General features: G+C 39.8%; 2 protein-coding genes across 13 annotated transcripts; both read left to right on the top strand.

Annotated features, from left to right (window-relative positions):
* Positions 1–1851: 1851 nt before the first annotated feature.
* Positions 1852–10676, top strand: LOC121961207. Of its 7 annotated transcripts, none has more exons than XM_042511107.1 (6): positions 1852–2088; positions 4838–4907; positions 5736–6212; positions 6628–9897; positions 10020–10071; positions 10199–10676. In XM_042511107.1, the coding sequence occupies exons 2-6, from the start codon at positions 4880–4882 to the stop codon at positions 10218–10220; spliced, it is 3849 nt and encodes a 1282-aa protein (XP_042367041.1). In that variant the 5' UTR covers positions 1852–2088; positions 4838–4879; the 3' UTR covers positions 10221–10676. The 7 variants fall into 7 exon arrangements, with proteins under 7 accessions (XP_042367041.1, XP_042367043.1, XP_042367039.1 ...); XM_042511106.1 differs by lacking the exon at positions 1852–2088 and adding an exon at positions 4639–4754 and having other exon boundaries at positions 4838–5228; XM_042511108.1 differs by lacking the exon at positions 1852–2088 and adding an exon at positions 4640–4754.
* Positions 10677–15498: 4822 nt separating this feature from the next.
* LOC121961297 (DENN domain-containing protein 5B-like) lies at positions 15499–117189 on the top strand. Of its 6 annotated transcripts, XM_042511224.1 has the most exons (24): positions 15499–15812; positions 55809–55868; positions 61167–61276; positions 65424–66117; positions 81522–81709; positions 86211–86813; positions 87532–87763; positions 91865–92015; positions 93089–93179; positions 93468–93578; positions 96575–96706; positions 97298–97450; positions 97768–97849; positions 99361–99442; positions 99663–99791; positions 100097–100218; positions 101513–101658; positions 107144–107185; positions 108522–108640; positions 109402–109589; positions 110064–110146; positions 111650–111776; positions 112542–112716; positions 115170–117189. In XM_042511224.1, the coding sequence occupies exons 1-24, from the start codon at positions 15704–15706 to the stop codon at positions 115351–115353; spliced, it is 4113 nt and encodes a 1370-aa protein (XP_042367158.1). In that variant the 5' UTR covers positions 15499–15703; the 3' UTR covers positions 115354–117189. The 6 variants fall into 6 exon arrangements, with proteins under 6 accessions (XP_042367158.1, XP_042367161.1, XP_042367162.1 ...); XM_042511227.1 differs by lacking the exon at positions 55809–55868; XM_042511228.1 differs by lacking the exon at positions 93468–93578.
* Positions 117190–121896: the final 4707 nt, after the last annotated feature.

The following is a 121896-nucleotide window of genomic DNA, read 5'->3' as shown; positions in this document are numbered from 1 at the left end:
ATCTTGAAGTGTTTTAGGATATCTTGTCTTCTTTGGGCAATGTTGTCGTGTTCTGGGAAATGTTGAAATTTTTGGGAAATGTTGAAGTTTTTGGGGAAATGTTGAAATGATTTGGGAAATTCTGTATTTGGGAATTTCTAGTGTTTTGTAAATGTTGAAGTGTTTTGAAGAAAGTTAAAGTGTTTTGAAGAATGTTTAAGTGTTTTAAAGAATGTTTAAGTGTTTTTGAAGAATGCTAAAGTGTTTTTGAAGAATGTCAAGTGGAAATTCTCTGCTGCTTTTGCTGGTGAAGAATGAAATAGAGACTTCTGCCGGCCGACAAGGTTTTATTTCCTTTGCAAAGAAAAGGTCAATCAACATGTGAGCGGTCAGGATGAAGAAAGACCCCGAGCATGGGGAAAACTGGACATTTTATGCTTGTGGGAGAAACACACCCCTCGGCCTCTTATCAAAAGGTGTGAGTTAAAACTAGACATCACAGTTCAAAATAAAAATACAAACGAATTTGAATCTTGAATCTTGATGAGGAGACAGAAGGGAAGGATGTCTCACGTGGTTGAAATGCAAAGGAACTGAATTCTGACATTTTGGTGAGGCGGTGGGAGGTTGTGTGTCTCACAAAGAAGTCAAAATTACAATTAAGACACAAATATGATTGACTGACGATTGATCTGTACACTTCAATAACCAACTTCACATGATGACAACAGTTTTCAAGGCTGTTTGTTAATATCAGTTACACTAAGTGTGACACTGAGAGTTAATGAAGAATGAAATTGAATTAATAATTGAATAATTTTCATTAAAATGTGTATATAAATTGGTATGTCCTGCATGTTCAATATATTTAGGTATTACATTTGAGACACTGGGACACACTGCATGGAAGTTATTGACCCTGAATATTTTCATAAAATATTTTTAGAAAATAAAAGGTGCGTCTTCAGTCCTGATGCACTGGTCACTTAAATCGGATAACAGATTCACATTCAATAATACTAATAATGATAATAATCAGAAGAAGAAAATGCAGAGTAGGCTACATTATATGAGATATATCTTTATTTGACTTTTAAAGCGAGGTCACATATTACAATTTTACTGATAGGCTATTGTAATTAGCTTATTATAGTCAACATTTGAAGTTTTTGGTTGTTGTTGGCCTGACACAACTTATCCAATACTGAAAAAAAAATAGCTTGACCAACTTAAGATGGTTAAACTGGTTTACCAGCTTGTTTGACCAACTTTTTTGCATAATTTTCAATGGTTTGGCTGGTCATAGGCTACCTGCTTGTGATGGTCAACTCTAGCTGGTTTATCCATTGAAATTCCTGTAAAATTGAAACCAAATCAATGTCCATGAGTTTGGAGAAATAACAGTGTCATGAGGGGGATGTATGAAAACCATTTAGCATAAATCAGTTAAGTCCTCTGTCATGAAGATAAATGTCCACAGCTTGACAGGCTGGTTACACCAGCATGGCTGGCAGGTGGCCCATCCAGCTAAACCATCAAAGACCAGCAAGAACTGGGTAAGAACCATCTAAGATCATGTTTGACTGGCTAAAACCAACTAAAACCAGCTATAACCATCCTACACTAGCTATAACCATCTTAAACCAGCTAAAACCAACTTAAACCAACTAAAACCAGCTAAAACCATCCTAAACTAGCTATAACCATCTTAAACCAGCTATAACCAACTTAAACCAGCTAAAACTGCATATTTTGTTCAGCAGGGGTACACGCCCCTTCCAAAAACCCACCAATCAGAGCTCGCGCTGAGGATCCTATAAATAGTGTGGTCGACGCAGCAGGGTCTCTCTTAACTTTGTTTGAGACGTACAGAGAAGTCCAGCCGGGACAAAGCACGCGGAGAATCGCGAGTCCGGAAAGAAACTATCTTTAAAAACTCACCTCACGTTTTCCTACTTCGGACCCATGGCAATCTTTGGATTAAACTGTGGGATTTTTGCTTGGTGAATTCACCATAGGGAAATATTCACCTCAGAGGACCTTTGCTGAGCTGAGGAGGCTGTGGGAGTGCTGAGCTGAGAAATGTGTTAAATACGATGAAATGCGGAGGTGAGTTAAGTTGAACGTTCGAGGACAAAACGACGGTTACATCTCAAAGTTGTTGTTTTTCGACGTTTCTATAAAGCGATAAATCGCAAAGAACGCGTGTATTTGGACCATTTAACTTTACTTTAGGCGTGTGACGCAGTGTAACTTTCATTTACGTAAATCTGTAGGAAAACCCTACGTACGTCACAATAGCGTTTCCAAACCGACTGAAACGAAAGTAAGTTGATAGCGGACGGTCTAGTACTGTCACACACTCACACATTGACGACAATTTCCTGTTGTTTGGTGTTTTTATTTCAATGTCTGTACAGCCAGCGACGACGATAAAAGGAGTGAACTTGTGGACTAACGCCTTGAACGCCCCTCCCCCGGATGGAAACAGATCTTCCGCAAAAAATCACTTAATGCTATTATCACAACACTTATTGTGTGCCTTATTGTTTCATGTAAGTGTGCTGACAGGGTGAGCTCCAGGAAGTTGTTGGCCACTATGTGACCAGGTGACCTAAGACAGATATGCTTAGAATAATATTAATAATAATAATAGTTATAATAATAACAACAATTAAAGCTGCAAGCAGCGATGAACGAGCCCTCGCACCTCCGCACACGTCGGGACTTCTGGCAGGATGTCGACTGATGCGACCGTGTCTCTCTGAGAATGGGGAACACAAAATCAGCAAAATCTGAAGTAGAAGTATTAAACTATCACCGGCTGCTGGATTACCGGAAGAGTTTTATCGCGCAGGGTGTGACTAGTTTGGCATATATATTTATCACTGGAAACTGTGCCATCTGTATTCTCTATGTATTTTAATGGCTTACCGTGAAAACACACTGCTCCACTTCGCTCCGCTCTGCACTCTGTGCTGAGAGGAGTTTAACAATGGAGAATCGAGGGAAGCTGGAGTTTTTTGATGTTGCTATCTGAGAGAACACAATAAACTCTGCAACCATCCATCCATCCATCCATCCGTACATACATATTCTTCCTCTTATCCTGGACAGGGTTGCGGAGGCAACTGGTGGAGCAGAGTATTGCAGACACCCACCCCCCCCACCCCCACCCCCCGGATGTCTGAGTGTTATGCCTCTAATGCTAAGCCCAGACACCTTATGGGGGAAACACATTTCAGCTCCTTGTATCCGAGAAGAAAATCGCTTTTTGCATTCATTCAACAATTTATATATATATTATAATTAATATTATAATTATTTAATGGTGACTGGTGATTGGTAATTTTCAAGTAAATGAATGCAAGTGTAAATGGTTGTCTGTGTCTTTGTCAGCCTTTTGATTTATGGGTGATCTGTCTAGGTTATACCCGGCCTCTCGCCCAAAGTCAGCTGGGATTGACTCCAGTGCCTTGTGACCCTGTAAAGGAGAAGCAGTTATTGATGGATGGATGGATCAGTGGGTTTATGTGGGTGATGAAACTTGGGCCCCATCCACAGTAGCAGGTGGACAGAATGGATCAAAGATAGTAGGTTTAACCACACTGGCACTAGACTAGTACCCCAAACCACCGACCTGCTCTCCTGAGCTGGGTTCTCTCTTCAGGACAGGTTTTCTGCTGGTACTGCTCTCTCTGCTCTGTTCCATTTAATATAAATACACTTATCTCACTGCTTGATTCACACCTGTATGCGGTGGCAGAGAGGTGAGTGAAGAATCTGTCAGACAGAGCATAGTCATGTCCGAGCCTTTGGGAGTTTTGTCAAGTAAATAAAATATTGACTCAAACGGTGTAATTCCACTTTCGGCCACTATGTAAATTTTGCATCAATGCATGGCACACTTCCCTGGGGGCTTGTGCGCCACTGAGCTGCTCTCATAGGAATGAACCAGGCCGCGCCCCCACGACTGTATCCAGATTCATAATAGATCCATGTTCCCTTACTAACAGGAATTGACTTAGTTATAACTAACACCTGAGCAGTGCTCAAATTTAAATTGAGGAACTCATCAGGGGGGGTTATTGGGAGGGTTATAGATTGTAAAGCCTGATTGATGGTTGCGTGCTCGACACTTTTAATGAGTGTGGCTATGCTCACATATTGTCTTCAATTTTATGCTTCAAAGGAAGGTATTAAGTTATCTCAGTGGTAATAAGAGACACCTGAGGTTTTTTATGGTCTGAGTCTATTTTTGTTTAGTGAAATGTAATGTGCACAGATAGCTTTTTAAATAATACAAACATTCAATGTATATGTGTTTTAAACTGGCATATCTACATTGATTGATCAACTCCCTGCCTGTCTGTGAATAATAGATTCCTCTCACTCACTTTGGTGGGCTGGGAAATAGAATCAGTATATATGTATAAACACTGTTGATTTCTTCATGTGGTGCCGACAGGAAAAATATTTTGGTCCAGTTAATAACTGCTGTTAGTTGGCCTGGTGAAGGCAGTGTGACCGGCTACTGTCCTCTCAGCTCACCAGGAGCTGCTAACAGACAACTGCTTTTGTGGACAGTGATGCTTAATGCAGGTTGGTGTGGATTGAAAACTACAAAAAATATGATGATGTCTGTGACATTATTTTCCAGGTACATGACATGAAAGGAAAGTATCAAGCGAAACTTGTCCTGTCAAAATTACATCATTTCTGTGTAGCAAGACTCATCAAAAGTGTTGAGCGCCTTACCATAAGCAAGACTTTAGGTAAGGTAGACTTTAGTGGCAAAGTCCTTTTATTGTAGTAATGTTGCACCAGCTTACCGCTAATTTTCCTTTTGTCTCCGTAGAATATGAAGCTAACTGAAGTCATCCCTTGAAAGTTGCTCTACATGCAATGTGATTTGGATTTCCACACAGGCAAGGAGGGGCCTATTCTGTACTTCAGCATCAAAGTAATGCTGGTGCTCTCATCAGTGTAACATCTGTATCAGTGGTACAACCTAAAATGGAATTCAAAACAACATGATAGCCACTCAATATCCTGGGGAGCTTCAGGTGACTTACAGTCTAGCTTAGTTGCCGCAAGGCTATGCACAATCACAAGAAAATTTCAGTGAACTCACACACCACACCAACTGAAGTCACATGCAATTATAGTAAGCACTGGATTCCAGCACCCAGTACCCATGGATAGTGAAGGTATTCCTTGGAACAGTCACTACCAAATAAGCAGAGACGGTGAGGCTGAGTTTCGTTTCTCATCACATGTATCTGCCCAACACAGCAATTCTTTTTGGACATCAGCTTATGAGAACTCTATAAGACAATCTGTTTATTTCAGTGAAAAACACAGGGAGTGTTCCAGGCAAAATGTTTGTAGACATTTCCTGAAAGGAGCAAATTTGAACAAAAATCCTGCACTGCAGCAAAGACAATATTTGAATTCTGCCTCATTAGCTGGCACCACAGCAACAGCTCATAAATTAAAGAGACCCACGCCACTGCTGATTGACTTAATAAAAGGAAATTCCTCAGATTCCAAATCCTCTACTTCGATGTCTTCTCTGTCAGAGAAAACCAGCATTAATGCCAGCATTAAACTAGCTAAACTGCAGAAATCTTTGCCACTGCTGACTGCCTTACTGAAGGAAAATACATCAGATTCTGAAATCTGTATCACAGCATCTTCTCTGTCAGCAGAAACTAATGCCAACATTGAACTTAATACTTTTACAAACTTTTCAGGTGAAAGACATTGCAGACATCAGCAAGTCAAAGGGTCATCAGCTGCTCTAAAGTGTGGACAGATGAGAGGAGGAACTCCCCCCATCCTCTACCAGCAGCACGTCTCTTCGTCCTCTGTCAGCAGTCTGTCATCTTCAGAAAATGTCTGTCCTGTTGGACCTCCTACAGATGACGATATAATGGGCTTTATTAAACAAAAGCTTGCACACTCTGGGACTGTTTTAACTCAAAAAACAAAAGATTATGGATATCCCAACAAGGCGTCGGACAGGAAAGTCTACTCACTGCAGTCGGACCGCACCATGCCAGAGGTTGACCTTCTCCCCACAACCTCGGTCTCTGACAAAGAAGATGTGGCAGGGCTCAGTCACAGCAAAGCTGAGACTGGGCAGTACACTGCTCCTTTTGGACAAGCACTTACGGAGGACGGTTCAAAGAGCAGTGGGGCAAAATCTAAGCAGAAGTCTAAAGAGACAGGTGATTGTGCTATATCTTCATCAGAGATACATTCAACAGGTTTACTATTTTCTGCTGTAGAAAACTCAAAACATGTTTCTAAAAATGAATCTTTTAAGAGCGCATAGGTTGATTTTGATTTGTCTGTAAAAAAGCACTTGGAAGCAATTATGCCTGCAAATGGCAGTAACAAACTTATTTATTTTGATGATACGTTTGGTGATACCAATGATAAAAGTTTTTTATGGTAAATGGTGTGTTAACTACTTTCAGAATTACACGACCACTCTACAGTATTCATTAACTGCACTGAAGGAGCTCATTGCTAGTCTGGAGAATGTAGGGTCCATTTCAAAGACGGAGAGCTTTTCTGAAGTTGTACTGCAACAATTTTGGAATGGGAATATAGATAACATTAATCTTTTTACATCCACAGAAAATCAACAAATAATGAGGAAAGTTCCTACCACCTGCACAAAGAATGAAGATGAGAGTCAAGTGCTCCATCCATCCAAGCATTTGGATGGCATAGGCCAAGTGCCTGATGACAGAGAGGGCCGCATTACAGAACAGGCGAACAGAGATACAGCCCTGAAACCAGTGGATGCAGTAGAGTTGGACAATGTGCAATGTATGACTGACTTGTCAGAGGATCATCAAACGAAGTCAGCATCAGTGGTATCTGAAAACAAAGTATTTGAATTCAAATCAGCCATTGAAAATCAAGAGGCAAGTCCAAAAAAAGATAAAAACATTGGTGATCAACAGCATTGTATTTTTACCAGTAAGGAAGCAATAGCACATTCCAAGCTAACTTCATCACTCGATGAAATTCAGATTCATAATGTGGTCTCAATTTCTACAAACTCAAGTGAACGGCTGAGCAACCTGATAAGTTTGGGGGATGCAGGTTGTATGAATTTACCAACTGATTTAAGCATAGCCCAACCCGCAAGCATAGCACTTCCTGAAACTGAGGCAGAAGAGCACGTCCCTCCATCTGAAAGGGAGGGTGAGGAAGAACTCTCTATGAACACTGTAAAACAGTCAGTGTATGAAGACATTTCAGATGATGAACACCCATATACAGAGCACAAGGAAGTAAGCTGTCCAGCACACTCTGAAGACCTGGTATATGAAGATATAAGTGAAGATGAAAGTCCACAGATTGAGTATATTGCTGGTGAGATGTCTTCACTCACACAAGCATCTGAACCCATTGTTGAGCTGTCACCATTTGAAGATGATGCTTATGGACTTGTGCAGGGTCAGGCTTCAATGAAGACAGAAATCACTTCAAATGAGGAACTTGTTCTACAAAATCAGCCTCCACCAAAGACAGAGATACTTTATATAACACAGTGTTCTAAAACTGATACTAGTTGTGAAGGTCTGCTGTGTCCAAAAGATGATAGTGGGAGTCAGGAAAACCACTCTGTTTCATGTAGTCCGTCCTCTGTTTCGACAGATGAAGATGAGACGGAAGATGAGATGGATGATGGCTGGTTTTTCATTCCTGTAGATGTGTCGGACCTTAAATTTGAAGCAGATGATGACCACATGGATAGCTTACAAGAAAATGCGCTAGATGTCGGGGAAACAAGAGACCAAGAAGGACAGTGTGACCCCAATCCAACACTCTGGCCATCTACATATCCAGAAGCTTTTTCACCGGTAGAGGTGTTTGACACACTTGAGACCTTTCAGCAAGTGACAGCGGTGGAATTTAAGGCAGTGTTGGAGTTGCCATCAGGCAGCAGCACACCTGAGCATGAAACAGACTCTGAGGGAGAACCACATACACCCAAGAACAGGAGAGAGTCTGTAGATAGCTCTGAAACTGAAGACAGTATTAATTACTCACCTGCATCGGAACGCAACATCATGACAGTGTCCAAGAAGTTGCTGAAGAGCTCAGCACCTCTGCCCTCAGAGACAGATGTTTTTGTGTCTGCAAAAGAGGATGAATGCTCAGAGGTTACACATATGCCAAAAGGTCAAACTAGCTCGGAAAAGTCCAGAATTTTGGAAGGACTTAGACAAAAGGTTCAAGCAAACCCTAAGCATGCTCAAACTAAAACCAAAGAACACAAGATTTCAAAACAGGATGAGATAGTAACAAGTAGATCTGACATGAAGGATCAAAGCGACCAAAACAGCAATACAATCGCAAAAGGAAAGTCATTTTTCTCTTCAAGCTCAGATGATGATGTAGATGCAGAAAATTGGGGGCAGCGCATTAAAACTAAAGCGCCTTCTGAGCATGTTCAACATAACAGACAAAATTCTTCAAATGAAGAACTAATTGAAATTATTATAATCGACTCTGATTCAGAGGACGACAATGGCCAAAACTACAAAAAGCCAAGCAGGAAGAGATCCTTGTTTACGGGGTTAGGCAGTTATGATGCCTCATGTGTTAAAGAAAGGAGACAGTCACCTATAACTGTGGTCAGTGACTCTGGAACTGATGAAGAAACAATTCAAGAAACTAGACTGTCCTCTGCAGACCCATCACCGCCACAGCATAGGTCTAAATTCCATGATACAAAGGTTCAAGACGTAATGCAGGATGCATGCTCTGACCTGTCACAAAGCTTGAGGAGGAGTGGACAGCTGATTGGAGCTAAAGGTAGCTCTGAGCATGGTGATCACAAGAACAACAGGCAAAGGATGTCAAAGAGAAGGGCAGTTTTCCATGATTCTGACAAAGTGGTTAAAAAAAGCAAATTTTTCAATAAGACAGCAAATACAGAGGGATTTCTTACATCGAGATCAGAGTATAGTGGTGATGATGTATCTACCACAAAAAACAGAACTTCTTCTGAAATTGTGGACAGTCTTTGTAGAACTGGCAGGGCACAGCCTCAAAAAACCAGACTGTCACCTGAAGACTCAGAGAAGCAGACCCTGTCTGCAGACGAAGAGACTGACCCTATTGTTGGTCCTAATCCTCTGAATTCCCGCCTTTTTGTTGCGGAGCCTTCTCAACCTGCTAAAAACTTGAAACTTTTAAATGAATCTAGAGTCCACAAGCAGGGTAAAAATGGTACTCTGCCTCCAAAGACCACCACAGCATCCAGCCCAAAGACAGACTCGTTGTCATCCAAATCACAGCCTGCAAATAATAGACACCATGTAAAGGACAATGATGTTCAGGCCAACATATCAAAATCCAAAGTGGTTTCGAGACAACTTTCTTTACCAGGACAGAAAGGCCCATCCACATCCTTGAACAATTTGCCTTCTACAAGCAGACAGCCTTCTGAAGCCAGATGCAGTTTAGCTGTCTCAAGAGCTTTGTCTCATCCTGGAGAAAATGTTGCATTTGCTCCAAGACATTTGTCTTCATCTGAACTTCAGCCCGCTAACAGCAACCCCTCGACAATAAACCGCCCTTGTACCATTTCAAAAGGCCCATCATCTTTTGGTACTAAGCCATTATCAACAAGGGAACAGGTGATCAAAGACTGGAAGGAAGGATATCACCCAACACGGAGAGACAGAAAACCTAACCTGGGGATGGAGGAGTACTCCAGCACTTCAAATACTTTGTCAAGGGAAGCTAGACCAGGGCCACGTCACCGTCGCAGGGCCAGACAAAGGCGGCCCTCCTATGAGACTGCAGCCCGCTGGGTGAAGCAGAGCAAGACTGAGGCCATACAGAGGACAGTGGACATAAGACGGGAGTCCACAGTAAAACCAAGTGTGTTCTTTTGAGGTTTCTAAAATGAACTTCCTCAATAAATTCATATAATTGTCAATTTAATTGTTTTAAATGTGTATTAATTAAAAGGCATTGTCCCAACCCCCTTACTCTTACCACAGGCCTCCCTGGTGAAGGATACAAGTGGAGATCAGCCAACAAGTCCAATGAAAGGTGATATTCAGAATTTCCCATACATAACAATTCTCTTGCAGCCAACTCGCATGCTGTTTATTTCATCAGGCTGTTGTTTGAGAGATGCGGGTGTAATCCTTTGTTCTCTTGTTGCTGCTTTTTCTAGTTGGAGAATTGAGCTGGATTGAGATGACCTGTAGATCTTCCCCAAGGCCCCCATCACTGAGGAAAAAGATGGCAGTTTCGACGATTCCTAAGTTTGTTCCACTCCCAAAGGGACAGGCGGTTGATGGGCTAAAACATCAGCCAGTGTTGTAACTGATTTGATCTTTATTTTCCAAAGCATTTTCTGTGTTTGAACAGTTTGTGTGTTTATATGTATACTGTATATATGTATACTGTGGTATACTTGTTGGAAATGGCATTGTTTATTGTTTTGATACTAACAGAAAAATGTTCCTTTTATCTGCTACCTCAAACTGTCTGAACATTTTGCATCAAGTTGTTCATTTTCTTTGTTTTTGCTCTGAATACTGTGTAACCTTTTGTTTTTACTTTGAGAACTTTGTTCTGATTGCACTATGCTGTGTTACATTGCTTTTTAAAAGAGTTAATATGAAAATACATAAAAGTCTTAAACAATCTGTTTGTCCCTCGTGCTCTGCTAATTACCCACCACCAAATCTGTGGTGAATTAGCCTACATGAGGTCAGTTTTTCACTGCACACATGCCGTAAGGTAAGATTCTATGGTAAAAATTTCACAAAAGCCCACTCATTCAGATGTCAGATAACATGGTGCTGGGCCAGAGATATTTCAAGCAAAAAAACAAAGTCTGAACACTAGACTGCGTCCTTAAAAATATAATTCAGTAACATCGACCTGATGTTTTGAGCTACATGTTCTTATCTGACTAATGAACACGTAGCTGGAAACGTCACCTGGAGTCTATGGCAAGCCTTTCTAACATTTCATTCAAAGTCCTGACCAGTAGCAATTAGTTTTAACCAGTGGGAATGGTTTTTAATGGCTCAAGATGTCTGTTACATATATCTGTAATCACAGACATCAGTAATTCTTCTTCACCCTTAAGAATAATGATTACAGACATCAACAATAATTTCTATACATTGAAACAAAGGATTGTGACTTGTGGAAATGTAATATCCATATACATTTGAACAACTGCATTTCCAATTTGACCAACAAACCGTGGATATTTGGGTGTGTCATCATTGAGGAACCACAATGCCATTGGTTAACTTTAAAATTAGCATATTCATTTTGAATATGTAGGATATATGCGACATTGAAGAGATCTACAATAACATTTTTGATCAGTGGAAATTCCTATTTTGTTATCTAAAATTCAGTTATGAGTATATTATAGTTATAAAAGTTATAGTTATAAAACTGTAGATATCTCAGATATGATTGTAATCAATAATAACACAATTGCTATTATTTACAAATGTATTTCAGATACCTCAAATGAAATAGGAGATATTTGAAATGACATTTTTACCAGTTAGAATTCCAAGACGACACATTGATAATGTTATTTTGGCTTCTTGGAATTGATTTTAGATATCTACTAGGATTCTAGTTATGATATCCGTTATCTGTCTGATGGCAAGAACAAACAATTTGACTAGAGATAACTTATTTGTTTATGTAAATAACTGACATTTCCACTAATGGGAACTGAATTGTTAATATCAATAATTAACATCTCTAATTGTGAGAATTCTAGATGTCAATCAGAATTGCAACTAGTCAAAATTACATTATAGATATATCAGCTTGGAATTATGACATGTCAAAATTGAATTATACATATCTGTAACCAAGTTTCATAATCAGAAATACTTCATTGATCCCCGCGGTTTGTTACAGTCGTACAGTAACAATATAAAATAGAAATACAGTAAGAGCAAACAACTGGCACTGTGTGTAAATATTAAGATCTTTAAAAAGTATGTGGATAAATATACTCATTATGTAAGTGTGTAAACATAAATGTCAAATACAACCAGCTCTAATCTGTGAAAATTTAAATTATAATAAAGATAATGTGCCTAGTAAGTGTAAAAAGAAACTATAAATGTGCATATGCTACAATGTACAATGTACCTACTAATATGTAAGTTAAAAATATAAGAATGTAAATATGTGTGCAAAGCTACAATACCAACAATAAATACAAAAGTAAGAATAGCAATAATATATACAACATATTCAATGTGTAACATGGTGAATTTGGCCTAGAGTTAAAGAATATTGCACATAGAATTGGAATAATTGCATAGAGGAATGTTGTGGTTGAAAGAGAAAGTTTGAATAGATAACAATGGCAAAAGTTGAATAGTTACAATTAAGTCACAGATATGTACAAAAAACATTTCCACTGGCAAGAAATTAATTGCTGATACCAAGAACAAACATTTTGACTAGTGAGAAAGTAACTGTAGGTATCTTTAACCCTTGAAACCTGAGCTTTTTTTAAAAAAAAATGAGAAGGTGAAGAGTTTGAGAAGGGGAAAATGCCTTGTGCTAGTTTGGTTGCGAAATCAATTTATAAACATCACATATTATCACATATTTTAATTGAACAAACAGCAGTTTCAACATAAAGAGCAAAATGCTAAAAACTAACAGCTTGACCAATTTACGATGGGTAAGTAGGTTGACCAGCTTAAGGTATGTTTTTGCATCATTTTTGATGGTTTAGCTGGTCTTACCAGCTTGTGGTCACTCTAGCTGGTTTATCCAAATTGAAATTGGAATTTCAAAATGTATCAAGAGGCCAAAATGATTGCAAAAACAAACGTGAAAAATGACCCATTTGGACAAAAATGTCCATAATGAAAGTGTTGAGGTGTGTTTTCACAGCACAGCACTGGATGTATTTATCTATCATCTCTCTCTCTCTCTCTCTCTCTAGTGGTGAAATAGAGCACATATATATATATATATATATATATATATATATATATATACAGATTTATATACAGTATATATAGAGAGAGAGAGAGACAGTGAAATAGATAAAAACTTTGTATGTTTGTCTCATGTGCTCTATTTCACCACTAGAGAGAGACATTTATACACACACACACACACACACACACACACACACACACATATATATATATACAGTATATATTATTAGGACTGATGTTGGTTGAAAAAATAAAGAGCACAAAAAATAATACACACACACACACACACACATTTATTTATTTATGTTTATGTGAATTTATGTTTGTGTTTGTGAAAATGTTTGTAAAATTTTCAACAGTAATCCTCTTTTTTCATTTTTTACTATTATGGTACTGTGTTTCATTATACTGCATATGTTTGGGTAACAAAACATTCTCCTCAAAAAATATTGGCAAAAAAAATACATTTCTTTTCTTACCACCTTGCATAATACATACCATAAATAATCAGAATACTGTTCGTCTTGTGTACTCCTTTATTTTGCCACTAGAGGGAGCCATTGATATAAAAATGTACAGATTGATGATCTCTGAAACAAACACATTTCCTCTGTCAAACCCTGCATTGCTCCATGTTTGTTGATTTTACAGCAGTGAAATAAGTTTTACGTGGATAAGGGGGAAAAAATGACACCATTTTCCAAAAGCCATGAAAGTCACCCCAAAATTTGGGAGTTGAAATTGTCCCAATATTTCCTTTAAAGAGCAGATTTTGGGTGTTTTTGTTATTTTGCAAGTGTGACCAGATTGACCCCAGATCTGGGATTAAAAAAAAAATAAATACCTGAAAACAAGCAAAAAAACCCACAAAATATCAATGAAACAAACAATCCTTTTTAAAAATGTAAAATTTGTTTTTAAAAGTTTGTTAATTTCTTTAAAAACCAAGAGGAGACGGCAAAGAAGCACATTAACAACATAATGCCCAAAGATTATTTAAAAAACAGTTTTTCTCTGTAAGATACTTTTTTATAATACTAATTTATTATGAATATAGCTTTCTGGACATTTTTTCCTTGTTTTCTGGATATTTTTCTATTAATACTCCCCTAAATTTAAAAAAAAACAACCTTTTTTGTCACCTTTTCCTGGACAACGGACAAACCAAACACTGATGGAGATAGGGACATTCATGGTTTCACACCTTTTTGGTCAGCCATTATTATTAGCAGCCCCTCATTGAGGAGAGCGTTGGAGAAAAGCATATTTTTAAGGTGACGGCGCTTTATTCAGTGTTCGTACCGGTTTTGATCACCTGCTTGTTTGTTTGGGAGAGGAGGAGACCTCTGTGCATTATTCAGCTCGCACAAAAAACCTCTGGAACAATGAACTGGAGGTTCACTGGAGATCTAACGTTACAACTGCAACATTCTGAGGATTTTTGGTGATGTAGAGAGGTGACAGATCATAATGTTCTTCTATAAAACATTCCTACAACATTACATGAGAACAAAACAAGAACATTTTCAAAGCAACATTCAAACAAAGTTATTCGAGGACTGAGATGACACATTTTTCTTAGATTAAAATGTAATGTAATGTGATATATTAACATTTATTTACAACAATTATTACATTTTTTTGTAGAGAATAATGCCCAAACTTTAGACCATCCTGGGAACATAAAAAAACTTGCTGCTGAAAAGGTTACTAAAACATTTGCATTTTACTGTTCTACGAACATTTTTAGACACAAAAATTGCTAGCTGGGTGAGCACCAGCATTATCGTATTTGTGCAATAATTTTTAAGTCTAAATTCTTGCTTTAAGTCTAAATTCTTGCTTAAGTCTAAATTCTTGCTTGTGTTGTACGTCGCTTTGGATAAAAGCGTCTGCTAAATGAAATTGTAGAATTGTAGAATTGTAGAATTTTGCCCTCTGCACGATCAATAATTCCAAAACTGCCGTAATGTACGATAATTTGACCAGTGTTAGTCCACGTCTCATTTTAACTCATCTCCTGGCTCCTACATCTGTGCTCACACCTCTCACATGATCTCCTTACAGCCGGTCGCGTTTGGCGGAGGCCTCGTTTGAGTCACGTTAGTCGAGCTGTCGTTTGTTTTCGTAAACACTCGGACACCCGCTGGAAAAAAAACCCATCGACGTCAATTGAGGGCTGACCTGTAGACTGAGAAATAGCGTCTCTCTGAGGCAGTGGCTATAGGTCGATTTGTCAAAAAGTTGCTTGAAGTTTATTAAAGTTATAAATGTAGCCTATTTGTTGTTGTGATTGTGACCGGCTTACGATATTTACGATAACCGCAGTCATGATTGTTTAACATTTCCAATCCGGCAAAAACTGCAGATGAGACACACGTGTCTCCTGGACAGCCTGAGTGGAGGAGCAGGTTTGAATGTCCCGCCCTGCAGAGGGCTCCTCCGTACGCCACGGAGCGGGGCGGAGCCTGCCAGCAGCGGCTCTCCCGGGCTGCACATGCAGCACAGAGTCAGTGAGCTCCGCGGACACGGTTCACCGAGAGCACACCGACACTGGAACAACATTTAAAAACAACTTCGGTTTACTACCAAGCTTTTGTTCTCAGGCGGAAACGGACAGAGACTAGCAGCGTCTTTTAGCCGAGCTTTTGTATCCAGTTTTCCCGGTTTTCCTGGAGATGTGTCGCTGGAGGAGCTGCTAGCGGGCAGCGCTGCTCTCTGTAGCCGCGATGAGTGGGAGCTCCGCGGTGTCCGGCGCGGCGCCCTGCCGCTTCGCTCATTACTTTGTCATCTGTGGGATAGACACCGAAACTGGATTGGAACCGGATGAGTTAGCAGGTAAGAGCTCTCTCCTCCGATCCGTTGTTGTTTTGAAAGATAAAAAGAGCAACAGCCCTCCAGCTCAACACATTTTAGGAATATTGTTTACTAAAAATGTCCTTCCACAGCTTTGTGGCTAAAGCATGCACAGTATATTCAGTCATATGCTACACTGTGACAGAAACCACAAAACCCAGAGTCAGCATCCAAGTTATCATGAGAGCAAATTACACACTGTAAGCACTAAATAACATTAATGACTCGTTTATTGACACAGAGCTCATACATTAGCCCTTTAAAATCTGGATCAGCATCAGTTTTCTTGTTCAGATACCTTTTACTGGTATTTGTACCTTGAGGAAATTGGTTTGATTTTTCTCAAAAACATGGAAAAAAGTGAGCAACTTGATTAAAAAATGTTAAACCAATCACAGTAAATATTTGATTTAGATTTTTTTTAAATCAAGGAAAAACATCCAGATACTACATCCACAGAGTATTTACAATCATTTTAATTATATATTTTAAATTAGTTTACATAATTATTTTAATTTTTAAGCACTTTTTTTCCTTCACTTTAACCTTTCTCTCTAATTTGCAGCCAGTTTTCTTGTATTTTTACTAATTTCTTGCTATTTTTTGGGGTTATTTCTTATTCTCTTTTTTTTTCTTCCCATAGTTCTGAAAGAAACCAAGCTAATTTTGGGCTAATTGGATCTTTTTAAAAGATCCTTGTTTTGGCTTTTGCCTTTATTGTACAGTATGTAGACAGACTAAGGGTGAAAGGGAGTGAGAGGGGATGAAATGCAGCAAAGGGCTGCAGGCTTGAGTCAAACAAGGACACAGTCCCTGTACATGGGGTGCCTGCTCTACCAGGTGAGCTACTGGGTGCCCCAATTCAGATTTTTTGTAGGTGAGGCTAATACTTATCCACAGTCAGTGTGTTACATGCAGTGAATGTCAGTCAGCACACCCCCAGTTCAGAAAAGCAGGCTGGAGTGCTGAAACAGAGGCTAAACAATGTCCTGCTGTGGTCGGATTCAGCAACAAAACATATTTTATTCAACTATACATTGTCACAAAGCTGTCACTCATCAGAGCCACCAGACTCCATTGAGAAAAAAAATGTAATTTTAGCTCTCTGAACACAGGAGCTGCTGGTCTACTGCTGCTTAGATCAATAAGTTTGTTTGTGTTATTTTGTGACTTAAGTGAATCAAAACTAATCACTTCAAATGCCAAAGTCACACAATAAACAACCACAAGCAAACAAATTGAGGCAGCAGTAGACCAGCAGCTCCTGTGCTCAGAGATGTAAAAATACTGTTTTTCTCAACGAAGTCTGGCATTGACACAGAGAGATTTAAAGCGTTTTTCCATTAGAAATTACTCTCTAACATTAAAGTGGTGAAAATACTCCCAATATAGTGTACACTTACACTGATAATATTTTTTATTTTACATTTTGTTGTTGGCCCCCATCCTCAGCAGTACATTACTTACTTCACTGTCAGCCTCCAACCTGTTTCTCCAAAGGAGAGGCGTGCTAACTAGCATCTAGTGTATGCAATACATTAACTATCATTACGTACCCGGTACGACCGCACTTGAAAAACACTGAATTATCCCTTTAACAACAGCACAGAGTTGCAGTAGGTTTGTTTGAGTCAGCAGCTCCTCTGCTCCGTCAGTGTCAACAGTGACAGATCTGAAAGATCTCCAGGATCTTTTCGAAATGTTCTAATCTGATGGAAGCTTCCTGTGCTCCGCTGTGCTGCCTGATCCTGTCAGAGTGAAACTACTGTTCATTATGTAGTTTTTACTCACCGTGTTTTCCACTTACTTTGACATTATCTTAGGTTACATGTGCAGCATGTTGGGCAAACTGAGCTGGATTCCTCTGGTTTTATGTGACGTCGATAGTTAAGAAAATCCTACAAATAAGGATTGTTTTTAAAGCAAGCTATCCCCCCTGACCAGTTTATGTTTTTTTTTTTTTTTTTTTTTTTTTGGTGTTTCTGATTAAATTGGAGACTGTTCATTATTAATAACAGGAGGTGGATGGTTGGGGTGTGACTTATTTATCTATATTTTTTTTAACTAACCCCCAAAGCTTTTTTTCCTTGAGCCTTCCTAAGTAACTTGGGAAAACTGCATGACCCTCCCCACACCATAAATTGGATATTAGATTTCGAAAACTGACCTTTCAATTTCTGAAAGTGAAAAGTTAAAAGTTAAAGATGAAATCCCGGAGTTAAAAAAAAGCCTCCATTTTTTACTCTTATCCTGCGGGCGGGCTAGTTCATGCAGATGGTTTATTTTTGGCAAGATTTTAAACGTGACAAAGATTAAAATGATTTGGATGAAACATCACTATTTTAAGCGAAGATTTGTTTTTTTTCTGATGGAAGCATTTGTCCTTCATAATGTGTAAAAGGACTGTCAGGAAATTTAAATTTCAACACTAATTTCTGTTTTTCAGTTTCTAGCTATGATCAATGATATAGGGTTGTTTTGGCAGTTTTTAAAGGAAACATGCTTGTGCTTTCTTTTGAAATAGGTGGTAGAATAAATAAAAAATACAGCCATTTAAAGTTGTCTGCGCTATACTACATTTGACTGAATTTTGCTCAGATATTTAGTAAATTTGAATGAACTTCGCTTAGATACTTTTTTCTAATTTTTTCCCACAAATATTCAGTAAATCTAAATTATGGTTTTTTTTTTAGATATTTAGGAAATCTTAATTATTTTTGTTCAGATAGTTAATGAACCTAAATTAATTTTGGTCAGATATTTAGTAAATCTAAATTAATTTCATTCATACATTTAGTAAATCTGAATTAGCTTTGCTCAGATACTTGTTTAAATGTAATTTATGCAATACCTTTCCATCTATTTCATTAGATCACCTGTCTCTTTGTAGAGAATCCAGCCATTTGAAGTCGTATGCGCCTCAAACCACCAATTCCTCCGCAGTGTTTAAAAAAATATTTGGCATGCCTCCTCCTTTTTACAGCCGCACATAAATAACAAACAGTCCCTAAGTGAAAGCAGAGTTGCATTAAAGGCTGCAGTGAGTGTGGTTAGGGTTGTTGGAGAATGATTTTAAGAACAGAAGCTGAGAGTTGATGAGGGGTTCCACATGTGGAGCTTTGTTTAGTATCAGTACATTTGACAGGACGATTCTGTTGTTGTGTTTACTCTGTCAGCATACATTCTCTCATTGGCTCAGTTATTGTGCTCCCGTCCAGTATCAGCCTGATCATGTCATCAGAGTAGGGCAAGCGTTACCTCATGGCTGTGTTTTTACGGCGCAGAGGGCTGCTCGCTTTGTTGCCGAGGTGTTGCATCACACGCATATCGGTAGGTTCTGTCTGTGGAACTGAGTCTCTGGGCCAAAGTTCAGGACAGTAAAGTTTCAGTGAGATGTGATTGCACATTTTTTGACCCGAAGGAGACTTTTTTTCAAGTACTGCTGCCAAAATCAGTTCTATTTGAGGGACACGTGTTGCAGAGGATTTTAGAGTTTCAAGTGTCAGTTTCTGTGTGTGTGACATTTTGTTTATGTCTCTGGATTGGAAGGATTGTGTGTGTTTGTGTGTTTGTGTTTGTGTGTGTGTGTGTGTGTGTGTGTGTGTGTGTGTGTGTGTGTGTGTGTGTTGCCCTCAGGCTGTAGAGGTCACTCAGGACACACTGATAAGCCTCCACTATACTGAATCCATATGCCCTGCTGTCTGTTCTGATAACACCGATCACCCCAACCTGCTGAACATCTGTGGTGTGTGTGTAGGCAGTTGTTGTTGATGCTGGAACTTTTTTTTTGCAGCATTCTGATTGGCCAAAGTCTCCCATCCCAGTTCAGATTTTCTGAAGTCAGACAACAGACTAGTGTTCTCTCTGACAACTTGAATTGCAATACAACAAAATAAAATTACCTACCCCAGCTTTAATCAAGTAATTATTGCATCTCTAAGTGAAACTCACCTTTTTATGATGCACTGATGGAGCTGGTATTAAGATATATATCTATCAGTTATCTTCATAAAATGCAGTAACTATGAAAGAAATGGTGGTGGGGGTTGTCGATGATGTCATCGCTGTGTGAGTTGATGAGATCATGGGAGGTGACACATCTGTAAACGGCTGTTGTCACTGCACATGATTAGCTGCTGCTGTTGCGATGCTGTTTCCTCTGATGTGCTCTCCTCCACACTGAACACTGAATGATTTTTCTTTGCTGCTGTTGCTGTGAAAGAAGATGTTTGCTAAACTTTAATAGCGAGGATTCCTGGATGACGAGGCTTGTATTTTCTTGTTATCAATTTTTTACCCATGAATCCTGAGTCTGAGGATGTTCTGAAAAGATAGAAAAAAAGATCAGAGCTGCTGTTGTATGTCCTCTCATTCTTTGAGGTTCAGTCCAGGCTAACTTGCGTGTCACTAGTGTGTTCTGCACATGAAGCACGAGGAAAACAACTGGACAAAAGTATATGGCACAATATGACACACTGATACATGTGCATGTTACCAGAATACTAAAGAACAGTATGAATTTGAGTATAGATCTTAGCTTAAGTGTGACGTAAACATAAATGGAGCATTAGCAGAACGTTACATCCCCCTGTCCCTCAGTCATCCCCAGAGCTGCCCAACCCCATGTCTTCATCAGGAGCCTCAGTGAGGAGCCTCACTGAGCCTCCACCCTTCTACACTTCACTGGAGATCATTTACAATTCTGATCAGGCCTGTTGCTGTCCTCCCCCATGATGCACCATCACCCAGACTACACTAATGCCGCCATGATTGATAGCAACATGTTGTCTTTGGTGCTCCCAAAACCTTATGTTTTTGTCAAGCACACAGCTTCGTCTCAGCATCCCCATAAACCCTGAGTTATAGGCAGATCTAATTGCAGTGACCCACATTAAGCAGCGTTCTAGGCTTTGCTTATTTTGGGCTGTGATTCCCCTCCTCCCTGCTCTTTGTGTGGCACTGCGGCCTTATTTCCCTCAGCCCATTGTTCCAGTCAGAGAGCCAGACTTCCTGTAGACCTGCCTCAGGCTTCTTCATGGTTTACATTGCCACCTCTCTGTCTGTGTGTGAGTCTACTGCAGTGATACTCAACTTATGGCCCATGGGCCAAAGCTAGCCCGCATTATATATGTATGCCTGGTGGCCCCCCCAACAATTTTCTAATGCACAATAAAAATAAAGTGATTCACACTGGGAATTGTTCTTGTACTTTTAGTATACATGAGGTGCAGGAGTGCATAAAACAGCATCAAAATAGAGCTTGTTCATTAAAAAAAAGTGCAAGTGCAAGTGCAAGTGCAGGATCCCGCACACCCCCTGACAGAGGTCCTAGCTAAGACTCTAATGTCCTAAAATGCTAATTATATCTACACTCTTAGAGATGCCCTTAAATCCTATAAATGTCCTAAAAGCCAAAAACATCCTAAAATCCTTGAAATGTTCTGAAATCCTACTTGTGTCCTAAAATCCTAGAGATAACCTTAAATCCTTGAAATGTCCTAAAATCCTAGAAGCATTGTAAAACCCAAGAAATGTCCTCAAGTCCTGTAACATGCTAAAATCCCAGAAATGTCCTGAAATCCTAGAAACACGCATGGGGCTGCTGCGACTGGCCCCTGGCCTCCTATTATGTCGCAAAAGTGGCCCCCAAGCAGAGTATCCCTGGTCTTCTGTCTACAAGATCCCCCAGTATTTCATTTATTTCAGTTCATGCCCATTATAGATCCTGAGCTTGAAGGCTAATGAGCAGCTTTAATTCCTCCCATAACTCGCCGCGTTATCATCCAGACAGCCAGCCAATACCGTGCCATGGAGCCTCTGCGGTATAAATACCCCCTGGCTGGCACGCAGAGCTTGAAATAGCCCCTGCATTCTCCCACCAGATGCATTCAGGGTCAGCAGCAGCATTGTGCAGTGGAAAGGTGAGAGGAGCGGGGAGTTAATTTGGGGAGATGTTTGGCGTGCCAGTTGTAGATTGAGATATGAGGTCAGTGCTGTCACAGCGTCAGATGTGTGTCTTGTACCCCTGATCAGGAGGTGGCAGTCATCCAGCCCTGCAGAGCTGCTGGAGGGCTGATTTTAAACCACTTTACCCACAGTCAAAGATGTGACAGTGACAGAGCAGAGGGCAAAAGGTTTGTGCTGGTTTGCATGTATCGTTACTGTAATGCATGCATGAACACACACAGATGTGCAGTATGTAAACACACACACACACACACACACACACAGTGGAGGCTGTGATGATGATGCACTTCTGAAAACAATAAACTCTCAGTTTCATTTCTAAGATGATCCCCTCTATCAGGTGTTCAACTTGCCACCACTTGCCAGTCACGTTTGGCTCCGCCAGCTCCAGACTTTCTCCTCTTCTCCTTCCTTTTATCTCCTCCTCTGTCTCACACCTCCCACTCCTCACACCCGAGCGTCACCGCGTGCTCTCCCACAGCAGTGATCCCTGCTCTGCTCTGATAGATGGGCTTTGTTCAGTGTCCTGTTCCAGGTCGGTCTTTGGCTGTAACGTGGATGTAAATGAGTTAATGTCACCTCAGGGAGAATCGGCCGGGCTGCTTAAATCTCAGGGGTTTACAGCCGCCTCCGCTTCCTCACCAGGTGCCAATAACTCCCTTTAGAGAGGAACAGATTTCCTCTCTTCTTACAAGTTTCAGCATGTCCACTTCAAGGTGAATATCTTTTATAACAGCTCCACTTTAGGCAAGTTTCAGTCTGTTTGTTAATGACCATGTTCTGCTTAGTTACAGTAGGGGTGGGTGATGCATCCACTATACTCTATGTATCGTGGCTTGTTCCCCATTGGATGTTTAAATTGACTATATTGCAATCATCAAGTATGAATTATCACTTTTTTTAACCATCAGTATTAGACTCGCTACAGCGTTTTGGTTCTTTCTCTCTCCTTCTCATTGACTCACACACACAAAGAAAGATTCATTCATGATATGTCACACACACTACTCTGCCTGTCCAGATCATTTTTCTTCTGTTAGTATGAGCAGGCAAGGCGTGTGTTTTTGTTTTCATGGCTCCAGACAGCTACAGTTTTGTGGCATTTTGTGACCATGGAGCACCATTGCGACTTGCAGATTAACATTTGAACTGGAGAACTGTTAATCTGTTTTTAGTTTACAGAGTAAACTGTGCCACGGTAACAGTTTAACTAATGAATTTAATGGTATATATCAGGTGACAGACAGGTGACATTCACCCATTCACACACACATTCACACACAGGTGGCAGAGCTACCGTACCAGGTGCCACCTACTAGTAAGCATAAAGTTAAACAAAGTTATGCTGTAATAAAGCTAAATGGTGTTCTGTTACAGTAAAGTTAAATAAAGTATTATTTTAAAGCTATATTGTCCAGCCTTAAGTTATAGAGTGAAGTACTATCAGACCAGCAGTATGGAATAACCTGTATATTTGTTGATATGCATGGTGTCCTGCTTCTGGAGCAGGTGATCTTTTATCATTCTTTCTCATTTAAATCAAGAATCTTCTCAAAATTTAAAGAAAATTATCATCTACATTGTGAATTTAACATAAAAGTGACGCAGGTTCTTATTTAGGCATGATATGTAACCACATGAGCTGTTGTGATGAAGGAGGTGTTTTGAGGTAAAAGGACTGTGCTAATAAAGATTAGTGACCTGGCCTCATGAGGACGATGTGATGAATGTATAACCCAGAAACGCACCTGTGTGGAGCTCGCCTGCCACTTTAGTGTAAACAGTCTGAGCTGTTTGGTCCTCCTCCGGGACAGCCAGCAGCCACAGCGGGCCAGTCTAATCCTGCTCCTGGCTATTAATATTCAGATCGTTCAAAGAGCTCCCTCGCCGCCGCTGCGAGCTGTGAAGTTGGCTGGTGACTGGAGCACGGAGGTGTGTCGGCCCGGGCTGGGGTGGGAGTGTCCTCGGGCTGCAGAGGGACACAAAGACATTTGAGCAGCCAAAGCTCCCCTCTGGCCCGGACCATCTGTCCACACACAGAGCGGCCTGGGAGTCAGTCAGCACAAAGCTTGCGCACGACACTGCCCACTGACATATGCTAATGATGACAGGGGCTCACAACACCGACGCACACCAATGTTGACTGATGCTAACAAAAGTATGCTCGGGTAATAGGCAGATAATAGTATATGGCATAATAATGCGGTAAGCTCCATAAAACAGAGCAAACCTGTTTTATTGTAAAGGAGGAATTATATTCTCTATGTCATTCTGTTTTTCAGCATTATGACAATATTTTGACCTTTTTCTTTGTCCCATCTGTCTTTTTTTAGTTGATGAATCCACTTTTGCCATGTCTGCTTTTGTGAAGCGTCTTTCTTTCTGTCATGACCCATCAGTTCCTACCTCCTCTCTTCCCCCTGTAGTGATTTGGTCCATCTCTCTGCATTTTGTCCCCGGCTTGCCGCCTCGTGCTCCGTTAGCTCGGCCAGGCTGCTTTTAAGCCTGTTAGACTAATCCATTCAGACAGTTCCTCCAGGCTACACTGAACACATCTCTGTAATGTAACACACGGCCAGGCCTCGCCACTGTCTCCTCCGCACACACAGGACCAGCGGCATTCTCCTGTCTTTCACCATGAAGCCACCCAGAGTTGGTCAGCTTGTTAATGGCTTTTGATGTTTTGGCCTCAGTGGACAAGTAATGAGTTTGTGACCAATTTTAAGGATAAAGAAATGGCTTGTATTAAGTGGCGTTCAGGTCCTTAAATTTCATATCAAAAGCAAGTCAATTTCACAAGAAAGTACAGTAAAATTAATATATGTTGTGAAATTGATGAAAATAAATATAAATATGTTAACCTGACTACAGGTTTGGGTATCTAATGTTTCACACCTTCATACCCTCCTGAAAATTCACTGGGGTATACAGTATATGGCGGTATAAGTTTGCGGTGCTAACAGACCCCCAGCGGTGAGTGCGCCACTTACTTTCAGCTTTTCAGATTAATAAATACACAAATGAAACCCACAAAATGTTAACAAAACTAATGTTCTCACACCTGTTTTCCTTCTTAAAGTGAGAAATTCAGCTTTACACCTTTGGAATTCAACTTCCTTTCAGTCATTGAAGACAGATTAGGGTTAATTGCATCGTGAACTTGTCAAGAAACACACTTAATTCAACCTAAAAAAGTCCACTATGTCAACAATCACCAGCCTAAAATTTGCTCAAAATAAATCCTTAATTCAATAAGTTAGTTGTAAAAAAAACATGTTGTTATTCCACATAGTCTCTCTGCCCTCTGGCCGCCAGCTGTTAACAGTCCTGTAACTTCTCCCTCTATCATTAGGTGTTGCTGTGTCTTTCAGCTCAGCTGTCTGTTCCACCAGTAGAGACCAGAGACTGAGCTCTGGTGATGCGTGCTGTGCACTACATACAATGAGTTAAATAGAAAGAGGAGCACTTGTATTTATCACAGTATTGAAAAACATACCTTTTTTTTCTATTTCTGACTAGATAAACTACTGAAATGGTCTATCATGGAAAATCTTTTGTCAAATAATTGGATAGATATAATAAATAATGGAAAATTAATTTGCAACATTTCTGATAATTGATTAATTTGATTAAGAATTAGTGCATCCCTTGGGTGGCATAGTGGCGTCGTGGTTAGCACTGTTGCCTCACAGCAAGAGGTCCCTGGTTCAATCCCAGTTGGAACGAGGTTCGGTCCATGAGTTCAGCGGGGGCCCTTCTGTTACGGACCATGAATGAATAAAAATACAAGGAATGCACTGATTCTTGGCCGATACTGATACGATGTTGGAATAACAATTTGGCCATGGCCAATGTTTTTGTTGTTGTTTGTATTTATTCCCCTGTTTGTGTATTGAATACAAAAACAAGGGAATAAATAAATTCTTCATTTAAAAAAAATAGCTGAACTGTTTTAAAGTCATTCAGCGCTTCATTACTTGGTCTTTGAATGAGCACAAATTCTTACAGATGTTTGGCCGATTAATTGGTGCATCTGTAGAAAATGCCAAACATTCCCTGGTTGCAGTTTCTCCAGTTTGCTGCTTTTGTCTGTTTTGTGCGTCAAATACAGTACGTACTATTTTAGAATGATGTTTGAGTGATGCTTGGGCGGAACAGCAAAGCAGTGAATATGGGCAGAGTTACAGCAGTTACTGCATGCTCCTTCATGTCTGTGGAAGCCTTTACTCCACTAACTCAGATACTGGCCAGAAACAGTTTTGGGGCAGGCACTTGTCCAAAAGTGTCTTAGGGGAAAGCAGCACAAACAATAGAGTTTTGTTACGTCAAGTGCATATTGTTTCTAGAAGTTGAAGAGCCCTGAACCTGTCATCTGCCTGACATATTGAGTGTCAGGGAAGTGCAGCCCTATCCTTCACCCATACAGTGAGGGAGAGGCTACCATGTGCTGCTAGGCAAAGTTCAAGGATCGGGGGGTTGGAGGAGGGGGTGGCAGTAATGATGAATGGTGTGTCTCTGGGAGTCAGCGGGACCTGATGACCTCTGAAGATGCTGCTAGCTGTTGCTGACTGGTCATATCCTTCTGCAAATGCTTCTGCGTCTCCAATTGCAAAGTGAGCAGTTGATCTTAGGAGGCGTGAGGAGCCCCTCTCTCAGAATGACCTCTGACCTTGAGCTCCATATGTTCTGTCTCTATGGGAGACGAAGGGGACAAAGAAACCAGAGGGAGTTTGGGGGTTGTTGTTTTGCTCCTATCGGAGAGGCCTACAACTTGGCCAGAGCTGGACTTGACCATGGAAAGTCAACTTCATTATTCTTTGGTGTTTTTTTGTGTAAAATGTGCCTATTAACAACCACTGAAGGTTGGGGTTTGATTGAAACTAGTTGGTATAGCATGTCATTCAGCCATATCTAAAGGCCGAGAGTATTTATAATTGTTCTGAACAGCTACTTTTTAAAGGCCTGATGGCAAAGAGAAAAGTGGGACTCAATAATCAGTTAACACAGAGTAATTACACACACTTTCAGTCAGTCCTTCCTCAAATGGTGTTCAGACATAAAGTGGCAGACGTAGCTCTATGAAGAATGAAAAGGAGAGCCACGGAAAAAGTTCAGATCTTGCGGACCCTCTCACCTGGCCAGTTTCATGATTGATGATTGTTTGACAGTTGGCTTAGGTTAAAAAATAATGTCAGACGAGCCCCCGAATTTAGACCTTAGAAGGATATAGGACAATGAGGTTTCAGAGGCATTCTCAGCCCTTGATTCAACACTTTTTAAAGCTCCAGTGTGTAAAATTCAAGGGGAGTCAGTGGTGTCTACCCGTAAGGATAGCAACCAGCTGAAACTTCTGGTAGATTTCCACACATTCATTTACGTGTTGCGGCCTGCCACGATGAAAACATCTGCCACCACAAATAAATTCTATTTTTGGACCTGGGCTGTTCATTAAGAGGGCTGCTGAAATACATATTCTATTTAGTTATTCATTGTGCCACACTGTCGGAATGCAGAGCACACTCTGGGTACAGACAGAGCAGCAGAATACCAGGCACGTTGAAAGTGAAACTTAACTGTTGATTCTGCTGGCTTTAATAGATTGCATTCACTCAAAGCAGCTGCTCCTTCATCTGTCAGTCTGAGTTCTGAATGGATCAACAGATCAATTATCCACCCTCCAAAAACCTCAGAATTTAGAGAGAGGACACAGAATGAAGCAAAGGGAAACACATTTAGAAGAAAATACAAAAATGAAAGTTTGCTGCAGCTCATTCTAAGGCAAAGCAAGCACAACAATTTTTGTTTTTAGGCAATTATGTTCTGAGGAAAAAGTACTTTTGATATTATATTACATTTCTGCCAATATACATTCCCTAAATCCTACACGCTGGACCTTTGAATGACAAAAGAGGATCAGACGCTGCATCCTTTTAGCCTCAAGGGTCTGTTAAAGTCTGCATGATGTGAATTTTGTTAGCTGCCCATGTGTGTATGGACACCGCTGCAGACTCCAAAATGGATGTCTCATGTGTAGAACATTGCAGTGTTCTGACAGTATCCCTAATGTAGCCTGTGTAGCACCAACTGTACATTTACCATACACGTGCGTTTTCAAGTATTACACTTTAAAAACGTCCTCAACACCATTCTGAAAACCAAGCCTGTAGTTTCTCTGTGGTGCTATCTCAGAATGTCAAAGCATGTCCTCTGGGAACTAATGGGTTTTTATGAAAATGTCACAGTTTTCCCCTGTGGCTGGTTTTGTTCACGGTTTCTCAGATAGAACAGTGTTAACTCAGAAATGTGTTTCCCTTATCTGTAGCTGAGCCACCTATGGCAACATTGCATCATGGTATTGCGATTATCAATGTCTAAGACAAATCCACTCTAAGGCATGATATTTGCCATTTCCATTCAAACCCTGAACACTTGTGCTTTCAGTATCCCTGAAATGCAAAATACATACAGTATGATGAATATCCTTTATTATGAAGGCTCTCAAAATGCATCAGTGCCTCAGCGCAGAGTTAAACTGAATAGGAAACGTCATTCTGTTCCCTCTGAAAGCTTGATCACACTGAGCTCTGCTGTCTCCGGCCAACATCTCATGCATGTCATTCATCATTTGGAGTGCACACAGTAACTGTGGCAATGTACTGAAAGGCCATTAGTGAAATCTAAAGGTTGTCGGTCATCAGGAATTCTTTGTACTGAGATTGCTACTACTGCTACTGTAGGGTTTTAGGACACTGTGGCCCATCCGTCTTTCTGTAATATTGCAGGGTTTCCCACACATTCATTTATTTGTGGCGACCCGCCACAGTTAAAACATCTACCACCACGTATTGATTGTCTATTTTTGGAGCTGGATCGTTCATTAGGAGCACTTGTGAAATGTATCTACTAAGGGTCGAGCGATATTGGTTTTTCAGGGCCGATACTGATACTGATTATTAGTAGTTAATGAGACAGATAACCGACATTTGGAATTGATATGCATTTAAAATAAAAATGAAAATCTTTCTGTCGATACTTAGAATTTGGAATATAACAAACCCCAATACAAAACTCCGAAATGTTCAGCATCATATACACCAAGTTCTTAGCAATTGTTTTTTAATAAAGTTCAGTAAAATGTCAGGCGCACTGAAAGTGAAACTTAATCGTTAATTGTTCTGGGTCTAAAAGTTTCCATTCACTCACAATAGCTGCTCCTCTCATCCATCAATCCTGTTCAATCACCCCTGAACAGATCGACAGATCAATTATCCACCCCGGGGCTCAAACTCTAAAAAAAAAACTGCTGCTGAGGAAAAAAAGAACTCTTGAAGAGTTCTGCTGCCACATGGGCCTGCAAAAATGTCTGAATTTAGAGAGGGGAGACAGAATGATAAAAGGGACGCCCACACGCGCACACACACACACACACACACACACACAAGATATAGAAAAAACGAAACGGTTGACCTAGCCCCCTGCCAGCTGCCCTGTCTATTAGTGTAATGAGTAACTTTTGTTTCATTTGCTGTGTTTATCGTGAAAAATCAATGGTTATGTGGCGTGTTACTGCACTCTGTCCTCTGTGGGGTGATGTGTTTGTCCGTTTGAAGACCAAGTTGACATTACCCTTTATTTTAAGTGTCGGAGAAAAGTTGGTCTCACAAAGAAAGAGGGAGAAAGAGAGCAACACAAGGAAATTAGGTGGAAAGGAAGTTTTACTAAAAAAAAAAACAAAAAACTAACCTCCTGTGCACTCAGAAGCAGGTAAAACACAGATGCAGGGAGGGAGTAACAGGAGAAAACAAGCTGGCCAGATTCTAACCACAACTGAAGCAGCTGTGATTAATGAGCCTGAATTAATTTCCATTGATTGCCGAATGTGATGCGGTAATATAAAACCTCCTCGTCCCCAGTGACACACAGAGCGACATCAGCTCAAACAGACCTCATCATTGTAGCAGCGTGGAGTGCGCTGTTATGTCAGGCAGGCTGTAAATCTCCTTACATAACTGTGATAGGCTGCACAACGGTAACTAAGGCCCCTTATGATCCCCTGCTGCCGACTAACAGGACATCACCTCACTGTGAGACATGCTGGACACACACAGCCGACACTGCATTATACCCAGCATTACAGCGGAAATGCATTTATTTCTTATGTAATTACTTTTCAAGCTAATGACAAGCAACAATGTGAATTTGACAGACACTGCCGGGGCGTGAAAAAAATACAGACTGTGTGCCCTCCTCTCATGCGCAAAGCTTCATCTAAGAACAACACACTTCTTTTAAGATCATAGTTTAACCTAAAGACAGAATATGTGACATCCATTGAGTTTAGAGGCAAATGTTTAATCAAAACTGAAACTTTTAAAATCATATGCAGCAAGACAAACCATGCAAGACAAACAAAAACAAACCATGATATGTTCAATGAATATGACTACATGCTAAATATATGGTATATGTGCTAAACAAAGCAAGGCAAAATCCAGCAACAAGGCAATACAAAGTGCTCTCCATAAAAAAATGAAAAGCATTGAGTCAAAGTACAAGAGAAGCACACTGTAAAAGGGCATTTAGATGCAACAGAAAATAAAAACAAACCAAGCCAGGCATAAATATGAGAAAGGTTACAATGCAGTGTAAGATTTTTTTTTTAAAATAAAAGGCAGCAGTAAATAGAAAATGCTTCAGCCTTTATTTAAAAGAAGTGAGAGTTGCAGCAGATCTGCAGTTTTCTGGGAGTTTGTTCTAAATATGTGGTGTAAAAAACACATATTTAACACTAACACTGCGTTCCCATGTTTAGTCTTGACTCTGGGGACAGCAGACCTGTCCAAGTATACCTGAGAGGTCTCGATGGTTCATAGTGTAGCAGACTGTCAGAAATATATTTGGTCCTAAACCATTTAGTGCTTAATAAACCAACAATAATATTTTAATGTGTCTTGATTGCAATCGATTACTTTATTTCTTGTATCGTGACGTGTTTCTACTGTTGGGCTGGTGTGAAAAGTTTCAAAACAAGTTTGCAAATCTGAAGAAAAATGTGCCTGTCTATATTATGAGGGCATTTGGATATCTGGCCATACTTCTAGAAGTGTGTTTTGTGTGTGTGTGTGTGTGTGTGTGTGTGTGTGTGTGTGTGTGTATGTTGCTGGTTTATTGGACTCTGATCTCTGACTGATTGAGTTCCAACTCATCCACTGATCTCTGGCCTGAGTGATAAGGCAGTGTAAACAAAACAGCATTCGTGTGATCGGAGTTGTCGATTTGGGAAGCCGTTCTTCCGACTTTGTTGTGTTTATGCGCTTTGAGGTCGTTAAGTGAGAATGCAAGTTACAATTTAATGCTAAGAGCTCCTAAACAAGAGGTTGATAGTTGTTTCCAGTTAATTTGTATTCTTATAATTTTATTTTTTATATACAGGTGATATTGAAATAGGAGCTGCACCCTCCAGTTTCAAAACTTAAGTGTGGTGGCATTTGATATAGAAAAGAAGAGAAATGCAGTATTTTGTATAAGTTTTGTTTGAAATAATTAATAGAATATTTTTTAGTCATAATTTTTCTGTAATCCCGTTTTATATTTTAAATCGCGAGAAAATTGTATCGTAAACCCAGTATTGTGAACAGTATTGAATTGTGAGTTGAGTGAATAGTTACATCCCTAGCATATGCTAAAATGTGCAACTATTAAAAGTAAATAATAGCTACTAGGAGCAAAATAATGATTGTTTACTGTCAGTTGTTGACACCGTTTCGATGCCTTTCACCATCTCAACTGCCCTGAAACGTCATACAAACATCTCAACTTGGCAACTCAGGTATCAAGGAAACTTCCTAATTTCCCACTTGTAATTACAGCTTTGGAGGGCCGTTGATATGTTCGTAACTCGTAAATATGGTAAATTATATTTCTGAGGAGCAGGTGAAGGCAGCAATAGTCCTTCTCACTGCCACTTCATAAACTTTATTTATTCTTTCTTAACCAGAGAATGGATTGATTTATCTCCACTTTGCTTTTACCATGGTCTCTGGTGTCTCTCATTCTTTCATCCTCTCTGCCTCTTTTCTTTTCTTTCTTTCTCTTCTGCTACATCTACACCAACAACCCCCCGGCAGAACACACCATTAGGTGGAACACCCTGTGCGACTGTGCACGAGACAGGTTAATGTAGTGAATCAAACTGGTGATGTGTGTAATGAAGCCACCTAGTCGTGACCTCCCTCTGCTGCAGAGGCTCACAGCTCCTGGGTGGCCATTACACATACACACACACACACACACACACACACACACCAGTAAGAGACCCCGCTGGCAGCCACAGTAGTCCAAAGTGTAATGCTGTAAGGGTACGTGATATGAGGCAGAGATAACCTTGATGTGTTTTTCTGTGAGGGGGTTGTGTTGACTGTTTGTCTGACAGAGTGACCAATCAGTTACTTAGGGCAGTACATGTTACCTGTTGAAAAATAAGAATAAGGAGTCAAATAAGTTTAATGTTTTTTTTTTGTTGCAGGAATTAATCTAAAAGTTGTTTGCAGTTCATCCTGTCACAATGATTAGGTAATCAACTTACCGTGCCATATATGGACATGACCTTGATCTTTTGCTGATCTCCGTATTGTTTGTTGTGTTTACGTCATGGACTGTATAAATAATTGATGAAGCTACCGTGACATCACCGATCTGGGTGGATGGAGCAGCAGATAGTCAGGCGTATTGAAAGTGAAACTTAACTGTTTGTTTTGTTGGGGCTAAAGGTTTGCATTCACTCACAGCTGCTCCTCTTATCCTTCAACCTGATTTGATCAGCTCTGACTGGATTGATCAGTTATTCACCCAGTGAGTCACCGGCTGCTGCTGAGAAAAGCTACCACCACGAATACGCTCTTCATTGGAAACACTGAGATATTGTCTTGGCGTGGGTGGTGTGTAATAATGTATACCTTCATACGTTCCTAAAATTTCACTGGGGTATATGGTATGTGATGGTACAAGTGTGAATCGAGCTCTGCTTGCTGTGCACTACATGCAATGACTTAAATAGAGAGAGGAGTGCCTGTGTTTATAAGGGTATTGAAAAACATCCCCTAAGTATTCTTAAATACCCTGGTGTACTGTGATTAACCTCTTGTCTTAGATTTTGGATATTGCAACATTACAAGTGTCGTCTTTCCCTGTTTTTAAGGCTGGATCACAGTAAAATGATGTCCTATAATATTGTCACAATATTGATATAGAGGTGTTTAGTCAAATATATTGTGATATTTGTATTTCTCCTTATTGCCCAGACCCTTTTTTAAAACATTGTAGTATTATAGAGTAGTATAGAGTACAGAAGACAGACTGGACAGCCTGCAGCCGGTGTGTCCACAAACAGCAAATGATCTATGATCTATTATGATTTCTAATTCACTTATCTAAATCCTTTTCACAAACCCAGACACAAATGACATTAAAATGAAATGACTAAATAATGAGTTACAGATGAAATCAATTAGCGTTATTAGCGTTATTAGTGTTATTAGTGGGAGCTCAGGACAGCAGGGATTAGCTCGTTTTGATTATGTCACAGCACACAGCAGCTCAATGTGAATCCCCCAGAATGAGTTTAACACACAGCCGAAAATCTCCTCCATCACCACATCATCACCAATTAGTCCACACTGCTTCTGTGTGTGTGAGTGAACTTGGGTCACATTCACTCGAGGCGAAGCCCTCTCCTCCCCCGAAAACGACATCAGGTTATGTAATTGGGCCATCGGTGGGCCTGTCGAGGCAGATTAGACAGACTCTGCAGCTATTTCTGAAGCAGCGCCTTGGATTGTTGATCACAGTGGAGTGAAGGGTAAAACGTGACAGGACGAAAGGAATTAGAAAAGGGAAGAGTAGATGGTGTAATGTGAGGATTGGGGAAGGAGGGAACTGTTAGCACAAAGCAAGATGGATGTTTTTATTTGAATTAAATTGGAAATGACTTTTTTAAAAAAAAAAAAAAAAATTATAAAGCCCCTTGAAAAAAACAAGTTTACAAAGTGCTTTGACAAATAGCAGAAATGGGATACACAAACAGTGATACAACAGAGAGCCAAACAGACTGATTGAAGACAAGAGAGAAGAAAACCAGGTAGAGTTAGGGTAAAATTAAAACCAGAGGACAAATAATGCAAGATGCCGGATGTAAAATGTCAGTATAAAATAATACAAATAAATAGACCAAAAACAACAACAGAAACAATAAAGGCAATAAAACCACAAATTAAAGGAAACACAAGATAAAACAAATGGTTAAAATAGATAAAAATGAATACAAGTAAATTAAAGAAACTAAAAGACTGAAAAGAGATCACATAAATTTTAGTATAAAAATGGTCTTAAGAAGTGATTTAAAAGAAAATCAACAGTAAATTCAAAAGCAGTTTGTTCTTGTTGAGAGAACCATCTGGCCGGGCTTTAGAGCAGAACTTGTCATTTAAAAAAAACAAAAAACCTTTCTTTATCCATTAATGTGCAAGGAGGTTTGTTTCTGCTGCCATCCACAATGTTACCACTGCTTTTGCTTCCCGATTTCCCAAACTATGGCCAGGCTGAGGGTCATAATTACAGAACGTGCGTGTGTTAATCGCGCCTCAAAAAAATTCAGTGGCACTGAAATGAATTTGCGTTAACTCGTTATTACCACGTTAACTTTGACAGCCCTAGTAAATACTGAAGGCAATAACAAAATCTGAACACAAGTGGTCAGCTAGAGATGTGACATTAATGGAACATAGTGACATTTGCTTCATGTTTTACATATATTTTATATATAATTTGCTGCTCTTGGTGCATTACCAGTCTGTCAAAGGGAGGCAGCTGTGGGTGCCAAAATCGCTTTTTTGTCCATCAGCCAAGCAGCTACTCAATAGAATACCATTGTTTTTTGGTAAAGCACACACACTTAATATATGCTCAAGACATTAATATAGTCCTATGTAGAGATGGACCCATAGTGGATTTTTAAAGGCCTATGTAATAACAATAATTTGTTGAACTGAGCCTCTTGGTCAAAGTTATAAATACCTAAATAAAGAAAATAATCTGGAAATGAACATCTAACTAACTAACTCAAAATCTAGGCGGGAATGAATTTAGCTGTTGAGCTATTGTTCCTCAAAGTCAACCCGAGATTCTCATCTACACAAAACATTATCTCAACTTCCTGTATGAAGTCCTCAAGCAAATCAGTTCATGAAGATGACCAATACCATGGGGAATAACGCATGATTTTTACATCTAACTCGGTGACTTTTATTTTGACCAGACCAGACCTGGTGATTGGTGGAACAGTGGACTTACTTACTAGATTACAAGCAAGAGTAGTTAAGAGGGTTTATGTGAGTTTTATTTTGTTTCTGTCGAGTTTTAATGAAATGTGTTTAATGATGAGTTAATGAGGCAATTAAGCCTTGACAGTCTTCTGTGACTGAGAGTAAGTTGAATTCAGAAGGGTAAAGTTGTGTTTCTCTATTTAATAAGGAAAATAGGTTAGCGCTGCACCGTCATAAACCGTAAACCCCAATGAAATTTCGGGAAGATATGAAATGCTACATACCACTCAAGCCTAATTCCAACTTTTGGCTCTAAGCTCTCAAGAATCTTCTGTCATCTTCAGTTTTTATTCACTCCTTTGAGTCACTGAAATGAAAGGACATCCTCTGCTCCCTGTGTCCTCGTCTCTTTTCATCCCTCCATTCACATTATATCAGCTGTTATGCTTGAAGGCTGCAGGATGGGACATGCGGATGAATTAGCTTATGCAACTGTCTCTAATGTCCTGCTCATCCTTAGGGCCATTTCAATAAACATGTCTGTCTCTACCTTTTACTCATTTTCTGTCTTTATCATTTCCCTTCCCAGCTGCCTCTTAACCCCCACCCCCCACATCCCCTCCTCATTATCCTCTGGGTTTTCTAGGAGCCAGAGGGGTGTGCCTATTCTAAAACAACATCATTGTCTGCTGGTAGTCAGGTAGTCCTGTGTGATGAGCTGAGGGGCCTGTTGGAAGGCAATGTAATTATTATGCGCCTGGGTTTAAATGGGATGATGTAACCTCCATTAACAGCAGCCCTTTAGCCTTCTCTGTGTGCTTCAAGATGCACAGGGGTTGCCATGGAGATCACGGAGAGAATTTAAGCAAGAGAAATGATTTTGCCAAAGGGGGTTGATGAGCTAAAGAGAGCGCCTTACATCTCCGCACCCCCCTTTTGCTGACTCTCATCCTCTCTCCTTGTGATAATGTGCAGTAATTTATGTTGACTGTCAGCTGGCCAGGCTACAGAGCATTTAGCTCAATTGTGTTTCTGCACATGTACATCAAGTGTGGCTGTTGTGCAGGATGTGAAAACACCATGTCTGTTATATTTTCTTATTATTAAGAGGACAACTCGCAAGGCAGTTTGCAAAGAATCAGCCACCATTTAAACTTAGTTTCCTCGATGTGTTCTGAAAAGACTCAGGATGGAATCTGTTTGGATGTGTTTTCAGTTTTCAAGACCAACATTAGACTCTGATTGGATAACCATTTAACAAGCCAAACCGGAGAAATAAGAACTTAAGTATAAATTCATTGTTTATGAATAAGCCTGTCATTATACTAACGTTCTTTTCTCTTCTGTGAAAAGAACCAAAACTAGTATGTCACTCATCAGGCCTCATGCAAGAAACAATTTATGAACAGATTTTCTCTAATTTTTGATATTATTCTCCATTTGTTCTTATTTTGTTAGTACCCACTGATTTCTAGGAATTGCCAGTGATTGCTTATTTTTGCACCTCTCTTAGGTAAGAGACAAATTTACAAGTGGCTGAGAGCACTCTAAGATAAGAGAAAAACATCTTGTCTATTATAGAAAGTCAACTCCTTAGTTTTACTGCCCTGCTCAAACTGTCTGTAAACTGATGTTCCCTAAAGATCACAGATGTCTGCCGCAGGCCTCTTGGAGATCACCCAGTACTGTGAGAGCGATCACTGCTCTACAGTGTTTGAAGAGACTCTTCGGTGCAGCTTCAAGTCTGGCTGTGAAATGACAGATGTGTGTGTGTAGAGCCTGATCTCAACATTCAACTCAATGTCTTGATGTTGGAGCAAAATCCGTGTTTGCTTCTTGTTGAGCAGAGCTGGGGAAGCCTTTCTTGCTTCTGTCGGTGGGATTGTACATCAAATGAATCAAAGGAAGCAGAGTCAACCAGTATTTCTGTTAGAGAAGAAAAACTGTGCTGCGGTTGTGTGACTGGGTTGTTGGGGGGCATTGGGGAGTGTTGGGGATATAGTAATCTTGCATTCATATACACAGTACTTGATATGCTTGTACTTTAGTACAACTTAGTGCCACTGCATGTTTGTGTGTGGGAGAAAGTGTTAACAGAAAGAAGAAGGAGAAGGTGGAAGGTGGACTATTGCAAGCAATGTTTCTGTAAGTTATTTATGACTTATTAGTCTCATTTGTCATCACTAGATGACAGTAGTGTAATATGATAAAGTATTATTACTTTGTTACAGTACTTTTTTGGGGGGAGTATCTGTGCTTCACTTGAGTTTTTATATTCCTGTAAAGTTTCACTTTTACTGCATTACATTTTCCCAAAGCATTGTAGTTACTTACTACAAAACGGGGAAGGAAGGGAGAAGGGGATGGACAGACTAATTAAGAAATGGGAAAGAAGGAAAATCTGTATTTTGTTATTCAAAACCATAAAGTTACAAAAAAGACCTTATTTTTCAGTGTAAAGTACACTCCATTTTAAGGTATTGCATGTTATGATGAAATAAACTTCATAATTCTCCAAATTCGGACTACCAGCATTTACTTGTACTTTTACTTTCAATAGTTTAACTTTATTAATTTATTTATTTTAGTTTTATAACTTTATACTTATAGTAGGTGGAAGGTAGAAGGACATTATGCGTCATTTTTTAAACCAAGTTTAAAAAACGAAATTACTTTGGTCCTTGATCCCGCTACATCTTTGGACACGGCAACTGTTGAAGCTTCAAAGTGTAATATTCTCTCAAAACTGGTTTAGCAGTTACAACTTGCAAGCTAAAACTACTACTTTAGGGTGGGAGGGTGCATATGAGTTTGTGGACCAACCAGTCCACATGTACTTTGTGGACTTGGAGAAGGCATTCGACCATGTCCCTTTGACACGGGGAGTCCTGTGGGGGGTACTCTGGGAATATGGGGTGTCCAACCCCCTGATACCTGATACTGTGCCAGAGCTTGGTCCGCATTGCCGGCAGTAAGTCAGACTTGTTTCAGGTGAGGGTTGGACTCCACCAGGGCTGCCCTTTGTCACCGATTCTGTTCATAACTTTTATGGACAGAATTTCTATTTGCAGCCGGGGTGTTGAAGGGGTCCGGTTTGGTGACCTCAGGATTGGGTCACTGCTTTTCGCAGATGATGTGGTCCTGTTGGCTTCATCAGGCTGTGACCTTCAGCTCTCGCTGGATAGGTTCGCAGCCAAGTGTGAAGCAGCCGGGATGAGAATCAGCACCTCCAAATCCAAGGCCATGGTTCTCTACCAGAAAAGGGTGGCGTGCCCCCTCCAGATCGGGGAGGACATCGTTTCCAAAGTGGAGGAGTTTAAGAACCTCGGGATCTTGTTCACGAGTGAGGGAAGGATGGAGCGGGAGATCAACAGGCGGATCGGTGCAGTGTCTGCAGTAATGCGGACTCTGCACCGATCTGTCGGGGTGAAGAGGGAGCTGAGCCGAAAGGCAAAGCTCTCGATTTACCGGTCGATCTTCGTTCCTACCCTCACCTATGGTCACGAGCTTTGGGTAGTGACCTAAAGTACAAGATCGTGGGTACAAGCGGCCAAAATGAGCTTCCTCTGTAGGGTGACTGGGCTCTCCCTTAGAGATAGGGTGAGAAGCTCGGTCATCTGGGAGGAGCTCGGTGTAGAGCCGCTGCTCCTCCGCGTTGAGAAGAGCTAGATGAGGTGGCTCGGGCATCTAATGAGGATGCCTCCTGGACGCCTCCCCAGTGAGGTGTTCAGGGCACGTCCCACCGGTAGGAGACGGGTCGAAGCTGGTCTGGGAACACCTCAGGATCCCCTAGGAAGAGCTGGACGAAGTGGCCTGGGAGAGGGGAGACTGGGCTTCCCTGCTTAAGCGGAAGAAAATGGATGGATGGCTGGATGGATGGATGGAAGGATGGATGGATGGATACTTTTCTCTTTCTGAACCTGACTTTCTTCTGTTTGATAAATATGAGTCTGCACGTGCAGACAGCAGAGTACGCTCCCTACAGTTGTGTTGCAGGGATTCAGTGACTGTGTTGTCATGTCAGCTTTAAAAGAGCAGCGCTGTTTCTGTCTCATGTAATAAAACGCGGACTCCACAGCTGTCCGCTCTCCTTCACTCTCTCTTCCTCCCACTGTCTCTTGCTGTGGCAGTCCCGTTTGTAGTGACGTCGATTTAATCTCTCTCGTGTTTTGCTTCGTGTTCGTCTCCCGCACCTCGCTGTCACACGTCTTGTTGTTTCTGAGCATCACTGCAAGGCTCACTGCGTGTCTGTCTCTGTCTCTGTCAGTCATCCCTTGCAGTGGATTGCTACACTCCCTTTATCTCCTGTATTCACTCAGACAACACAGGGGCGCGGTCATCGCTGACAACACAGATGATGGTTAGAACCCCCGTCTCTCTGTCTCTGTCACCAAGACGTCTCATAAAGTTACTGATATGTTTTTCCATAACCATAATGCAACATTCATACACACTTTGGAACTCCAGCTTTTCAGTTGTACTTAACCAGAATTCTCAAATAAAAGCCAAAATATGATATAGCAACACTGTTATGTCATAGTTATCTTTTCATCAGAATTACTGTTTTCCAATTTATTGAGAAAGTGTCTGCTTTGTTTTTTGATCAGTGTTAAGCTGCTGTCAACAAATCACAACTCTGTTTAGCATTAAGTCAGGGTTTCCACATCATGAACTTCACACTGTCACATCAGGAGAGAAACGGGAAAATTTGAAAAGCTGTTATACGGATTTCACACTGAGATTTGGGCACCAGAATATAGGTTAGAAATACAAAAATGATAACAGATCAGAAAACAAAGAAACTTTCCTCTTAAATGTGATCAAATCATTTAAACAGGGAATATTTAAGACATTTTAAATAAAGGTCTGCATCTCTGTGTGGTTGAGGTAAATAAAAACAACCCTAACCTGTATTAGTTTACAGTAACTTCTTTGAAAGGCCAGACCAACATGACAGTAGTTTATAAGTGTATAAGTCTACTTTCTAGTTTCCTCCATAAACATGGAAATGAACCCAAATTAACTTTTAAAAGTGACGCCAGATGAGCCCTGAGCCTGACAGACACACCTGACTGCCTCTATAATGAACTTATATGTATCTCTTCACTCTGCAAAGAGTGACTCACTCACATCGGGCCCATCACCATCACCACCTCATCATAGCTCACAGCTGCTCTGAGAACAGCTGGCATTTACTGACACACACACACACACACACACAGAGAGAGAGCTCAGATATCTACTTCCTGCATGTTTGACATTGTTATTCGTCATAATAAAATAAATACGTGGAGGAGGTTTGCTTTATATCCCTGCTGAATTTAATGCTTAATATTCACAGTCTAATGTCTTAATAGCCGTTGAAGAGAGTGCTATATAGTAGCTGTCACTTGAGTGGCCGCACTGCTGAGAACTGTTCTGTTTACAGAAGAATATTCAACAAATAAAATGGGTACACTGATCCATTTTGTGGCATTTAATTTGCACAATACCTGAGTCATCATATTATCAGTTATCGATTATCACTAAGTGCAGTTTTCATCCACCTGTTTTTATGCACATTTCAAACTGTTGCATGAAAATGTAACTGCCGGAGATTACAAAGAAGCTGAAATGTTGCAAAAATGTTGTTATGCCTGAATGAGGTCACAAACTTTGTGTATTAAACAAAACAAGGAAAGTAATAACTCCTGACCCCTTAGTCCACCATGTCAAGCAGACGGTCTCTTCTCCTCTGTGCTGCTGCCTGCCCGTCCCCAGCTGCTGGTGCTAAATAGTAGCGTGAAAGCCATGAGCACTAACTTCACAGTACACAGCACAGAAAACTGACTGTTCGACAATCTCAGTCAACTGAAGGTCTCTGACTGATGATTCAGATCTTCCAAATCTTAATATGCTTAAGGTTAAGTTCATGGGAAAATCAGAGTACAACAGGTTAAAGAAGTATAGCTGCTTTTTGTTTTTCATGACTTTAGTTGTTATTAAGCTGCAGCAGAGCTCTTCTCTGACTTGCAGCCAGCCTGCTGACACAGTTATGTCATGAGTAAAGAATGCTGGACGCTTGCCATTGTGACAACCACAGCTTTACGGGGATAAATGAACTTGTGGGGACGCATTTTCCCCTCTGAATCCCTCAGTGCAACAGTGCCTCATCATCCTTTCTCACCGCACATGTAAACACCTCCTCCTGCATCGTATCTGTTACCGATTCAGTCGGTGCAGTTATCTGTGCTCCTTTCATGAGTGCTCAGTAGATCAACAGCAGAGCTAATCTGCTAATACAGTCAGGTGACAGGGAGTCATGACGGAAGGACCCGAGGGAGCAACCAGAGCATGTGCCTGAAAGAAAATGAATCCGCCAACCACGGACACATCCTGCCCGGGCCTCCTCTCTCTTTTCTTCTCCCTCCTCTTCTGTCCATCCTGCTCTAGCCTCCTCTCTCTTTTCTTCTCCCTCCTCGTCTCTCTGTCCTCCTCCTCACCACCTTACAGTGAATAAAGGAACAAAGCAGCATTTGACAGCATGACAGGGTGATGACATCACCGGGGTAGCGTCCTGAATGGGGCCGATAGAGCCAGTTTAGCCCTGGCACTGGGACACTGGACCATTGTAACTCGCGCACACGCACGCGCGCACACACACACACAGAGAGAGAGAGAGAGCCCTGATCCCCATCATGTAAGGATAATTCATAATGATTAAGAGATTAGAAGGTGTTAACTAACGCCTCCCCACCGCCCAGCAGCCCCCCATCTTTAGTTGTCTTGTTGCCAAGGAGACAGATGGGGTGCTGCTCTCACCCAGCCCGTGCCAGGCGTTGGCAGCCCAGTACTGCGTAGCAGGCGCTAGCTCCATTAATAGAGAATGAGAAGGTTGAGTGTGTGTTTTGTGCACATATGAGCGGTGTTGGATGCCGTGTGTGTGTGTGTGTGTGTGTGTGTGTAGCCAGGCAGGCTGCCCAGTTGTAGCAGGTGCTGCTGGTGGAGCACTGGGTGGTGGAATGTGTTGGTGAAGCCAAATGGATGAGTGTTAGGGGAGCAGTAGATCAGCTCCTGCTGATTTGTGTTGAGGCTTTGGCCATGAAGAGGAATTTTCTTTTCTTGACTGTTGCTGAATAGGGACTGAGCTGAGAGTAAGAGCTTTGTTGGCACTGTGGGGAAAACATTTCAAATTCTGCTAACAAACATTGTTTTGAGGGCTCAGATATTACCACTTTTATTAAGATTAATATTTTATAGGTGTTTTTTTTATTTGTGGTAATGTTTTGGGAGCTTTAATTTTGTGTGCATATAATGTCCTTTTTCTCCTTTACTGAACTGGCTGTCCTGTACTAGCCTAAATCGTGGCTAGATTACTGAACAGGCCTACTGGACCCAGGCCCAGTGGTTCGAGGGGCCCCATGGACAGCAAAGAGACAGCACAGAGAGAAAAACAACTGCATAGAGATGCAAAATAACATGAAACAACTACAAAAAGATGCAAAGCAAGCACAAAGATACGCAAAAAAATGACTGAGATGCAAACTGACAGAGATACAAAGCGACTAGAAAGAGATGTAAAGCTGCTAAACAATAAGCAACTAAAAAGAGATGCAAAATCATTAAGAGAGGTGCAACACAACTACAAACAGATGCAAAGTAACATGTAAAAAACTTAAAAGATGCAAAATTATCAAGAGATTCAAAGTGTCTATAGAAATGCAAAGTGACTGCAAATAGATGCAAAACAACAAAAAAGAGAAGCTCATCTACAATACAGAGATGCAAAACAACCACAAAGAGATGCAAAGCAGCTGCTAAGAGAAACAAAGCAACTTCAAAGACACACAAAACAACCAGAAAGAGATATAAAGTGACTTAAAAGGAGATTCAGAATGACTATAAAGAATGCAAAGCACCAACCAAAAGATGTAAAGTGCAGAGATGCACAATTAACACACGATTCCAAATATCTGTACAGTGACTACATGTAAAGTGACCACAGAGATGCATAGCAACTACAAAAAGGCTGCAAAGTGACTAAGAGATGCAAACCAATCAAAAAAGATGCGTAGAAACTACAATGGCATGCAAAACAAACCCAAGAGATGCTCAGTGAAAACAGAGAGATGCAAAGTGATTACAAAAAGATGCCAAAGAATTACAAAGAAATGAAAATCAACTCCAAAGATACAGTGACAACAAGGAGGTGCAAATTTACTACAAAGAGGTGCAAAACAACCACAAAAAGATACAAAGCGACAACGAGGAGATTTAAAATGACCATAGTGACACAAAATGACTAAAAGAGACACAGAACAATCACAAAGAGACCCCATCACATAGAGTTTTAGGGGATGGAAGATCAGGAGTTTTAAGGGCTTGGTCCAGACCATAGGGAAAAAAATTCAGGATATCTCAGCCTCTGCTTCTATGATTTTAAGATTTTTTTTTATCGGTGTCTAGCCTGTACCTGTTATATAAAAAATGCAGATGGAGTAGCTGGAGTACCATTTTAAAAGTTGAATACAATGTTGGAGCAAAGTTGTGATATCAGTAGGTTGATTTTGAGGGAAATGCTTTTATTATCCTTGTCCAGAAAGGTGTAAGATAAGCCAGGAGCATGAATGACAAATGGATCAATTTGTATTTGCAGATTTCTTTCATTCTTTCTTTTTTTTTTTACAACTATGACTCTACCTGTTCACATTCGGAGCAGCACTATGTGCCTCATGAAGTGTTTGCTTGTTTCTTTGTGCTTGTATTTCCACATCAGTAGTGATTGTGTTCCACAGGCTCTTTGTGTCCAGAATGCGTTGTTGCTTTCATGCATGACTGACTCCATGAGGGGGGATGATTTAATGTATTCAGAAGCAGATATTAAGGATATGCACAGGCAGATGCTTTTGAAGTAGCACAAGACGTGCAAGCTCAGGGGACTGTGATTAATGACGACCATGGGCCTGATGTCAGAGCCACCAATGCACGCTGTCTGTCTGCACCTTTACGCTGCAGGTGAATCACTGACAGGGTCGTCTCTCAGTCGTCTGGATGCAGAGTTGCCTTTCTGTCTGTCTGCTCCGTCTGTCTCTAAAGAACTCACACACACACACACACACACACACACACACACACACACACACGTAAGCAGTGATGTGAATCTGCATGGCCTTGAAGCCAGTCAGTCAGTCAAGCTCCCTGACTGCAGAGTCCACACACGTATGCACACGCATGCACGCGCACACACACACACACACACACACACACACACACACACACACACGCGTGCGCACACACACACACACACACACACACACACACACACACACACACACAGAAAGAGCAGTGTGTGATCACCCAGTCTAAGAGGGCAACAGGCTCCACATACATTATGCATTAGTGTCTGCAGCCAACATATGATTAGTTCATGCGTGTTTCTTCTCTTTGTCTGCATGTGAGAGTGTGTGTGTGCGCGCGCGCTGTAATTGGACGTTTTCTCCTCATTGTGTACTGTGCATGTGAGTGTGTGTTATCATTTACATAGTGTGTGTGTGTGTGTGTGTGTGTGTGTATTCTCCTGGGGCCTATTGCATGTAATTAGAGGTGCATTAAGTGATTTGTGGCTGTAATGATGCAATGTGTGTCATATAATCCCGCACCCCTGACACATGGGGGGGGTACTCCTCCTCGGGGGGGGGGGTTCTATTGATGGAAATGACCTCATTATTATGATGATTGTCAGCAGAAATACAGAAAGAGGGAGGGAGGGGGGACTATTTTTTTTGCAGCAAAATGTGTGAGCATGAATAGTTTGTGCAGAAAGACAGTGCCATGATAAAGATCCCCAAACATGAAGGCGCAAATGCAAAATTTCTGGATTTCTTCCTAAGCAAATTTAAATTTGCTCCATTATATACTTTATTATATAATTTTCTCTTTAATTGTTTTATTTATTTTATGGTTCAAACATCCTGTTCGAAGCAGCTGTTACCAAGGAAGTGGTAAAAGTATGCAAGTATGATGAGGAAAATGTTTAAGTGTTAAAATTACTCAAGCAGGAAAAAATAAACGCAGTCACTTAAATGATATTCTGTATCATAATATTAAATCATTACTACTTATGCATTAATGTGTAAAAAGCATTTTACCGCTCTAGTTGTTTGAGGTGGAGCTCATTTTTTTCTTCCTATATGACTGCATAGATAAATTATCTATATTGATTACTGATGATTAGTTTTCATGAATTGAGTGGTTAGGTTTTTTTATGAAACAAAAAAAACCCTAGAGAATCTGCACATGAGGCTTTGCTCACAGAAATATAAAATTATCATGGAGATGGTAATTAGATTTAATTTAATTTAATCTACTTGTGTGCAGATTCTGTTTTTTAGTCTTTTGTATTATCTCTTGTCCAGAATCTAGTTTTTTGTCATCTAGATGTTTGTGCATTTTCGTTTTGTTCGGTTTTTAGACAATAGTTAGAAAGGCTGCCAGGATCATCCAAAGAGGCCAAAGTGACATTTTCACAGTGTTTGTTCTGTTCAGTTATTATAATTGATCACAGATCAATGGAAGAAAAAAGAAACAAATCCTGGTATTTGGGAAGATGCAACCATACATTGTTTCTAAATTTCACTCTTTTAGGGTGTGGAGCGCTATCCTCTCTCATTAACTCATCATAAAACGCTCTTATTCAAAGCTGACTGTTTACTCTTACTAGTAATCTACTTTAGTAAGTCCACTGTCCCAACAATCACCAACTCTGGTGGTGAATTCCTTAATTCACCAAGTTAGATGCAAAAAACATGCCGTTATTTCCCACAGTCTGTCTCTGCCTGCTGGCCGCCGGCTGTTTACACTCCTGTAACTTCTCCCTCCACCACTAGGTGTCACTGTGTCTTTCAGCTCTGCTGGGGCATACTGTGCACTACATACAATGAGTTTAATAGAAAAAGAAGTGTTTGTATCTATGACAGTATTGAAAAACATACCCTCTGAATTTCTAAACACCCTGGTATAGTGAAATACCATGATACCACCCAAGCCTATCGCAAAGTAACTTAAGTTGCGAGTAAAAAGTAAAGTATATCGCTTTGAGTTGGAGTAGAGAAGAAATACAAACATGAAAACAAAAAAATCAAATATAGTAGAAGTACTTCAAATGTGTACTGAAGTACAACAGTAAATGCACATTCCACTATTATGCTTGTGGTGGGCGGGGTTTAGTGAACAGTCAACTCCTGTTTAGGTGCTATATGTAATAATGTATGATTGAGGGGCTCAATAATGAGCTTGGTAGATTTGACAGATGGAGACTTGCCAAACACTTGAAGCAACTAATCTGAAGAGCAGACTAAGGAAGATATCACAGTATCACAGCAGGAAGTGGCTGGCACAAAAGTCTGATAAATCACAGGCTCTATTGTTCCTCAACCTCCTGATGCAAAGGTCAAGTTCCTGTTTGAACCCTCGGTTAGATGTTTGTGGTGTGTGTTTGTTCATGCTTAGCCTTGCCTGTCGGTGAGAAGTAAACCCCTGTATACTGCATTTCTAATAATTTTTAAAAAATATTGTAGTCAGAAAAAGGACAGACTCCATTTTGCCAACTAGTCTCTTAAATGGACAGTTCGCCCCAGAGAAGTCAAAAATACACATTTTTCCTCTTACCTGTAGTGCTATTTATTGATCCAGATAGTTTTGTTGTGAGTTGCAGAGTGCTGGAGAAATCAGCTTTAGAGATGTCTGCATTCTCTCCATTATAATAGAACTAGATGGCACTGGGCTTGTGGTGATCATAGCTAAAGCATAGCATTTGAAAAACTCAACAGTAATGTGTCTTTGCAGAAATTATGACCCGATTACTCAAGATAATCTACAGAACTTATTGTGAGGAGTTTGATGTAGGAACTACACTGGTCCCTCGCTATACCGTGGTTCACCTTTCGCAGTTTCGCAGATTTTTTTTAATACAATTTTGCATGCTTTTTTTTTTTTTTTTTTTTTTACAGCGCATTGTGTTCTGTGTCCTGATTGGCTAAGGGACTGTAGACCATTGTCAATCAGTCTCCTCCGTGCCGTGTCTCCTGTACAGTACAGAATGCGTTCAGCTTGCAAAATTTACATAAATCTTCGATCGCTAGGCACGGTCGGAGGAACTGTGAAATACTTGTGAGTCACAATTAATAATTTCTTATGTGTCCAACCTCGTAGGTTGAACGTTAAAATTAAATTTGTTAGTTTTAAAAGTCATCATAATTATTATAGGAAAACCTTTATATTTTTATTTCTCAAACAAATGTTTGGGCTTGAAAACAGGTTTTGATCTTTGGTTTCATTCTATAATACTGGACTTATTTTTCTAAGAAGGTTTGAACTTTGTGTTTGTGTTGATGTGTTATGTTATGATGATAATGCCTGTCCTAGAAAAGTGTATAAAATGTGTAGTGAGGGGTTTTACAGCCTTGAAACATCTATAATTAAAAAAAATGTAAATTGTATTATTGTAAAAAATAAAGCTGACTACTTTGCGGATTTCGCCTATTGCGGGTTATTTTTAGAACAGAATAAATGAGGGACCACTGTATTTTCTTTCTAATAAGACCCACCCATCCACCACATCACAGCACAGGAGGAAGCGTGCATCTACTGCTAGCTCACCTGTCACCACTGAGCTAGCTAAGCTCACAGCTAATCTAAAGAGGACACCACTAATGTTTACATCTTACATGTTACATCTTGTGCTGTCACGAGCCTGTTGTCCATGAGTAGATGCTCTCTTCCTCCTGCACAGTGATACAGCAGAAACAAGTATCCAAGTGTGACCATTTACAGGAGACTAGCAGAGAAACAGGCAGGTAGAGACACACACTCATTGATCTGTTGTTGCTGAACTGTTGGGCAGCTGCTGCTTTGCAATTCAATGTGGCAGCAGTTTCATGGAGGAACAATTTTTTTCTTCTGAACTACACTCGTCGTCAACCGAATCACAGCGCTGGAGGAAGCGTGCATCTACTCGTAGCTCAACTGTCAACACTGAGAGCTAGCTAAGCTTACAGCTAATCTAAAGATGATGCCACTAATGTTTACATCTTGCGCTGTCATGAGCACTAACCTCTTGACCATGAATAGATGTTCTCTTCCTTCCTCGCAGCGATACAGTAGAAACAAGTATGAGAGTGTGACCTCTTACAGGGAGAGTAGCAGAGGAACAAGCACGTAGAGAACACTCACACATTCATTGATCTGTTGTTGCTGAGCTGTTGCGCAGCTGCTGCTTTGCAATTCAATTTGTAAGGCATCAGTTGGGGCCGTCCACAGGGGCTCGATTGGCCCTCATGCTCTGAACTCACTCTCATTCACTTTTAATGGCAGAGCTGCTCTCAGCAGCTACTTTCTCAGACCACGGGTTTCCCATGGCAACCAGACACTCACACCTTGATGAGGGTAGAGGGGGGGAACAAGGATTGCTGTTACTCCCCGCTCAGCTTTGATAATGGAAATTAATGATAATAGAATTTCTGATGGGGAAACCCAGGGAGTGAAGTCATTGTGGGAATTGAGAGTAATGAGTGTATTATAATAAATATGAATTTGGCTGAAAACAGTCCATCTTGCATCAGTTCAGAGTCTCAGAGGGTGGTGTGGTTTGGGATCAACAGACTCACTGATGTAATTGCTTTTGTTTGCTGTACAGCAAGCACCTGAGGGACGATATTGCTCTTATACAGCTTCTGTGCTTTGCCCCTCATCATAATGTCCTCTGTGCTATTAAAGTCATGTTCTACCAATATAAAGAGAGCCCTCACATAAAACCCGGTCATCTTTGCAGTAGAAAGACACAAAAACTTTGAAATTACCTTTTATATTTAAATAGTTTTACTGTTTGATTGGATTTCGGTTCGAGTTTGAGAGACGAAAATGTGTAATCACAGCCTGAAGTTTAAGCAACAGCCGAAAGAGCCGGCGAAATGCTTTATTAATCTCCACAAACTACGCACATTTTTTTGATACAAAGCTGTTTGAAAATTAGTGAAGTATCCCTTTAAGTAGCCCGTTCTTTCAGGCCAAGGAGTGTTTTGCCTACACTCTGTATATGATGCTGTTTGAATATGGCTGGTCTCAGCTGTAAGTAACTGCATTCTGAGTTAGTCTTCATGCTGTAAGTCCTCTGTCTGGACTGATGCTTGTAGAGGGAAACAGATTAAGCTGCCAAGATCACAGGACCACAAGACTCCATCTGTGTCAATGTCAGTCCATCCCTCACTACATTGTTACATTTTAGACAAAAGCCTGTAATTTCCTGAAGCAGTAGGTCAGTGTAGTTTTGACCAAATGTTACTCAAACAGGAGGAAATAGTGCTTTGTTGGGGACTATATTTAGCAGTGGATTAATCCACATTTGGTGGTACTCTAGTGAGTATTTCTGGCAGCAGGATGGTGTATTAGGGATTGCAATAGTGTAGTTCATTGATGTGTTTTTAGTAATTTTTCGCACTGAGGAAGAGACATATACTGTGTGTATATGTATATGTGTGTGTGTGTGTGTATATTATGTGTGTGTGTGTGTGTGTTGTGTGTGTTATACATACATACATACATGCATATATAATATATATGTATATATATATATATATATATATATATATATATATATATATGCATATATATATATATATATATATATATATAATATATATATATATATATATATATATGGCTTTGATACACACAAGGAGGGTCCCTGACTAAGAGTTTATATAGTCAAGTCTGATTGGTCAGGTCTTGCTTGTTGTCGAGCAATCATCAAATCATGTCGTTTTTTAATCATTATTATTTAGTAAGGGTTGTTTTGATTTGCTCATTGAATTGATCCATATGTTATTATGACATTAGCATCTATTTGCACAAACAGATTTTCTATTTTTGGTGTTGGAGTGTTTATTAGGAACACTATTTGAGTGTATATATATATATATATATATATATATATATATATATATGCTTCGGTTTTTAAAGCACACTGTAGGAGTGCAGAGCATACTCTAGGCACAGATGGAGCAGTAGAATGTTAGAAGTAACAGAGTCACGAGTTGTGACAGGTTTGCTGACATTTTCAGGCCATGGATTCTTAATTTCTCTCTGAATGGTAATGTTAGATATTGTAAGTTTAGTTGTACAGTGTTCTTCTTCGTATCTTTTTTTGTATGTCTCAGAACAATGTTGATATCCCCAGCGACCTCATCTTTTATCTCTCTAACGCTCGGCCTTTGCATTACCTGCATTAAATAACTTGATCGCTAGCTGGATAAAATGTTAGCCTCAGTGGCCTCTACACACTGACAGTAGCATCCATGTTGCCATTGCCTATCAGAGGTGCTCTCACAACTTAACCTCTTGAATGCCAAGCATGTTGTGTATACAACTTCCCTTGTCATAATTACAAGCTCACAAGTTTTGTTTCAGGGCAGCATGTCTGTCTGTCGTACCCTCAGCTCAGTTTCAGTACCACAGACAGCGCCGTACTTAAACACACCCGTAACACCCAAAAACACTGCTATATGGAAAACGTCCTATTATAAAGTAATTTTTTTGTCAATAAATTATCATAATTACATTTTTTCTGATAAGACACTGTGTAATTGGGTGTTTCAGCTCTTTTGTTGATATTGCTACATGTTTTGATCATGGTCAATCGCCTCTAATAAATGAATGTGTTTAACACCCTGAAGTGCACAGACTAATGCATGTTTACCAAAATAGGTGACATATCTTGATTTATTGGGAGAAACCGAACAATGACATGTAAAATCAAACTTTTACCTTACACATAGACAAAATGGAATGATCCTTTAAGGATCATTCCATTTTCAGTTTCAGTTCAGCTGTGAGACTGGCAGTTAAATCTGGCTCCTTTGGTCTAATCATCAAATAATCGACTATTTGGGGTCAATCTTAATGAACACACAATACTTATAAGTGGAATACATTTAGTGTTGGTTTGGCTCTGCACATGGGATTTGGTATACTCTGTTATTATAACTAGGCATAATCCCTGTGCAGCAGTAAAATGGATTACCAGGACTCAGCTGGAAGAATATCACAGCAACATTAGATGCAGTTTAGATGTTGGAGGCATTTATGCAGCATCAATAATCATCTTAATCATGGAGTGCCCTGAGCAGCAGAATGTGTCAACCAATACCTAATCAGCTTAATATTGCTACTGATTGATTTCCTGCCAATTCTGATCTGTATAATCACTTAAAACTGCCTCACTGGTGCTATGCTTACATGTAAGGATCTGCGGGTGAGTTTTTGTTACATGATCCAGGATATGTCCAAAATATATTTTAATATATCTTTTTACAGTGTGTGTGATTGATTTTATCAGTGAAAGTTCTCGAAAAGAATGAGACATGAGAATGGGCAGATAAGAGTGTGGAGAGGTGGGCAGACAGACAGACAGTGGTGCAGTGATGTAAGAGGCTGATAATGCAGTCTTCCTGTCGCACAGCAGCTGAGCAGTTTCCCTCTCTACTGATTTATCCACCGTTTGAACCTGGTGACACGACATCTCACAGAATGACTCCCAGGCACCACAGCAGACCCCGTGGTGAGAAAATCAAATCAAATCAAACTTTATTTATAGAGCACTTTTCATACATTTAATGTAGCAAAAAGTGCTTCACAAGTTAAAAACATAAAAAACATCTAAACATAGGAACCAACCCCCCTTCACAGGCCCACCAACCCCCCATCCCCCAGAACACAAACAGAAAGACGACAATAAAAAGGCACAAAACAGAATGGCTTTGGATAAGAAACATGGCTGAGCACAGATGACTAAAATGAGGAAACGCCATCATGGAGGGCCGTTTGGACCAGGAGCAGATCAAAGCTCACAGAGACATCGCTACAGAAATCACGCCAAAACCATGACGCTGTGGGCAGGTCCATCATTTACCTTCCTTCCCTCAGGGGAGGATGACCCAGCGCTGTCAGAGTTACTTAGATTTTAAGAAAACGAACAATCTATACTAGTGGATTAGCATCTTGTAGTCCATTAACCCAATTGAAACCTTGATCAAAATCAGTGTTCTTGTGTTGCATATTCAGGGGCCGTTTACATGTCAACGGCTCTTGCATGAAACGTTTGTCATAGTTTGGCTTTTTGCTGACACAAAAAAGGCATTTTTGAGGCCTGAAAACACAAACTTTGGAAACTAGTGTAATCTTTTGAAAACGTAACCGCTTCGGTCACTGTGGAAACTGGCAATGAGCGGATCCTGTGAGAACGGTGATGTCATGGACGCACTTCACGGTTTGGTGTTCTTCTATGCTGTGTCATGACAAAGTTACACCTTCAACTACTGGCCCCTGGCATGCATGCTACAGCGTTTTCAGATGTTTTTGTGGATCCGCATACATGAGTATCATTCTCACAAATCATATATCTGCAACATACAACATGTTTTTGGACATAACTCAAGAACCACCTTGAAACTGTGCTGATTATATAGATCTTGTATGTCTGAAACATCTATGTTTTCACAGACATGGATGTAAACTGTAAGTGCAACCTGACTCGTGTGCAGACGCATATAGTATCTAGTTTGAAGTCATATTTTGATGCAAGGGTTTGTTGATTGACAGGAAATGTGGAGGTGAAAGCATTGCTCTGTTTATTTAAATGTGGATAGAAAATGAATAATTATTCTAAATAATTCTGTTCTCAATATTGATCAAATCAATTGTGATTACCAGTTTGGTCATAATCGTGAAGCCCTAGTACAGTGCTAATTACTGCAATATCCAGTAGAGAAAGAAGTACCTGAACATGTGTACAGATAGTAAGTGAGCTGGTGGGAAAAACTGTCTCAGACAGGAAGACTCACACAGCAAGGAGAGAACTGCAGAGGTAGCAGACTAAATGTTCCAAGTCTAGACTTACATAATACTGGCAGGGAGGTTAGTCTGTCATAAAGATAAGCAGTGTGGAGAAAAAGCTTGTAGCCAATTCACGCAGCTTTTGCAGCTGCTCAACCTACACAAAAAAAGACAAGAAGAAAGTGTTTAACTGTCAAAGCACCCGCAGAGGCTTACATGCACTTCTAACTGCACTGCCAAGTAAATATTGTCTCGTCGCTTTTGTGCCATTTATTCATTGCCACATGAATAATTGCACTCACCTGCAAAACTTATAGGTGTGCTTGGGTTGTAAACACTATCATAGTAATATCGTGAGGTCCGTGAATTGCACCTTGAGACGGGCAGATAGCGGTTGCACGTGATGCACAGTTCATGGTGCTATCAGCAGCTGCAATCCATTCTTTGTGAATGTTTTCTCTGTGTTATTTATTATTATTATTATTATTATTGTTGTTATTAATATTCTCACACCTTTTTTCCTTATTAAACAGAGAAATATAACTGTACACCTTTTGAATTCAACACGAGGCTTAGTTGCCTCATTAACTCGTCATTAAACACACTTAATTCAAACTCAACAGAAACAAAATAAAGCTCACCCAAACTGTCTTGGTTACTCTTGCTAGTAATCTAGTTAGTAAGTCCACTGTTCCCACAATCACCAGCTCTGGTTTGGTCCAAATAAATCCTTAATTCACCAAGTAAGATGTTAAAAATATGCTGTTATTCCCCACAATCTCTCTCTTCCTGCTGGCCGCTGGCTGTTTACAGTCCTGTAGCTTCTCCCACCACCACTAGGTGTCGCTTGGTTTTTCAGCTGCCTGTTCCACCAGTAGAGAACGGAGACTGAGCTCTGGTGGTGTGTGCTGTGCACTATATACAATGAGTTATGTAGAAAGAGTAGTGTCTTTTGTTTCTGACGGGATTTTCTAAATACCCTGGTATACTGTGCTGCTGTCCTAGCCTAGCAGTTATAGTCCTGTGCACATTTCAAGTATACACGAGGCTGATACTGTCAGGATTAGGGATTTATTTTTCCCTGTGATGTGTTCAAACCTTTTCTCAAAACTAAGGCACTTTTCCTGGCAGTTTTGTGTACAGAAAAGACCCGATTAAGGCTTCTAATCTCTGGTCTGTTGACTCCGATCACAAGAGTAGAGATGATCTCACAGGCATTAGCCTACTGTCTGTATGCTCACTGAGGACCTCCATCAACACAGATTAGCGTGTTTGTATTGTGGTGTAATCGAGACATTTACAGTAGACAGTGTGAGCCTGTTTTCACTGAATATGGTTCGAGTGTCTGAAAGGGGAATGTCATCAATTTCAGACAGCAAGATCGTCTCAGGGAGTGATACTCACCCTGTCAAAGTGGTTGTACAATGTCTTCTGTGGCTCTGGTGAAGCTTTGTCAAATCTGGGAAAGTAATCCTGGTGATGTCATTATGATGTCATCAGTGTTATCTCGGTATGGGCATAGAGTGGCTTTGATTTTAAAAACTAGGGGAGCTTTGGATTTGTATTTATTGGAAACCATCTGGAGTTTGACTGAGATCTGAATTTTAATTTTAATCTATGGCTGTAGCTGATGACCGAAGGAGGGGTATCTTTTGTTTGTATATAATCTGTAGAGCCGAGGGAAACCAAACTTTTAGACAGAGTGCAATGAACGTTTGAGTTGCGTTTTGCTGCTTCATCTGTGCCCAGAGAACATGTTAACCACAGAGTTAGAGTGTAAAATTTCATTTTTGTTTTTATTCCTATAAATGTGAGTGTCCATTTGTATAATTCTGTGTCTCTTCTCTGAATTCTTTTTTTTTTTTGGTCGTCTGTGAATGCGCAGGTGGAGCTCTACATAAATTCAGTTATTCCTCAGCAGCAGTTTGTGGACTTTAAGTTGTGGTTGTTGATAGTAAAGGTCAGTCTGTTCTGGGCAGATCAGATCAGATCAATGAATACGAGGAGCAGCTGTCTGTGAGTGTATGCATACTTTTAGATCCAGCAGGATGAAAGGTTAAATTTAAATTTTCACTGTGCGTGATGTTTTAATGCTCCATCTGTGCCCAGAGTACGCCCTGTCCTAGTGTGGTGAAATGAATGATTAAACAACTTACGTCATCCTATAGCGCTCCTAGTGAACTGTCCAGCTCCAAAAATATCAAATCAATACATGGCGGCAGATGTTTTTAATCGTGGCAGATCACGATTAAAAACATTCATATAAATGAATGTGTGGGAGACCCTGTCGTCGTGGATTGCTGCTCCTGAAAATGTTTGTTTCTGTGCAAATGCTGCTTGGTGTAACTCAGAAGAGTTTGATGCTCACTAACTCTAAACCACAAGCTACTACTTCACTCACAGCTCCATCATTCAAGACACTGACAAGCATCTTAGCATTTCTTGCACCTCTGAAATGGCACGTTTTACTCCCTGAAACAGCAAATATTCAAAAAATGTCATTCTTTGCAGACAATGACCTACTATTCTAACATACTATTTCTGTCTGCATTGTGTCACAAGTGCACTGTTGGTGGTTCAGTGCCCTCTAAAAGTAACACTAAAAAGTAAACTGTGCCATTTTAGAATGCTAATACACCCTCTTTAGCCTATGTGTCTCAAATGCCATGTCATGCTCTGTTGTGTACTGAAAGTGTATGTGTCATTTTCATGCTCTACTCATTCCCATGCATTTAATAATCTGCTTTTCTGTGTGCATTTGTTTTGACATTGCACTCTTTTTCTTTGTTTTTTGCTCCATGTTTTTCTGCATGCGGCTCCTCTGTAGCTTTGTACCAATGGCTAGAAGCAGACCGCCTTGGCAGGGATCCAGAAACTGCAGCCACAGGTAAAACACCATCCACTGTTGCACATCTTCATCACAGAGCGCAGCATCTTACACTGTCTGCATGCGTGTCTGCTTTTGCGCAGTCAGCTGCTCACCCCGTAAGCTTTTGTGATCTAATAGGACGTCAGCCTTGCACCAGTATAAATTACACAGTTCCAAAGTGATCTCACTGGGGAAACTTAATGGGATTTTTACATAATCACCTCAGACACAGATTCATCAGGTTTTTACACTTTTAATATATTTTTGACACAGTAGGCACTTATGTGACCATTCTCAACAGGCAGCGTCTAATTCTGAGGCTGGGGTTTAAACTCACTCATTAGAGTTGCACTCTTAATCACCCCTGCAAAAAAACGAAAGGTTACATGCAGGCAACACGCAAGGTTATCGGTTGAACACAAAATATGTAATTTTCTGTTGCTGGCTGTCTCTCAAACAAAACATTAACAAAAGATGGAGTAGTGCCGCCATTGCAGCCGAATTATCAACACAACCTGCTGAGTTCACAAAAATGTCATCATTTTCGTGAACTCAGCAGGTTGTGTGAAATCTGGATTGACATCACTTTTATTTTGCTGCGTTTAGATTAGATACCTTTGGATTCAGATTCTGATTTCTTTAGAAAATAGGGTGGAATGGCAATGAGCAAATATACAATATAGAAATACAGAATAGTATATATATAAAACATTAAAAAATAAAGTAATGTCCAGATAAACATAATAAATATAATATTATATAACTAATTTCTTTTATTTATTTATTTATTTATTTATTTATTTATTTATTTATTTAACAAATGTCCTGGCAGTTTTGGGGTAATTTCTTCAGTTTTTCATTGCCCTCTTCACATGTTTTTGAAATAAATCAATGTTTTCAGGTTTCAAGGGGTTCAAAGAAGCAACAATAAGCAGCAAACAGCTTGTGACAGTGAGTCAAGAACATCTGATGATCAAATATTTTCACGTATAGACTATAAAATGCAAGTGTGGAAATTATTTTAAAAATGTATCTATCTGGTGTGAGGGTGGTGGTGCCTTGTATACAATCATTTACATGTTACATTTGTTTTCTTTATTCACTGTAATCTGCAGTCGGGGCTGATTTTGAGAGAAATTAAAATTATTTTCCCCATAGAGAAATCACTCAGTGTGTATTTGTGTCAGGCTGCTATCACTTATATGCTCTAGATCTCTGTGCATCACTTCCTCCACCACCTCCACCTGGATTACACCCTTCAACACAGTTCATCCTCTTAGCCTCACTCTCATTTCCTTTCTTCGGCATACAGTATTTGGGTCAACTTTCTCTGATCTTGTTATCCAAATCAGTCCCTCTCGTCCTCCCCAGTCCTAGCTGACTATTTATATCTTCGCCCCTCGCCTCATCCGAACCGCAATAAAAGAAAAGCAGTCATCCTGTTTCCCTGCCTCCCGGTTATTGTTTGTTTTTGATGTCTGTCCCTGCCTGTGGACGAGAGTTTTAGGAGTTAATAAAAGCAGAGGATGGAGGGGAGCAAGCGTCTTCTCTTTCCTTTTTTTCTTTTGTATTCTCTTCATTTCTTTTCCTGTCATCTTGTGTTTGTCATGGTTAAGGGCCTCAGGGGGCATCAGTTGTCCTTGCAGAGAAGACACAACCCTGGGCGTCCTGGGGCACACAGCCAAGTAGTGAAATCCAGATGTGTGTTTGACTGTATTTGTGTGTGTGTGTGTGTGTGTGTGTGTGTGTGTGTGTGTGTGTGTGTGTGTGTGTGCGTGAGACAAAGAAATAGACAGAGAGCTCCTTGAGGCCACTGTGCCGCTATTTGTACCTGAAAGAAAATCTGAATTTACCTTATCAGGTGTAAAAGTCATCTCATGCTTCTCATACAGAAGGATCTGTAGTGTGTGCAGGTGCACAGGAGAGAAGTGGAGGGAATCAGCTCATGGCCAACAGTTCACCCAGGCTGTGAAACTTGTTTTGCTTTGTTTTGCTCTCTAAGCCTCCTTAAATGTCAGCTGGCCTTTTCATTATTCAGCTGCTGTTACCTCTCAACCTTTCGCCCTCTTGCTCTCACTATCCGTCGATCACCGAGGCCTCGGGGATACACTCAGTGGAGTTTAGAGAAGCACTGAGTGTAAACATAATTGTGTGTATTTGCAAGAAAACTCCACAGGGATCCTGTGAAGTAAAAACTGGTGACTTTCACTGTTTCTCATTGTCAGTAAATCCCAAATGTAGACTAGAACAATACACATATCTACTGTGAGGGATTGTGTGTGAATCAAAGCCTGATATATGTTCTTTCTCTGTGCCACAGAGCTCCATTGTTGTCCTAAAAATACATTCTGACGTTTTTGCGGGTCAGTAAATGCAGCGCAGGCGGAGCTCTCAATGATTTCTCTTTCTTTCCTCAGCAGCAGAAAGTTTTTAATTAGGGCTGCAGCGACAGTCAAATAATCAATTAAATGACGGAGAGAAAAAATAAATCAGCAAGTATTTGTTAATTGTTTGTGTCAAAGTTCCAGTTTGTCAGACATGAGGATTTGAGGCTTTTCTTTCTTATGCATGATTCTGACTGCTGGTCGGACAAAATCGGACATTTAAAGATGTCACATTTGGCTATGAGACATGATAGCAAGCATTTTTTGTTATTTTTACAGCAGAAATAAACGTGTTTAAAGCCTGGTACAAAAAACACTTTTTGATCTATAAAGCTAATTTCAACATTCATGACAACTGTACGAGTGGTGAATTCTCTGTGATTGTATCAAGTTATGTATAATTAATTGTGGGCTGTTTTGAGTGATGAGCTATGAGGCTCGTTCCTAAATCAGATCCACCCCTGGCTCCTCCACAGCTCCACCCTCTCGTTCAAAAATGGTCACTTCTGGTTACAAAAATCAAAAATGATGAGGCAAAAATTTCAAACTTGAGGCTTCAAAATGGGAGTCCACAAACTAGTGGGTGACACTACTTACATCCATCCATGAATAGTGCGGCAGAAACATTTATAATGATGTATATATCAATACAACAGGTTAACATGAGGGGAATGTTGTATCTTACTAGAATATGATCAAATACTCTTAAAAACAAGTAGAATTAGGAATAAAAATGTATAATAAAGGCGTGTGCAGGTGAGATTAACACCCAGACTACTATTTGAGAATTGACTGTAATTGCAGAGAGTCATTGTATTAGCCATATCTTCACACAAAACCCTGATTGATCCGGTGACGGGGCCACCTTGCAGTGATCAATGACTAAACACTCCAAACGATCAGCCTGCCCCTCCTCCTTCAACCTGCGCTCATCTTTAGTAACCTCCTGACCTCGCTCCAATCATCAAAAGGCCACACTGGTGTACTGCAGTCAGTACATCGGTGCTCCCAGTTCCGGAGCCCATTCATTTATCTGAAATCGATGAAGGTTTGTCTGCACCGTGTAGCTGTTCGGCTCGCTTAGGCCTAATGAAATGGTGTGTGGATAACGTGTGAGATTTAACGGCCCACAGAGAGTCATTACAGAGCTGAAATATTGACCCCAGTATCAGAGCACCATCAGCACTTCATCAGCCAAAAGGTTTGAGTATTTACCCTGTTGAAGTGCCCATGAGCAAGACTCATCATCATCTGTTTACTTATCCCACTGGGGATCAATAAAGTCATTGAAGTGACTTGATTCAGAATGGCTTTAACTCATGGATCACTGCTGGAGATGACCACGGAGACTAGCAAAGGCGGGTTTTCCATCACAGATTTCCGCAAATATTTAAGTGATACTTTTGAAATGTTAAAAATGAAACACAATTGTGAGACGACTGCGTTTCCACTGAGTGATGTTCTGAGACTTCTCCTCTGGTGAGAACATCCCCAGAAGCAGGTTGATGGATGTCCAAAACATTAGCAGCTTGATTTCTATTGCAGCCACTGCACTAGATGTCAAAAAAAAAAACTTTGAAAAAGTGCTTAAAATTTATAGCAGATTTGTATCATAAGTATGTATTGATAATTAGACATATAATTTAAATATTTTATATAGAAATATAGTTTTTCTTTTTCCCTAGATATTTTTTGCCTAATCTATGAATTTGTGGAACATTTCTTACTAAGTTGCCATGTTTGTGAAAGAAATCGAGCAATTTGCTCAGCGTTCAGAGGTTTAAATACTTGTAAGGGCATCTGAAAGCAGCACAAAAAAGTGCCAGATGCTCCAGGTTTCAAAGGGTTAAAGAAGCTGATCATACGTGTGGTTCTTTGATTTTACTGGAGTGTGTGTGTTGATGGGGGGATGGGGAAACATAGAGCGGTCCAGCTGCTGACAGAGAGGAATGTCGTGCACGCAGTCAAAGAGGCTCTCAGGAACACAGTGCGATCATCCTCCTGCTGCTGCTGCTTCTCTCTGCACAAACTGCTGATTGTACACAGCGTCATGCTTCCACCTGTCCAACACTACACTCTCATTATTTGCACCAGAAACTTTCAGATATACAACAAACAGAAACATACACCTAACATGTTTATCACAGTCTCCCAGCAGTAAATGAAACTGTGGCTTGTTTCCATGTAAACTACATGGAAAACAAGTCAGAAAATGAAGCTTCATGTGAATATGATAAGGAACATGCGTATCAGAGGTCGTTAACCTTCACAAACCTGGGCAATTTGATTAATTTCTTAAAAAAACGATGAGTGCCAATAAGCAGCTTAACAAAATATGGCTCGAACATGGAAAGAAATTAGTAAAAATACTTTTTAAAAAAAAAAAAAGTATAGAAATACCTGAAATAAGTAATAAATAAATAAATGAACAAGTGGATAATAAGTAAGAAAATAAATAGATACATAAATGAATAAATAAATAAAGTTAAAAAAAACAAAACAAAGAAGAAAGTGACCCAAAAAAAGTGCAAAATGTTTTTCTTGTAAAATATTTTTTTTAATATTTTATTATTTTTTATTATTAAATAGTTATTATTTTATAATTAGAATGATTATAAATATATTTTTCAGAACATCTTCCAACTGTTTTATTTTAACAATCCCCACACATAAACCCCCACGGGTTATTATCTTCATCTCCTGTTATAAATTTCTTGCATTTTGTGAGAAATTTCTTGCCTTTGTCTGCATGTTTTCAAAAGAAAAAAAAACAATTTGCTGAGGTTTAAAGGGTTAAATACCGTGACATCTGAACACAGCAGAAGAAAACTGATGTCGAACCAGGTTTTAAAGAGTTAATCTTGACATGACCAACTGGTAGTCATGGTGCTGACCTGTCCTTGTCTTCGTCTCTGTGTCTTTATCTTTCCAGGTGAGAACTTTGAGCAGAGCCCCCTGAAGAGGACATTCAAGTCCAAAGTTCTGGCACGTTACCCAGAGAACGTGGAGTGGAACCCCTTCGACCAGGATGCTGTCAACATGGGTGGGTGGATTGTTCCGTTATTTGGAGAGAAATGAGTGGATAAGTGAGGGTGAAGTGGGCTAACTTGAGCAGGGCAGGGCAGAGACGCCTCTTTGTTTGGAAACTACACATTTTTAGAGACTTTATTTTGAAGGCGCTAAGCTGTTAGTCCAGTGACCTTGACAAGAGGAACAAGCAGGAGCTCTTCATGTGGATACACAGACGTTGTGTGTGTGTCTTTCATGGTCACCACCTATTTTTCCACCTGCCCTGGCATCAGCGCTGCTGAATAATTCAGCCCCGCTTCTCACCTTACGTCGGCATGGAAACGGGCCATTATGCAGCAGCGCCATGTCTGAAACCCGACACTCAGATGATTGTGAGCTGTCAAGGGTGGCGGCTGACAGAAATCGTTTCTGTCTCTTTCTCAGTCTTGTGACCAACACGGTCCCTCTTTCCCCTCTCCCTCCTCCTTCATACCTCCATCACCTGCTCCTCCCATCATCCTCTCCTCCTCTCTGAAATGTTCTCATCCCAGCTGCTGCTGCGCTTCCTGCTGCTGCAAGGTGAGATGACGAGGTGGGGGTAGTGTAATCACACTTCCTGTGGTGGCAGGTTGTTGTTAAAATCCCCAACACACACATACACACTCAGGCACAGCTGTCAGCAATCAAAAATCGTTCCTAATTACTCTGCACCGAGTTTGAGAGAGAGACCGAATAAGGAAGAGAAATAAAAAATGAACCATATGTTTTTCACAGGCCTCCATGCTGCTTTTCTAACCTGTTTTTCTGGCCCTTACTTGACATCGATCGTGACACACCAGAACACACACACACACACACACACACACACACACACACACACACGTGTGTGCTGCAGAGCCGTGCACACAACCCCAGTCTAATGGCAATGTGAAAGGAGTCTAATTCCTGTTTTTAGCTTGTTTTCCCCTTTTTAAAAACCCTGCATACATGTGCTGATTTTGGTGGGAAAGGGGTGTTAGTCGCAAGAGGCATCACTTGGTTTTGTTTTTGTTGGCCTTAATTTGATTTAATTTTGAAACTGAGTAGCTTTGGGCTACTTCTTTACAGGTGCTATCATTTTATATACACTTTCTCTTACTTTTTAAAAAATATGATTTATTCATATTCCATTTTGAATGTGTGAATATTAACCCTTAGGGACTGTTTGGTGCATTTTACACACTTGAGAGTCATTCTGGGCTTTTGCCTTGAAATTAGTCATTTTTACTATTTTCCACCTGATGTTGTCATTTTTGGCATATGGAGAAAATACATGCAATTTCCACTAAGTGCACTGTCACAATCAATGTTGCTGCTAATAATTGATATATCCCAGGCTGCCATTATCAAAACAATCTACTTTGCATGTATTATATTGAAACTAATTCACTTTTTGTTTTTTTTTTTTTTTTGTTTTCATCTGAAAACGTGGCATTATGACAAAAAACAACAACTGGTATTTAAATGGTTCAAATTCTGATAATAAATGAATATTTGATATTTATGATTAGGACTGGTGTTGGTTAAAAAATAACCAAATTAAAATAAACTTAAATATTTTTATTTAAATATTTTTTAAAGCTTGATTTTTGAAAATGTGAATTTTGTGCGGAGAGCGATACGAGAGTGTGTGTAATATTAAAGCGGGACCTAAGGGTTAATTATTCAATGTTCATTTTTCTTTGAAAGAGTGTACTTCCAGGATTATGCTTTTCTATTATTATTATATCAGTGGCATAAAATGGTATGTCTGGAATAATATACCTCGATGCAAATGGCATATATATTGTTAGCTTGCTCTGCTCTGTGAACAGTATGAACCTTCTCTGCTCCTGTTGTCCTCACGCCTTTTTCACAAGAACAAAGTCAACAGGAAAATTAGGTCATTTCTTAGTCCTGAAGGTCAGCTGTATATTTGTTCCCACATCACTCTTGGTCACATTGTTGCTTCTCACTAATGCAGCTGAGCGATGCTGAAGGCACCCGGCTCATCTGTGATTCTTACTTGACACAAAGCTTGACAAATTTCATCGCCACGTTGTGAGAGATTTGGAGCATTTCGTTTCTCACCGCTGTGTTTGATTTCATTACCTTCCTCATCTCGGCCGAGCTAAGAGGTGAAACACATTACTGTTTTATCGACAACAAAAGCAAATACAAACTGTGGTTGTGGTGATGACTAATGTCAGACACAGACTGGGTGTGGGGGGACAGATCATCTGTCAGGACTGATCAGTGTGACACATGACTTATGCATAATCCGATCAGGTCACCAGGCATGACTGTGTGTTTGTTTCATTAGTTGTCTGTGAAGATAAAATGTTCAAAAGTAGGAAAACTGAATAAATTGTCCCTCAATGTAAACATGAGGGTAAAAACAAGCATGTGAATGTAAATGTATGAGTTTGTTCTTGTATGCAGACACTGGGGCTCATCCATATGCATGTTGTACGTGTGTTTACAGAGCAGTAGGTGCTCACTCATCTGAATGTGTGTTGGCACAGAGCAGCTTTTACCTCCTGTTCAGCTCTCAGCAGCCTCATAAACACCATAAGGCTAATAAGTCAGATTTATTGTAAACTGCTGCTGCTGAGTGTTTATATTAACAATTTACGTGGCGTTGGCTGTGAAAGCAATACACACACAAACACACACACACACACACACACACACACACACACACACACACACACAGTCATCACAAACTCACTCCCAGAATTAAAATCTATGTGCAAGGTGCTAAATAATTGATCTGTTTATCTAGTCAGAGTTGATCAGCTTGATGGTTGAGAGGAGCAGCTGCTGTAGGGGCAAGTGAATGCAAACTTTTAGACCCAGGAGAATGAACGGTGAAGTTTCACTTTCACTGTGTCTGATGTTCTACTGCTCCATCTGTGCCCAGTGTACTCTCTGCGCTTCAAGAGTGTGATGACATGAATAACCACACTATAAATATTCCAATAGTGCTCCTAAAGAACGGTCCATCTCTAAAAATATTAAATCAATACACGTATTTATGGTGGGCTGCCACAAATAAATGAATGTGAAGGGAACCTTGAACAGGCAACCTCGGAGCATGTCCACACACACTTGTTATGGCAGAATTACCTGGAAACAAGGGTAAAAAAATACATATATCTATCCTGTATCATCATTTGAACTTGTAAATAGTGGTTCATAGGAGTTAAAAATCACAGTATTCTTGAATCAGTTGGATTATCTTGGTATAGCACAATTGAAGAGGATTTCTGATTGTTTTTTTTGCATTTTCTTACATTGCTAGCTGCTGCTTTATAATTGTAAATGTTTCCAGATGGTTCTGGTAATTCATGGCTTTTTTTGGGTTGTGGAATGAATCAACCATACACACATCATGACCCCAACAAGACGGCCGTATGGTCACTTCTCCCGAACATGGCAGCACCACGCTGCAGTCGCCTCTGAATGGCATATAGCAGTGGTCCACAGCAGATACAGGAAAGCACCTCACATTTCCCTGAGCTGTAGACTAAGTTTTCACTGGTGCTACCAGCTTTCTTACTTGGGAAGTTTGGGCCAGTGCCAATGTTTTTCGCTGTTTATTTTGATATTGATGGCATTTATTCTATCTTTTGTGTCTCACCAAAACGTCATGTAACAAAATGACATTTGAACACATCATGAGAATGTTATAATTTACCTTTGCCTAATACTCATTTAAGTCATTGCAACTTGAGTGAGCTGTAAGTTTCAGCCACCGCCTGCTACCTTTTAACGATAACTAGCTCTCCTCCAGCCAATGTCAACACAGATTAGTTGTTCACATTGTAGCATTATTAGGGAAACAACATTGAGCGTCCACAGCATGCTGATAGTGAGTTTACCATGTCCTTTCATCCTGACTGCATCCCAAAGATTTTATTTCCTGACTGGATGCCATTATTTCCAAGCTCTGTCTGTAGGCCTGTGCACAACTGATGTGATACTTTTGTCGGGTAATCCCAAGGGGCAGTGTGTCGAACAGCAGCTGATATTACTGAAGTTATAATAAACATCCCAATCCTTTACACTTAAGTTGCAAAAACACCTGGTGTTTTAAGTAGAATTGAAAGTTGTGTGTGTTGCAGCATTGACTGACCCCCGCTCCTGCCTCTCTCTGCAGCTGTGTATGCCCAAAGGCCTGTCGTTCAGGACGCAGGCAGACCAGCGGGATCCACAGTTCCACTCCTTCATCATTACCAAGGAGGACGGCTCTCGGACCTACGGCTTCGTCCACACCTTCTTCGAGGAGGTGACCAGCCCACAGATCTGCTCTGCCATGCAGACCCTCTACCAGATGCACAATGCAGAGAGCGCCACTGCCAACACCCCTCCCTCCTCTTCCTCCTCCTCTTCCTCCAGCATGGACTCCTTGGCAAGCAGTTTAGACGATGCTGACTCCCCCACGTCTTCATCCTCCTCATCTTCATCTCGCAGAGCCGTTGGCTACGACTCATCGCGGGACACCCTCTACGTGTCCAAGGCCCTGTGTCTGATCACGCCCATGCCCTTCATGCACGCCTGTCGCCGCTTCCTGTCACAGCTACACAGGGCTGTTACTGCAGCCACTGCGCCCCCGCTGCCGCTGGAGAGCTACGTTCACAACATCCTGTACGAGGTGCCGCTCCCTGCTCCGGGACGATCGCTCAAATTCCACGGAGTGTACGAGCCTATTGTGTGTCAGAGGCCTGGGCTGGGGGAGCTGCAGCTAGCCGACTTCCCCCTGGCGGAGGCCTTCAGTCTGCTGGGAGTGGAGAACCTGGTCCAGGTGTTCACCTGCACCCTGCTGGAGATGCAGATCCTGCTGTACTCACAGGGTAAGGAAAAATTAAGTCAAGATCATACCCAGTCAGACTTTTTCTTAGAATTGTCAAACTTTTTTGTACACACACTTTGTCAATTCAAGTCAGTTTTATTTATAAAGCCCATTATAAAAACAGCATATGGCATCCCTCTGCCCTTTGACCCTCACATTGTCTAAGGAAAAACTGTAGTGGGGGGGGGTGGGGGGGCAGGTCAGGAAGAGCGATTGAGGAGGGATCCCTCTTCCAGGAAGGACAGAAGGCAATAGATGTTGTAAATAACAATTTAACGAAGATAATGACAAAAAGGAAAGAGAAAGAGAGAGAGGAAGAGAGGGGGAGAGATGCAACAGCAATAATGGTAACAAAAGCATGTCATGTAAAAATAGTGATAGGTGTAAAATTACTAAATGCAATCTATGATAGCATGTGATGCTACATGCAAATATTGTAGGTGTTGTTAATTGTCTCATGCGTATATTGATAGTGGAGGCATGACTCATAATAATGGTAGTAGAAGGTCATATCAAGCAGGATCATGGCATCTGTGCAACCAAGACCCACGACACATGCGCAGCTTCAGACGGGACCACAGCAATAGCAAAACCAAGACCCCGATCAAGGCGAACCGGAGGTAAAACATCAGTGCAGCCACAGCACATGCACAGTCAAAAACAGGATCATAGCATTAGCACAGCCATCACCACGATCAGGCTCAGCCAAGATTGCGGCCAGGATCCAGGAAAACTAGGAAACAAGGGAGCACAAATGCTCCGGAGAGGCAACCGAGTTAGTGTAATGCAGTAAATAAACATGAGCATTCGCAGATGGAGTCCAGTCAAGTCAATTTTATTTATAGAGCCCATTATCGCAAAACATGGTTTGCCCCTAGAGGGCTTTACAGTGTACGACATCCCTCTGCCCTTAGACCCTCACATCACCCAAGGAAAAACTCCTGAAAAAAGAACCCCTGTAACGGGAAAAAAAAGGAAGAAACCTCAGGAAGAGTAGTAGAGGATGATGAGGGATCCCTCTTCCAGGCAACCTGAGCCAGCCCTAATTATAAGCTTTATCAAAGAGGAAGGTCTTAAGTCTACCTGACCGAAGCTGGAAGATGGTTTCATAGGAGAGGAGCGCAGAAGCTGAAGGCTCTGGTTCCTGTCTTACTTTTGGAAACTTTGGGAACCACAAGTAATCCTGCATTTTCAGAGCGCAGTGATCTTGAGGGTAAGTAAGGAACTATGAGTTGCGACAGATAGGATGGAGCCTGATCATTTAGAGCTTTGTAAGTAAGGAGGAGGATTTTAAATTCAATCCTGGATTTCACAGGGAGCCAGTGCAAAGAAGCTAAAACAGGAGAAATATGGTCCATTTTCTTGGTCCCCTTTAGAACCCGAGCAGCAGCGTTCTGCACCGGTTGAAGAGACCTAAGAGATTTGTTGGGGCAACCGAATAATAGGGAATTACAGTAATCCAGCCTAGAGGTGACAAATGCATGTACTAATTTTTCAGCATCTCCTGACAGGCAGAAATCCCTCTTAACTCCAAGACAGGATATGTCTAATTTTTGCAATTTTACGCAAGTGATAGAAAGCAGTCCCTGAAGTTGTTTTATATGGGAGGCAAAAGATAAATCTGGATCAAATAAAACTCAGAGGTTCCTTACAGATGTGCTAGAGGCCAAGGTAATGCCATCTAGAGAAATTACATCGCTACACCTTAGATGGAGGGAGCAAGAGAAGGAAAAAGGAGCTCAGTGTATCTTAGAAAGTCCCTTGGCAGATTAAACCTATGTCAGGCTAACTAGGGGCTGGTCCAGGCAACCTGAGCCAGCCCTAATTATAAGCTTTATCAGAGAGACAGGTCTTAAGTCTACCCTTAAAAGTGTAGATGATGTCTACCTCCCTGACCGAAACTGGAAGATGGTTCAATAAAAGAGGAGCGTGGTAACTGAAGGCTCTGGCTTCCATCCTACATTTGGAGACTTTGGGAACCACAAGTAACCCTGCATTTTCAGAGCATAGTGATCTAGATAAGGAACTATGAGCTGTGACAGACAGAACAGAGCCTGACCATTCAGAGCTTTGTAGATGAGGAGAATTTTCAATTCAATCCTGGATTTTACATGGAGCCAGTGCAAAAAAGCTAGAACAGGAGAAATATTTACAAATTCAAGTTATGCACTATTCAGTGTTTCCCCCAGAATTACAATCTATGTGCAGAGGGCTGGATAATTGATCTCTTCATCTAGTCAGAGCCGATCAGGTTGATGGCTAAGAGTAGCAGCTGCTGTAGTGACAAGTGAATGCAAAGATTCAGACCCAGCAGAATGAACGGTTAGGTTTCACTTTCACTGTCTGTTCTGCTGCTCCATCTGTGCCCAGAGTCAATAAATGGCGACAGTTTTTATAATTATGGTGGGCCACCACAAACAAATAAATGTGAGGGGAAACTCTGCACTTAAATGGGCAACCTCAGGGAATGTTCCCACACACCAGATATGGCAGAATTACCTGGAAACATGTATAAAATAATATGTATATATGTATTAAGTGTGTAACAATATACGGTCTATACCAGACTTAGGGGCCATTTACATGTCAACGGTGCTTTGGGGGCCTGAAAACACACATTTTTGAAACTGGGATCCAGAGTGTAATCTTTTGAGAATGCCACCCATTCTGTTGCTGTGTAAACTGGCAATGCTCCTGTGAGATCCTGTGAGAATGGTGACGTCACCACCGCACTTTACACATGCTATGGTGTTCTTCTGTGGTGCGCTGTTACAAAGTTACACTGCCATATTCGGGCATGGCATGCACACTACAGCATTTTTGTTGTGTTTGTGGATCCGTGTAAATAGGGATCGTTTTCACAGTGTTATCATATGAACACAGATGTTTTTCAAGCAGTGTAATCTTGAGGTCATGCTAACTAATGACATAATCATTATGCAGTTTTGATGATGTCATAATGCATCATCAGTACTACCTGGGCATGGTGGGATGAGGGTGAGGGGGATCAGATTCTGTAAACTGACCAATTATTGTCTATATAACCTGGCTTTGAAGTGAGGCATCAAGAGGTGTTACTGTTGTGTTCTTGAAGAAGCAGAAAGTGATTAACTGTATTTGTGCAGCCACATTGCACAAAAGTTGAAAGTACCTAACAAATATGCATAGCAAAAGGTTTTAACCCTCTGAAACTTGAGCAAACCAGCTTGCTTTCTTTCAAAAACATGGGATGAGGGCAATCAATTAAAAGAAGAAACAACCCAAAAATTAGCAAGAAATTAGTATAAGAAAGTACAATTACCAGAAAATTTGTTTAAAAAAAACAGAAAGTAAACAAAATAAGGAAATGACTCTGAAAAAGTGCTTAAAATTATAATACTTAATTTTCAAAATGTTATTATGATAATTGTAAATGTAGTTTTCCTAGCTTTTGTCTTTTCTCCATAGACATTTTTCACTACTTATTTCTTGCAATTTGTGAAATGTTTCTTTTTTGCTCTTTGCCTTTTAAAGAAATTGCACCAATTTTTTTCAGGGTGCAAAGGTTAAAATACTTGTGAAAGGCGTCTGAAAGCAGTGATTTTGCTCCAGGTTTCAAAGGGTTAAATTTGCTCTTAAATAAAGATGATGTTGTATGGAGATCAGCAGGCAGACTGTTCCATACTTTGGACTGTTTGGACCAGAAGGCTGAGTCCAAAAAGGCTTTCTTATTCATGTCAATCAAAGCAGCTTGTTGGCAGAGCAAGAGAATCTACTCAGCTCAAACTTATGAAGAAGACAAGATATATGAGAAGATCTCATTTCTTCATGGGCTTATTTTTCAAACATTGAGGCAAGAAAAACTCTTTTGTAATATTTCAGTAAAACTTGGTCTCAAATAATCTTGGGCTACATATATGAGGCTATCTGAGATGCACGGTGATCAGATCTTCCTCCGTCTAGGTTTCCCTTCATCCATTATTCAAACCTGCAGTGAGTAGGTTTGTTGTAGGACCTCACAGAAAGAGCAGCAGCTTTTTGAACTCCTCTGTAGACCAAGCTCACCTTCTGCACATTCCTCTGTCCCACTCTTTCTCAGTTTCACTCCTCCAGTCTGCTGCGGCGCGCTCTGTAACACTTTCTCTGTTTGTTTATCTTCAGCGCTGGATGAGTCATGTACATAGAAGCCCAAAATAAAACCACATCTCTACAGTGTGCAGACTTAAGAGGTGCTGCTGTTTGCAAAGAGTAACTATTGTAAAAAAATCATCCATATCAATTTGTGGTGTCTTAGTTGTCTGCTGCTGCCTGCCCACAGTGACTGCAGCAGAGTTTGTTGTTTTTAAAGTAACTTAACTAACTGATGTAATTTAATGTAGACATTATTGCCAAAGAAGATTTAAGTTTCGCTTTTTTCCAACCGGGATTTGAACCAGGGACCCTCTTGCTGTGAGGCAACAGTGCTAACCACAAAGCCACTGTGCCGCCCCAGTTTTATAAGAACTGTCTCTTTCTCTCTCTCTTTCTCTTTCCTTTTTAAAACACTGCAACAATACAGTGAACCTACGTAACCGTTTGAGCCGACATCACGCAGATTTTTTGCAACCTGCTGTGGATCACACACAAATTCCGGTTAACAAATCCTGCATAAATGTTTATCACTTTTGTTAAGTTCGGCTCACGCCAAAAAGTGCACTTTTCTGTACTTTAAATTTATTTTAGTTTTAATTTTTATTTAATAAAGAATAATGTAATGGTAAAATAAGTTTTGGTGTCAGTTTTTTTAAAAATCAATATAGATAATGCACACTATATTGAACACATATCAGCGAGTATGCTAATGTATTATCTGTATATCTCTGACATCAACACACATAACTGAATTGATATTGAAGCAACTGGATCAATATTGAATCGAATCGAAACTGAATCGAATCGTGACCCAAAGAATCTAAATTGAATTGAATTGTGAGGTTCTTGACAATACCCAGCCCTAACGGGCAGCCTCTTTGGCAACCAGGTCGTAAAATTACAACTTTATTCTCGTAATATTACAACCTTTTTCTGATAACATTACGACTTTTTTCCTGTAAAATTACGACTTTTTTCCTGTAAAATTACGACTTTATTCTTGTAATATTGCAATTTTATTCTTGTATTATTACTACTTTTTTCTTATCATATTCCAAATTTTTTTTTGTAATATTCTGACTTTATTCTCGAAGTCTAACTTTTTTTCCTTTAAAATGGCCCTATTCCTCCGTTGTAGGATAATAAACACAAATGAGTATGAATTTAAAATAGTTTTAAACAAATTTGTAGGCTTTTCTGAGGACACCTACATGTCTTTCGTGCTGGGGATCACTATTTAAACAGAAACACAAGACACCATTGTATGTGTTCTGTTTGTGATGCTGGCCAAATGTGTTAACTTTCAGGTCATTTAGTTGTCCTAGTTAAAACAAATGACAATTTTTCACAATGATGCCACAGTTAGCTGATTGAGTTAATTCATTATGTGGGACAATCGCAGTCCCTAGACTGTCTCTTCAGGCACAGATTCATCAACCAACACTGAAGAACCAGTGGTGATGAAGGCCGACTGTTGCATTTTCTCACATTGTCTGTGTCTTACCCAAAATTTGTGCTAGAGCACATTGTAAGCACTATAGCCAGCTACCAACTAGCACGTATGTTCTGTGCTTTATTGCGAGGACATAACTCTCCATACCAGCAGGTGGCGGTATCATGTGTTCATTATTTAAAAAGGGAAACCTGAAGACCGACCAGCTTTTTCTCAAAGTTGATGTGTTGGAGCAGCTGAGACCTGCACAGGCTCTCTCCTCACTCCTAGACAATGCTGTCAAAATTAACATTACATAGAAAGTAAAGAAAGAAGAAGAAAGTGTACACCTCTACTGGTGCTGACGACTGTTGTAGACCAAATTGCCCTTGAGGACATTAAAGACTAAACTAAACAAAGAACCGCTTGCATTCTAAGACGTGTACTGCAGAGAGATGTCACTGCTGTTATGGCAGCTTGTTTACTTCTGGTACTTCCCCTGACCCCATTCTACATACTCCTACTCATCCACCCTAATCGAGCACTGGGGTTGATTCTTCGGTCCTTCCACCACATTGTGAGACAGTCTGTCTCTGCACCAGAAGCTTGTAATGACACCAAATGGGCTGAGGATTAGACTTGTTAATCTGATTGGCTGACTGTATGGCTCTGCACTGTACTGCAGCTCAGAGCGAGTGATTTGGCCACGGAGTGAGATTAGAGGGCAGCTTCAGGACTCATGGGATGTACAGTACAAGTGCGACACTGCTGTTGATAACTGATTTGGAACTGTGAAAAGTCAGCGTTTTACTAAAAATCATTTGGAATATGTTCATTTGAAGAAGTACCTGCCTTAAGCAATGAAAGATAATTTTATAAATAGGCTAAACGCTTTGTGAGTTCTTTGTACCCTCGACAACAGTTGGAGGTACTATAGTGATAAAATTAAGAGAACTGTTTGAAAAAATGTGTGAAAAATCCAGCAGCCTGGGAAAAAGAACAAAAGAAGCAGCTGCAAGATAAGAAAGATAGCATAACAATTTAAGAATGCAAAACAAAGGTATAATGATCAGGTGCACGATAAGATACAAGGTCATAATAACTTTTTGGCATAAGGACTTGACCAGCTGCATCTTCGTTGTGTGAGAAGAGGTGAAAAGTTGAACAATCACACACAAGGAGAGGTGAAAAGTTGACCAACACACATGCACTCTTTTCAATAGCTGAATATGGTTTTCACATAAGTAAATTAAATCTTAATCCTGTGTTTATCTGCTGTGTGGTCTATTATGCCATAGTTTGAAACAAGGTAAACATTTAACCAGTATGTATACCCAGTTTATAACCTGTGTGTGATATTATAATAAAACTGAGTTGCATCATTTTTAAAAATACAGAATTAAAGGTCTTTGAAATAATGGTGTCACAGGAGAGACAGGTCAGGGGTGTGGAAAAGTACCCAGAACCCCAGTGAAAGCTGACACTGTTTAAATCAGAGCCAGAAGATGAGAGCATAAGAAGGAGGAGACTGCTGGGTCCCCAGAAAAGGGTAGTGAGACCCCAGAATCTCCATAAGAGTATATACTGTAAGTAAAGATTTGGGAAATGTTATTTTAGTCTAATCCTGGGATTGGCTTAAGTTTGTTGTTTGCTCATCTCCAGTGTTCCTTGGCAGAAGCTACCACATCAACCGCCATTATTGAAGAAAGCTTGCAAGAATAGTTAAATTAGATCTAAGTTCGAGTTCATTTTAGAACAGTTTTCAGAAGTGTTTTGCCACAACATGGATGAGAGCAGCAGCTTCTGTAGATTGCAGACTTTTAGACCTAGCAAGTTATGGCAGGAACTGTGGCATATGCAGATGAAAAGTTTATATTAGTTGTATTTAATTACTATGAAAGCCACTCTGTTATTTAAATGCTAAGTCAAAATGGCATCAAACTTTTGTTTTTTATGTAGTTCGCTCAAATGTGTCTCCCTTTGTATCATACTTTGTCCCCTTTCTAAATTTGTAAGAGTTAAGTTTCACTTTCACTGTGCCTGATGTTCTGCTGCTCCGTCTGTGCCCAGAGTGTGCTTCGACAATGTAGTGCTATACATAAGAAAATGATATAACTATTCCAACAGTGTTCCTAGGAATAGGTCCAGCTTTAAAAATCGAAGATCTATTTTGTGGCAGATGTTTTAATCGTGGCAGGCTGCCACAAATAAATGTGTGTGGGAAACCTTGGTGTTATAGGGTTAAGACGTGACTCGTACTTTACTTTCTTTGTGTGAGTAAGCTAGTAAGATTGATACTGCTCTTAGTGTCTGTGTATAGTATATATAGGTGGAGTTAAGAGGGACTTCTACCTGTCAAGCAGCTAACTTCCAGTTTAGCCATCTGCTAATGTACGTCTGTTTTAGTCATTGTGGATTTTGTAACTTGGTCAACGTCATCTTTTTGGGTCAGCATTATCTGAGGGACTGATACAGACAGGGTTTGGCCATTTTGTCAAAACTTTGGCATTGTTCCTGTCTGCCTGGGTGCTTAGCATCAAATGTAAATAGCTAGAAAAAAGGCCCCGACATTTGGACAGAGGAATGACAAGCTCAGCAGTGATAGCACCAAAATGTCAACATTTAAAAAACAGGTCAGGCATTTCAACTTTTAACTTTTATGTCATGAATTAAGACTGCATGTCTACTACATTTGGGGCGATTTGAGGCAGTCGTATTAAAAATGTTAACAGAAACAGTCTCAGTGGACTTACACGCCTGCTCCTCTCTCATCCTGTCATCCTTTGATAAAAAATGGGTCTCAGTGTTTTATTCATCAATGTCAGTGTAAAAGACACTTGCTCCTGGAGGGAAACGATTCAAACCAGCCCTCACTCAGCTGAAAAACATCCCTGTTTTTTTCATCAGTTTTCATCAGGAATCACCGCTGGCATCCAGCACGGGCTCTGAATGCGAGACACGTCTCTCTAAATGAGCCCTTATCGCTTTGTAATGAGGGGGAAAACCCTGCACGGAGCGTCATTTGGCTGCAGGCAGGTGATGGAAGAGTTCAGTTCAGGAGAGACACTGAGGACGTTCCCTGGATGTTAATGAGACGCTGCTCGGCCATATGTTCCCACACTCATCCCAATCAATCAATGAGTAATTACACCATGACAGATAGAAGCATCGTCAGCCCCGCCCACCTGTCCTCCTTGCACAATTATTGGCTGTGACAGGCGAGTGCCTCCTCCAATCACAGGGCTCAGTGGGGGATGGAGGTAAAGTGTGCAGGAATGTCTGCTATGATGATCAGTGGAGGTAATTTACTGTCCTGGCAGGCAGATGTGAATGTAAATGCTGACAGTAACTTTGACATTCTGACAGGCAAATTTCGCCACTTCAACTATTTTAAGTCGCAGAACTAAGGCGTCATTTTGTCAGCCTGTCCTGTCAGCAGAAATGTTCATTTTGGGCCGACACTAATATTTCATTTTAAAGCCGATATCTGCAGATACCGATGATTTGCTGATATTAATGTGCATGCCTACATAAAAGGTCCTTAGCAAACGCATAGTTGGGCATGCTAGGCCTCAGTGCTCATGTGGCCTTGTGCTAAAAAAGCTGAGAGTATTGAACTCTGATACATGCAGGTTTCCCACAAATTCATTTATTTGTGGTTGCCTGCCATTGTTAAAATATCTGCGGCCACAAATAGATTTTCTATTTTTGGCGGTGGACCATCATTAGGAGCACTATTGAAGTGTATATATACCCTTGGGTTATTCATTTTTCTACAACTGGTGGAGCATCAGAACGTCTCACACAGTTGTCTCGCACAGTTGTCTCGCACAGTGAAAGTGAAACTTAAGTGATCATTCTGCTGGGTCTAAAAGTTTGATTTGATTCGCAGTGATCCATTGATCTGACCTGATCAGCTGTGAATGGATCGACAGATTAACTGTCCACCAAGCGAGTCACAAACTGCAGCTGAGGAAAAAGAAGAACTCATGGGGAGCTCTGCCTGCGCTGCGTGCACGACACAGCAAAACCCTCACACTCACATATTTATGTAAAAGTAAAAAGTAAAAAATAAAAGTTTGCTGCAGTCATCAGAAACTGTAAATGGGGTGACCATCATAATTAATAATAACTAAGATCAAGTTTTCGTTTGCATGTGCCGCTGTTCCTACATCTACCAGCGTCAAAACAGAAGTAAATCCTTTTGCTTGTACTAATTGGCTGCTTTGACCAAATGTTACATTAAGGAGTGGTCTGAAAAGCAAGGAATGAGTGCATGCCAGGTGCCGCGTACCATAGGAAAGTAGCATTATGTTCTAGTGACATGTCATTGTGCAGATGGAGCCTCAAGCCCCCTGCACACTGTGAGATTTTTGCAGTCTTTGGTACAAGCCACACTGTGCAACATGGATCTGAATAAACTTGTGTACGACATCAAGTTTGTTGTGTGCATACTGTATGCTGCTGTAGTGGTAGAGAAAAATGTAAACAAACAAATCAAGTCTTTACTGTAGTGGCGTTTATGTGTGTCGGGAAAAAATCTAGAGAAGAGGAGGGAGAGACCGGCTTTAAGTGATTTTGGGCTGTCTCAGACCAAAGATAACCATCGTGGCAGAAATGTGGCGATATCTTTGGTTATGGCTCTACAACAGTGGTCCTACGCTGCACATTGAGAGATCTTCAAGGATGGCTGTTGTCATGGTCATGCAATCAAAGACAGCCTGGGATAAATATCTGACAGTGTTGGATATTTGGGATGAGAATCTCTCTGTGTGACAGCTGTTACAACCCACGTCCACTAACCAGCCAACAGAAATGCAGCATGAAATGACGCAGTGACCAGTGCGACACTGCTAAATGCTGATAGATGCTAATACTTACTTTGACCTCTCGTTGCAATACTGGAGTGCCAAGTTGCCTTTTTTCTCCACACATTCTCCTTCTCCTTTTCTCTTTTTTTTTCCTGACACACGTAAACACTGCTACAGCAAAGGCTCAATTTATTTAACATTTTTCTCTACCACGGCAGCGGCGTAGATGAATAACACACTAACAACAACCCTCTGTTCATGCGTGTTGACGTCGATGGACGTATGTCGTAGCCTGCAATTCATAAGGTGATGTCATTGCACAATCTGCACACATCAAACTTGATTTCGTACCTAAGTTTATTCAGATCCATGTCGCACAATGTGGCTTGCACTAAACTTACAAGACTGCAAAAATCTCAGGAGGCTTGAGCCAGCCCCAAATCACACAGTGTATACCGGGGTGAGAGCAACACATCTTGCTGTCACATGCTCATTTTGCATATGACCTCAGTTTCAGTGCCAGGGCTCTGTCTGATTGAATCGATTCTTTGCTTTTTATTGTGTTTAGTTTTCCACTATTTGGCTGTTGTGTTTGTGTGTTTCTCAGGTCAGTTGACTAGTAGCTGACCATGTCTTCACACAGTATTAGTGATTCTTGGCTTGATTTGTCATGGGATGAGACACTTCTCCTCTTTTATTTAGATTTTTTTGTAATCTTCCCTCCATAAAGTCATCTTCTTTTATGATATCAGAGCATTATCATTATCAGGGTGCAGCTGAACTAAAGCCTCTGCTTGTGAAGAACACCTCATGTCAGCTGTTCACCACAGACAGCTTCCCCTGTGAGACGCAGCTGTCTGTTTATCAGTCCCTGCTGCACAGCAGCACTTTCACAATGACTCGACATGTCCTGTCCTGTTTTTCAGCATCCTTTGGCCCGGTCTCTGTCGGGGATTTCTGCAGTGCTACAGGCTGCCGTATCAGATTTGTTCCTTTTTAAATGATTACTTGCTCATCTGTCACAGGAGCTTGTATTTGTCATATTGCAAAGGGAGTTGCTTTCAGCAGATGCTGTTAAAGGTGAATGTGCTCTGTAGAGAGGAGCACCCGAAGCTGTTTCTAACTGGAACAAAAAGGATGAATTAGTCCGACTCTGCTCAGCAAAAGGAGAAGATAAGATCATCTTGTTGTTGTTCCCTAGGAGGCCTCGCTGTGTGATGTTTTTTCACTGTGAGGGAAAGAAAGAGGGTGAAAATTCTGAGGTTGGAACAGACAAGTGTTAATGAAGCCGGCTGAGACACCGGGGCTGAACTCATCATTGTGTGTGTGTGTGTGTGTGTGTGTGTGTGTGTGTGTGTGAGAGAGAAAGAGAGAGAGAGAGAAAGGAAGCGAGCGGGAGAGAGTTTGATGTGACGTGAAAAAACAGACAGGAGTGTTTCAGTCTTGCGCTTTGTTTCCCACAGAGGGGGGTGGGAGGGAGAAACTCTCAGCCTGCTCAGACTTGAGACAAAGCCTATACACATTCAAACATACAGCGCACACACACACACACACGCACAGCGGTGGGATGACTCTGACTGACATGTCTTCTCTCTGTGTTGTTGCATAAATGTAGTATTTTGAGGTCTAAATAACATGAAAAGTTAGCTAATGGGAGTGTAAGTAGGTTTGCAGGCATGCGATCATAAACCAAAGCATTGAACACACTCAGCGGGTTTCCATTAACCTTCAAATTTCGCAAATTGAAACTGTGAATACAAAACACGCCTAACGGAATCACATCAAATTCGAAAAAATTCACATTTATCGCAAAAAGGTTTTTACACTCGCATGAGGTGGTATTTCAGGTGATTCCTAAAAGACATATTTTGCAAAACTGCAATGGAAACAGTTTTTTCACTTTTGTAGGTCACATAATGTACAACACTGGGTGGCAATAATGCGACTTCATGGATGCCAACCGCTGTTAAACTCAAATAAGAAGAAAAAGAAGTACAATAAAGTCACATGACGTTCTACAAAACTTGGCTCAATATGTGTGGACGGATGAAGAGACCAAGATCTTCTTAACTCTTAAATGAGACAAAGAAATTACAGCGTTATTAGATTGGCTTTAATGAGTGGCTGCAATAGAAAAAAACCTGCTAATGTTTTGCACAGTTGCGCAACATCGCAAGACAAGTTGCAGAACATCACTCAATGGAAATGCAGTCATTTTGCAATTGTGTTTTAGCGAAATTTAAAAATTATTGCTTATGTTTTGCACAAATCTGTAATGGAAACCCACCTATTTTGTTCCAATCTTTTTACCTTATACTAATTTCATGCAAGTCATGCCAAGTTGTTCACTGCCGTTCTTTATGTTTTCAAAAAAAACAAAAACCACTTTGCTGCAGTTTCAAAAGGACAAATAGCTTGTGAAAGACGTCTAAACACAGCACAAGAAAAGTGACGTCAATACAGGTTACAAAGGGTTAATGGTGAGATCACATCCACCAACCAAACATAAAAGAGTCATTACGACACGGAGCACAAGAAGTGAAAGTTGCGTAAATATGAATTCTGTGAGAAAGTAAATTGGAATTCAGTCAAAGCTAAGAGATGGTTCAGTTTTCTCTTTCTTTCTCTCTCACACACACACTTTTAATTTTCCTGTCACAGCATGCCCATGTGCCTGTCTTCATCCCGACGCCTTGCACAAGCACTGGTAACCAGTTACACACACACGTACATAGACACACACACACGTTTGTGTCACACGCTACTCACTGTCACTTCTTCAAACACATGAAGAAAAAGAAGAAAAAAGCAAGTGAGCTGACATTGATTTATTGGGTTGTGTCAGTGTGAGTGTGTGTCTGTGTGTGTCGTGAGTGTCTGTTTAATGTTTGTGTGTGTGTGTGTGGTCTGCATTTCTGAACTTATTTTGTTAGTGTAAAGCCATCTTCCTGAAGTGTTCTGCTCACTTTATCAACATCTGGATCTTTGCAGTTGCTGTTCATACAAATTCAGATGGCGGTAATTTTATGTTTGTGTTCAACCCTTTGAAACCTGTAGCACAATTGCCTGATTTCATTCAAAACATGGGAAGAAGATTATGTGCAGTGAGGTCAGTAATGAGCCAAAAATTAGGAAGAAAATAGTAGAAAGTACAAGAAAATAACCTGATTTTTTGGGGGGTTTTTGTGGGTAAATGAAATGGAATGTTAAACAATAAACAAGAAGATGACCTGGAAAATGTGCTTGAAATTTTATAATAATTCTGTGAAATAATTTTAAATATATAATTAGTATAACTATTAATTCATTTTTTCCCTAACCTTTTTTTCTTCCCCAAGACCCTTTTCTCTAAAAATTCAAAAGAAATTAGTTAAAAATTCAAGAAAATAACCTGAATTTTTTTTAAATGAAACAGAAAAAAAAGAGAAAAGAATAGCCTGGGAAAAATGCTTTAAATTGATCATAATTCTGACATAATAAATATGGAAATTTTTAACTATGAATTCTTGTTTTATTTCTCTAACCTTTTTCTATTTTTTCCATAGACATTTTTCTTTAGCCTTTTCCTAAATCTACCAATCTTTTGCAATCTACAGAGCATTTCTTACCATGTCTCACATTGCTTTTTTCCCATTTTTGAAGGAAATGGCACCAATGTGCTCAAAGTTCAAAGGTGTAAATACTTGTTGAGGCGTCTGAAAGCAGCACATGTGAAGTAACGTTGCTCAAGGTTTGTAGAGAACAAGCCGAGCAGCTGCATCTCGTCCGGGTGAATATAAATCACTGTGCTCTGTGGTGAAGACGCTGAGGAGCTTAATGCCTTTTCAATGAAAGTGTACAGATTCCATATGAGCGCGCACAGACAGGAGGACTGAAGCCAACACACAATGAAAGGAAATGAAAATGGGGGGGGGGGGTAGAGGGGAGAGCAGCTGATTGGATGCATTGCTATAACTCTATCATGTTTTATTCTTCTTTTTTTTTCACTTTCCTCGAGGTCGCGCTGGCTTTTCACTCCGGCCGTCACAATAACATGTGATGAAACTGCTGCTGAACTCAATACTGCAGCCTCTGGCCTTAATCTGTTTTAGAGAACAGGGGCAATACTCGCTCTCCCTCTCTCTCACACACACACACACACACATACACGTGAAAACATGATTGAAAAGAATCCATCAGAATGTAATTCCTCGTCTTTAAAGCTAACTCACTCTCAGATTCAATTGAAATCTCTTGATTAAAGCCTCTCTTGAACATCAATACTCTCAATATAAATGTGTATTTCTTTGACCTCCAGCCCCTCTGCTCAGTTCAGCAGTCTGTATAGAGCAATCAAATCACCCTACATCGTTGAAGAGTTCATTAAAAACACATCAGCGACTTACTTTCTTATGCAATTCAATACCACCTTTATGAAATAAAATATGAAATGAAATTATTAACTATGAAATTATTATTATATTTTCTGTTCAATTCAAAAAGCTTTATTAGCCAAATGAAGTCTTTTGAGGGTTATTGTGAAAATATAGAGCTGCCAATAAAACACTGAGTAGGCAATAAAGATAGTCTCTAGAGAAACTCTTGCAAAGCTTTTTCACTCTCCAGAGAAACTTGCATTTTCTCGCAAAACGTTTGCATTCTCTAACAAAATGTTTGTGTTCTCTACCAGACCTTTTGCATTTTCATAAAAGTTTTGTGTTCTCACAAAGCTAATGTGTTTTCTTTAAAAACTTTTGTGTCCTCAAAATTTTTCTGCTCTCCCACAAAACTTTTATATTCTCTCACAAAATGTTTTCTCTCAAAACATTTGCTTTCTCCTGAGAAACTTTGCATTTTCTTGCAAATTTTTTTTGCATTCTCTCAGAATACTTTTGCATGCTGTAACAAAATGTATGCGTTCGCTCTCAAAAATGTTTGCATCCTTTCTCAAAACGTTTGCATTTTTCCTCAAACTTTTGTGTTCTCTCAAAATGTTTGTTAAATACAGAATGTGAAGTGAAATTCTATTATTTTTATGTTCCCTTATGTTGTGATTCTTGCTCCTTCTGTCAGACTACCAACGGTTGATGACGGTGGCCGAGGGCATCACCACCCTGCTGTTTCCCTTCCAGTGGCAGCACGTGTACGTCCCCATCCTGCCGGCCTCCCTCCTCCACTTCCTGGACGCTCCTGTTCCCTACCTGATGGGCCTGCAGTCCAAAGAGGGCACAGACCGCTCCAAACTGGAGCTTCCTCAAGAGGTACATAGTCAGTCTCTGAGGACTGTTAGGACTCTGGACTCAGGACTCTGGACACAGGGTTTAATGCAACAATACTCAGCTTGCTTTGCTTGGAGGCCACTTTTGCGACAGGGGCCAGGGGCCAGATGCTGCAGCCCCATAATTCTGGGACTTAAGGACGTTTGTAGGATTTTTAGGACATTTCTAGGATTTTAGGATGTTTCCAGGAATTTAGGACATTTCGATGACTTAAGGACATTTCTAGGATTTTAGGACAGTAGGGAGTTGGCTAGGACTTCTGTTGAGGGTTCAGAGGCACTTTTTTTATTAACAGGCTCCAATTGGATGGTGTTTTATGCACTCTGGCACCTCATGTATACTAAATGTACAAAAGTCCAGTGTGAGTCATTCTATTTATATTGTGAATTTGAAAATAATTGGGGGTCCACCAGGCACCCTTTTGGGGGCCAGATTTTGCCAACAGGCAGTAAGTTGACTATAGATGGTTTAATCCCTGTCACTGGTCTTACATGAAGGCTCCAGGAAGGTTTGGTGAGTGCAGTTGAAGGCTCCCACAAGTATAGTGAAACAAGTAGTGAAAGTGTGTGCATGTACAAGCTGCAGCAGCGTGTAGTCAGTGCTCATTACTGCTGACAATACACTGTCCAAGGTCAACACTGAACACACACACACACACACACACACACACACACACACACACACACACAGAGGCAGACTACCAGGCTCCTGTTCAGACAGACAGGAAATTACAAGAAACACCTCTATGTTATAAACAGCCTCCACACACACAATAGAACAGGGATTTACCTGCTGTTTGTCTACAAATTCACCTCAAGGCGAAGTGAGCCTGAGGTGGATTTCAGTCTTTTATTCTTCTTGCCTTTTTATTTCAGCCCAACACTTGTGAGACAGCGAGGCTGTGAATGTGCTCTGGATATAAACCAGTATTTAACCCAATGCAGGGTTCCAGTTAATGTGTGTGTGTTCATGTGTAAGAGCGAGATAAGGCCCCAACAAAGCGGAACATCCAGGCTCGCCGGCTTCCGGCTTTGCCCACATCCCCCGACTCCCAGCGCTCGTTAATCCGGCACATTCCGTATGGATGCTAATTATCGCAGGCTGCCGGCGCAGGACGCTGCAGCGGAGCACCCACGAGCCCGTCTGCCCCCCCCCCTCCACCTCCTCCTCCCGCACGGGCTCCCCCGCCTGCTTAGACGGGTGAATCTCCCTGTTTGTAAATGATCCTTTGAAGTGGCAGTGACCTAGAAATGGGCTGATGATGAAAGAATGGCTGAAAGCAAAGCAGAGGGGACGAGATGAGAGAGAGGAAACTGGAACTGGAGGTAATTGGGGAATGAATGCCAGACGAGGTTTGCCTTTCTGAACCCTTAACTTCAATCCGGCTCTGCTTGTTACCTGATGTCAAATGATAAAGATGTTTGCACAACAGACAGATAACATGGCACAGTTATCATCCCTTTTCTACATTTTCCTCCTGCATATACAAGTATTCCTAATGGGCTTTAGATCCAAACTAGTGCAGCCTTTCTGGAGACAAAAGGATTTGTGATATGCAGAGTTTGTTCGAGTTCTTTAAGTCTGTTTTTTATCGTCTCGCGAAACAGTGAACAAAAGTGAAAGTATGTGAGCCGAACCAAACCCCAAACCCAGATTTGAAAACTTTGATGAACATAGTAGTCTTATGAAAAAGGAAGCTTTAGTGGTAATAAATACTTACTGTGTGCTTGTTCCTGACTTGTGGTGTCTTCAGGGGTGACCCGGAAGCAGTGGTTCTCAAACTTTTGTCTTTACGTCTGTCCCATTCTCATATGAGATATCTCAATAATAACTTCGTGCAAGCGTCCGCTTGGTCACTCAGTGATGGTCTGAGAGGATTTTGGTGGTCATAAATCAAAGGTCAAGGTCAACGTGACCTTATCTGTGTCATTTTTGTGAACACGATATCTCAAAAATGCCTTTAGGCCATTTCTTCAAATTTGGCTCAAACATCCACATGGACTCAATGATGATCTGATAGGATTTTGGTGGTCGTAGTTTAAAGGTCAAGGTCACTAAGACCTCATCTTTTTTTCGTTCTTGTATATGTAATAACTAAAGAATGCCTTGAGGCTACTTCTTCAAATTTGGAAAAAGCATTTACTTGGACTCAACAATGGTCTGATAGAATTTTGGTGGTCATAATTTAAAGGTCAAGGGTACTATGACCTCAAAAAACAGATTTTTTGGCCTCTGACCATTTCTGTCTTGGCCAATGATAAATTAATTAGGCTTCAGTAGGCAGTTGCTCTCTTTAGCTCTGCAACTCATGTGACAATAAGCGACTAATAGATGCAGAAATACTGAAACTCTCATGCAGTCATACCTGTGTGTTTAAGGAGTATTTTACAATGGCTTTGAACACAGCTCAGCCAATCCGAATGAAGGACTGGAATAATTTGCTTTATAGTATATTTCAAAGTCCTAGTTCATTACCTAAATCTTAATTTTGTAGTTTTGAGAATATTTAAGGAATAGTATCAATCAGTTAATTGCTGAGATCACATTGCTAAAAATAGATCTAACTTGTGAAGAAACATGAGCAGTAAGACCTCCAGGTTAGTCAAACTACCAACATTAAGAGAAAAAAAACAGTGAACATTATGATTTTCACCCAAAGTATCCACACATTTATCATAATTTTCCGGATAAATTTTTCATTTTCAGTATATAGTGTTTCAGATCTTCCAGCTGTGTCACATGCTTCGTATTTGCATTATTTGATTTGAAAATAGATCTTATCTTATTGCACAGCTGGTTTGTTTTACAGCTTCATTGTTGTGACGGTGTAAGTAATGAATTGCAATGTGCTAGGCAGCACATATGTGGATGCTGGAGATTCAGCCAGCACATGAGCACACCGCACTCTGAGGTCTGACCTGCACATTTCAATCTGGATGTTTTCTGTCACTCCTATTTAAAATTAGAATTTGTCTTTGTGTTTCCTGGCATGTGCATGTGAGTGTGTCCCTATATCAGTGCTTCTGAGGGGTTTAGGGTATTATCAGGTCTTACTTTAATCCCATGTGAGAGTGTGATGATAACTCCATTATGTCAGATTTAGGTTGATCTCTGACAATGTGCTATTATCAATCACACACTGACCTACATTCCTCATACTCAGCATCTCCGTTGCCCCACCGTACCTCCTTAAATAAGTCCATCCTCAGCATGTCTCCAGATGAGACCTGTCCCAGCTCACCCTGTACCTGTTTCATCTAATACAAAGTTTGACGTAGACATTTGATTTAGTTTTGATAGCTCTGCGGCGATGATAGCCGTAGCCAGTGGCATTATGTTTTTAGGTTGTTTATCCATCCGTCCGTCGATCTGTCTATCCGTCACACTCTTGTGAACACAGTATCTCAAGAATGCCTTGAGGGAATTTCTTCAAATTTAGCATCCACTTGGACTCAGTATTGAACTGATTAGATTTTGGTGGTCATAGGTTGAGGTCACTGTGACCTTGTCTCTCTCATTCTATCTCATTCTTTCGTATTGTTCACTGGTGGTCATAGATGAAAGGTAAAGGTCACTGTGACCTTGTATTCTTGTCATTCTTTTGAATGCAATATCTAACACCTTAAAGGAAATTCTTCAACCTTGACACAAAATCACGTTTAGTCTCAACAAGTAATTCATTAGAATTTGGATGTCGAAGGTCAAGGTCACTGCGATCTTATCTATTGCATTCTCTTGAATGCAGTATCTCAAGAACACCTTCAGGTAATTTCCTTAAATTTGGTACAAACTTGAACTTGGACTCAGTGATGACCTGAGGAGATTTTGGTGGTCAAAGGTCAAGCTCACTGGGAGCTTGCTTCCATTTTATTCTTATCTCAAGAATTTCAATAGTAAAGAACTGATTCAAATTTGGCGGTCAAGGTCAGTGTGATCTTGCATCTGTCTCATTTTCTTGAATGCAATATCTGAAGAAGGCTTTGGGAAAGTTTTCCTAAAATTGGCACAAATGTCAACTTGGACTCAAGAATGACCTGATTAGAATTTTGTGTTTAAAAGGTCAAAGGTCACTGTTACCTCATAAAACATGGTTTTGGCCACAACTCAATAATTCATACACTAAAATTCCACACAATGTCTAATCAGATATAGTGATGAAGTGGGGATATTTTACATCCAAGAGGTCAAAGGTTAGCTTCACTGTGACATCCTAATGTTCTGCAAAACCCTTTTCTTGCCATTACTCAACGTCATATCTCAGGAACAGAAGGGGAGACATGTCAGGTCAGACACTGAATTGGTGACAATAATCTGTAAACTGTGCTGATTGTAGAAATCGTCTGTGCTGTTGGGAGAATATGTGTGTGAAGCATACATGTTTTCACATACATGGATGTAAACTAAATGTCAATAATATCATTTTATAAGGATCACAATCTATTTCTGAGCTTTATTGTTATAATATTATCTTTCTCTGTCCCAGGCCAACCTGTGTTTCGTAGACATTGACAACCACTACATCGAGCTTCCAGAGGACTTCCCCCAGTTCCCCAACAAGGCCGAGTTCATCCAGGAGCTCAGCGAGGTGCTGCTTAGCTTTGGCATCTCTGCCAACACAGGGGCTCCACCACGGACACGCACCAATCCTGGCAGTGCTCCTGGCAGCGCTCCCGGCAGCACCCCGTCCACCCCCGGCAGGGAGCGTAAAACCGTGGCTCTTCGGCAGCTGGAGGACGACGGCCGTAACGGCAACCTTGCAGGGGAGGAGCTGGCAGTGCTGGAACTGCTGCAGGGAAACGCCACACTGGAGAGACTGCAGGCGCTGACCAAGCGCACCGGGGTGACGGTGGCCCGTGTGGATGCCCTGAGAGCCGGGGTCAAAGCTCAGGGTACTGAGGGGCAAGGGGGCCGGACAGCAGCTGAAGAGGAGGAGCTGAGGAATGCCAAGCTAAACGTCCAACTGAGGGAGGTGTTCGCCAGCCGCTTCACCACCATGTTTGCTGACTATGAAGCTTTCGTCATTCAGAGCGCCCCCGACCTGGAGTCCTGGCTCACCAACCGGGAGCAGATGCACAACTTTGACAAGGTGACCACATCAGCCACAAACACATAACACCTTCTCAACTAGCGTTTTTTTCTCGGTGTCTACCTCATTTGTGCAAATAGAGGCTTCTCTCTAAAACAAATGTAGGTGGAAATGTCATGGGCCCGTGTGATTAATTTGCCCTGCGTTCAGAGCACTGTGGGGATTCTATGACAATGTTTGCATATCACATGCAGTATGTTTTCCTCATGAATTCTGTAAATGCCATCTACTGCGCAGTGCTGAAATATGTCTTTAGTTGTGAATAGATGAATATTTGTGTGTTACATTCTCAAAAATTTACTTGCATCATAGTAAGAGAAAACAATGATTGGAGACAGGCTGTTATTTCTAACTTGACCTTTTGCTGTAATAGTATTTGTATGTCAGTAATGTTTGATATTTCAAATATCCTGTAAATAATAGGAACATGAAGGATAGAATCATTAGGCTTACTGAGGCTACAGGTGGTTAAAGTCAGTTCACACATCTCCATCTGCTGTTTCTTACACTGCATCCACATTAAACAGGTTACATATTAAAAGTCAATGAACTATGAAACACCTGTACTCACATTTTTAGGTAGTTTTGTAAACACATCTTCCTCCTCTATAACACAGATGATCACAATGACTAATTAAGCGGTTATATCTTTTTGTTGTTGCCTGAGCAGACTTCACCTCTGGCTGATGTTTCATACATTTATTTCTGCCTGTCCTAGGCCTCTTTCCTGTCCGACCAGCCTGAGCCCTACCTGCCCTTCCTCTCCCACTTCATCGAGACACAGATGTTTGCTACCTTCATCGACAACAAGATCATGTCCCAGTGGGAGGAGAAGGAGCCACTGCTCCGCGTCTTTGACGCTCGCATCGACAAGGCCCGCCTCTACAACGTCCGCGCCCCTAGCCTCCGATCTTCCAGCTACCAGCGCTGCTCCATCCTCAAGGAGTCCGGTAAGCTCAGCAGAGGTAGATGTGAGTGCTCAAATGTGTTGCAGTGAGCTTTACTTTGCATAATTTAACAAGAAACATAATTAGAAATGGAACAAAAGTGGTTGGAGAGACATCCCCGCAGGGAGAAAGAAACAGGTAGTGTTTTGATTTACAGCAGCGTCGATCAGCAGGCCGTACATGTCCGTGCGTCCTTCAGAGTATTCCAATCAGCCATTACCGAGGTCACACAGGATTGCACTGTGCCATGCAATTTAAACAACACTCTGCATCCATTTCTCTCCCTCCTCCATCTCTCCTTCTCCTCTTGTCTCTCATTTAGCGTGTGGAAGCAGCTCGGCTCTCCCCAGTGACCACAAAACCACACTTCTCATTTCTCTACATCCCAACACAGCAAACACTCCATCACTCTCTCACATACTGTACGCTCTCTGACACCATCACACTGCCAGAGTGTTTGCTCAGGCCTTTTGTCTTCTGATTTTCTCAATTAGTGCTGCTTGGCTTTCCCTGGTTTAAGCCTTTAATTGGTGCTGAATGTGCAGTGTGAGGCAGGAGGTCAGACTCAGGAGTCAGACTGCTGGAGACCAACAGGGAATCTGAGGCTGTGTGTGTTACTGTTTGTAGGTTACTGATGCTCATACAGCTGCTAAGCAGCAGGATTACAGGTACTCTGGTGTATTTTAAAAAATAAGGACTAATGTGTGTGTGAGAAATGAGAAGATTGATCTTCCTGTCGCATCTGTGCATGAAGAACAGAGCAGGAGCAGGTTGCACCAGCTGTTTTGGAAGTGTAACTCTCTGAAACCTGAGTAGTTTGCCTCGATTTCTTCCAAAAGCATGCAACGAAGGCAATGAGCAACCACAAATGATTTAAAAATTAATAAGAAAATGATTTTAAAAATTATTATTTATTTTATTTTTTATAGGATTTTTTAAATTATTATTAATATTTTTAAAAATACCTGAAAAGAAAAGAAATTTTAAAAACAGGAAAAGAAAAGTAATTTTAAAAAAAATGATAAAAAATAATAATAAATTTTGAACATTTAATTAGACACATACATTTCTTAATATTTTCCCTATTAATTTGTTGATTTTCCTTTTTTCTTTTCTTTATCAGCTTTTACTGTTTTTTTAGTTTGTTTTTGCTAATTTCATTTTTTTCGTCTTTATTTTTGAAAGAAATCAAAACCAATTTGTTGACATTTGAAAGCTTTAAATATTTGTAACAGTTTTCTGAACGCAGCACAAGAAAATGGATGCTGATCCAGGTTGCAAAGGGGTAAGTAGCTAACTGAACTGACGCTAGGGTGTGTGGTGCTACTTACTTTTAGCTTTTCAGACTAATCTATACACAACATAAACCCCAAAAATGTTAAGAAAAACAATATTCTCACACTTATTTTCTTACTAAACAGAGAAATAAAACTCTACACCGTTTAAATTTAACTTTCTCGACTAAAGAGGCTTAATTGCCTCATTAACTCATCATAAAACACACTTCATTTAAACTCGACAGAAACAAATTAAACTCAACCAAAATGTCCAGAATACTCTTGTTGGTAATCTAGTTAGTAAATCCACTGTTCCAACAATCACCAGCTCTGGTTTGGTCTAAATAAGTCCTTAACCCTTTAAACCTGAGCAAAATGGCCATGAGCAACATGAGTTTCATCTAAATCTACGAATTTCTTGCAATTTGAGAAACGTTTTTTAGCAAGCTGCTTATTGCCTTTTTTTCATATTTTTGAAAGAAATCGCGCCTGGAAAGTGACTTGGGGAAAAAAAATCTTTATTACATATTCTATTTGTAAATAATTTTAAATATATAATAATGATAATTAAAACTATGTATTTTCCCCTATTTTTAATCTAATAATTCTCTGTCCCTCTTTCTTATTTTTAAGCTTTTACAAATTTCTTGCATTTTGAAGCACATTTCTTGCATAAGTGCTGGTTGCCTTTTCCTCCATGTTTTTGAAAAAAAACAAACAAACCGATTTGCTCACATTTTGGAGGTGTGAATGCTTGTGAAATGTGTGGGCAGCACTAGACTGATCGGGGTTTTAAAGGGTTGAACCTTTAAATGCTAACTGAATTAATAAAGGTCAATTTATCCTATTGAACATAAAAATGCAGAAAATGACTTTAAGGAAGGTTATGAATTCATACCGAAACAACTTTATGAACAGTTATATCATGATATATGTGATACATTAGACAGATATTATGTTGATTCAACATACCGCTATTACTGTGGCTATATGACAGTAGCAGCTTTCAGTTTGACTGAATATGCTCAGTTTTGCTGCTTTTATTGTCTCAGATCATTATCTTCCTCTATAAAGATGATCAAAAAGTTCATTTCAGCCAGATCTTTTGTACATTTTTCGGTGTGTGTGCGTGTTTGTGTGTGTGCACGTGCACGTGTGCACACGCATGCCATTGGTTTTTGACCCACACTGTTTCACGCTAATGGGCCAAACAATGTAAAGCTTTAATTGGTGATGGGGAGCTTATTTGGGGGCGATGGTGCATGCCGGTACCCAATTACCCAGACAAAAGGCAGCCATGGCCTACGCCTGACTGCCTTCCCCGCTCCGGTGCCCTCGCTCACCACGCACTCCTGTCTATCACACACAGAACAGGTTCGAGGCTTAGACAGGTTGACGGCAGGTGTGTGTTCGCTGTGTTAGGGGAACAAAAAGCAGGGTCAGACTCAGTGCCAGTGTGAGTGTGTTTTGGGACCCCTGGAGTAAAAAAGAAGGATGAGAGGACATACTGCATCTGTGGTTTATAATCTAAACAACCTGTTCTGAAGTGCAGCCAGGATTTTTCATCTTGGCTAATGAGCAGCTGTCAGAGCATCTCGGGCTTTCTTCATTAGGCTAGGAGCAGAGTGTGTGTGCGTGCGTGCGTGCGTGTGTGTGTGTGTGTGTGTGTGTGTGTGTGTGTGTGTGTGCGTGTGTGTGTGTGCGTGTGCGTGTGTGCGTGAGCACGTGTGTGTGCAGCAGGGGGAGTTATCAGTCTTTGTTCACGTTTTGTCAGGTCTTGTTCTGCATTTGTTTACATAGCTGTCTTTTTGGTTACATTCCCACAATACAGCTGAAGTGTGTGTTCTCATTATGTCCCAGTGACAAGTTGTTGAGATGTGGGAGCAATTTTGGGTACTAAATTTTACCACATGAAAGGTTAAGTGATGTTACTATGTCCTCAGATTTCAGTAATTACTGTGGTGAGTGCAGTTTTATCATAACTGATGGAAAAAAGAGACAAAACAAAGACAGTAAAACTCAGGTCATGGTTATGGAGATGTCCATCGAGCCAGGGAGACTCAGCTTGTTTTGCTTGGGGGCCGCTTTTGAAAAATGACTGGAGGACAGGGGCAGGTCACTGCAGCCCCAAACATGTTCCTAGGATTTAAGCATGTTTCCAGAATTTTCTAGAGGTTTCCAAAATTTAAGGAACTTTCTTGGACTTTAGTACTTTTCCAGAATTTTAGGAAGTTTCTAAGATTTTAGGGTGTTTCTAGAATTTTAGGACGCTTCATGTGGTTGAAGGTGGAATTGCAGCTTGAATGACAGAAATGAAGCGCTGTTTTTTCATTCTTTCCCAGTGGTTAAAAGCCTGTGTTGTTACAAAGCAGTTTTTGGCTTGTTTGTTTTTATTTATGGCAAAGTCTGGATCAATTATAGGTCTGCGGTCTGCCCAAGGTTGTAGCGCTCACATCGTCTGAAGTCTGCATGTTGTTGCGGTGCACATATCCCCGAGTATGGATTAGTTTTGAATGATTCTGATTTACCAACATGCAAGAAGCACGGTGGTACAAAAACATTTTCTTTGTCATGAATCCAACAGTACTTTACTACACACACTTATTTTGTGTGCAAAGAAAGAACATATTAGTGATTGAGATAATGCAGAATTGAGATAAGTGCAGCATGTTATCAAGCAGCTGGAAGGTGCATGAGTCACTTAATGTTGTGAAAACTCAGTGCACCTACAGTGCATCAGGGTCAATCTCCCCTCAGTAACATGCTATAACTGAACTCCTCCACACGTCTTTACTCAGACCATGATCTTGCTCTGTCCCCCGTACAGCTCAGGCCATCGAGCAGCGACTGATGAAGATCGACCACACCGCCATCCACCCGCACCTGCTGGACATGAAGATCGGTCAGGGCAAATACGAGCAGGGATTCTTCCCCAAACTGCAGGCCGACGTGCTCAACACGGGTCCGACCAATAACAAGTGAGTTAGCTTCCACCTCGTGACTGAAAACACACGACAGCACCAACGCTGTGCAGGCTTAGTGAGCTGATTTTGATTCTTCCGACATGTTACGTAGCTAACAGGAAAAAAAAACAAATTTGATTAGTTGGTCTGTTTTCATATTGGATGCAATCCTAGTCATAAATATCAAATATTCATTAATTTCCAGGATTTTAACCCTTTAAATGCAGATTTTTGTCAGACGCTCGGTCAGATATGAGCTGTATAACATCTGTATTTTTTTTTTATTTAAAATTTCTATCTATTTAAGACATATATTATATATTATTATTTTTTTGATCATCACAGTCTGGAATATGTCAATGATTAGCAGCAACATTGATGGTGACAGTGCACCTAGTGGAAATAGCATGTATTTTCTCCATATGCTAAATATGGTAAAAATGATGCCATCAGGTGGAAAATAGTAAAGATGACATTACAATCAAAAGCCCAGAATGACACCCAGAAATAGTACAATGCATGATTTATGCTGTGATGGCTGTGGGATCAAAATTTGAGTCAGTGAACTGATTAGAATTTGGTGGTCAAGGTCACCGTAAACTCACAAAACAAGTTTATGGCCAAAACTCAATAATGCATACGGTTATTATGACAAAATAAAATTTGATAAATTGATGACATGATTAATTTTTTTATCCAAAAGTTCAAAGGTCAGTTGTCCTCTCTCAGGAACAGAGGGGCAGACGCTCGGTCAGATATGAGCTGTATAACATCTGTATTTTTTTTTTTTATTTAAAATTTCTATCTATTTAAGACATATATTATGGGGTGTACAGCATTTTACAATGTATATCTTTTTTTTTAGTAAAACGAAATGATAGAAAACAAGACAAAAACAGACATACTAAAATCATAAGAGCAACATTTGCGTGTAGCAGAGAATCAGGGGAGTTACAGTACAGCTTAAGCTCATTACCTGAAATCTGATCTATATGAGATGATAAACTCAGTCCATCCTTTCCAACATTCATCAAATGCCTGTATAACATTTTTAAAACCAGTCTAACTCCACACTGTTGTAACTGCAGGTGGTCTCATCGGACGGCGACTGCTCAGCGAAGGAAAGACCGTCACAGACAACAAACAGAACATCTGGGCCTCGACAACGACCTCAAAGAGGTAGAGAAACCTCCTCACAACCTTTCCAGAACCTGTCCCCCCTCTGCTCTCTAACGTTACTGAGTGTACACGCATGTCTTTGTTTTCTTTGTCTCTTGGCGTCATATTTTTCTTTGTTCGGTTTGAGCTTTCTTTGTTTCTTTTTTATCAATGTGCATGCTGGCTTCTGTTGTTTTTTTTCCATTTTTCTCTTTTTGTTTCCATCCTCTCCTGTCTGCTCATGTGTCCTGTGCCTGTCGGTCGGTCGGGGGGTCGGGTGGTACCACTCCTCCTTGTACTCCTCCTCAGCAGGTGGAGGGCTGTCTGGTCCTGCAGAACTCCATGGCGTTTTGGGAGTGGGACAAAGCGTCCCCTCCGCCTATCAAACCGCCTAAAAAATCTGCCTCTGCATCCTGCCTGGTATGTGGAGGAGTGTGTGTGGACTCCCTCTCTGAGACCTCTCCACCCCCAAACCTTACACTCCTACCCAGGGTTCCCCCATGTTCTTAGTGTCGGCTTTGTTTTTATGTCTCTGCACCAGTGAAAGCTGTGGCTACTTTCGGGTTGACTGTCTGTCCGATTCTCATGAAGGTATTTTATCTTCAGAATGCATTGAGGAAATTCCTTAAAATTTAGCCACTGGTACATAACAGTGAACTGATTAAATTTTGGTGGTAACAGGTCAAAGGTCTCTGACCTCACCCATCTCGTTCTTCTTAACATAATATCTCGAGAACAGTGTGGAGTGGATTGATTCTGTGTGTGTGTGTGTGTGTGTGTGTGTGTGTGTGTGTGTGTGTGTGTGTGTGTGTGTGCACCTTTATAGGTGTTTGTGAAGTAAGGGAAGTAGGAGAAAGACTAGTGAGTGAAGTGAATAATGATAATAATAAAAATGTAACAATTAGTTGTACTATTAAAAGTAATACTGTAGCAGCAACATCCATTAGAAAAAAGAAATATTGAGTCAAATAGATTCAAGTCAACAACAACAACAACAACAACAATAATAATAATAATAATAACAATAATAATAATAATAATAATAATAATAATAATAATAATCGGTGTCACATTAATAATAATCTTGTGGTAATAGTGAAAGTAATAATAAGTGATAATGACACCAATGCTCCAGAGAGAAAAAATAAATAAATCAATAAATGAGATGAGACAAAACCAAAAAAAAACAAACAATAATCATTTCAAAATAATAATATAGTCATTCTGAGAAGTTTGAAGTGAGCTGCAGAGCCTGTAGTACCAGAGGATATGAAAGGGAGCACACGAGGGCTTTTTTTTTAGTTTATTTAGTGGAAATGTTCATTTGGACTCAACAATGAATTTAATAGATTTTGGTGATCCAAGGTCACTATAACCCTGCATCCATCTTTATCTCGTGAACCTGATATCTCAAGAAGGCCTTGAGGGGGGCTTTCCGACATTTGTCACAAATGGCCTTTAGATGTTACTATAAATCTGTGACTTGAATTCACACAGTAGAATTTGGTGGTCAAAGGTCAAGGTCACCGTGACCTGTCACCATGCTTTTGTCACAACTCATGAATTCATACTCTGATAAATGAGAAAATGTAACACAAATGTCTGAAAAGACAAAAAGATGAAATGATGACATCTTATATTCAAAAGGTCAAAGGTTAACTTCACAAAAGTCCAGTTCTATTTTAAAAATAAAATCCCCTGTTTTCTGGGTAATTCAGTTCTTATACTTCCTCTAACCTGCCACTTTTCAGTCATGGAAATGTTTATATTTGTAAGATTTCAGTCCTTGTGTATTTTGCGACAGCTTGAATTTAATTATACACTGAAGTATCACTGACCTGCTGCTGACCTGCTGCTCTGTCAGATATTGGACATTAAAGCAGCTGCTGTATCTGTTTACAGAGCAGCGACCAGCCCAGTGCATTATTGTGTTGTGCATTAAAAGTATGATCCAGCACCAGATTTGTTGATATTAATGAGATCAAATTTAGCTGGATTACACTCAATCCCTGGCTTTAGGAAGGCAATCTGAATCCAGTTTGGGAATGGCGGACTCCGCCACTGCCAATAAAAACTACTACTTTGTAAGGAGATTATTACCAAAAGACAATAAAGAATCGATAAAGCAAAGTATCAAGATATTTATGCAAGGCAATATGGTATTTATACACAAATGCATGCATCATGCATCTCCATTCTTTTTATTATTTAAATTATTAACATTACGAATAAAAATTAGACTTTTGTTGGCTATCAGAATAATAAAATCAGTTGCTTTTTTAGTCCACATTTGCTGTAATAAAATGATGATCAGACAGAAACTTTATCTTATTAGGTGACTGAATTTGCAGTTGAGAAAAGGTAATACATCGCAATATATCACAGTGGCTGTTATTGCAATAATCAGTATATCGCAACAGGTTTAAAACCACAATAATATTGTATCGTGACTTAATTAATATGAAAATACAGTTAAGGCTACTTATGTCCCAAAAGGACAAGTTTGTCAACATCTGTTTAATCTCATCAGATTAAGATAAAGGTTTCAGCCTTGCAATTGATATTATTATTATTATTCTAGCAGGCTACCTAAAATGTTTAATGTAAATAATTTATATAATAAAATATATACTTGATACTTGATACTTGATGTCCATCCATTGATATTGCCACACAAAAATATTGCTATACTATGCTGTATTGAATTTTTTCTTCCACACCTACTGTGCTTTAATACAGCCAAATCAAATTTCTAATGTAAAACTGGTCAACAGTGCAAATTGACATGTCGAAGTTGAACTCTTCCCAAAAGCATTAAATGTACTGATAGAAGCAATACCACTGAAATGACTGAAATCGTGATTTCAGCCTAAAGGTTCGGTGTTATAAACTCTGATGTGACCTGGTTCCTGGACGTTTTCTGAGCTGAAAACCAAACTAAACCAGAAGCAGTTGCAGATGGAAATTTTTAATTTAAGGAGGCGCTCTGAGCTCTGAAACACTGTAAAATATCTGTGGCACTTCAGTTATGGTTTCAGTTGGAACCCAGCTCACCTCCCAACACACCCCAAACACACACACCCCTTCTTAAAGGACGTCCTGGTTTTCACTCCGCTCCCGTGTCATGCCCTCTCCTCCTAACTCACATCCCTTGAATTGTTGAATGTTCACAGCTTGTCTATTTTTAAAAAACAGCAACAGCTGATTGAAAGCATGTGAAGCTTTGTGCGTCAGATTGAAGCGAGCGTTTTTAGACGCGTAGTGTTAACCTGCAGTGTGCTGTATGTTCACTGAAGCTAAATGTCTCCCCCTTGTAGTGTTTCTGCAGCAGCTAAAGCCTTTCTCTTACTGACTCTGTTGTTGAGGCCTGATCAAAGTGCATGTTCTCCAGCACTCACTGACTGTTTGCTCTCCAGAAATACATGCAGGAGGCCCGCAGCCTGGGGAAGAACCTGCGACAGCCCAAACTGTCCGATCTGTCTCCCGCCGTCATCGCCCAGACCAACTGGAAGTTTGTGGAGGGGCTGCTGAAGGAGTGTCGCATGAAGGTGAAACACAGAGCCACACACACACACACAGACACACACACACACACTCTGTGGTCTTCACAAACCAAATCTCTGAGGGTGATCACCTTTCATGAATACTGCATGCAGGAAGAGACAAAGGTCATTTACTATATCATGTTCATCAACATTACATGTCAGAAATGTCTTTTCTCCAAGTTTTGGGAACATGTGATGAAGAATTTCCACCTGACGTACAAAAAATGTTCATTATCTATTATAGCGCCCCCCACTGAGGCCAGGGACCGTCACGGGTGTAGCAGGAGTGATATGAGTCACAGCTCGGGCAGGGCGATATGGCTTTAAAAAATGATTTCCATATTTAAAGGCTTACCTATGTTCTAATTAATGAAAAAAAAAAAAATCAACTTTCTACAATTTTTATCAATATTATTGTTTACAGAAAACAGAGGAAGATGAAGGAGGAAAAATAAATATTAAGTGAATATTAGAGTCTAGATTCTCCCTTCCTGGATGGAAGGGAGAATCTAGACTCCATATAGTGATCCATATATTTTGCTTGTTCTAAGAGTGTGTGTTTGTGCATTTGTGTGCGTGCGTGTGTGTGTTCAGACCAAGCGTATGCTGGTGGAGAAGATGGGCCGGGAGGCGGTGGAGCTGGGCCACGGCGAGGCCAACATCACGGGGCTTGAGGAGAACACTCTGATCGCCAGCCTGTGTGACCTGCTGGAGAGGATCTGGAGCCACGGGCTGCAGGTCAAACAGGTCAGCGCGCGCACACACACACACACACACACACACACACACACACACACACACACACAAAACAATCAGGGAAACAAATATGAAGCACATAGACCTACCACACTCCAGATTTCTGAATCAGATTTAAAAAGAAGCAAATCTGAGGACACGCAGACTCTCTGCTGTCGTATAAACACACCGCGGTTAATCAGGTTTATATGATCATATATGGATATTGAGGTTAAGGGGTTATTGCCTGATAAATCCTCGTTATGTGTGTGTATAATCTTTCCTTCATCAGTGGGTGTATTAGCTGTCTGTGTGTGTGTTCCTCTCAGGGGAAGTCAGCGCTGTGGTCCCACCTGCTGCACTACCAGGCCAGAGAGGACAAGCTGCAGGAGCAGCAGGCCGAGTCACCAGGTAACACACACACACACACACACACACACACACACACACACACACACACACACACACACACACACACACACATATATGCGCACTGTCTATCCTGCATTCTTTTATTGTTTTGTTTTTTTTTTCCAAATTATGTTGGATTTTTATGTTCATTTGGAATAAACAGAACCAATATTCACAAATGTCAAATCCATAAGAAAATATTTCTTGGTAAAAGGTAAACCAAACATGTATCATAATAGATAAAGATAAAAAGTTAAAAATTAATAATAATAATAACAACAACAACAATAATAATAATAGTCATCATCATCTTTATCATTATTATTATTATTAAAATAACAATAATTATATTAGTATTAATAGTTATTTTCTTATTATACAGATAATAATAATTGATACATAATAATTATTATTAATAATAATGAATAAAAAAAGAGAGAAAAAAGACACACCTATTTATACAGCAGTGCTTACATACATACCATAATACATTCAAACCAAATGATAAAAACAATATAATTCTTTGACTAAATAAAAATGTATAAAACAGCCGTCATCTAATTTTCTCTTCCTATTAACTCTAGCAGTAGTATAAGTTACTGCTGTGATACTGTGTATTGCTGTGCTACGTATATTTCTTTTTCTGACTTTTTTTTAAAATTCACTACTCATAATTGTGAAATCACCATTGTGCAATATATTTATGCATATGTGCAATTTTATTTAATTATTTATTCTATTTTTATATACAGTGTTTCTTATTTAGTTTTTCTTTGAATTTTTTATTAATTCAGAGCCAGTTGCAACGAAATTTTGTTCTGTGTACATTGTTGTGTATATTTAAATAATAATAAATAAAGTTGATCTGTCTGTCTGTCTAAGTTAAAAGCTATCTTGGAGATAGAACCTATTAATCTAGTCACTGGCATCTACACAGTTAAGTCATTCATAAAATCTAAGAAAGGTGTCAAAAAACAATTCCCAATTTTGCCTCTTACTATGTAAATTCATTTTTCTGAATGCCAGACTGTGAGCACCTCTTTAATCCACTGACTAAAATAAGTACTGTGACCCTCTGTCCTTAATGCAATTACACGTTTGGCCTAGTTTGCGTTTCTTGACATTTGCTGGAAAATCTATAGGACATAAATGTAATAACCATACTTTGGCTTTAACAGAAAGAAAACTTTTTGTCAATTTAGAAATCAGCTCAAGAACGTCTCTCCAGAACATGTGGAGTTTCAGACATTCCCACATGCAATCAAACAGAGAACCAATTTCTTCACTGCTTTTAATGCAGTTGTCTGGAATATTTGGACTGAAATGCTGTAATTTAACAGGTGTAATCTCAGTCCTGAATAGCTTTTTATGATGTAGCAGTTTGTATCTGGTATTTATAATTTGAGTTTGGGCCAGAGGACATGTCTTTTCCCAGTCCTCCTGTCCTGCCTTAAGCAACACACATTTCTGATGCTCACACAGCCATCATGTCCTGTGTGTCTCTTCAACAGTGCCCCATGTCCCTGAGAGGAGGAAGTCTGACAGCTCCATAGCAATGCCGTCTCTCCGGGTGTCCCTCATACAGGATATGAGGTATGTATTTACTCACTGAATTACAGAAACAGGTGATCAAAGAGATGAGCGCTCGTCTTTCTGAAGCTGTGTCTTGTGTGCTTGCTGTGTGTGTGTGTGTGTGTGTGTGTGTGTGTGTGTGTGTGAGTGTGTGTGTGTGAGTGAGAAAGAGAGAGATGAAGATGGATTCTTGTGCCTGTTTTTTTGATGAGCTTCTCGTCACTGTCCTGTGTGTCCTCAGACATATCCAGAGCATGTCAGAGATAAAGACAGATGTGGGCCGAGCGAGAGCCTGGATCCGTCTTTCCCTGGAGAAGAAGCTGCTCTCTCAGCACCTCAAACAGCTGCTGTCCCGACAAGCCTTAACCAAGTGAGCACACATGTCATCTGCCACACTCACACACACACACACACACAAACAAAAAAAAAGCACACACATGCACGCTGTGTGCTCTTTATAGGTGAAATTGTTCGTTTTTAGCACCTCGTGGGCTGTTCATTAGCAGCACCTGACCCAACATGAACACTTATCCAGCCACAAGTCTAACACATGCAGACTCGTTCTTCAAACATGTAGTTACAGTGATGATTGAAGAGCAGATGATGATATTCTGAAGTAATGCTTTAGTGTATTTAACCCCGACCTGGCTGCACTGTGCTCTGCTGTGTACGCAGGAAGCTGTACAAGCGTTACGCCTTCCTGCGCTGTGAGGAGGAGAAGGAGCAGTTCCTCTTCCACCTGCTCTCTCTCAACGCTGTCGACTACTTCTGCTTCACCAGCGTCTTCACCACCATCAGTGAGTTCTTCTCCCTCAGCTGCATCATGACGTCTGACCTCTCTTGAGTCACAGTCCAGCTCCAGTGTTCAATCACAGCCTGAGCTCTGACTTAAATACAAGTACAGGCTGTGTTCATACGTTATCAGAAAACATCTTGTTGAAAACAAGATGCAGCTTTTTAAAATCTGGAACGTCGCCTCACTGTCTCCTCTAGGCATCTATAACGCACCCTGTCCCACCTGTCAAACATCTAAAGCCTTACAGCAGGCAATGATAGGCCAGGAGCCAGTCGCAGCAGCCCCATACATGTCTCTAGGATCTTAGGACATTTCAGGATTTTGGGAACATTTGTCGGATTTTAGGATGTTCCAAAGATTTCAGGACATTTGTCGGGTTATAGGACATTTTTAGGATTTTACAACTTATCTAGGATTTTATGATGTTTCAAGGATTTTAGGACAATTCTTGGATTTCAGGACAGTTGTTGGATTTTAGATCATTTCTAGGATTTAGGATTTAGGACATTTCTCTGACTTTTCTAGGCTTTAAGGACATTTCTAGGATTTAAGGACATTTCTAGGATTTAAGGACATTTCTAGGATTTAAGGACATTTCTCAGAATAGGATTTTCGGACACTTTTAGGTTGTTTCTAGGATGCTTCTCATGTTTCTCGGACTGTAGGATGTTACTAGGATTTTTGGGCATTTCTCGTAATTTAGGACATTTCAAACATTTTAGGACACGTCAAGTTGTTTCCAGGATTTTAGGACGTTTCTCGGATTTTAGGAAGTTTTTAGGATTTCAGGAGTCTTGGGTTTTAAGACATTTCTAGGATTTTAGGACATTAGGGTCTTAACTAGGACCTCTGTTGAGGGTGTGGAGGATCCTACACTGTCACTTTTTTGATCAACAAGCAGTATTTTGATGCTGTTTTATGCACTCTGGCACCTTATGTTAACGGTGTTAAAGGTATGTGTTCTTATATTAAAAGTACAAAAACAATTCCCAGTATGAATCACTTTATTTTTATTGCGATTTCAAACACTATGTATTATTCAGCTGACAGAGCAGCTGAGCCTCTCATTTAGACACATGAACACACACTGCAGACTGTGTGTGTGTGTGTGTGTGTGTGTGTGTGTGTGTGTGTGTGTGTGTTTGCAGCCACAGGTGATGCTTTGAAGTCTTGTGTTTCCTCTCTGCTGCAGATCATAAACAAACTGACCCACTTAGATAACCTACATTGAGCCTAATTAGCATGTTAGTGTTTACATCTCTGTTCCGGTGCTGACGTGTGGTTCGCCCCTGCAGTGATCCCGTACCGAGTCGTCATCATTCCAATCAAGAAGCTGAGCAACGCCATGACCACCTCCAACCCCTGGGTGTGTGTGTCAGGAGAACTGGGAGATTCGGGCATCATGCAAATCCCCAAGAACGTGCTGGAGATGACCTTCGACGTGAGTAGTGTGACTTCTGACCCCTTAGGAGCCGAGCAGACAGTCAGTCAGTGTGGTTTGTTGTGAAGTGAGGTGCAGTGTGGGGGATGTCGGATTTTTGTGTGTCAGTTCCACTCTCTGTTTAGCTCCTTTGTCACTGTGACATCATCACACTCTGCATGCTCGCCGCACGCACATTTAATGACATGCAGGGAGTTTTAGTTTCATTAACGGGTCATTCAGGATTACTGCATGGTGGATAGACTGTGGCACATACACTAATATACATACTTAGGCCTACCTAAATAGAAAATAAATAAAAAATAAAATCATAATCATAAGAAACTTTATTCATTGAGCACTTTTCATCCAAAGGATGCAGCTTTAAAGAAAAATAAAAAGACAATAAGATCAATCCACATGCAGGCAGTGAAAATCAACATATAAATGTGAAGTTAAAAAGTACAGAGACCAGTAAGAATAGTTAAAATGCGAGAATTGACATAAAATAATAATTACAAGAATCACATTAATGAAAAGCCAGAGTAAATAAATAGATTTCCAGCTGTCATTTTACTAGTATGCAGTATACTTACAATTATATATTTAAGTAAGGTATCTTGTGTATTGCATGCTTCTCAAATAATAATTATGTTGAGCATCACCCAAAAATCAAACAATACACAATAAAGACCAAAGTCAGTCAGTCAGTCATTTTCTGTAACCGCTCGTCCTCGTAAGGGCCGCGGGGGGGACGGAGCCAATCCCATCTGTCATTGGGCAGAAGGCGGGGTACACCCTGGACAGGTCGCCAGACTATCACAGGGCCGACACATATAGACAGACAACCATACACGCTCACAGTCACACCTAAGGGCAATTTAGAGTCACCAGTCAACCTGAGCTGCATGTCTTTGGACTGTGGGAGGGAGCTGGAGACCCCGGAGAGAACCCACGCAGACACGGGGAGAACATGCAAACTCCGCACAGAAAGGCCCCCGCCCACGGTCCGAACCCCGTTCCAACCCGGGATCGAACCAGGCTGTGAGGCAACAGTGCAAACCACAACTCCACCGTGCCGCCCAGAAAGACACAAGTGAATCCTTGAATCATAACAATAAACCCTGCAGGGGAATTGTTGTGTTTGCTCTTAAGTCCTAAGTTAAAAAGACACACCAACAAAAAAACAATTTTTCTAAAAAAGGCAGTTTCTCTAACATTTGGGAGGTCAGTTGGCTGCTTGTCTTAATTATGACATAAAAACTCAGCCTGTCAGCATTAACGTGTTAGTCGTGATGCGATTAAGGTCCGTACATAATGCATCTACTACAGTGCAGACGCTCTTCTTGCTTGCTCTCTGCTTAGCTTTTATTTTTCCGATTTTTTTCCTTTTTTTCCTTCTTGTCACAAACTCCAACACGTTCAAGGAGGTTTCCTACAACGATTAAATCATTTGGAGGATAATCTTTGACCTTTTTATATCGGGATTATCTATTTTTTCTTCAGAAGAAACTACATGTATTGACACAGAGTCATGGCAAGGGATGGCTCCAACCTGCAGGAGCTGCAGTATGAACAGAACCCGTGTGACAAGAATTCGTTGAATCCTGTAAAATCAACAATAGGCACATCATGCCAGAACTGCTGGAAATATCTACAGGAAATCACTGTGCTACAGATTGCTACGGATTTTTACACATGAAGCAGAAAGACTTCATGAGACACTCCCAATAACATCCAATGCTAAGACATCTAAGTCTACCTCAAATATTTTAAACCTGGATGACACAGTGTCTTTCCTGAAACTTGCTAGAACGGCACCCGAACAGACTGATATCGCTTCCGCCTGACATACACTTGGTGCTGAGCCAAAACCGAACAGAATTAGAAAAACAAACGTCGGTGTCACAGGAAGAATTACAGCATCGCCAGGCATACAACTAAGAAACAAATACCAACCGTTGTCTGAACTAATTGTGAACGAGCCAGAGAGCAATTTTCTGAATGGAAAGCCGGGAATTAAAAATGTTCAGATTCACAAGGGGAAACATGAAATTTGCTGTGGCATACAGAAGAAGAAGCACAAGCCACTCAAGGACAAAGGATCTGTGCCAGAGGTGAGGGTGAGAGAAATCCTTCTTCTGGGAGACGGTGCTATCAGTGCTGTAAGTAATAAGAGGATCATCACATGCAGCTATCCAAGTGCTGAGGTCAGTGACATGACTGGACTTCTTTCCCAGGAACTGTCAAACCACCCTGGAATCAAACAGGTCATCGAGCATGTGGGGGCCATTGACACCAGGAGAGGAGAATCTGAAGACAAAGAATAATGAAAAATAATAATGTGCCATCACTGCAGGCTTCCCAAGGCAACTTACTAAGTATGGAACAATTTAAGGTCATCAGTGACAAATCACTGGAAGAAATTATCTCCTGTCTCACTTCCTCCACCTGCTGCCTTGATGTTTTATCCACTAGCTTCTTTAAAACTGTTCTGAGCAGTCTGGTAAAACAGCTCACTCTTATAGTTAATCTGTCTCTCCAATCTGGCACTTTTCCAAATGCTTTGAAAACTGCAGTCATCAAGCCTCTCCTAAAGAAGCGCAGCCTGGATGCCACTGTACTGAACAACTATTTGCCGATTCAAACTTTCGATTTTCAGTAAAGTTATTGAAAAAGTTGTCCACCAGCAGCTTAGCAACTATTTAAAACTATAGAATTGCTATGATAACTTTCAGTCAGGTTTTTGGCCCCATCACAGTACTGAGACTGCACTCATAACGGTAATAAATGACATCTGCCTTAACACCGATTCCAGCAAAGTTTCTATTTTAGTGCTACTGGATCTAAGTGCTGCCTTTGACACAGTGGACCATGCAATTTTATTAGAAAGACTGGAAAACTGGGTCGGACTCTGGCACTGTCCTTAAATGGTTTAAGCCATATCTTCATGACAGGAAGTGCTTTGCCTCAATAGGAAATTGTAAGTCAGAGAAGATGACTATGACAAGTGGGGTCCCACAGGGGTCCATTTTGGGACCCCTCTTGTTTAATCTCTATATGCTTCCATTAGGCCAGATTATGCAAAATAACAAAGTAGCCTACCACAATTATGCAGATGACACAAATATACATATCACTTTCACCAGGTGATTATGAACCTGTAGAACATCTATGTCACTGTATTGGGCAAATCAATGATTGGATGCATCAAAATGTTCTCAAACTCAATAGGGATAAGACCAACATCATTGTCTAAAGAAAGAAAGGCAGAGTGTCCACACTCACCTTGAATCCCTCTCTCTCATAACTCAGAGTAAAACATGAAACCTCGGGGTTATCCTGTACTCTGATTTAAATTTTCACAGTCACATCAAATCAGTAACTTCATCTGCCTATTATCATTTAATAACATTGCCATAGTCAGAGGAATAATGTCACAGCAAGACCTTGAAAGGCTCACCCATGGCTTTATTTCTAGTAGGTTAGAATACTGCAATGGTCTGTTTGTAGGCCCTTCAAAACAAGCTGTTGGCAACTTGAGCTTATTTAGAAGGCTGCTGCGAGACTCCTGACAAAAACTAGGATATATGACCACATAACTGCAGTCCTAAAATCCTTACACTGGCTACCTGTCACTCAGAGAACTGAGTTTAAAATCTCACTGCTTTTCTACAAATCAATCTGTGGCTCAGCACCAAAATATATCTCCGACATGCTTGGGACATATGAACCCTCAAGGACCCTCAGAACATCAGGGGCCGACCTACTGAGCGTCCAAGAGTCAGAACTAAACATGGTGAAGCAGCATTTTGTTATCATGCAGCACAAACCTGGAATAACCTCCCAGATGAGGTTCGACAAGCCCAGATTCTGATCACTTTAAAGGGAAAGCCCAAAAAAAAAAGTTCCTTTTTCACACTGCCTGCTCCACCTGCTGACTATCAACTTATTTTTAAACTTGATTTTAAATCTTTTAAAAATTATCTTTTTATCTTTGCACCTCTTGTCTGCACTTTTTTAAAATTATTTAGTAATTGATTTCAACCTGTATATCTTATCTTTCTCTTTTATTGTAAATCTGTATCTTTTATTATGTTTTTATATTTTATTACTTCGTAAAGCCCTTTGAATTGTCCTGTGTATGAAATGTGCTATACAAATAAAGCTGCCTTGCCTTGCCTCTTTTTTAATCATGTTAATCAGCAGCAGACATTCTCATCTTCAAGAGGCTGCACTGAGCTGAGTTTAAAAGCTACATTGATGATACTGGTATCAGATGAAAGTTGTCAGGAAGGGGGGTCAATAACACTCCAAAGTTAGACTACATATTGGTGATGGAAAAACGGCATGGCCATTGCACAGGGGTCCCTTGACCTTTGACCTCAAGATATCTAAATAAAAATGGTTTCTGTGGGTACCCACGAGTCTCCCCTTTACAGACATGTGCCCTTTATATTAGTCCCCTTCAGTTTTTTACTGTCATTTGACTCCTAATCAACACAATCTGGTAAGAATTGCTGCACTTTGGAAATATGAAGGTTTTAAAATGCTAAATAATGGAACAGAAAACATGATTTAAAAAAGGCAATTTACAAAGATTTACTATTGAAATTCTCAGATTAATTATGATTAAAAAATGAGTGGTTTGACAGACTTACTAAAATCTGAACATCAATAGAGTGCTCAAACTACTTAACTAGTCTGTTTGTCAGAAAATTGCCCTGACCAGCGCAGGTGATGTAAAATCAGTCCACCCAGCCAGCAAGGAATGTTCCCACAACATAGCTAACGTTGCCTACATGTTGCAATAATGTTTTAAAGACATATTTTAATTTAACGATCAAAGAACCTTTTAGGGGTGCTCATCATTTCAAATAATGATCCTATAAGGTTAAATGCTGAATAAGATGTTATGTTTTAACTGCAACATTTTTACAATGTTTTGGTGATGTTGCGAGGTGACAGATCACAGAATGTTTTTAATAAAACAACATTCTCACAATGTTACATAGGAACAAAGGAACATTTAGAATATGTTATTGAGGATTGAGATTAAAGAGCATTATTTTAAGCAAATGCAATTTTAAGTGATATGTTAGCAAAAAAAAAAAACAGACAAACAAAAAAAGTATTTTGCAACATTTTTTTAAATTTATAGAGAATGTTACCCAAACTATACAAAAAACGTTCTGGAAACTATAAAAAGACTTGTCGCCAAAAACGTAACTAAAACATTGCATTGGTTGCATCGTACTATTTTCAGAACGTTTTTCAGAACCAATAATTGTTAGCAGGGCCCCTCCTCTAGAGACATAACTCGCTCCATGCAGGCCCAGATGTCCTGCTGCCCTCCTGCATGTCTGTTCAGGTGCATGTTGACACGGGTGATGTTTTCATTCTGTCTGCATGATGCATGTCATTCTTGTTTGAGCTCTGAGACCAGCACGCCATCTTTTTGATTGTCCATCCATTTTGTCCTAATAAGTGTTTCCGTGTCCCTCAGTCTGCTTTCAGGCCTCACACGCACATCTCCGCCTTGTTCAAGGTCAGAGGAAGCCCCTGCTCCCCTTCATCCATGTCCCGTTATCTGTGTCTGTGGAATGCCTCTGTTGTTTCCCCTAAAGCCATTGCTGTGCTGACTTTAGACTGGCTCATAGTCTGTTACCCTGATAGAAAAAAAATCACACGTTAGATAAATGTTAAATGTAGCTTATTGAGTTACAAAGTGTGGAAATTCCAGCCTAGTGAATTCTGTGAAAGTATCCATAAACTTTTAAAGCCTGGATCAACAGCACTCTTCTTGTGCCGCGTTTGGATGCCTTTTACAAGCAATTTAACCCTTTGTTCCTTGAGAAAATTGGTTTGATTTCTTCCCGTACCATAAGTTGCAAAAAATTAATAAAACGTAACAGGAAAAAGACCAGAATTTTTTTTAAAGGGGTAAATTTAAACAAGAAAAGAAAGAAAAATGTCTAGGAACATTATTGATAATTATTTTAATTATTATAAATGTATTATTATTATTATTATTATTATTATTAACCTTTCCTTTCCTAATTTTGTGCTCATTTTGGGGCTTTTTGTCTTAGTCACTCATTGCTGTCTACTCATTTTTGCAAGAAATTAAACCAATTTCCTTAAATTTCAAAAGATTAAAAAGGATTAAAGACTTAATTTGACTAATTCTTCTTCATTTTAGTAACACAGTTAAATTGAACTAACTGAAAGATCACACCTGACCCTTTAAAACCTGGAGCGACCTCACTTTTTTGTGCTGCATTCAGACTCCTTTCATAATATTTAAACCTTTGAACTCTGAGTGAATTGGTGCAATTTATTTCAAAAACGTGATAAAAAGCAATGGGCACTTTGGGTATGAATGTTTTACAAATTCCAAGAAATTAGTAGATTTAGAAAAATTTTTTTTTTAAAAGTTAGGGAACACTGTCAAGGGAAAAAGAAAAAAGCTCAAAATGTTCATATTGCATATTTAAAAATATGTTACAGAAGTATTCTATTTTTTAAAGCACATTTTCAAAGTCGTGTTTGCCTTGTTTTTTTTTTATTAATTTCTTGCAAAGTTTTTGGGTCATTTCTTCTGTTGTTTCTCAGTGCCCTCTTTCCACGTTTATGAAAGAAATCAGGCCAATTTGCTCAGATTTCAAAGGGTTAACTGAAAGAGTTAAAGTGAAATATGAACTCTGGAAGTAGGTACTTTTATATTCATGTTAAGACTGCCTGAGTAGTAACGGTTCCTCTGTGCATCAGGTACTTGTACACTGTTTAAGTACAGAAAGCAGGATTTGATTTTGCAAGTTGATATTATTCAAAACATATTGCATCAACTAGATTTTCTCTTTTATCTGTTTGTGTGTGTTTAGTGTCAGAACCTGGGGAAGCTGACCACGGCACAGCTGGGTCACGATAACGCCGGCCTCCTGGCTAAATGGCTGGTGGACTGTGTCATGGTGCGCAATGAGATCACAGGACACACCTACAGGTGAGCGCAGGCTGTTTTTTGGTTCCTAGTAGCTTAGCTAATGACGATGGTAGGTCACTCCACAAATTTGGTCCAGCCTGAATTATTTCACCAAAAAACTGATGATTGGCCTTGACATTTTGTACAGAAATTCATTCATTACTTATTTCAGGTTTATTCATATCCTTAAAAAGCTCTGACTTTTCCTCTAGAGCGACTATGAAGTTAAAACTTATGGTTCTGTGTCAAAAATCTTTAGATGAATTCCCATGAAACTTACTACTAACAGACCAACAGTTCAGGAAACACTACAGTATTTCCCAAAACAAAACATTTTCCAAAACACCATATTTCCCAAAACACTACAGCATTTCAGAAAACATGGTAACGTTTCAGAAAACACTACAACATTTCAGAAAAGGCAGAGACTTAAAAAAATATCCATAAGGAAGAGAAAGAGTCTACGTCAAGTCCAGCATCAGTCCTGGATAAAGTTCTCTTTGCAAAAACGACCTTTTTAGGTTCAGAAACCTTCAACTTCCTTTTAGTTTTGTAAGTTTCTAAAATATAAATCTTAAGTGATTTTTATCAACTTCAATTTTTTTTTTTAAGGCGTTGTTTAGGGTCATGTATTGCAGTTTTTTAGTACCAGCAGGTCTCAGAGAACTGCTGAGATGAAAGAATCTGCAGCGTGCTGACGGAGAGAATAGATGTAATGTGTCAATCAATGAGACAAACACATCCATCTGAAAGCAGCACTTTGTTGCCTCTGTCCCCTCCAGGTTCCCGTGTGGTCGGTGGCTTGGGAAGGGCGTGGACGACGGAAGCCTGGAGAGGGTCCTGATCGGTGAGCTGGTGGTGCCCAGCGGAGAGGAGGATTCTGGGAGAGGCTGCCGTACACCCCCGCTGCAGCGCTCGCCATCCCAGACCAGACGCATCAGCATCACGTCGCTGTCAGGACGAGGACACAGTCAGTATCTGTCAGGACTCACATGCATCATGGGATTTCCAGACCTTATAACTGTTGACTCACAACGGTTGAAGTAGAGTTTATTTACAGAAGAAAATAACAATTAAAGGGAGTTTAAAGTTTCATGTAGGAACTATTTTCTCTCCACCAAACTTCATCCACCAATCATATCACTGCACAGAATAACCCTCCTCTTTTTCTTTTTCATATTTTTTCTTTATGTGGCTTTTTTGAAAATTTTGAAGTCATTAATCCAGAATGTTAATTCTAATTTTAGTAATAAATTTGTCTGTTTAAGCACTTTATGAAATGTTTCAGTTTATTGATTGATAATAATTAAACACTGGAGACTTCAGACTGAATATTTCAAAACTCAGTGTCCTGTGAACAATATAATGCACCAGTCAGAGGAAGCTTGTAATGTTGGCTTGTTAATGACACTGTGTTTATGTCTTGATGTTTTCTTGATTCCAGAACCGACCTCAGCCCAAATCCAAGAGGCCATTGGGGAGGCTGTGAACAACATCGTCAAACACTTCCACAAGCCGGAGAAAGAGGTGAGGGACCAGTAATGAATGAGGTCATTTTTTAGTCGCTTAATCACGGCTGTACTCTCTCTGAACATTTGGTGATATAACTGTTCGTCTCTATCCGCTGCCTGCGTTCATGATGTTGTAGTCAGTAAAGTGGTGTTTGATGGCCACTCTAATGGTCTAATAGTCCTGCAGCCACAGCTCAGGGCTCAGGCTGCACACTAAGTGCTCTCTGAAGGAAAGAGAGGGGAGGAAGAGGCCATGAAGTGGACTACTGTTGTTTCATGTAGTTATGTGGCTCAAAATGTGCCAGAGTTTTCATTACAGATTTGCGCAAAACTAAGCAATGTTTTAGAAATGACAATAAAACACAAATTGTGAGATGACTGTGTTTCCACTGAGTGATGTTCTGAGACTTCTCCTCTGGTGATAACATTCCAAGAAGCATGGTGATGGATGTTCAAAACATTAGCAGCTTTATTTCTATTGCAGCCACCACACTAGCCGTCATTATTTCCAATCCAAGGCCATATAGGTGTGTTATGGAGCCATAATGGAAAGGCGAGCCCCTTAAACGTAGAAGCGGCCATGTATGAGGGATTTCTGGGAGGTGATAGTCCATGTTTCATAGAGGAATTGTGGAGTAGAGTTAAATGATGCAGTAACAGCTCTTGTAGCTCCTGCTGCATCATGAGGGAGCCAGTTCCTAACGACAAGCACATAGTCATAGCATCATGTGACCTATAAAAGACAAAAAAAAGTGTTTCCATTTCAGTTTTTTTGGAAATTAATTAATTTGTTTCCGTTGAGTGTATTTTCACTATTTCAGTTTGTGCAATCTGAGGGTTGTCTCTATAATAGTATGAATAACATCTATACATATGTGTGATCATGAGTAGAAAATATGTAACCTGAGTACATTAGTTACATAAAATTATCTTGTTATAGATGCAGGTGACTTAACCCTTTGAAACCTTCTGTTAAAAAAAAAAGAATGAAATAAAGAAAAGACAAAAAGTAAGTTAAAAAAAAAAAGGAATGACCTATGAAAAATGCTTAAAATTTAAAAATCATAATTTTGAATATGTAATCTTGATAAATTTAGATTTTAGGTTTAGAAATTTAGGTTTTTCCAAAGCTTTTTTTTCCCTTTTTGCTTGACATTTTTCTCAAGTTTTTTAAAAATTATTTGCTAAATCTACTGCTTTCTTACAATTTGTGGGTCATTTCTCACCGAGTTACTCAAAGCCTTTTCTCCCCAAGTTTTTGAAAGAAAAAAAAGAAATCACTAATTCAATCAAAGGTTCGAATACTTGTGAAAGGCGTCTGTAAGCAGCACAACAAAAATGTTTTCACTCCGGGTTTCAAAGGGTTAAAGGTGATATGTCAATAATGTGTTTACAGCTTGTTTCCACACAATCTAAAGGATGTAGACCAGCCGTAACTTTAAATACCAGGTACAGGTAGAGTTTATGTACAGAAAAATCCGCATCCTACTGATGTGTTTTGTGTGTTCTATGTCTGCAGAGAGGCAGTCTGACCGTCCTGCTGTGTGGAGAGAACAGTTTGGTGGCAGCTCTGGAACAGTTCTTCCATCATGGCTTCAAGTCCTCTCGGCTCTTCCAGAAGACGGTGTTTGTGTGGGACTTTGTGGGTGAGTGTGGAGGGACGCTGCCCCCTGCTGCTGACAGGATAAACCGTTTAATTTGGCCCATTAGAGGGGATTTATGGGGAAATAATGTGTTTATAATGTTTTGTTTCACCCTTTTTTTAAACAGATTTTGATTTGTTAAACCAGTTTTTATTAAACATTTGAAACTTGTGCAAATTTGGCTAAGTTATTTTCAAAAATTTGGGAATAAGGTAATGAGCAAAGAGGAAGAAGAAGAAATGACCCAAAAATTAGCAAGAAAGTGTAAGAAATTTACCAGAGAATTAGTTTTTTAAAAAAAAGAAATGAAATGACCTGAAAAGTGCTTTAAATTATTTAAAAATTAAATAAATAATTTTTATTAATTATATAGTTTTTCCCTAGCTTTTAAAATAATTTTCTAAACTAAACTAATTTTTTGCAATTTGTCGAACATTTTCTACCAAGTTGCCTTTTTGCCGTTTTTCCCATGTTTTTGAATGAAATTGCAGCACAAGAAAAGTGATGTTGCAAGGCTTAAGGAGTATCCATCTATGTACATTTTTGTCTTTTTTGTCAGGTGTATTTTTTGTTATTAGACAATCTGTTCAATGTCTGCTTCAGCTTTTAGAAAAGGCAAAAAGGGAAGGAGTTGCATAACTGATGATTATTTTATTTTAGTACAAAAAAAATGTAGAAAGTTGTGATATATGCTGTGAGCTCTCTGCTAACAGCAAAGTGTGTGTGAGACACCAGTGTGAAGGAAACATGTCCTTCGTCCCTCTGCAGAGAAGGCTGTTGCCTACATGGAGTCAGCTGACCAGATGGGGGACCTTCAGGAGACGACGGAGCCTCTGGGGATGACCTGTCAATCACTCTGTCGCTATGTCAACGCCATCAACTCCACCCCCAGGAACATTGGCAAGGATGGGAAGTTCCAGCTGCTGGTCTGCCTCGGAGCCAGGTACACTGCCATCCACCTGCCTTTGACATGTCGGTGTTATTATTCTGTCATTTAGATGTAATATTTAGATTTACCATAAAACATTTGGATTTAAGATTAACCATGTAGATTTAAGATTCAACATTAAGATTTAACATAGGACATTTAGATTTAGGCAGGCAATGCAGCTTTATTTGTATAGCACATTTCATACAACAGGTTAATAAAATGTGCTTTACAGAGTAATAAAATATAAAAGCATAATAAAAGACCCAGATTTACAATAAAAGAGAAAAGAGATATATACAAGGTCAAATCAATCACTAAATTATTTTTAAAAAATAAAATAAAAAATTCACTATTAAAAATTGCAAAAGTGCAGACATTTAAGATTTAACATTGTAATGTAGATATATGTAGATATAATATGTAACATTTAGATGTAATATTTAACAATTAGATTTAACACTTAATATTTAGATTTAACGCTTAGATGTAATATTTAGATTTAACATATTACATTTAGATATAACTTATACAACATTTTGTCGCAACATTTAATATTTAAAAATTGGATATAACATCTAAAATTTAGATTTAACATTCAGATATAACATTTAACATATAACATTTAAATGTAAGATTTAACATTTAGGTTAGAACATTTAACAATTAGATTTAACATAACATTTTGATGTAACATTTAACAATTAGATTTTCACTGTAATGTCTAGATTTAACATTTAATATTTAACAAGTAGATATAACATTTAGATACATATAACATCTACATTTAAGATTAAATATTAAAAATATAACTTTAAGACTTAACATTTAACGTATAACTTTAAGACTTAACATTTAACATTAAGATTTATCATATAACAATTAACAATTAGATTTGACATTACATATAGATATAACATTTAAAAATTCAGTTTAACATAATAATTAGATTTAACATTACATTAAAATATAACTTAACATTGAGATTTAAGACTAAATATTTAACATCTAGATTTAACATTTGATATAACATATAACATTTAGATTCAAGATTAAATTAAACTTTTAAATTTAACACTTGAATGTAAAATTTAGATTTAACATTTGACATTTAACATCTAGATTTGACATGACGCATTCAAATTTAGGCAGGCAAGGCAGCTTTATTTGTGTAGCACATGTCATACAACAGGGGAATTAAATATAAAAACATAATAAAAGAGAAAAAAGATTTCACGTTCAAGGTAAAATCGTTACTAAATGAAATAAACTAAAACAATCACTATTAAAAAATAGCAAAAGTCGAGACATTCAAGATTTAACATTTATGTTTAACATAACATTTAGAATCATGATGTAGATGTAACTCTTAAGATTATGATTTAATATTTAACAATTACATTCAAACGTTTAGATTTAAGATTAAATATTTAATGTCTAACATTTAAGATCTAATAAATGGATATAACTATTAACATTTAGAGTTTAGGTTCAAGATTGAACATCAAGATTTCACATATAAAACTTGGATATAACATTCAGATGTAATGTTTAGATTTGAAATTTAGATTTAGCATAGTACATTTAGATATATCTTAACATTTAGATTTAAGATTAAATATTTAAATGTATAGATTTAACATTTAACATTCAAATATAACACTTAGATGTAAAATGTTACATTTAGATTTAAGATTAACAGTTCCTGGTTTTAACGAGTACTATTATTTTAGCTCTTTAATTAAATACAAAGTCTTGTTTTTTCAGATGCTTGTGTTACAGTTTTGCTTGTATGAAAAGTGCTATATAAATACAGTCTGACTGATTGATTTAACATATACCATTATAATTTAACATTTACATTTGACATATAACATATAGGTTAAGGATTTAGGATTTAATCTTTTGATTAAACACAACATTTAGATACAAGATTTAACATTTAAAATGAAGAGTTAACATATGACATTTAAATTTCAAATTTAATATTTAGATATAACATCATTTAAATTTTTAAATGTAGATTTAACATTTAGGTTAAACACAACATTTAGATATTAGATTTAATATTAAAATTTAGATTTAACATTCAGAGTTTACATATAACATTTAAATTTAAGATTTAATATGTAGATATAACATAAAATTTAAATTTAAGATTTGAATGTAAGATTTAGCATTTGGATTTAACTTATAACATTTAAATGTAAGATTCAATATTTAACATTTATGTATAACATTTAGATTAAACATTTAAACATTTTTTATACAAAATAATAAATCTGACAAAGTTCACAAATATCACTCTAAATGTGATTAAAAAGTGACTTTGAAAAACCTCACACCTCCTTTTAATTATGAGGAGAAATGTTGCTGTTACTTTCAGAGTGCACAACTTAACAATCAGCGCCGCATACCTGTGAAGGGTTAGTATGTCCTGATGAAGCATTTTACCATTTGTTCTGCAGAGACCGGCTGCTAACCCAGTGGCTCCCCCTGCTGGTGGAGTGCCCAGTGATCCAGCGGATGTACGAAGACACAGCCCTGCTCAGAGACCGCACCACTGTCAATGCCCTCATCGGAGTCCTGGAGACGCTCCACGACTTCCCCATCACAATGGAAGCCTCGCTGGTCAAAGGCATCGACCTATAGCTACGGGAGAGAGCGCTGACACTTAGCTCTGCATTTTCCTCCAAAACTTCTCCTCACTACCACCAACCTCACCCAGCCCTCCACCTTTAGCTTCTGGGATTAGACATGTGAGCACGTAAGAAAGGAGTGAGGGACAAGACATGGAAACTGAGGAGACATTTGGGTACCAAAGCAAAAAGTTCCACTGCTTCTGTGAGAGGTTGGGGCGCTGGATGCAGTATTATTTCCCCGCCCTCAGCTCTCAAAAACCCTTTTAAACTCAAAACAACCAGTCTGTAGTCATGTTTTATCTCATGAACTACAGATCCCACTTACTAAACATGACTGTGTACAATTTTCCATTTGATTTGGAATGATTTCCCACGTTCCAGGCAGCCGCTGGTTACACTTGTTTTCATTACACTTAAAATCTTGAAGCAACATTAAGCTTGCTGTAGCCCATCATAGTATTTTATTTTTTATTATTGTCAGTAAATGCCATGAAAAGACCCGAACCAAGAGCTTTTCAGTCCGTCTCTTAATACTTCCTGATTTCCCTACAGCATGTGGCTCACAGCTCCAAGATCATTGGTTTCCACCAGGGATGCAACATATTGGATTTTTTGCCCAAAAATAACGTGTTAAAAAAAATAACGCTGATTAATCGCGATCGGTGGTGCACTTTGACCCCACACGTCATTAAAGGCCACAGTGGCTTTGTGAGTTGAGTTTTCGTGTCATCAGAGTACTTAAAGCCGGAAATATCACCACAAAGCAAATCATGTAGCAGCGGGGCCCGTGTTAGCAGGGTTGAGCGTCAGCACCGCCCACATGAGCAGCGCTGGTCAGACGCGTCACAGCTGCCTGTCAGCTGCGGCACGTCAGGAGAAAAGCTAAATTCACCTCAACAGAAAGAAACTGCATTTTTGGGGGACTATTTTAAGTGGTGGATTAATCTATATCTGGTGTTTTAGTGTTGGATCTTTCATTTCATTTCATGGGAATGAAAGACTGCAAGAAAAATATAAAATATCAACAGACTTATTCTGTAAAATATACCAACATGTCATGGCAATGTAATTTTACAAAAGCAAACAACAACAACAAAACAGCAAGCTTATGTTAAGCTAATGCTTCTGCAGGTTAATTTTCATAGTGTATTTAAAACAACTGAAACAGCAGCTGCTTGAAGGGAAGAAAAAACTAACGAAAAGTGTTAAATATGCTTTGGAAAATTGTTGACAGTAATACACACATAAAAGGGGGGAATTGCAAAACCACTGGAGTGTTTCTTTAAACTTTTAGTAGCAGCAGAAGACATGCTATCATCATAGCCTAGCCTGCCTTCAGAAGGTAAAACTAGATAAACTGTGTGATAGATTCACTTTCCAGCCTGCAGCTGGCGATTACAGTGCCACCTTCCCTACACCCTAGTTAGCGTTAGCACTAGCGAGCATGCCTATGGGACGTGGAAAGATGAGACGACCTCAGGAAGAGACTGAGTGATCACTGACACGCTAGGACAAGGACTATGTTCCATAACCTACTGACTGTCACCCTGCGCAGTGTTACAGTCAGCAGCTCTCATGCAGCTCTGTGTTTCAACTCACTGGACGTGTGTTGGGCATTTTATCCACATAAAACACAAACTGATGTCAGTGATGAGACTCAGAGTCAGGGGCTGAGTCTGTGGCCGCAGGGACATTCCTACTGAACAGGTATCGTCCTGTCTGTTTGAAATGCTGTGTCCGAGTGTGTGTGCATGTGTGTCATATTTCAGGATCTGTGCAAGCTGGTGCATGTGTGTTTACTCTGCATTTATTTTTATATCTACCAAATTTTGATCAACTCATTTCTGTAGCGTACTGTGTGTGTGTGCATGTGTGTCATATTTCAGGATCTGTGCAAGCTGGTGCATGCCTGTTTACTCTGCATTTATTTTTATATCTACCAAATTGTGATCAACTCATTTCTGTAGCGTACTGTGTGTGTGTGTGTGTGTGTGTGTGTGTGTGTGTGTGTGTGTGTGTGTGTACCTCACACAATATAGAATTTCTTAACAGTTTGCCAACAGTCACGTCAATGACAAAATGTCCAAGTAAATAATCCAAATTTAAGGTTCACCTACTAGCTTTTTGGCTAAAATGGTGGCAAAAACTAGTAAGTGGACCTTAAGTTAAGATTATTTTGTAAAAACTACAATTCCCAAGGTCAAAAAGGAATTTACACACAAGCAACAAAATGGTCCTGTTTCTAAATGAATGTAGTAATCACTGGAATAGTGGCACTAACAGCAGAGTGTGTGAAGTGCATCGGCCACTCACTGTCTAGACTACTATAGAACATGTTTACAGAGGATTAATGAAAAAATCAGCTGTTTTTCTGAGTTAACCTTTGAAACCTGGAGCGGCATCAACTTTATTGTGCTGCTTTCTGACACCTTTTTCAAGTAATAAGACATCTGAACCCTGAGCAAATCAGTATGATTTTTTTTGTTTTTTTTAAAGGGGGATAAAAGTAAATAAGCAACTAAATTTTCTACAAATTGCAATAAATAAGTAAATTTAGAAAATTAAATTTCAAAAACTCAGGGAAACATGTCTAGGAAAAAAAGAAAAAAGCTAGGGTAAAAACTCTGTTTATAGTTGCCATAATTATATTTAAAATTAGGTTACAGAATTATTATACATTTTTATGCTTTTTCCAAGTCAGTTTTTTGTCATTTTTTCCCCCATTTCCCCATTTTTTAAAACAAATTCTCTGGTAATTTTCTTGTACTTTTTTACCAGTTTCTTGCTAATTTTTGGGTCATTTTTTCGCTTATTGCTCATTGCCTTCATCCCATGTTTTTTAAAGAAATCAAGCTAATTTGCTCAGGTTTCAAAGGCTTAACAGAATTATCTCAGATTCATTCAAGAAGAATTAAGAAAACTGTAGAATTTACTGTACACAATAGGAAACATGTTGCGTGAATCCTGATAGCTGTTACGTAATGCTTACATTTTTAAGGTGTTCTCTTGTATTTTCTATTGTCAACAAATCTCATTAAAAACACCAAAACCAGTTAAGTGTTAGGGCACAGTCACAAAAGTCTGCATGCAATCAAGTGACTATTGCCTGCAGAGGAGGTATTTGTGGGCAGTGCTTGGTGTGGCACTTAATAATAAATACCAAGAAATGTGATGTTATATTGAGCTGCCCCTTGAAGTTGGAGATCTGAATCATCAGTTTTTTCTGTCCAGTATACTCACTCCACAGCAAAATCTGGGGACCAAAACATCCCTGCATTTTACTTCAGAGTGAGTGCTCTTGACTTTCACGCTCCTATTTGGTACAGGGAGTTGCGGACATGCAGGCAGCAGCACAGAGGAGAGACCTCTGCTTTAAGTGGTGAGCTCACAGCAACTTAATACAACACAGCCTCTGGCTTTCTGGGAAACCAAATGTGTGTACCTCTCCACATTTAAAAATGCATCTTACTTTACATTGCTTGTTGTCAGAGAGGTTTCCAGGCAGGCTATTTTTAACTACTTTAAGGCCACATTTAGATGAGAACGGCCCTACTAAAAATGGAAACTCTTTCCTTTGCATTTAAAAACGCAATGCATAGATGTAAATTTGCTTTGCCACCAGAAAATAATTTCATCAACCTTCTGGTCACATTGAATGGAAGCCAAAAGGATGTGAATGTTGTTCATTTTGCCCTTTTTGACTACCCAAAGCGCATATCTCAAGACTTTTTGACTTCCCTGCCCTGTCTGTTAAGAGGCATACATATCTAATGCACAAATGTATAGTTTTAGGAACAAAATGGTTCATTTGTGGGGGACTATTTTTAGCGGTGGATTAATACACAGTTGGTTCACAAGTGGCCATTTACTGCTCTAGGATGTGCTTTTCTGTATTCTTTTTTTTTTTTGCAAATAGGCATTTATTATTTGTTTATGTCTTTTCATGAGATTTGTTGACAACATAAGAAATATAATATGGTCTCATTCTTTAATGTTTTGGCATAAAATGAATTCATTTGATGTGAGCGTGTCATGTTACAAGCTGTTAATTCCCATAGGACATAAATGCAACATGACAGCTGTCAGATGTAAAAGAGAGAAACAGAACCTTCCAGCAGCCAGCAGAGATGGGTGGAAACTATTTTTCTTCAGATGGATTTTTGTTCTCCCGTTAAACTTTTTCTGCATGAGAGATTACGCCACTGTTGCGACTTGCCGCCGTCTAAGCGAATCTTTCCTGAGAAATGGTGTAAATATTCTCATTAGTGCATGTTGACACTTAGACTGAGCTGTATTTATCGTGACCCATGATGAGTCTTGAGGTGACTTGTCATCGTTGGTCATCGTTGCATCCCCAGATCCCTGTAGTGATTTTGCCCTCTCCTGAATCTGTGAAGGAGCCGCAGCCTGTCATGGTTTGTTCTGAATGTCGTCTTTTCATGTATTTATTAATTTCATGTTAATCCAAGGCAGGCAGACAGCAGCACTGGTATTTTAAGGTTAATAAAGCCTGTGAATTAACTGGAAACATGTCTTTAAACCACTATTCATGTGTTTTTATCATGTTTTAACCCTTTGTTCTCCTGCTGCTGTTGCCCTAATGCCTCACCTACAGGACTATCCACACCCAAAAGCACAATATCAGCCCTACATTTCATCATGGATGTTTGTCTTCAGACTTTTCGCTAATGGCTACAGGGCAGATTTCTGGCCCCAACTGAGACTCCTCTTTAGACTACTGCACTCTTTGCTTACTGAGCGAATTAATTACTTACATGAACACGTCGTGTGACGAGTGTTATTAACCCCGAGTGGATCTGCTCAAACAGGAAAACAGGAAATGCTACCGACAGCCAGCGGACAAATGGAGTTTCATGTCGGTGTTGGACTGACTTCTCTGTTCTGATATTTATTATGCTTATTTCAATAAAAACACCCCCGTGTGTTAAAGGTGCCAGCTGTGTTTGTCTGTGTGTGTGTATTATAAAGGTGGAAAAAAGTCAAGAGGATTTTCTTACAGGGAAACATATTTATAGTACTAAGCAGTGATGCATGATAATGATTATTTCAACCAATACTGATAAACTGATCATTTCCAGCTTCTTGTGGGTAATAAGATACCGATATTTCTTTTTTTTTTTTGTTGTTTTTCATTACCTGAGGGTATGAAAGGCTGAGATGTGATGAGTACAGATGAAATTAATTTGTGCATTTTCATTTAAAAAAAAAAAAACATTTCATTTACATTTTCATTTATTCATTCATTTATACATCAGATATCAGTTTATGATTTCAGCATAACCGAGCTGGAAACTCACTACACCTGAACTCAAACCACGTCCAGCGTGTCCTCTCATCATGTCTTCTCATCATGTCCCCGTCACACACATACGGAGCAGAAGGAGGGAGACGGCGGCCACTTACACCGGTGTTCAGCTGTTACTGTAAGCAGCGAGCGTGATAATAAATGACAGTATCAGAGCAGGATCTAGACATTTTGGTGCCCTAGAAGAGATTGATCACCTGTCGGACAATGGAGAAAATGGAACGGACATCCGGAGACACCGGCAGACAATGAGAACGGAGCAGATCAGTCCACATCAGTAACCCATCCCTGACTTTCTCTTTGAGTCCGCAGCGCCGTCAGGAAAACAACCTGAAAATGACTTTTTAAAAGCCTTATTCCCATTGTTTTGAAATAAATTTAAGTCAATTTGCTCAGATTTCAAAGGGTAAAGTTAAGCTATGTTGACTTAAAATGTCTAATGTCCATTTTCTGACCATCTAAGAACTTACAAACATGAGTTGTTTTTACTTAAAGGGGAACTCACAATTTTAAACGTTAACGTGTGTTTTGAAGTGTTGTGTTGTACTATTGCAAGACTTCTGTGCAAAAAAAAGTTGTATAAGCATTTTATGCTGTGTTGCTGCAGAGAAAAACTGATCAGTATATGGTAATAACATGAAACATTTGTTTCCATAATGAGATGTTTGTCATGATTTAACAAGATTCAAGTCATTATGTTAGAAAATAAGCTTTTCACATCATAGCAAGAAACTTTTCTTGTTATAACAACATACTATTTATCTTGTTATAAGACTATGACAATTCTCGACATGCTATTCTATGTGGTTTTCAGCTGTTTTTTGGACACGTTATATTTTGACATTTTTTCACATACTATACTATGACATTATTGGTCGTTTTTTTGATGTACTATATTATTATGTTTTGGGCCGTGTTTTCGACATGCTATTTTATGTGGTTTTCGGTCCTCTTGCGACATTTTATATTTTGACATTTTTCGACATACTATACTATGATTTTTTCGGTGGACTTTTCAACATGCTATATTACGATGTTTTTGGACATTTTTTGGACATGCTATACTATGTCGTATCTCAACATGCTATACTATGTGGCTTTCAGCTGTTTTTTGGACACATTATATTTTGACATTTTTCAACATACTATACTATGACGTTTTCAGTTGTTTTTTGACATGCTATATTATGATGTTTTGGGCTGTGTTTTCAAGAGGCTATACTATAA

This window comes from Plectropomus leopardus, chromosome 22 (assembly GCF_008729295.1).
Source record: "Plectropomus leopardus isolate mb chromosome 22, YSFRI_Pleo_2.0, whole genome shotgun sequence".
In the NCBI taxonomy this organism is placed as follows: domain Eukaryota; kingdom Metazoa; phylum Chordata; class Actinopteri; order Perciformes; family Serranidae; genus Plectropomus; species Plectropomus leopardus.
This window is presented reverse-complemented; position numbering and strand designations above follow the sequence as displayed.

Coding starts and splice junctions, on each gene's coding strand:
- LOC121961297 (XM_042511224.1), top strand. CDS start 15,704: ATGAGTGGGAGCTCCGCGGTGTCCGGCGCGGCGCCCTGCCGCTTCGCT. Junction 15,813..55,808: donor GGAACCGGATGAGTTAGCAG/GTAAGAGCTCTC, acceptor GCTCCTCTGTAG/CTTTGTACCAATGGCTAGAA. Junction 61,277..65,423: donor ACCAGGATGCTGTCAACATG/GGTGGGTGGATT, acceptor CTCTCTCTGCAG/CTGTGTATGCCCAAAGGCCT.
- LOC121961207 (XM_042511105.1), top strand. CDS start 5,177: ATGGATAGTGAAGGTATTCCTTGGAACAGTCACTACCAAATAAGCAGA. Junction 6,213..6,627: donor GCAGAAGTCTAAAGAGACAG/GTGATTGTGCTA, acceptor TTACATCCACAG/AAAATCAACAAATAATGAGG. Junction 9,898..10,019: donor GGAGTCCACAGTAAAACCAA/GTGTGTTCTTTT, acceptor CTCTTACCACAG/GCCTCCCTGGTGAAGGATAC.